The sequence below is a fragment of the Mesoplodon densirostris genome, chromosome 1 (assembly GCF_025265405.1).
Source record: "Mesoplodon densirostris isolate mMesDen1 chromosome 1, mMesDen1 primary haplotype, whole genome shotgun sequence".
NCBI classification, from domain to species: Eukaryota; Metazoa; Chordata; class Mammalia; order Artiodactyla; family Ziphiidae; genus Mesoplodon; species Mesoplodon densirostris.
The window spans coordinates 29,354,940-29,459,564 of NC_082661.1; the positions used below are offsets into that span (position 1 = coordinate 29,354,940).

At 45.3% G+C, this 104,625-nt stretch overlaps 3 protein-coding genes and 1 pseudogene across 3 annotated transcripts; 2 read left to right on the forward strand and 2 right to left on the reverse strand.

Moving 5' to 3' along the window:
• Window positions 1-10,931: 10,931 nt before the first annotated feature.
• SCD (stearoyl-CoA desaturase) lies at window positions 10,932-26,938 on the reverse strand. Its single transcript, XM_060100757.1, has 6 exons — window positions 25,966-26,938; window positions 25,156-25,438; window positions 21,177-21,307; window positions 19,991-20,196; window positions 18,287-18,519; window positions 10,932-14,911 (listed from the first exon to the last, which is right to left on the reverse strand). The coding sequence occupies exons 1-6, from the start codon at window positions 25,990-25,992 to the stop codon at window positions 14,712-14,714; spliced, it is 1,080 nt and encodes a 359-aa protein (XP_059956740.1). The 5' UTR covers window positions 25,993-26,938; the 3' UTR covers window positions 10,932-14,711.
• Window positions 26,939-50,807: 23,869 nt separating this feature from the next.
• PKD2L1 (polycystin 2 like 1, transient receptor potential cation channel) lies at window positions 50,808-92,713 on the forward strand. The gene is given in 16 exon segments (XM_060095713.1): window positions 50,808-50,955; window positions 50,958-51,041; window positions 51,454-51,567; window positions 84,009-84,136; window positions 84,634-84,887; window positions 85,857-86,078; window positions 86,247-86,469; window positions 87,148-87,315; window positions 87,498-87,679; window positions 87,976-88,087; window positions 88,916-89,041; window positions 89,248-89,369; window positions 90,514-90,640; window positions 91,414-91,532; window positions 91,775-91,898; window positions 92,540-92,713. Coding segments are annotated over 16 exon segments (2,427 nt in total).
• On the reverse strand, window positions 67,674-68,318 carry LOC132495989 (ras-related protein R-Ras2-like; annotated as a pseudogene).
• Window positions 92,714-95,598: 2,885 nt separating the features above from the next.
• On the forward strand, window positions 95,599-102,380 carry BLOC1S2 (biogenesis of lysosomal organelles complex 1 subunit 2). The gene is made up of 5 exons (XM_060100784.1): window positions 95,599-95,707; window positions 96,082-96,198; window positions 99,678-99,797; window positions 100,464-100,568; window positions 101,894-102,380. The coding sequence occupies exons 1-5, from the start codon at window positions 95,611-95,613 to the stop codon at window positions 101,923-101,925; spliced, it is 471 nt and encodes a 156-aa protein (XP_059956767.1). The 5' UTR covers window positions 95,599-95,610; the 3' UTR covers window positions 101,926-102,380.
• The last annotated feature ends 2,245 nt before the right edge of the window (window positions 102,381-104,625 follow it).

Sequence of the window (104,625 nt, forward strand, 5' to 3'; positions counted from 1 at the left end):
ACTGGTCAGAGGCTCTCTGCTGCTTCTCTGGTGGGTGGGTAGCCCCATTCCTGCTCTCTCGTTTCTCCTATCCACCTCAAACCTGTCTTCTCAGCTGCTGCTTCTCTTACTTCTTTCAGCCTCCTCCTCCACACTCACCAACTTTTCCACTGAAGAAACAGCCCAGGCAGGGCCGTACACGGGTGTCCTTGATCCTCCATGATGCCTCATGGCCCCAGCCCTGCGAGCATCCAGACTGCTGAGCAGACTGGTGGTGGCAGTCCTGGCCTATGGGCAGCCTCAGGGCAGGGGTGCAGGGAGGAAGTCCTGGCTCGGGTTGGGGGGCAGTCCTGTCTGAGGGCTTGGGAGCAGGGGGCTGCTGTGTTCTGGGCTGGAGTCTCCCAGCTACAGGGGGACATGGGAGGGCTTGGGACAGCATGGTCCTGGGTTATTCAGGGCCTGATGTGCCAGCTGTGGAGGCTCCGGGCAGGGGGCTTTTGGGATGCACTTTGCACTGGACCACCCCTGCACCCTCCCTCCAGCACTTTGGGGTCACTGGGATGGGACCAAGCCTTCAGCAGCCAATCAGCAGCTGCACTGGAGCCTGAGTGTGGAGCTATAAACCAGGTTGGGGTGGGTGGGGGTGGGGCGTGGAGGCAACTTGGTTGGTTGGTTGGTTTCCTCCTTACCCCAGCAGCCCCCACCCCTTGCCTGTGGTCCAGTTTCCTCTTTTATAGCTGTTAGCATTTGCCTTATGTATTGAGGTGCTCCTATGTTGGATGCATATATATTTATAATTGTTGTATCTTCTTGGATTGATCCCTTAATCATTATGTAGTGTCCTTCCTCGTCTCTTGAAACATTCTTTATTTTTAAAGTCTACTTTATCTGATATGAGTATTGCTACTCCAGCTTTCTTTTGATTTCCATTTGCATGGAATATCTTTTTCCATCCCCTCACTTTCAGTCTGTATGTGTCCTAGGTCTGAAGTGGGTCTCTTGTAGACAGCATGTACATGGGTCTTGTTTTTGTATCCATTCAGCAAGCCTGTGTCTTTTGGTTAGAGCACTTAATCCATTCACATTTAAGGTAATTATCGATATGTATGTTCCTATTACCATTATCTTAATTGTTATGGGTTTGTTTTTGTATGTCCTTTTCTTCTCTTGTGTTTCCCACTTAGAGAGTTCCTTTAGCATTTGATGTAGAGCTGGTTTGGTGGTGCTGAATTCTTTTAGCTTTTTTTTGTCTGTAAAGCTTTTGATTTCTCCTGTTGAATATGAATGAGATCCTTGCTGAGTAGAGTAATCTTGGTTGTAGGTTCTTCCCTTTCATCACTTTAAATATATCATGCCACTCCCTTCTGGGTTGTAGAGTTTCTGCTGAGAAATAAGCTGTTAACCTTATGGGAGTTCCCTTGTATGTTATTTGTCATTTTTGCCTTGCTGCTTTTAATAATTTTTCTTTGTCTTTAATTTTTGCAACTTGATTACTGTGTATTTTGGCCTGTTTTTCCTTGGGTTTATCCTGGCTGGGACTCTTTGTGCTTCCTGTACTTGGGTGACTATTTCCTTTCCCATGTTAGGGAAGTTTTCAACTATAATCTCTTCAAATATTTTCTCGGGTCCTTTCTCTCTCTCTTCTCCTTCTGGGACCCCTATAATACGAATGTTGTTGTGTTTAATGTTGTCCCCGAGGTCTCTTAGGCTATCTTCATTTCTTTTCATTCTTTTTTCTTTATTCTGTTCTGTGGCAGTGAGTTCCACCATTCTGTCTTCCAGGTCACTTATCCATTCTTCTGCCTCAGTTATTCTGCTATTGATACCTTCTAGTGTATTTTTCATTTCAGTTATTCTGTTGTTCATCTCTGTTTGTTTGTTCTTTAATTCTTCTAGGTGTTTGTTCTCTAATTCTTCTAGGTCTTTGTTAAACACTTCTTGCATCTTCTCAATCTTTGCCTCCATTCTTTTTCCAAGGTCCTGGATAATCTTCACTATCATTATTCTGAACTCTCTTTCTAGAAGGTTGCCTATCTCCACTTCATTTAGTTGTTTTTCTGGGGTTTTATCTTGTTCCTCTGTCTAGAACATGTTTCTCCGCCATCTCATTTTGTCTAACTTTCTGTTTTTAAGACTTTCATCATTTTGTGATATGCAACAGATGTGCTTTATGCATACTTCCTATTTTTGACACAGCATTTTTAAAAGATATGTTCTCAATGGTCAAGCTTTAATATAATTAATAATTTTTATTTCCTAATCAAGAACACTTTTAAGTGAAACTGAACTCCCTCCAAGTGTACCGCAGTGAGAAATACAAATACAGATGGCCACTAGTACAGTTTGGTACTACTGCTTTGTTTCCTGTCAAGGTGCAAAGAGTTTACCCACCATTACTTCAGTACAAATGTCAACATGATGGTGAAAAAAGGCAAACAAAGGCTTAATATTATTATGAAACTCATTTTGGTCTCTAAGTTACCTTGAAAGCTTGGGGGATCTTCAGGGGTTTATGGATCACATGTTGAAAACCTCTCATTTAATGCCTCTCCCAACGTCATGCATCTAGTAAAGAGTGGACCACTTCTTGAAACTAGGGCCTATTGACTCCCCATCTAATAGTTTCTCCATTATATCACAGAATGCCAAAACGAGTGATACTGATATGAAGTATAATGTGCACTCATATCAAAACCAAATAATTAAATACATGCACCGAATGTTTATAGCAGCACTATTTACAATAGCCAAGATATGGAAGCAATCAAAATGCCCATCAACAGATAATGGACAAAGAAGATATAGGACATATATACAAAGGAATATTACTCAGACATAAAAAAGAATGAAATTCTGTCATTTGCAGTAACATGGATGGACCTAGAGAATATTATGCTTAGTGAAATAAGTCAGACAGAGAAATACAGACACTGTATGATATCACTTATGTGTAATCTAAAAAATAATACTAATAAATTATTAGAAACAGACTCATAGGTATAGAAAACAAACTAGTGGTTAGCAAAGGGGAAAGGGAAGGGGAGAGGAAAATTAGGGGTATGAGGTTAAGAGACACCAACTACTATGTATAAAATAGATAAACAACAAGGATATATTGTGTAGCACACGGAATTACAGCCATTATCTTATAATAATTTTTTAAATAAATTGATTTATTTTATTTTTATTTATTTTTGGCTGCATTGGGACTTTGCTGCTCCACAAGGGCTTTTTCTAGTTGCTGCGAGCAGGGGCTACTCTTCATTGTGGTGCGCAAGCTTCTCATTGCGGTGTCTTCTTTTGTTGTGGAGCATGGGCTGTAGGCGCGCAGGCTTCAGTAGTTGGGGCACGTGAGCTTAGTTGCTCTGCGGCATGAGGGATCTTCCCAGACCAGGGCTTGAACCTGTGTCCCCTGCATTGGCAGGTGGACTCTCAACCACTGCGCCACCAGGAAGCCCTATAATAACTTTTAATGGAGTATAATCCGTAAAAATACTGAATCACTATGCTGTACCCCTGAAACTAATGTAATATTGTAAATCAACCATACTTCAATAAAACATCATCATCATCATCATAAATTTCTACCAGAGCCCTAGTTAGAAATGCAATTAGTGGTTAACAACCAGATATGATCATTTTAAGCTCATCTAGTCCAGGTCAGAAAAATAGCTTAAATAAATGTGCTTAAAACCGTGAAGAGAGGGCTTCCCTGGTGGCGCAGTGGTTGAGAGTCCGCCTGCTGATGCAGGGGACACGGGTTCGTGCCCCCATCCGGGAAGATCTCACATGCTGCGGAGCGGCTGGGCCCGTGAGCCATGGCCACTGAGCCTGCGCATCAGGAGCCTGTGCTCTGCAACGGGAGAGGCCACAACAGTGAGAGGCCTGCGTACCGCAAAAAACAAAACAAAACAAAACAAAAATAACCCATGAAGAGATGGGATATAGCTAGACAATCATCAAAGAGACAAGATGGACATCCATTCCACAGATTGAAAATTACAAAATTTAACCTCTGTCACCTTTGGAAAGGGCTTTCATGTACTGGAAATCGTAGTAGAGTCTTAAAACTAGGTGGAACCTAAGAGGTAATCTCATCCATTACCACGCCCCATACAGGACCCTCCTCATAGCATCTCCAGAGGTTGGACGAATCTGGTGAGGAGTGCCTTACCCCTCTCAAGACCTTGTAACAGCTGTCCTTGGGTCTCATTTTTCTTATGGGGTCCCCATACATATGCAATTAAACTTGATTTTCTCCTGTTAATCTGTCTCATGTCAATTTAATTCTTAGACAAACAGAAGAACCTAGAAAGGGAAGAGGAAAAAGTTTTTCCTTCCTCAGCATTATCCTTTCTTTCTCCACTGATGGAGCCCTTCTTGTGTCCCAGGCACTATGCCATTTAATTCCCAGAATAACCCTATGAAGTAGATACCATCAACAGCTACCCCTCCTTTTTAAAGGCATTATGGGTTGAGGATTTTTGGTAATCATATACAGCTGTGTAACTACCACCCCAATAGTGATATAGAACAGTTCCCTCACACTAAATTTTCCCTCGTGCCCTTTTGCAGTCACATATGTAATTTTAAAAAATAATTTTGTACATACTATTTTTTAATCTGAATGTTTCTCTTAACAAGATGTATTAAACATCTTTTGATGGTAATTAATATAGTTTTACAAGATAATCTTAATGTCTGCACAGCAGTCCATTAAATGAATGTTTCATAATTTATTTAACCAATGTCCTTTTTTCAGATATCTATTTTTTACAACATCCTGCTCCCTCTTCCTGGAAATAACTTGTTACTTGTCTTATATTAGTCTAGTTTGCTTGTTTTTTTCATATCTCATACTTAGTCTAGGTTTTGCTAGTTTTGCTAACTCTGTGTCCTCTTTAAGGAGGACACAGTTAAGTGTTGGTACGTCCGAAGATTCTGTTGCTGAATCTTCTTATTTGTAATCCTTTCCCAGGTGATCAATTTTCTCCCTAATTTTGAAACCGTGCACCTCATATTGGGACTTGAACCCATGTTCCGGGACTCAAACCCAGCCAAAATCCACAGTCTTCTGACTGAGATCACACACCTGGTTTCAGGACTTAAGGAAGCTCAGGTTCTTGATGTCTCATCACAGAAAGAATTCAGTGAGAGACAAAGTGATAGGTAAGAAGTGGATTTATTTAGAGAGAAACACACTCCACAGAGAGAGTGTGGGCCATCTCAAGGTGAGAAAGGCACCAGGGTACTGGGGTCGTCAGTTTTTATAAGGGTGGGTAATTTCATAGCCTAATGAGTGGGAGGAGTGTTCCAACTATTTGGGGGGGGAAGGGGCGGGGATTTCCAGAAATTGGGCCACCACCCACTTTTTGATCCTTATGGATCTTTGGAACTGTCAGGGCGCCTGTGGGTGTGTCATTTAGCTTGCTGATGTGTTACAGTGAGGGTATACTGAGGCTCAAGGTTTAGAGGAAGTCGACTTGTCCGCCATCTTGGACCCATTTGGTTTTAATCAGTTTATGTCACATCCTCGGGCTATGTTATTCTTTCAAAGGCTGTGCCCTGCCCCCTTCCCTCCTGTTTCAGTTTCACTATAAATCTTTTGGATCTCATCTTTATCTCTCTTCTAAACACCAAGATTCTTATTCCTTACCATCTTCTAGGTATTTTTTCCACATGGGTATTCTTGTAACTTAAACTCCACATGTTAAAAATTGAACTCCTATTCCTTTTCCAAAATCTGCTTCTCTCTCTTTTTTTTTTTTTTTTTTTTTTGCGGTACACGGGCCTCTCACTGTTGTGGCCTCTCCCGTTGCGGAGCACAGGCTCCGGACGCGCAGGCTCAGCGGCCATGGCTCATGGGCCCAGCCGCTTCACGGCATGTGGGCTCTTCCGAGACTGGGGCACGAACCCGTGTCCCTTGCATCGGTAGGTGGACTCTCAACCACTGCGCCACCAGGGAAGCCCTGCTTCTCTCTATTTTTAAAAAACTATTTCAGTTGGTGCAGGTGCTTCCCTTCTAGTCACACAGGAGCGAAACCTCAAAGTCATTTCTGACTCCTCTCCCTGTTCATCTCACATATCCAATCAATTAAGTGCTAGTGATTTGACTCCAAAATACCTCTCAACCTGTGCCCTTCCTTTCCATTTGACAGTTACTATCCTAGTTTTCTGGTCTCATGACCTCCTAACTGATCTTCCAGCCATAACCTCGTCCTTCTCTGATCTGCTCCTTATGTCAACTTTCTGAAACATCAGAGTTAACTTTCTGAAAGACGGAGATTATTTTCCTCTCCCGCTTCAAAATAACTGACGACTACCTAGCGCTCACAGAAGCAAGTCTGAACTCTCCAGGCAGGTTTTCAAGGCTTCCCTCCACGTAGCGATCCCACTCCCCCACTCCTCCTGCAGGCTCCTGTTACCTCAGCCCTGACCTCTCGGAACACATTCCTGTTTCTGCTCTACCCTGTGACTATCCAGTCTTTAGTCTGTTTTGCTGATTCTTTGCTCGCTGCCTCTTACATGACAGGTGTTTGGTCTATTGCAGATGAGAATAAAAATTAGCTCTGCCTACTGGCCTGTCGTGGTCAGCAAGGTCTCGCACTGCCTCAAAGTCAGTCATGGATTAAGAGCCCATATTGATAATCCTGAGTTAGGGAGGGGCTGGCAGTGAGGGAGGAGAAAGTCTCTCTACATTTGTTCGCAGCAGAGAAGCACTGGATTCTGCGTTGGGAAGGAAAACACAGTGTTCTCCATTCCTATGTAAAACTCTCCTAGAATTCTATAGTGCAGATGTCTTCCCAGGTGAATGGTATTTCAGTATTTTCCCCATTTCAGTGAATGGCAAACTGAGGTCTAGGAGAGGCTGAGCTCTGAGTCAGGCTCCCCTCCCCAAAAAGGGCGGCAGCCGTCCTGTGATTCAAAGAGAGAGAGGCTATAAGGATAGCACCTCCTGATTGGCGCAGACTGAGTCAGACAAGCTTGGGGGCTGCTGATTGGCTCCGGGTTGATCAGGCGCTGTTGGGCTGTTGTAAATGTAAATAGCTCTGTGACCGGCAGTAACCCCGATGAGAGCGGGTGGAGAGGGAGGCTCTTCCTCTCTATTCACGTCTGCGCCCTGACAGGCCCAAACAGGCAGGCCCTTTAGCAGGGGGCTGGGCAGGACAAGGCTAGGGCTTGTATCTTCGGAGATCTTAAGCTTGAGCTGAGAGTTAAAACACTCGCCTGCAAGTCTGAGACAGGGCTGGCAGCTTCCACACAGAGCTGCTTCCTTTCTGCTCTCAGCTTTGACTGTTTAAGACAGGTTAATGGAATTAACCTGTGTGGGGACGGAGGTGTTGGAGGGCGCTAGGAGGGTTGTTTTATGGGGTAACATAAATGGCTGTGGTGGTGTGCCACAGGGAGATGGAAGCCTGCCCTCCTCTGTTTCCTGGTCACAGAATCCTGTTTGTTGAAAAGGCAAGAGCAGAGGCAGAGCATAAGGCCAGAGGGGATACTGCTGCCCAGGTTTGTGCATTGATCGTCTTTCTACTAGAGGTGCAGCTTCTCCCACCCTCTACTCCGGGGGAAAGGGAAGTGTGTTGGGACTGGCTTTCTTGGAAGTAGGGAGCAGGAAAGGAACAAATGTGTACATGTTAAGAATAAAGGGTGAGGACTGCCCTGGTGGCGTCGTGGTTAAGAATCCGCCTGCCAATGCAGGGGACACGGGTTCGAGCCCTGGTCCGGGAAGATCCCACATGCTGCAGAGCAACTAAGCCCGTGCACCACAGCTACTGAGCCTGCGCTCTATAACCCACGAGCCACAACTACTGAGCCCGCGTGCCACAACTACTGAAGCCCGCACGCCTAGAGCCCATGCTCCGCAACAAGAGAAGCCACTGCAATGAGAAGCCCACGCACTGCAACGAAGAGTAGCCCCCACTCACCACAATTAGAGAAAGCCTGCGCGCAGCAACGAAGACCCAACGTGGGCAAAATAATATAATAAATAAATTTATTTAAAAAAATTTTTAGAAAAAGAATAAAGGGTGACCCTCACACATTGCTAGTGGGGAATGCTGCACCCACTGTGGAAAACAGTTTGGTGGTTCCACAAAGAGTTAAACGTGGAATTGCCGTATAACCTAGCAACTCCACTCTTAGGTATAAACCCAAATAAATTGAAAACAGGTACTCAATTACTTATACACAAGTGTTCATAGCAACACTATTTACAATAGTCAAAAGGTGGAAGCAACTCAAATATTCATCAACAATGAATAGAGAAACCAATTGTGATATATTTATGCAATGGTATATTATTTGGCAATAAAAAGAAATGAAGTAGTGATACATGCTACAGGGTGGATGACCCTCGAAAGCATTATGCTGAGAGGAGTAAGCCAGACACAGAAGGTCACGTATTGCAGGATTCCACTTATATGAAATATCCTGAATAGGTAGATCCATAGAGACAGAAAGCAGACTGGGGGTTGCCAGGGCCTGGCAGGAGCAGGGAGTTGGCGAGTGGCTGTGGAACAAGTACAAAGTCTTCTTTTGGGGTGATAGAAAGTTTTCGGAACTGGATAGAGGTGGCAATTGCACAACGTTGTAAATGGACTAAAATGTCACCGGATTGTTCACTTTAAAATGGCTAATTTTATGGTATGTGAATTTTACTTAAAACATATGTATATGAAACAAACAAATACAAAGACCGAAGGGTGAGTCCTTACTGCTGTTCAGAATTCTCTGAGGATCCGGACTGTGATGAGGAGCAATCTGCCCTTTCACTTTCCCTTTCCTCTGGTTGGTCACAAAGTTCTAAAGCCTGGCCTGACCCTGGCTGCTCCCTGCTCCTACAGTAGAGGGCCAACAGGAGAGGGCCCCTCGGGCCCCTCGAGACAATCCTAGCTTGGAAGCAGAAGCGCCGCGTGAGTCAGCACAGCAGACACTTGGGCTTTGTGAGCTCTCTGTGGCCTGGGTGCAGCAGGCAGGGCAGGCCCGGGCAGGGGAGGGGCAGGCCCGGGTCCCGAAAATGGGAAGGCTGTGCCTCTAGCAACCCCAGTATAGAATCTCAGCTGCTTGGAACCTGCAATTAAGGCCTGTGGCATTTGCCCCAGAGTCAGCATGCAAGAATCAGCACTGTGCCCACGGCTTAGTAAGTTACTATAGGTCACAGAATGCAACCCCACTCCCTGTGACACTTCACACAGTTTGTCGCAGGGACAGAACTCACAAGACATGAGATCTCTCAATAATTTTATCAAGCACTGATTGTTCAGGTGCAGGAGACATTTCTAAGAGAAGATGCCCTTAAGGATTTCAAAACGTGACAGCAGGGTGGAGTATGGTTTGCATAAGTATAGAGGAAATGTCAGCTATGCTTCTATGGTCTGAGAGCTTAAAACTCAGGGGTGGTTGAATGTTAAAACAGGTCATGAGGGGAGTGAGTGGGTTCTTCTGGACCAGAGGACGTGTCTGCAATTTGACTGAATAAATTAAGCTCCCTGCCATTGCAGCCAGGCTTTGCCTCTGAGTATAAGTGAATATCACTGGGCATCTGCTTGCATATCTGAGATTTATGCACTCTGGGTTTATCTAATTTGTCATCTACTTCACACCCATATGGAGAGCAGGTAATGAGCAAAGTTCTGGAGCTGGATCACAGCATCGTTGCTCACTCCCTCACAGTGTATTTTCTCTCCCAGTGAATTCAGTTCCCTCATCAGTAAAACTGGGGTAATAATAGCACCTGCTTTCCATACAGTGAGATAATGCACTGTGCAGCACTCACTACAGTGCCTGGCTATTGTGAATGTTATCACTGCGTCCACGGGTCTGGTGGACTCAGAAGTTGGATTTCCTGCATCAGAAGGTTGTGGGGATTCTGTTGATGCCTGGCCTCAATCCCTCTATCTAATGTAGAAAACGGTACATATATGGATTTTTCCAAGCAATCTGGTATTGCAAGTGTATCATCTAGACTTGCTATGGTTTACAGCAGCTGTCCTTTCTCATGTGGCTGGTGTCTTTGTATCCAAAGACAAAGGAGAGACTTGGAAGGAACAGTGCAATTATAGAACAACAGAAAAAATGGTCCAACCTGAACATTTTAAACAAAATAGAGGGAAAGGCCAGATATTAAGCAAGTGCCACCATCAACTTATTAAGGTCTGGCAAGGCCTCAATGAATATAGACTTGATGTTGGATGCTCAGAATCATTCTGAGAGAATCTTGCTTCTTGTCCAAGGTGAGGGTAACCTTACATTAGAAAGTGAGGGGCGCTGGTTCTGTGGAATGCTTAGAAGCCCAGGCATTGTCCAGGTGGCTTCTGTTGGAAAATGGAGCTTCTTCAAACTGTAAAAAGTCCTTCTGTTTTCCACATGAAGATTCTCAAATAAGGTGGTAAAAGCTAAAGCCTTTTCCACCTAATGATCATGAAGCCCTGTCTACCCCAAGAATTGACAAGCCTTCCCTGGGATTGTTTTTCCTGTCTTCCTGCTGTTGTTAATCAGCATTTTCAGGAAGCTACTCTGTTAGCGGGAGGGACTACATTTCAGAGGAATGACCTGGATGGCCCAGCCTGGGTTGCCAGGTACAGGACTGCTTTCCAGAGTGTCTCCTGCTGCTCCCTTCCTCTCTTAGTATCTCTGTTTTGGGTCCATGTGACCATGGGACACGCAGGAGTCCTGACATTTCCCCAGGCCCAAAGTGCCAGCTGGTGTTAATGTGTTTGATCTAATGGCAGCAGACTACTGGCTTCCTGTTGCCAAGGCTGAGTTTAACCTAAAGTTACCCCTAGGAAGGGCAGGAGAGCAGGGCAGGTTACTGGGGTATGAGTCAACCATTGTGGCTTCTTGTACTTCTTTTTTACTCTTAAAGATATAGGAACAGGACATAAATAAGGTGGTGAATAAGTCCCAAGAGACTGAATCACAGCCAAAAAAACCTCTCAAACACAGGGCAGTCAGATTCACTTCACTTTTATTAGGAACAAACACAATCTCAGATCAGTACAACTAGCTTCAGAGTTGATATTAATAGAAATTATTCCAAAATTATTCTTAGGTCACAAATAACTACTATCCCACATAAAAAGGGAAAAATCCCACCCAATCAAGGAAAAGGTATCCTGTGTATGTTTCCATGGCAATGTGTTTATGCATTCTCAGATTTTTGTCTGGCTAGTTATCCACCACTTATCTAATGGGTTTATTCAATCTCTCATAGAGAACCATATAGATCCATGATAGCATCCAGGACACGTGGTTCATGGTGGACACAGTTCACGGTGGATACTGCTACTATAAAAATACTCAGGACTTAAGAGAATTCCTCTGCTGAAGGATCCCAAAATGCTTTATAAAAAGCATTAGTCACGCCTCAAAACTGCCCTTTGAGGTAGGTCAGTATTATTATCTCATTTTAACAGAAGGAAAACCGAGGCACATTATAGTTAAATGACTTGCCCAGGGTCACACAGCAAGTCCGTGGCACAGTGGTAGGAGAGGCCCTGGCCTTAACCACCCGTGTAACCTTGACATCGTGCTTTCTTTAACTTTTCACGCTGACCCATTTGAGCTACACTTACAGAGAATACACTCAGGATACTAGCTAACTAGGAGAAAAAGTTTCCATTTTAAATGCTACAACCATCTTTTAATATTAAAAAAAAATTATAAGTCAAATACATTCAAATTCCTTCCACCCGCCATCATATGTGGGCAATTAATAAAAACAGCCCTAAGGAAAGTTTCCAAAACAAAGCCCAGAAGGGAATCCTGCAAACAGCTATACTGATAATTCTCCAGCCAGGCCCCCTTTTCTACTAGCCACTTCTGCAGGCTCTCAGGTGCAAAAGAACTCCACAGAGGGAGCAGGGAGGAAGCGGAGCAGGCTCAGATGCAACACTGATTAAAAAAGATGTAAGGCACCCAGATAAGTTGTCAGCACGCCCACAAAGCAAGGACTGTTAGAAACTGGACCCCATCCAGCCTTGTGTAGGGTCATGGTATAGATCAGATCCATCGAACACAATTAGAATAGAAAGATAAAAGTTGATTTTGATCATCAGGTGTAAAGCAGGCCTCTGATGACCTGTGGAATTAAAACTACCCCACAGGCATTTCCAAGGGGTAGGTACTTGGGTCAGTGGATCTAAACTACAGTGATCTTCCATTCGATTTTTTTCTACTGAGAGGAACAGCTCAAAAGACAAGGATGCCTTTAGTCCAGCCCAACCCCTGTGGCCTCCATCTATTCAATTAATACAGGAAGAAATGCTCTCCTCCCTTCCATCCTTGGGGCTCAACAGTGGACAGAGCATTTGGTACTGTACATTTCCAATCTTAATAGAGTAAAGCCAAGCTTCTGCATTGACGACTGAGGTTACAGGGACAGGAGTGGCCCAAGGTTCTCAGACACCAATGTTTCTTCAGAACTCCTCTATACTATTGTCTGCCCTAGGCTGTGTTGTGGGGAATGCTGGTTAGTTTGCTGAACAGAGACGCTGTTCAACAAAGTTCATGGCATCTCACATCCCAAGTCTCAGCCAAAGCTTTGCTGTATACCCTGGCTCCAGGGGCCGGGGCCTCCTTTGGAGTGAGGCACTTTGGAACTTGCCTTTGCTTCTTGTGCTTCCCAGTGAAGACTTGGCTCCTCCTACTTCTGCAAGCCTTGCACTGTCAGCTGGGAGCACTGACTCAGGCTGGGCAGGCTTACTGAGTAAGCAGGAGGCATCCAGCATCCTCTCTGGTTCTGACCAGACACTGGAGACTAAAAACAAACCCTCTTTTGCTCCATGGCTGGCTCACTGGCACAACATGAGCATTTGGCTGGGCTATGCCTCATGCGGGAGAATGCCTGTGCCCAGGATGTCTCCAGCAGGGTTTGCTAGCCTTGTCTTGAGTCATCAGTGTGGTGGGGAAGCACAAGGGTGTAGGTGGAGGCTCTGGAGGCCAAGTGAAAGTGGCAGCTCGCTCAACTTTATAAAGAGAAACAGAGGTTCAGCTACCCTGAGCATATACTGTCTGTAGGAGAGGGAGCTGCCTGGACCACAGTAGCCATCACTGGCTCTGAATACACACGAAGGAGGCTCGCCTATCCAGAGGAAGAAGAAAACACTGGGGAGGAGATAGAACTGGCAGGAGAAAATGGACAGACAGGGAGGAGCCAGGAATCCATAGTCAGGGTAGTTAAGAGATTCCTACCCCACCCCCCAGGCAGTCCTATACTTTAGGCTAGAAGTTAACAGAGAAGGAAGAGTGAAAGGGTTCAACACTGTGGGGAGAAGCCTTCTAGTTCTTTCTCAGTCCGAGGAGAAATCGAAATTAATGAAATGAACCCAATATCTAACTTGTTTGTATAACCAGCTTCCATATTAGGACACCCAATAACTTACTCAGTAACCTTCCAAATCCCCCAGCAGTGTGTTCTCAGAGCCCTTCTTTTGTAATGTTCCCTCTTAGGAACTGCCTACAGACCCTGCCCCTCAACCTCTCCATCTCCTGTCCAGCAGCGAGAGGAAAGGAGACAACCTGCCTAATTCTTCCTCTTCTTCAAGCCCCACTCTCCTTCAGAGGGAAATACTCTAAAAGGATTATTTTAATATTCCAAGCAAAGTACCCATGGACATATAGCTCTATGTTTGACCCAACTCCACCTCGGAAAATCCTTTCTTTTTTGGGAGGCAGCTATACTCACCACTGTACCACCAACACATCTTTTTTGGATGTCTCAAAATGCTGAAGCCACCTTATTTCTATGAGGGGAGCTGATCAATATACCAAAGATGGCAAAGCAGAAGGATGAAAGAATTTTGACAATTCCATGAGCTGCTGGAATCACCAATTCTGGAAACAACCAACCCTCAAGATTTCTTGTTATCTGGAATAAGAAATCTTCCTGTTATGAAAGAAAGAAAAAAAATCCTTCCCCAGCAGAGACCACTTTTACCATAAACTAAATGCTTCTTCTTTATCCTCAGCCTAAAGTATATTGGGACATTGAGATTTGCTTTTGAGTTCTAGCATTGCCAAGCTCCACGGCCATTCCCCAGTCAGAGTCAGGAGAGAAAGGAAGCATGCTGGGTGGTGGGCAGGCAGCTGGGTGTCCGATCACAGCAGGAGCTTCCTGCCTTGTTTCCCACTTCAACTCATCCTTATTTATCAATCATATCATGCATGCTAACTCTCTCCCCTGACAATTTACCTGCTTTCAAAGCTTTGTGCCAATAAAGTTATTTTTCCATTTCATATAGCAAATGCCTAAGCTGAAGCTAACTGGGGGCCTTCCCAGAAGATTTTGTCATATCTCTAGCTTGAGCCACCCACCTTAAAGCTCAGGACAGCTCAAGGAAAGGGTTATCTGGGGCAAAGACCACTAGTTTTGGACTCTAGAAAGGTTGTCTAGGCTTTGGAAGCTGGAAACCCACCAATGACTGACCAGCTGCTTGCCTGGGGGGCATTGAGGGGGAAGAGAAAGGAAGGTGATAGGAACAAAACAAAGGGGAGGATAATGGGACTAGAAGAGAAAGAAGAAAAGAAAAGAAATAAGAACGTGAGCTTAGCATCATAAAGGCAGAGTTGTTGGCTTTCAATTTTAAAAGAAAATTTAAAAGAATACTGTACTGGAGTGGGTTAACGTCATCATCTTTAGCATCCTGGTAGCATTATTCAGTAGTTAATAAACAGAACATTAAACCTCTGCCCAGCTGGCTTTTGGAAAAGGAAACCGAGGGACCCCAAATTCAGCCACTCTTGTAGCTTTCATCTCCAGTTCTTTTAATCCTGGCCAAGACGGCAGCCTTGGATACTTTCTTTCGGTCATAAGCCAGACCGATGGCAGCCATGCAATCGATGAAGAATGTGGTAAAGTTGATGTGCCAGCGGTATTCACTGGCAGAGTAGTCATAGGGAAAGGAGTGGTGGTAGTTGTGGAAGCCCTCACCTGGAACAAAGCAGAGAAAAGTTATGGAGCTACACTGGATTGCTGGCTTCTTGATCTTGGCACTCTGGTTACCTAGCGGAGTACCTCAAACATAGTAGAAACCTGCTGCTGTTGAATGAATGAATGGATGAATCCAGTCTTTTAAACTCTGAACCAAACAGATTCCCTCAGAGGCATCTTAAGAAATGACTGGGGAGACCCAGGTCACCATGGCTCTCTGGGAGCCTTTGTGGGAGGAGGACGGGAAGTTTCTGAGAGGATAAGATGATTTGAGAGAAACTTCTATCACTGGGAGTGGATTTTAGACTGGAAAATTCCAGAGCTTCACTAAATATTGGTATGAGACCCTAAAGGCTCTGTGTGTATGTGCATGTGTTAGGGTGGGGAGAGGAGAGAGTCCAGAATGAAGAACCTTTGCTGTGTTTCTTACAAAGGTGAGCAAAGGAGTACACCTTTCCCCACTGCATGGGTACTCTCTCCAAGGGTGGAAGGTACCAACAGAATTGGGCAGCAACAGTCAAGTCAGAAGAAAGAAGGCCCAGCCCATGGGCCCAAGTTCCTCAGCCTCCACTGGTTCAGAGTAGACTGCTCTGGCTTCTAATTCTTTGAGCTTTGACCCTGGTGTGGGGGGTGAAGCTGATAAAACAGAAGCTCTCTGAGGGAATAAGAATCAAAAGGCTTAGGTAGTCCCTCTAAGATTCTGAGATGAGCAGTTCACTTTGCTGGATAGAGGAAAATCAAAGAGATTCTGGATTCAGGATAATTTCTCTAATGCATCAAGCTGTGGAAACTCCACAGACAGAGAGTTCTCTAATCCGCGGCAGGATCTTCTTTCTGAGCCCCATTCAACAATAACAATACCGACCCTTATGAGGCTGGGGTAAAGCTAGGTAAAGAAGAGCTAATAGGGACTTCCCTGGTGGCGCAGTGGTTAAGAATCCGCCTGCCAATGCAGGGGACATGGGTTCGAGCCCTGGTCCGGGAAGATCCCACATGCCACGGAGCAACTAAGCCCGTGTGCCACAACTACTGAGCCTGCGCTCTAGAGCCCCTGAGCCACAACCACTGAAGCCCACGTGCCACAGCTACTGAAGCCCGTGTGCCGCAACTACTGAAGCCCGCGAGCCACAATTACTAAAGCCCAGGCGCCTAGAGCCCACGCTCCTCTGCAACAAGGGAAGCCACCATAATGAGAAGCCCGTGCACTGCAACGAAGTGTAGTCCCCGCTCACTGCAACTAGAGAAAGCCTGCGTGCAGCGACGAAGACCCAACACAGCCAAAAAAAAAAAAAAAAAAAAAAAAAAATTAGCTAGTAAAATAGTGTGCTGAGCCCTTTGAAGATGAAAGAGCCCCAGTAGAGTAAGAATGGCATTAGTAGCCAAAAAGGAAGGAAGTCCTGTGATGGGAAAGACACCATCCAGGGCATCATCTCAAGGTACATCCTTTCTCTGACTATCCACAGTGCGGATCATCAGTTTATCCAGTGTGAAGTGAGTAGGAGGGTAGGAAAGCCCCAAGGCTGAAGGTACTGATGGAGGATTACTAATTTCCCTAAGCGACTTTGCATCTAGGCTCTGTATAAGCACTAGCCAGGCCCACACTTATCAGATTTAAACTGAATCAGACACACGCACAGTTGCCAAGGGAGGAAAAAAGAGGAGAAAGGTCAGTGGGAGAAAGAAGGACGAGACTTTGCAACTGGGGCAGCAAGATACAGCCCAAGAGAGGCTCAAGGGGTGAGGCCAGCTTTAGCAGAGAGAAGATGAGCATGTGACTGCGGGGGAGGTAATTCAAGAAGAAAAAGGTTAGAACGGGAGGGCAGCAGGCTACTGGAGAACAAAGGGTGAGGTGATAAGCGGGGAGAGCAGGTATGGAGGAATGATAACAGAGACAAAGTAAGCTACTGGCAGCCACTTTGAATGGGTGGTCATAAAGAGGCCGGGGGTGGGGAAGACAGATCTGTTTGCAGGACAGGACCGATCTCATTCCAGAAACTTCCATAACGTTCATTAATTTTCTATGAAAATAGCCTGTATGATTGATTTCAAACATGGTTCAGAGTAAGAACATGGACAAGAGTACAAGGTGTCTGAAAGGAGGGGGAAGGTGCATGAAAGTTAAAAAGAGATGAAAAAATGTCTTTAGTGCAGATAGTAAAAAAAGATGGTCAGGGTTGAAAATATAAAGGAAGGTTTTAAAGAGAACAAAGCGAAGGCTAGGCTGTGGTGTAGGTAAATGTGTGGAGCAGGGAGGCTGCCTTGAGATGCTGAATGACCAACAGCACTGATGACCGGTGTGCAAGAGGCCATGGGGTCTGCTTAAGGAAATCTAATTCCAGGCCTTAGTCAAGGTCTATATTTAGTTGAAAAGAGTGATGGACAAAAAAAAAAAAAAAATGGAGACAGATTGTAGAACCCTGTTGTCTTAGACTCTGGCTATTGGAACTGGAATGGTATAAATAAATTCTTGAATAGTCAGCATTAGATCAGTGAGCAGGTACTTGTGATCAAACTAACTGCTTTACTGGGAGTTCCCTAAGCCACGTTGAGGGGAGGGAGTGCTCCCAGCGCAGAAGAGGAGCAGAAGAGAGAAAAATAAGGGACAAGAGATGAGAATGGTAGGTGGTGATAAACGGCCACCAACAGTTGCTTTGATGTCCTTCATACTGGCATCACCAAGCAATAAGGCATGAAATACACTTCAAGTATGGCCTCTCTGAAAATAGCAAGGTGACAAAAGAGAAGCTTATTGAATTCAATGACAACTATTTGTACTACATGTTGTATAGCACATCTAAATATAAAACACTAGGCTTACCAGCCACCCAGATCAGAGATGATCCCCAAAGGGGATCATCATACATAGCATTTGGGGATCGTGCTGGAACCTGGAATCAAAGGCATTGTTATTTTTCACCCTTTTCTCATTTATTTATTTAGTTTTGGCTGCATTGGGTCTTCGTTGCTGTGTGCAGGCTTTCTCTAGTTGCGGCGAGTGGGGGCTACTCTTTGTTGCAGTGCACAGGCTTCTCATTGCAGTGGCTTCTCTTGTTGCGGAGAACGGCCTCTAGGCGCGTGGGCTCAGTAGTTGTGGCGCACGGGCTTAGTTGCTCCGTGGCATGTGGGATCTTCCCAGACCAGGGCTCTAACCCGTGTCCTCTGCATTGGCAGGCAGGTTCTTAACCACCGCGCCACCAGGGAAGTCCCTCACCCTGTTCTCCTTACATAGGACTTGCTGCTTAATTCTCAAGGATTTTTAATATTGCCCCTTAGTTTTATAGTGTAAAGACAGAGAGGGGTCATAAAACAGGTGAATCTGGTTTTTCTGGCTCCTAGCCTAATACCCTAAGCTTCAGACCACTAGATGTGACTTACCTACAGCTCCCAGTGAAACCAGGAGATTCTCTCGGGGGTTAATGGTCTTGTCATAAGGGCGATATCCGTACAGGTGGGCAGCACTGTTCACCAGCCAGGTGGCATTGAGCACAACGGCATAACGCAGGAAGGTGGCGACTAACAGGCTGTGTGGAAAAGTTTCACCCCAGCAGTACCAGGGCACGAGTGTGGGCAGGATGAAGCACATCACCAGGACAGCGGGTTTGTAGTACCTACATTGAGAGATCACATGCCCGGTCAGTGGAGAGAGGACTCTGAGACCTACCTGATTTTCTGTTCTCACACGGTTGGGCTGTCTCTTTCTTTCTACATTGTGAGCACAGTGTGGCAGGAAACAGAGCAAGAGGGAGTGGGGTGGGAAATCTTCTGAGAATGTAGTGTTATTATCATACTTCTTAGATGAAGTAATGAGGGGTTAAATGACTTTTCTAGGGTCACACCACCAGGAACCAGGTGGAGCAAAGATTGGAATGCTTTGTCTCCTGACTCTAAATCCATTGCTCTCTTGCTACAGCATAATACCACTTTGGTAAAACAGGTGGGGTCCAAATTACAGACTGAGTTCTCCTTCCCGGGTTTTTCCATTCTGCCTTTGGGCTTCCTTTCTCTTTATCAGTGCTCTTGGCAGAATCTATGTTTAGTATCTTGCCTCCATCTCCTGCTAGCCAGGAATCCTTCTCATCCTTCCTCTTCTTTTCCCTCAGAGAGGCACTCCGAATGTCCTAGATGCCTGCAGGTCTGTCCCTCTGGAGGCCCTGTCCCATTCTTCATTCTCCCAAATGTACAGCAGGCCACTGACATCCCAAGGGAGCTGATTTCCTACACCCCTCCAGCAGTCAAGTCTGATCCTCTTGTATCATTAATAACCCCTGCTTCCAACTCCTCTCCACTCCTACCACCACTTCCCTGCACGGATCCCCACTACCTCCCCACCTGTGGCCCTGATTCCCACCTCTTTAGCTCAAGGCCTTCTTTCACCTATCCCCAGAGTGACCTTTCTAAAGCACACCTCCAACCATGCCACATTCCGGCTCAAAAGCCTTTTCATGGTTTCCTATTGCCTGGGTTAAAGTAAACCTCATCTGCTTTTAATGCTCCACAAGAATGGCATCGGTTTCCCTTTCTAGCCTTATTTCCTACCACACCCTGTACTTCAAAGGACTCTGTTGCTGGAACAAACTTCAGCTCATTCTTTCTGTTTGCACTGTCCCCCCCTCCCCACCTGTGAAAATCTCTATCCATCAGTGGATTCCAAAGCTACTTTCTTCATAAGCCCTTCCCTGATGTTCCCCACTCTGCAACCTCCCTCCCCTTTGTGCCTCTCCTGGGTATGGAAAATATTTTGCCACGTATCATAGGTATTTGGACACTTGGCTTATCCCTCCACTCCCCAAAAAGCTATGAACTCCTTGAAGGTAAGGACCATGACACATTCAGCTTTGTATCCATGACCATCCTAGGTCAACAAACATTTGTTGAATTTAATTGGTTTGGGTAGCTCAGAGAGAAAGAAACAACAACAGTCTATGGCTATGGGCCTGTGGGCTATTAAAAATTAGGGTTTTAAATTATAATTTGGGATATGGAAACCCAGTAAATTTCTCAGCTCATGTTGACAAGTCCTAGGAGAAAAAAGTGGGTCACCAAATGCCAGGTCCCCAGCTCCATCATCATGTCACTCACCTCCTCTGGTACACCAACAGCTTCTCAGCTTTTAAGTCAGATAAGTTTAGCAAACCACCCTTCTCTTTGACTTCTGGGTGTTTGCGCACAAGCAGCCAACCCACGTGAGAGAAGAAAAAGCCACGTCGGGAATTGTGGGGATCAGCATGTGTTTCCGAAAACTTGTGGTGGGCACGGTGATCTCGGGCCCATTCGTAAACGTCATTCTGGAGGAACAGAGAAGAGGAATGAAGGCCTGAGGAGAGACACCCTCTCAGGGGAGTTCCAATGGCTGGGGAGTCTGCACAATCTCTTCCTTCTCTTGCCCCACAGGGACAACGTGGGGAGCCTTCAAGGCAGTAAGTGCTATGGCAGAGATGATTATGTAACCGTGGGATATTGCCATGGAGAAGGGGATTAATTTGGTTTCCTTGTTTTTTCCTCTTACTCCAAGCTAAGCCTTGCACTACATGCTATCCTTTACCCACTGCTACTGCTTAATAGCTATGAGTTCCCGTTCTCCAGTTCCCTTCATTCTATCTCTGCTATAAACTTCCTGCTTCAACAAACCTCAACACTTGACTTAGGCAGCCTGGTAGCCCAACATAGGACCATAGCGTTGGTCTACCTAAACCCTCAGTGACACAATTTCCCCATCTGTGAAATGGGGATAACAATAGCAGCTACCTCCTAAGATCGTTGTGAGGGTTTAATGAGGTAATCTATGACAAGTGCTTAGAATAGTGCCAGGCATATCGTTAGCACTATAAAAGTGTATGATCTTCATACCTGAAAACAACAGAGTTCATGAATCTGTGAAACATTAACTTCAGCCCCATTGTGGTGGAATCCTAAGACATTAAAGTAGTGAATGTCTTGTTCAATGTCTGCCAGGGAAACCAGGGTCAGTTCCTGCCTTATGCACTGATGAAGGACCACAATGGCCAGACTTTGTGATAGCAGAGGATCAAAAATGACCCTATACACTGAGAATATTTCCTCTTTATCTCCTACTTCCCTTTTCCAGTCACTCAGGAGTAAACTTATGTTTTATGGACTTCAGGACTGAACTTGAACTTGACTATAAAGAGAAAGTGAAGTGGCTGTCCAGGTGCTGCTCCTCTCCAGGCACTGATCGCCTCCATTCTGCCCCCAGATCGTCAAGAAAGAGTGAGGAAAAAAGAGCTGAGCACAGTTGGCTTCTCACCTGGAATGCCATCGTGTTGGCAATGATCAGGAAGAGGCGTAGGGGCAGCCGAGCTTTGTAACTTCGGTGACTCCACAGGCGATGGGCTCCGGCTGTGACGCCCAGGGCACTAATCAGATAGTAGAAAAACGCTGCCAGGAGAAGACAGGGCAGGGAGTCATTAATCTGGGAAAGCATTCACATGATGTTCTCCTCAGGTCAGAGTCTGTGTGTTCTTTAGCCTCCCAGTGAGGTTCTGCTTTTTCCTGAACTCCAGGGATACCTTGATCTCTTAGGCTCCTTTGATTTTATCACTTGAAAAATACCATCACCTCTCATCCTCTCAACCTAGGAGCTGGAATAAGCTTAGGAGTCCCGGGAACTTCAGAAAGGCAGGACAGAGAAGAGGGCTCTCACCCCCCAGCCACTTGGCATTCTCATTCGTGAAGGACACTCTCCCAGATGGCATCTCCTCTGACCTTCTGCTAACCTTCTCCAAGGCTTGAAGGGCCGCAGACTACTCCTGCAGCGCTTAAGACACATAAGCAAGGATGGCATTAAAATATTTAACAGACAGTATGGTCTGGGCACTGACCAATTCAAGGGTCCCTGGGTTCTAGGGGACATTAAGGGGGCTCAGAACTAGGGCTATTTACCAGCTGGTACAAAAGCATTTCAATCTTTTTGCAGGTGGTGTGGCCATAGGAGGGGAAAATTCACCCTGCATGTAAGTCATAGCTGCACAGCGTCTTAAGCTTCGCCAAGGATTTTATATTCTCCGATTCACTGGATACCCTGAATGGGGTTTAATATCCTCACTTTGCAGTTGAAGAAATAGAAGCTCAGAGAAGTTAAGTGTTTATCTATCGTCACATGGCAAGTAAGAAATGGAGCCAAGATTTGAAACTAGATTTTCTGTCAATAAGCAGTTTATGTTCGGAAGTCTGGCACAAGGATGTGTACCATCCACCTCCCCAAGATAGGCACAAGGTTCCTGTGTCTCGCCTTTGCCATGTCCCTCTGCCAGCCCACACTCCCTCTGGCAAGGCTAATTCTAGATAATAGCGGCACGGACTCAAAGCTGTGGGTGGAGCACCCCAGTGCTGTCCTGCCTCACCTTCCTGGAGGCCTGCAGGCTCCGGGGGCGCCAGACAGAGTCTCTAACTGGGAGGCGGGTTGCTTGGCATACCTACCTTCCCCTGTTCAGTAACTCTAGGAGGCAGGGGCTGAGGCCTTGGTAGAGCAGTGGCTGTTGACAATGTTTCATTCCTAGGGAAGCAGCTAGAAACAATGGATCCTCAGTGGCCACTGAACTTAGTTGCAGTTGGAGACACCACACATTGTAACAAATTGTCCTGTGTTCTTCTTCAGCCATAGATACCAGTTTCCTAAACAAGCTCCTCTCACCCCACCCATCTTCCTCTACCCTATCCTATTCCTCCTACAGGACGGGGAGGAGAGCCATGGAGCTAGAGTCTGTCCCAGTGAGAGTTCTACCCACAGTCCCTCTGGGCTGAATTAAGGCCCCCTATGATTTGCTGGTCTCCGGCCACGTGGTAGTATCCTCCCAGATGCAGTATCTTGCCTGCACCTGCACCTGGATAAATGACAGTTGAGCCACAGCCCGCCAGTCACTAAGGGTGAAGAAGAATGTCTTTGGGCACAAAAGAAGCACTCAGCTCAGAAGCAAGGAAGTTACTGGGGTTGTTTCATGCCACCGAAGACCCTGGCAGGTTGACTCAGAAAGCACATAAGATCCTTGCATGAACAAAGGAATTGGGGAAAGCACCCAAGCCCTCTGGTGCCTTTTTCTCTAAGGCTTGTCTAATAGAAGGCCTTGCGTCAGTTGGAAATTCATTCTCTATTAAAGTCCAAATTGATGGTTAAGCAAAACCTCATAGCTTCAGTGCTAAGAAAGAGACTGGAGTAGTTTTGCCCCATGGCCCCTCAGTGTAGCCAGAGATATCTCTTCAGCCCTTCCCTCAGGGCTCTTCTGAGACACGCTCAAAAATGCTCAGTCATGAGAAATGCTGGAATCACAACCATCTGCTAATTTAACACTGTCCTTAGGGATAAAACAAGAAAAGGTGAAGCCAAGCTCCTGAACCCCGAAGGACCCTCTGACCCTCCCCCCAACCCCCTTTTGTTCCTTAGGAGTTCTGATATCCCCCTACCAAATCGGTCATTCCGTCAGCTAAGCCATCCACCACAGGGCCCAGGGACAGGAGTAAAAAAGTCACAACTTATCCAGTCTTCGTGTGACACATTTCTCTGTCCAGAGGCACAGCACACACCCATGGGCAGGGCACCAAAAAGGTAGCGGGCACAGCCCTGGTTTGGGGACAGCATTCTGCCCCCTGCACTAGCAACCGAGGAAGAGGAGTGAGCAGCAGCGGTCTGGCCAAACTCTGGACTTTACAAGAGGCTTACAGGGAGACCTGAGGCTGGAAGGGGCTTGCAGGTGACTAAACACCTGGTGAAGACTCCTCTACTGGGGAGAAGGGGTAGAAAGAGGGGTCCACAGTCCCCCTGGGGAATCCTTGTCCCTGCTCTTGATTCCTCACTCTGAACTAAAGTTCTGCTGGGTTCTCAGAAGGGCTAGAGAACAGATGTCCCCCTCCCCTCCCAAATATAAGAGCTCTTCCTGGTCTGCAGGTGAACAGATTTCATCTGCATGTCGCCGGCCCCAGCAATGACACACGTGTAACTTAAGGAGCACTACCTTTCTAATCTCAAAAAAAGTACTGTTGTCCCCAGTGTGTATCTGGAAAAATTGAGAGAGGGGATCTACCTAGCTGCATTTCTCTGTCTGTGGCACCAAGAGGATTCCCCAAGACAAAGCTCCGTGGACCTCGTTAGTCTAAAAGCACCTTTAGACTAAAGAGGTCCTGGAGGACTCGGCTGAGACCTGCCCACTGGCCCTACATAACTCCCCTCCAAGAGTGCAGCTGTCTGCAAGCGCCCCACACCCCGGACTGCTCTGGAAATCCTACAGTTGCTTCCTGGAGAGGGAGTTCTGGCCCACCCCCCGCAGAGAGTGGCGATGTGGGTCCCCTGGGTCTTTAGGCTTCCCTGCTCTCCCCTTCCGAAGTCAGACTTACTGTGGCAGAGGTGGAAATGCCCTCAGAGCGCATGTGTGTGTGCAGGGGGCAGGGCCCTGCTGTCCGCCCAAGCCCATGGATTCCTGAAAGAGCTGAGCTAAGGGCAGGGCAGGGATGCACTGGGGACTGTCTCCCTCACTGCAGCAGCCTGAAGGCCAGGGCTGCCCAGGCTCAGGGGGCTGGAGCAGGATGAGTGGGGAATGGGACATGAAACACTTCTTTAACCTTATCTCATTCTAAGAACATTTTGTTGGGTGGCATGTGCAGTCCCCTGGAGACCTAATGGAGTCACAGAGCAGCAAATCTGTGTAACTTGGGTTACGCAGGAGACTTCTTCACCTGTCCATGTGACTAAGGAGCCTGACAGGGCCAAGGGTCAGGGCAAAATAATTTTGTGGATGACCACCGCTCTGTTCCTCCCTCTTCTACTAACTCTTCCTGAGTAGCTTCTCTCGCTATCCCATGACTGTGCTCAGCATATACCCTCTAAAGCCACTCGTCTAGTCTCATGTCCCCATGCCTCCCAGGTAGGGACCTTGATTCTTTCGTGGCTGGCAGGGCTGGGACAAGCAGCCAAGCAAAAGACTTGAAGCAGGAAACCTCTTTCCGGGAAAGCTGACTCTCTGGCACAGTTCTGCTTACTTCAAAACCTGCGACCCATGGTCTCAGGGGTCCCTCCCCAACACCCAAATTAAAGGACCCCCAGAACTGACACTCCTGCATCCCAAACCCCCTAGGCTCTGTTCCCAGCCCACTCAGCCTCTCAGGACACCAAAGAGAAATGGCTGGGAAAACCTCGGCCTGGAAGGGCTGGTGTTTCTGCTCTATGTAAGATTCTACTTTATTAAGAGGGGAGAGAACCTGGGGTACTGGGTCAGGAGAACAGGGGGAACTCTTACCCCAGAGCAAGGTGTACATTTTGCAGGTGGGGATCCATGTGATCGCATACAGGGCTCCCAAGTGTAGCAGAGACATGAGGATGATGTTTCTCCAAACATACTCAAGCTTGGGATTTGGGCCCTCCTTATCCTGGTAGCTTGGGTCATAGATGTCATCTCTTATTTCAGGGCGGATGTCTTCTTCCAAGTATAGGGGAGTCTTCTCCAGCTTGCCCCCTCCATTCTGCAGGAGCCTGGAGGGAGGCGCTGTGATGGTGGTGGTGGTTGTGTAGGAGCTAGAGATCTGGAAGGGAGAGGAAGTGGGGGGTCAGGAGATAGGAGAGGACACGTGGACGTAGTAGGGGCCACTTCACTCGCTAATCAAGCTGGGAGAAGGGCGGGGTATAGGCACAGACCTGGCCCCAATACCCACGTTACCTGAGGGCAAGGTCTATCCCAGATGGAAGAGAGGGAAGTCCCTAGGAACGGTGCAGAGAGATTGGGGAGGGGGGGGGTGAAACCTCAAGGTGAAAGGGAAATAGGAAAGAGGAGTAAAACACTCGCACCCCAACGAACACACAAAGGCAAGCCCGCACGCCTACATACGTAAGAGTACCGGCACGACCGGATTTTTCTTTAAAGCTTAGGAAACAAAAGTTAGGGACCTAAGTTCCCAAATTACAATCCCCATTCCCAACAAACTGAAGGCAGTACAACTCGCAAAAGATGGCTGTGTGCAGAGATCTCAACTCTCTTCCCCCACCGAGTCACTTAGAAGCCCGACCAGCGCCGGCGAACCCGCGGTCTGGGGGCCATTACTTGGAAGCTCACCTCCTCCTGCAGCAAGTGGGCCGGCATCTGGGCTCTCGGACGCTGGGATCACTTTCCCAGGGCTGAGACTGCGGAGCGGAGTTCGGGGCAGCCCGAACGGAGGGTAGATTAGTTCCCGAGGCCGCTTTTGCGCGGCGATCCGCGGCGCTGCGCTCGGAACCCTTTGCTGCACTGTGCGCGCTGGATCGGTGTCCGGACCCGACCTGCTGTGCGTGGATCTCCCCAGGCTGGTGATTTAAAGGCTAAAGCTGGCAGTGGGTGACCGGGTCCCGTATTTCCTCAGACCCTTTTATTCGTTGCCAACAAGGGGCAAAGTAAGCAGAGTTGGCTCACCGTGGGAGATCCGCATGGGCGGGAGAGGGGAGGAGACGCAAAAATTGGATGCTGCAGACACACCGCGGCTTGGCCGCCGCAGCCCCTGCCTCTGGCCCTGCCCCTGGGGAAATTCTAATGGGCTTCTGTAGACTCTGGCGCGTCATTGGCCGAAGGGAATTTGGTGCCACCTCGTCCTGCCGTTGCCATTGGCTCGGCGCAATCTGCTGTTTCCTCTGCCGCGAGCTCCTCACTCCCCCTCCCCTCCCTTTCTCCTTCTAGGCTTCTCTTCCACCGGCCGCTGGGCCTCTGCCCGGCACCCCGCCGCCTAGGAGGCGCTCGGAAGGGTCCTCTCTGGAAGAGGGAGAGGACCCGATCGGGGAACTGGGGAACGGGGGGTGGGTGCCAGCCCAGGACTGGCCCCGGGCACTTCGCGAATGGATGGGCACTGGGGAAGTTTCCCGGGGAGGAGTGGGGAAGCCACACGGGTGACCACTACACACAACTGCACCCCGCCTTCCCGCTCACCGAGACGCGTAGGAGGGGAGACTTGCTTTCAAGCCCGGGGTCGCGGGCCGCGGGCCCAGCGACGCCCCGCCTCTCTCCGTGGCGAGCGCGCAGGGGGTGGGGGGCGGGGGGTCGGTCCGCGGCGGAACAATGGCTCTGCCCCTCCTACCAGCGGCGCGGCGCTAACCCCGGACTGCTGAACTCGCGGGTCTCCAGCCTCGCGCACGCATAGATGCACTGATGTGTAAACCTGCACGTGCGCACGATGTTCAGCCACTGGGCACGCCCAGCAGGGGACGTTCACCGCCAGGCACCAGTGAGCTGTCCCATCCCTGTGCCCACGCCTCCAGAACGTGTGCGGGATGTTTTGGAGATTCTTCAGATTGTCGGGTTGTAGTTTTGGAATTGCCTTCATGGGGAAAGGCAGGAAGCACGAGATATGTGCTTTCACTCAGAAGCAAGAGAAAGTACTTGTAAGTGGAACAAGAATACCTAACGTGTAGTGAATTATTACTGCAAGACAATCCACAAGAATCATTTCATTTAATCCTTACTTGTGACCCTGTGAGGTGGGTAGTCCTTTATTCCCTTTTAAAGATGAGAAAACTGAGCTATGGAGAGATTAAATAACTTTTCTATGGTCACAGCAGCCAGTAAGTGATGGAGCTAGGAGTTGAGCCCAGAAATGTAATGATGGAGCCCAAGGTCGTAATCCCTGCTTAGAATCCTTGGTCCCTGAGATGTTCTGACTTCATTTGTCCCTCATGGCCCTGTCTTTTCTGGGCCTGTGGGAGCCTTACCATGAGAGTAACTGGGAACCAGGCAGGCTGTGCATTCTCCCAGCCTCTGCCACACCCCTGCCTCCCCAAATACTAACCCAGGATCCTTCCTCTGGGAAGAGGAGAAAGTGAGGAGTTTTGTGCCAACCACTAGCTTCTCAGGAAGAGAGGCACCTGGGTGCCTGGGAGGAGGACTAAGGAGCTCCCTAGTGGGCCACTGGTCTTGGGGTCAGGCCAGCTCCCTGACCCATCACCATCCACCTCTATTCCAGTCCTGGCTCCCTGTCTAGTACAAAAGTTTTGAATGAGATTAGATGTCTTCAGGTATGGACAGCTATCTCATCACGGCTCAGAAAAGCCCTCAGCAGGTGTGTGGGAGAGAAGTCTATGCACATGCTGCTCCTCTCCAGGCTCTCCCTGCAATGTCTAGTTTGCTTAATTCCTCTGTCATCTACAGGGTTATTCTTCAAGGGAGAAGATTCAGGGTTTCTTTGGGGGTGTACCCTCGATTATGGCCAAAGGTGGCTCTACCATTGAGACCAGCTTTCTTTCTCTTTAACTGCCTGTTTCCTCCAGACCCTGGACTTCGGCAGAGAACAAGCTGAAAAATCAGAGTTCCCTGGAAACTGCCCTCCTCCTCACGTAGACTCAGGTAGGTATTACTGCTGTTATCACTTAATGCTGGCATGATTATGTAAGCCAGGTGGTAGGTCATTCATTTTCCTGCCAGAGAAAGGAAGGGGAGGGCTGCCAAGACAAAAATGGAGAACAGGAATATTTTATTCCTCTCTGAAGACAAGATGCTACCCTTGTCCCAAAGAGGGAACCTTTGGGAGTCTAGGGAAGGTCCGGATAAGGAGAGAGTTTGGGGGAGCCCATCTCACTGTTGATAACTATGATAGAAAGGTGAATGGTTCCCTAGCTTGGGCTTCCTCCCTGAAGTTCATCTGGGGCATATCACATGGCTACGAGTGTGTCACCCATTACTTTAAAACCCTCAGTAGCTTGCTGCAGCCCATGAAACATGGCTGTGTGGTAGGAGTAATATTATGGGGAAAGCATGAGGTTTAACTTTTTTTTTTTTCCATTTTTTGGCCGCGCCGCATGGCATGTGGGATCTTAGTTCCCTGACCAGGGATTTAACCTGCACCCCCTGCACTGGAAACTCAGAGTCTTAACCACTGGACCACCAGGGAAGTCCCAGCATGCACTTTGATATCAAGAAGTATTAGGTCAATGGCAAATTAGAAGTTATAAATAAGTATGTGATTAATATCTGTATCCAATTGCATTTATACATTGATTAAGATGATAGATATTTTAGCATATAATAGGAAAGTATAAAGTATGCTTGGGAGATGGAAACTGGACCTATAAATCTTGCTCTACGAAAAGGGGCACAGGGTACCATGGCAGTTTCTGAACTTTGTTTTGATTCTTCAACTCAAGAGATGAAGAAGAAACATACCCTGTTTAGCTCTCTTAGGTAAATAAGATGTCATTAGCAAGAAGTCACAGATAACAGTCTCTCTCTTCTTCAGCCCTTCTCAAGTGTTCCTGGATCTGGTCTTATAAGCCAAGAACATCTACAAAAAGGCTGCAGCTAATATTATACTTAATGGTGAAATATTTAAAAATTATTCCCGCAAAATAGGGGAACAGGCAAGCATATAATCTCTTACCACTTCTATTCAACATTGTACTAGAAGTCCTAGCTAGCATAATGGGCAAGAAAAAGAAATAAAAGGCATAAAGATAGGGGAAAAAAAAGTAAAACTGTTATTATTTGCAGAAGACATAAGTTGTGTATGAAAAATGTACAGAATACACACACACAAAAAGCCCAAATCGGTAAGTGACTTTAGAAAGGTCAAGGATAGAAAGTCAATATAAAAAATTATTCCATCCTATATACTATTTAAAAACAATTGGAGAATGAAAATTGAAATATACTGTTCACAATAGCATCAAAAATATCACATACAAAGGATAAATCTAACTGAATATTTGTGGGATAACTACACTGAAAATGACAAAACGTTGCTGAGAGAAACTTAAAAATTCTTAAAGAGGGCTTCCCTGGTGGCGCAGTGGTTGAGAGTCTGCCTGCTGATACAGGGGACACAGGTTCGTGCCCCGGTCCGGGAAGATCCTCCATGCCGCAGAGCGGCTAGGCCTGTGAGCCATGGCCACTGAGTCTGCGCGTCCGGAGCCCATGCTCCGCAACGGGAGAGGCCACAACAGTGAGAGGCCCGCGTACCGCAAAAAAAAAAAAAAAAAAAAAAAAAATTCTTAAAAAATGGAGACAAAATAGAAATTGAGACATACTGTGTTCATAGGTGGTTAGACTCAATGTTGATCTATAGATTAATTTAACCCCTATAAAAATCCAACAGATTTCTTTGAGGAAATAAACAAGCTGATTCTAAAATTTAAGTGGAAATGCAAAAAGGGTCTAGAGTAGCCAAAAACAATCTTGGGGGAATTAAGTTGGAAGAATTAAACTATTTTAATTAGGACTTACTATAAGGCTAGAGTATTCAAGGGAGTGTGGAGTTAGAAAAAGTAGAGACAAATAGATCAATGAAATAAATTAGAAATTTTGAAATCCACCAACACATATATGGTTAACTGACTTTTTTTTTTTTTTTTTTGCGGTATGCGGGCCTCTCACTGTTGTGGCCTCTCCCGTTGCGGAGCACAGGCTCCGGATGCGCAGGCCCAGCGGCCATGGCTCACGGGCCCAGCCGCTCCGCGGCATATGGGATCCTCCCAGACCGGGGCACGAACCCGTATCCCCTGCATCGGCAGGCGGACTCTTAACCACTGCGCCACCAGGGAGGCCCGGTTAACTGACTTTTTACAACGGTCCCAGGTCAATACAGTGTGGAGGGGAAAGTCTCTTTAACAAGTATTGCTGGGACAGCTGGATATCCATATAAAATAAACGAACCTCAACCTCTAGCTCACTTCACACACAAAAATTAATTTGAGAGGGGTCTTAGAGCTAAATGTAAAACCCACAACCATAAAGTTTCTATTGGGTTGGCCAGAGAGTTCCTGCGGCTTTTAAGTAAAACTAAAAGACACATTTTTCATTTTCACCAAGAACTTTATTGAACAACGTATTCACCGTTTTGTTCCCCTACCTTCTGCCATTTTCCAGGCAACTTCATAATTCCATCTTCCTAAAACTTTTTGTCTTTTTGAGCAAAGAACTGTTCCAGGTGCCTTTTACAGTTTTGAAGGGAAGTGAAATTTTTTCCATTAAGAGAATTTTGTAAAGACTGAAATAAATGGAAATCCAAAGGTGCAATGTCTGGTGAATACGGCAGATGAATCAGAACTTCCCAGCCAAGCTGTAACAGTTTTTGCCTGGTCATCAAAGAAACATGCGGTCTTGCATTACCCTGATGGAAGATTATATGTTTTCTCTTGACTAACTCTGGACGCTTTTCATCGAGGACCACTTTCAGTTGGTCTAATTGGGAGCAGTACTTGTTGGAATTAATCATTTGGTTTTCCGGAAGGAGCTCATAATAGAGGACTCCCTTCCAATCCTACCATATACACAACATCACCTTCTTTGGATGAAGACTGGCCTTTTGTGTGGTTGGTGGTGGTTCATTTCCCTTGCCCCATGATATCTTCCTTTCCACGTTATTGTACAGTATCCACTTTTCTTTGCCTGTCACAATTTGTTTTAAAAACGGAACATTTTCATTATGTCTCAGTAGAGAATCGCATGCAGAAATACGGTCAAGAAGGTTTTTTTTTTTTTCTGCGGTACGTGGGCCTCTCACTGCTGTGGCCTCTCCTGTTGCAGAGCATAGGCTCCGGATGCGCAGGCTCATTGGCCATGGCTCACGGGCCCAGCCACTCCGCGGCAAGTGGGATCCTCCCGGACCGGGGCATGAACCTGTGTCCCCTGCATCGGCAGGCGGACTCTCAACCACTGTGCCACCAGGGAAGCCCAAGAAGGTTTTTTTCTGCTTAACTTACGTGGAACCTAAACATCAAAGCTGTTAACATAACCAAGCTGGTGCAAATGATTTTCAACGCTTGATTTGGATATTTTGAGTTTGTCGGCTATCTCCTGCGTGGTATAACGTTGACTGTTCTCAATTAATGTCTCAATTTGATCTCTATCAACTGGTCTACCTGACCGTGGAGCATCGTCCAGAGAGAAATCTCCAGCACGAAACTTCACAAACCACTTTGACATGTTCAATCAGTCACAGCACCTTCTCCATACGCTGCACAAATCTTTTTTTGTGTGTTTCAGTGCGTTTTTACCTTTCTTGAAATAAGACAGCATAATATGCCAAAAATGTTGCTTTTTTCTTCCATCTTCGATATTGAAGTGACTACACAAAAATTCACCAATTTTGATAAGTTTTTTTTTAAATGCACGCTGATATGACAGCTGTCACAATACAATCTAACAAAATTGTTTCAAATGACGTTAAAGGCAACTAAGTGCTACTAGAGCCATCTTACAGAAAAAAAACAAACGAACTCTTTGGCCAACCCAATATATAAAACAGAGGAAAATATCTTTGTGACCTTGAGGTAGGCAGAGGTTGTTTGGACAGGACACAAAAAGCAGTAACCATAGAGGGGAAAATGGATAAATTAGACTCATGAAAATTAACATTTTCATGCAACTAAGGGTTCGCATGCCGCGACTAAGACCTGGCACAGCCTAAATAAATAAATAAATAAATAAATAATTTTTAAAAAGGAAAGTTAACATTATCTGATACCAAAAGGAACTATTAAGAAAACAAATAGAGGGCTCCCCTGGTGGTGCAATGGTTAACAATCCACGTGCCAATGCAGGGGACACGGGTTCGAGCCCTGGTCCGGGAAGATCCCACATGCTGCGGAGGAACTAAGCCCGTGCACCACAACTACTGAGCCTGTGCTCTACGGCCCGTGAGCCACAACTACTGAAGCCCGCGCGCCTAGAGCCCATGCTCCACAACAAGAGAAGCCGTCGCAATGAGAAGCCCCCGCAGCGCAACAAAGACCCAACGCAGCCAAAAATAAATAAATAAAATAAATTTATTTTTTTTTTAAAAAAGAAAGAAAACAAATAGGACAGGGAATGGGAACATATACTACAGTACATAAAAAGATAACTCAAAATGGCAAAAGGGGCTTCCCTGGTGGCGCAGTTGTTGAGAGTCCGCCTGCCGATGCAGGGGACACGGGTTCGTGCCCCGGTCTGGGAGGATCCCACATGCCACGGAGCGGCTGGGCCCGTGAGCCATGGCCGCTGAGCCTGCGTGTCTGGAGCCTGTGCTCCGCAACGGGGGAGGCCACAACAGTGAGAGGCCCGCGTACCACAAAAAAAAAAAAAAGAAAAAAAAATGGCAAAAGATTTAAGCATAACGTTTCACAAAAGAAGGCATAAAAATGGCCAATAAGCACATGAAAAATTACTGAAAAGCACTAGTCTTATATATGACACCCAAAGCATAGGCAACAAAGGAAAAAACAGATAAGTGGGACTTCATCAAAATTAAACCTTTTGTGCTTCAGAGGATATTGTCAAGAAAGTGAAAAGACAACTCACAGAATGGGAGAAAATGTTTGCATATCATATATTGGATAAGGAACTCCTATCTAGAAGATACAAATAACTCTTACAACTCGATAATAAAAAGACAACTAACCCAATTAAAAATTGAATAGATATTTCTTCAAAGAAGATTCACAAATGACCTATAAGCACATGAAAAGATGCTCAACATCGTTAGCCATCAGGGAAATGCAAGTCAAAACCAAAATGAGATACTTCATACCCATTAGGATGGCTATATTCAATACGACAAATAAAAAGTATTGGTGTGGATTTGGAGAAATTGAAATCCTGCTGCTGGGAATGGAAAATGGTGCAGCCTCTTTTGAAAACAGTTTGGCAGCTCCTCAGAAGGTTAAACATGAAGCTGCCATCTGATCCAGCAATTTCACTCCCAGGTATATCCCCAAGAGAAATGAAAACACGTGTCCGCACAAAAACTGGTACACAAATATTCATAGCAGCTTTATTCATCACAGCCCCAAAGTGGAAGCAACCTAAAATGTCCATGAACTGACTAATGGATAAATTAGACGTAGAATATTTTTACAGAGGAATGTTATTCAGCAGTAAAAAAGAATGCAGTACTGGTACATACCACGACATGAATGAACCTTGACAATATCATGCTAAGTGAAAGAAACCACTCAACAAAGAACCATATATGTATGACCCCACTTACATTAACTGTCCAGAATAGCAAAATCTATAGAAACAGAAAATAGGTTAATGGTTGCCTAAGGCTTGGAGGGGGCAATGGGGAGATTGTGTGTGTTGGGGTGGGGGTGATGGCTAAGGAGTGCAGGGTTTCTTTTCGGGGTAACAAACATGTTCTGAAATTGATTGTGGTATTGGACGTACAACTTTGTGAATATACTAAAAGCCACTGAGTTGTACAATTTAAATGGATAAATCGTATGGCATGTAAACTGTCTCTCAATAAAGCTATTTTTAAAAACTATAATGAGATACCACTAACACTAGAATGGCTAAGTGATAAGGACTGAGAACACTAAATGTTGGTGACCATTGGGAATCACTGAAACCCTCAAACATTGTTGGTGGAGGCATGAAACAGTACAACTACTTTGGAAACTGTTTGGCAGTTTCTGAAAATATTGAACATTCATCCATCCTAACATCCAGTAATTCCACTCCTAGGACTGTCCTCAAGTGAAATGAAAACATATGTCCACCAAAAGACTTGTACAAGGAAATTCATTATAGCTTCATTCATTATAGCCTCAAATGGGAAACAACCCCAAAGTTTGGCAAGAGGAGAATGGATAAACAATTTGTGGAGAGAATGAACTACAAACCCATGCAACCACGTGGATGATTCTAAAAAACATGCTAACCAAAAGCTAGACACCGAAAGTATATACTGACTGACTTCCTTTATATGAAATCTAGTAACAGGAAAAACTAATGTGTAGTATGAGAAGTTAGAGTGTGGTTGCCCAGGATAGGGAGATTTGACTTGGAAAGGGGCCTAAGGGAAGATTTTGGTGATTGAAATGTTCTATATCTTGTTTGCGGAGCTGGTTATATACATTCGTCAATATTCATCAAACAGAATACTTATGATCTGCATAGTTTATTATATGGTAACTTTATCTCAACTGAAGTAGGAAGGGTTGGGAACAAGCATAGAGCCCAGGAAAGGGAGTCCAAAAATTTGCTTCATTCATTCTTTTATTCATTCATTTAAAATGCAATAAATATTCATTGAGCCTCTACTCTAGAACAGGCACTGTTCTGGGAGATAGGGACACTGGTGAAAAAGCTCCATGTTCTTGTCTTCATGGAGTTTATATTCTGGTGGGAGAGATAATTAAAAAAATAAACAGATATATAACATTGAATGCAGGAAAAAATAAAGAATAAAGGTGTTTAGAGTAAATGGTTCTATGAAATGCAGGAACTTTGGAGATTCTGGGCATGGTCTGTGCTCAAGAGGAACCCAAAGCTCACATCATTTTTCTTTTTTTTTAAATTGCTGTCCGCTGGCCCTAATAGTCTCCTGGTTCAACATTTGTGCCTATTTCTGGGCTGAGTTCCCACTTAGCTATGACTTTTCTGGCTCCTCTTTGGGACACAAATATGTACTCAGACTTGCTGTCCTGGATGTTCCTGGGCTGGACCTAGAGCAGACAGAATCTCCATTGGTGAGGCTGATTTCTAGGCTGCAGGTCGTTGCAGGGAACAGCCTGCAGGCAGAGCTTGCCAGAGGGACTGAGTCTCTTCACCTGGCCTCTCATCCCTTCCTGACCTCTGCTAGGGGTGAGGAGGTTTCTGAGGATTTCTGTGCCCTAGCTCTTATTTCATATTGTTTCCCATCAGAATCCAGCAGCTGAAATATCCCCAGTACTTGTGCTGTTGCATATACCTGACCTCTGGCTCACAGGGACACCTGAGAAAAGGGAGGTCAATTCAGAGGACTTTTCTACCTCTTCCCACTGCTGGGAGGGCAAAGATGTTGATTGTCCTGTCAAAATTTCCTCCCACCCACAAAGAAAGGACATGACCCCAAGCAGGCAAGCAGGTCACTGTCAAGAGAAAGGAAAAAGAGAGAGAGAGCTGCCTCTGGGATATAGAGGCGCTTATCAACATGGCATCAGCCCCTCCCCTCGTGTGAAGGCCTCTCTTTAATGACCTTGCTGCTCCAAGCATGGCTTTGGGTGTCCCACTCTAAGCAGCCCAGAGAAAGTGTGGTAGGCTTCCCTGGGAAGCCATGATCTGCCTGGAAGAGGAGTCCTCCAGGTGTGTGGGTAGGGAGGGTGGCCCACTCCCGGAGCTTTCCCGGGCTTTCAGGAAGAAGCAGACTTGTGAGGCAAGGTTGCTTCTCCCTTTTTCACCTCCCGTGGTTGTTGGCTACAACATCAGCTGCCATGTCTGTCAAGACAGTCCCTCTGTTGACTCTGACATGGCCGGGGCAAGGGTTTTGAAATGTAGGGGCACACTCTGCATTGGTCATTCTGACAGTTTACTAGTGTCTGTCTGCTTCCTGGACTCAGGTTGAAGCCTCCAGAGTCCCTGTTCTGAAGACCCTGGCAGCCCAGGCACTATGATACTGGCTCCGCATTGCTTTGTGGCCAACCACATCATACCCTTGTAGGTTTCAGTTTCTTTCCCTGTGCGCGGTAGGCAAGGGGGTGACACAGTAGACGACTCTGCTGGGCAAATAAGCTGACACTTAGGAGTATGGAAAATAGCAAGATTCCAGAGCCTGTTCCTTTCTCTTCCAACTCTAGTCCCAGCTTCATCTCTGACTTGCTCTTTTAATGCTGTCCCTCAGTTTCTTGTCTGTGAAATGGGAACAAGCAGACTTAAATTATCATATACTTCCCTTGTAGGTGGGAGGTCAATAAATATCTAGCTCTGGTCTCCCAGGAGTTTGGGGAAAGGATAAGGGCCCCTGTGATAGGCTTTCTGCACATGTGTGACCTTTATCCCAAGAAATTTCGGGATTCTCATGAGTACCTGCTTATGACATGGATAGGCCCCAGCACTGGACACAGTTTGGGACTCCCTTTACCCTTTCCTTGTTTAGGGAGAGGGAACTTGGGGACACATGCCTGGGATCATGGCACATTAGGCTGCAGAAGGAAAGAGGAAGACGGCGTTGCAGCTTAGTGGTGGGGACTGGTGCTTGGGTAACACCTCCCTTGAGGATCTGTGACTGTCCCGAGTCAGATGTCAAACGGGGCTGGAGGAGGAGTATGTTCACAGATCTTCATGCAACCTGGACAGCCCACTTGACAGTCCCTTCCTTTTGCCCTCCGGGATCCCTGTAAGGAGAGGCCAGCAACATCAATAAGGTCTGAGCCTGGGGAGGTCAGGCTTATAGAAGGACCAGCTGTGAGCCTCATAGGTGCTCAGGGACATCAGGCCTGTCTCCTGCCCCAACTCCCCCCTGGTCTGTCCTTCCTTACCTCCTCCTTCCTCGCTCTTTTATGCAGATCTAAGCCAAATCTTGGATGTACATAAGTAAAGATAATACATTCCCTTCACCTAAGGTCCTACTCAGTGATGCCAGAAACTTGGCCCATCTCTTTCCCCATGACTACCGAGTACCCAAGCTTTCTCCCAGCCACTGTCGCTTCAGCCCCTCAGATCCTGAGGGGATCTCAGGACAAACAAGCACACTGAGACAGGGTATGACCCAACTAGCCCCACAATGCCATCCACACTGCCCATGGCATTGTGACATCAGGGTAAGAGGCCAGAGCTGTATAAACTGTCCTCACAATCGTGACCTCAGGCTTTCCCATGGGATCTGGCAATGTGGAGGAAGGATGGAAGCTAGTGCCCTCATGTGGCCCAGGGTTTGCCCCAACCTGTCCTCTGTGCAGAGAGAAGAGGCAGGAGCCTCCTGGGCTGTGGGCTCTTCCCTGTCTCGTGGTCCAAGCTGAGTCCCAGGCAGCAGACGGCCAGGAGAGCTAGCATCAGTGGACTCCCTCCCTCCTGCCCGGAGGAGTGGGGACCAGGCTGCTCTGCCGTCTGGGTGCCCACTGGCTTCTGGGGGAGATCAAGTGAAACAAGGGATGGGGCCCCCACACCCCCATAAATATATTGGTTCCCTCATTCAGTGAATGTGGAGCGCCACGTGGTCCCAGGCACAGTGGTAAGTGCTGAGGTCATAAGGAGGTCCTGCCCTTGGGCAGTTCACCATAGTGGAGGAGATCCTTGTAACTGGCTGATGGAGTTTAGCACAGGTTGCTATGAACTCCAGAGGAGAGGCACACGCCAGACCAGCATGGGAGAATCAGGGAAGACTTCCTAGAGGAGATGGCAGTGCTAAGCTTCAAGGGGCCACTGGGATGGATGATGTGGAGAAGGGCAGTTCTAGGACAAGTTTAGAGGCTCAGAAGAGGGAGAGAGACTCAAAACTGACACTCTGCTGACTAGGACCTGGAACATGCTCCTCCAGGGCCCCAGGCCAGAGAGATGATGCGAGGTCTTGTGCTGTGTGACCCTGGTTGTGGAAGGGCCAGTGCACTTGTCCAGCCAACTCCCTGTATGACCACACGTCTGTGTATCTATACCATCCCTGGAGCTGTGACCTACCTCTCTGCAGCCTTCTCCCCCAGATTCTGCCCGTCAGGCACAGAACAGCAGTGTGTGTGTGTGTGTGTGTGTGTGTGTGTGTGTGTGTGTGTGTACGCGCGCACGTGCACACGCACATGTGCGTGGGCACTCATGCCTGCGTGTATGCACATAGTTGCATGTGCAGCTATGAGTGCCGGTGGAGGGGCCTCTACCAAGTAATTACTACCTGTCTCTGGGAACTGGGGCTATGTCTGCAGATCAGAGTGAGTGCTACTGGGAACAGTTCATGTCTCTGGGCAGAGTGTGACCCAGGGACTGACAATCTGGGCAGGCGAGACCTGGGGACCAAGGTCTTAGGACCGGGGTCCAGGATCAGAGATTTCACTGACAACTCGGGTAAGTGAGGCCTGGGGACAGAGATCACGGGACCAGAGCCAGGCCTGACGATTTCTGTGGTGACCTGACCTTCTGCAGGGAATCTTCCCCCAGCCCGGGAAGGCATCCCACACCTGAGCATTTCATCTATGGTGGGCAGCAGAGAGGACAGGCACATACAGGCCCAGGGCCTCCAATAACAAACACGTGAGCTGAAAGGAAAGTCTTTCTTGCCCCGACTCTGTTCTGAGTTGAATGGGGAGGCTGGGTTTGCCCCAGCCTTGCTTTTGTGGTCAGAGAGAGATATACCCCCATTTGCTTCGTACAGTGGCTAAGTGCCCTAAAGGGAGTCTCACTGTCTTCCAGAATTCCGAACCAGTGTTCCCTCTCTCCTACAGGTGGCAGGTTTGGGGCCTTAGCCATTCCATGCCCTTCGCCCCCTCTTTGGCTTCTCCGCTCCCTCTCCCTCCCTCCTTGCTGCTCCCTGCAGGTCCCTGTCTGTACTCACCCCCCACAAGGCACCCTTTCCCCAGCTGATCCAGCCTGTAGCCTCATGCACCCAGGGAGCACAGACAGCCTGCTCTCCCCTGCCCTTCCCTTTGCCTGACAGTAACCTCTTCCACAGCTGATGTCACCCTGCTTTGCACTGACACAGCAGCTGAGCTGGGCACAGCAGGGCTGCAAGGTCCAGAGGGCAGCTGGCTGTATCCGGAGCCAAGCTTCCCTCTGTGCCCCCCTACCCCCAGCCTTTCCCAGCCAAGAGTCTGCTGCTCTCCCTCTGGGCCAATTCCATCCTCGGAGCCAGTGTATCCACCTGGGGATTGAGTGTTGACTGAGGCTTCGCAGTGCCCAGTGGAAGGTCAATTCTCTGTTCTGAAGGGGACAGGGGTGGAGAATGGAGCCAGAGTTCTGGTCCTGCCCCTGGGGAGCTCGCAGCTTTCCCAGAGAAACAGGACAAAGCACAAGAGCTAACCAGGCGGGATCATATCTGTTGATGGCAGAGTGAAAACATACCATACATATTAAGTGGGATATGGGTTCAGGAAAGGGAGAGGGGCCCTTCCTAACTGAAGTGCCCCTAGAATTGATTAGAAGAAGAGGATGGGCCTGAGACAAACACATTTAGCCTTTTTTTAAGTGTCCACTCCTGTGCACTGGGCTAGGTGCTCTGACAAACTACTAATATTTATTGACATATTTAACCTTCTTTTACAAGGCTCAGAAAAGCTGTGCCAGTCTGGGGCTATCGGGGTGGAGGATGATGCGGTGGGAAGGTATCACCTGCATCTGCTGGGTGTGTGGTAGATACTTCATAGATTTGTCTAGTAAGTAGTGCTTTGCCAAGCACAGAACAATCGTGCTAAGCAGAGAGTGGGAATGAGTTGTGCTGGTCCTGCTTCTCCCAACCCCTACCTGAAAAGGGAAAATCCCACGCTTGCCCCCAGCTTTGCCTTTGATGTCTAGGTGTAAATAATGTAATCAGGGTGGATTTCCAGGCTATTTCTCTGCTGCTCCCATGCCAGGGGTTGGCTGGATGCCCTTTTAAAGCCCAGAGTTATTTCCTTCTATTTCCCTAAGGGACTCTGGGTTTGCAATGTCATCTGGCCCAGACAGGCTGTTGCAGAATCCTTGGTTTCCCCATGTGCTCCTTTCAGGCAGCAGCCCAGAGAGCCAACTGTATTCATCCCATCCTTGCCAGGCCTGTCTTTCAGCTGAGAACCAGCCAGGGAGAGGGAGGCGCCAAACCCAGAGTTCCGTGCACAGCGGCCCCCTCAGCCCCAAGAGCACTCAGGGCACCCTCAGAGGCTATTGACTCAGTCAGTCTCTGTCATGCCAAGCACCCAGCAGTCTTCTTTCCTAACACCCTTCTTACCAAACTTCTGCTCTCCATGGGCAAATGCCAACTTCTTCTTCCTGACCCCCAAGAGCTACCTGGGCCTCTTGACCACGTGACAAAGCTATGGCTCCCCTGTTATATACTTGGCCTTGGCTGAGACCAGAACCATACTGCCAACTCTGGGGCCAGAGGAGGGTCACCCGAGACAGCAGGACCCCAGGAAAGGGATGAGGCCTGGTGCTGGCCAACTGCTTCCTGCCAGGGCAGGCTGGCACCTGGGCCTGTGAGTCAGGGCTGAAGCCAACACCCAGCTAATCCCATTACCTCCTTCACTTTTCAGGGCTTATAAGCAAGAAGGTGCCAAAGGCAGGGCCTGGAAAAAGTAGGTCTTTCTTGGGAGGGTGCAGGTGCCTGGATCCATCCAGGAGAGCAGAGTCAGATGCAGGGAATGGGAGGAGCCTGTTCTCGGGTCTCTGGGAGGTGGGGAATAAAGTCAGCACAGAGGTGTGAGGTGGGGATTGAATTGCCCCCCTCAGAGGTGGGGAACACAGGTGGCCCTTGGTGGAGACTCCTGAGGGCTGAGGCTACTCCTTCTCCAAAGGAAGGTGTGGAGGCCATGAGAACAGGGCTTACGGACCTCCACTACTGGTGGAGTAGTTGACCAAGAGCCTCCACCTGGGCCACTTCTAGGTGTGCAGCCTGGGAACTTCCAATTCCTAGGAGCAGCCCAGCCAATAATTGAGCTCAGCAGGGATTTTAAGGCAGCCCCTTTCCTGGGAGACACAGAATTCTCCTGGTGGTTTATTTTGGCTCCCTGAAGGTCCTGGCAAACCTTTCTTAGACTAACTATACTGCAGGAATCCACCCAACTTTCCTACCCTCTCTCCTTCATTCGGGGTCAGACTTACATTCTGGTCTGACAACTCTCCCAGCCTTCCTAGGCTCACTCCCTGTTTTCACTCACAGGTGTTTCCCCCACTAAAAACCTTTGCACCTTTATCCAGTCGTGGCTACTGCTTCTCAAAAGACCCAGATTAACTCAGAAAGCTACTGTGTCTCCAGAATGATAAATCCCTGTGGGTTAGGACCGGTTAGCAGGGCCAGAACCTTTAGAATTACCCAGAAGGAAAGAATAAGTAACAGGAAGGAGCAGGGGAGAGAAACAATCCCTAGGCTGGAGACCCTCTGAGCGCATAGCCTTCCAAACTGGTTTTGTCTGCACTTAAACTAACAGAGAGGGTGAGGGTGAGGGTCCTGCTGCCACCTGGTGGACATTTTAGGCAAAGCACCATTGCACCTTTCCACTCTCTTCTGTGATTCTGCTCAAGAGGGTGGGAGTGGAGAATTTATTCTGGGGTTTGGGGTCCTCTCTCCCTCATTAACAGCATAAATTAGAGGAACTGAATTCCAAACTTTACACTCAAACGTTTATCCTTTAAAATCAGCACCATAGTTGTACATGTCTGTGTAGATGCTAAAAATCATTGGCTGTACACTTTAAATGGGTGAACTGTGTGGTCTGTGAATTATATCTCAATAAAGCTGTTTTTAAAATTCAGCACCATAAGAGGAGTTGGAATGAACTGAAACTTTTATTTTTTTAATTTTATTTTATATTGGAGTGTAGTTGATCTACAATGTTGTATTAGTTGCAGGTGTATGAACTGAAGCTTTTTGAACATGAAGATGAGGATGGTGGGTTTTGGTTTCTTAGGACATCCCCAAACAGATATGCAAGAAGGTCACACAACAGGTACTCAGTAAATACTTAGTAAATTACGTGTGCGGTTAAATGGAGCCGCTTCCTTCATTGCCTCACCACCCACCCTTTAACCTCTACACCCCGACTCCTCCAAATCAGGCATCTCCAGCCTCCTCACTTTTCGAGGTCTCCTGAGAGATTCTAGTCTAAACATCCAAAAGCTTTTATCGGAACCCATGACCTTTTAGCACCATTTGATACTGTCCATCAGCACCCCCTTCTTAAAACACTCCTCCTCTGGCTTTTGTGTCTTGAAAATCCCTGTCCCTCCTCCTGTCTCTAATGACTCTCTCTCCCTTTTGGCCCCTCTTCCTTCCTCCAGCTTCTTAAGCCCTTTTCTCTCTTTGTTCAATCCAATCCTTTGGCAATCTTGACTGTTCCTGTGGGCCCAATAAACACTTTGAGCCACACGATTCCCACATCGCTCTCCCGTCTTTATTACCCTCTCAAACTCTAACCCAAATTGTTCAATGGCCTCTCAGATTTCATCATCTTAACACTTCAGACTCAAATATACCTAAAGGTGAATTCCTCACCTTCCTACTGAAACCCGCTCCTTTTGAACCTCCTCCTCAGCCCCCTTTTAATAGCATCACCACCCTTCCAGTTGTCCAGGTTGAGACCTTAGATGTACTTTTGATTTCTCTCCCTTGCACCCCACATCCAACCAGGTGCGTTATAATCCCAACAGGTTATGCCTATGAGATTTCTCATATACCTTTCCATTCCTTTCTATTCTTATTTCACCGAAGGAAATTCAGGCTTCCGTTATCTGTCCCTGAACTAGCACAGCAACCAAATCCAACTGATTTTCTTGCTTCCAATTTCTCCCCAAACCAAACCGTCCTGTTGTCACACTATTTTTCATAAAATATAGCTTTAATTTCATTACTTTGTTCAGGTGCTTCCTTTGTCTTTCTGTTGCCTAATGAGTTAAATGTCTGGTATCTGAGGCCTTCCATATTTGCTCCCAACTCTCTTTCCAGCCTTCCTATTCTCCAGCCAAAGTGGGATTGTTCTTCCAAAAGAGGCTTACTTCCAAGTTCCCACCTGCCTCCCTTTGTACACTCTGCTGCCCCTGCATCATGACACACAGGAAGTCATTATCACTGTAGTCAGACCCAATTCAGAAGCCTAATGCCACCGTAAGTTCTCTCTCTGATCCTCAATTTCTTCCACCCATAAAATGGAGATAATGAAAAGCTATCCCATAGGATTGTGTGAGAATTAACTGAGATAATACACAATAAAGTGTCTGGCATGTTAGTGGTTAATAAATGGTAACTATACTTTATTACTGTCTCTTAAAATATTATCCATCCTTCAAAATCCATCTCAGTGCCATTTCGTTCAAAATTCCTTTCTTGAGCTCCCCACTTCCAAACCCAATCTCCTCCCTTCCTCTGTTAGATGCTGGACTTCTCATTACATTACTTATCACTGTAGCTATTTTCATACCTGTCACATATTTCACTCATATTCTTCCCCAACTGTAATCTCCAAGGAAGTAGCAATTAGGCTTAGAGCAAGCAGGTGATAAGCAAATCTATTGCATGATGACTCCCATGTCAAGAAATGAACTGTACTGATATTTCGCTGACAGGGAGAGCTAGTGTGGTGAAGGCAACCAGCCAAGAGGTTCTCTGAGCCTCAGATGAAAATGAACCTCAGGTCTCTATGAACATAACTACTGGCTTTTTAAAAATTATTATTTTTTCCAAATATGAAAGTACTCATAATCATTGTAGAAAAAAATCAGCAAAATAAAAAGCATCTATAATCACACCATCCAGAGCTACTGCTACTAAAATTTTTATTCTTCAATATTACTCCTTTTTTTTCTGATGCATCTCTCTAAGTATATACACAGGAAATTTGGATTCTATAGATGTATATGCCAGAATTTTCATATAACATATATATTGAGCATTTTCTATGACATTAACTATTATTCAAAAATGTCATTAATTTCTGCACAAAAATCCATTATGTGAATGTGTCTTAATTTATTTAATCTTTTCTTTTTTTCTATTGTTGGATATTTGGGCTTCCTCTTTTTCCTCTTTTTCTTTTTTTTTTAAACTGTTATCAATCATGCTGATAGAAATACCAAGATAGAGTTCTAGATTTGGGATTACAGGGCCAGTGGAATAAAAGAAAAGAAAGCTCTTGGTTCTGAATTCCTGTTCAGGAAATTTTTAAAAAATTTTGAAATACAATTGACCTTTATTGAGTTATGATTGCCATACAAAAAGCTGTACTTATTTAATGTGTACAACTTGGTGAGTTTGGCGATAAGTATACACCTTCAAAACCATCACCTCAGGACATTTTTAATCAATTTGTAGTTTCACCAGCTACTCTAGCTCTTTTATTCATTTGTTTGTTTTTCAGAGTTTGAAGAGATAACCAATTTCAGGAGTGAAAAAGTGGTTGGATCTGTGTCTTTGGAAAGAACCTGAGGCTTGAGTAATTCAAGCTTAGCTCAACTCACATTCCAGTGACAATGCAGGGATAAAGATCACTGTACGTTTTAACATTTCTTGCAGTGTTGTAACTTTCTCCTTGTTTGGTCTTTTAACTCAGTCTGTTTCCTTGTGCATACTTTGCTGCAGGGACAAGAAGGGGGAAGAGAGATAGAAATCATCATTCTATTCCTCACTGGCCTCAGAAAGTTGGGTCTCCTGCCGTATAGCCACAGAGCACTTTTGCTTCTCCCTTGCAGCACTTTTTATGATTACAAATCATCAATTATTTGTGTATTTGTTTAATGTTTATCTTCTTCACCAGAATGTAAGTTTCATGAGACAGGGGCCCTGATGGTCTCATTTACTGCTTCATCCCCAAAGTGTAGCATAATCCCTACCTATATTCGGCACTCAGTAAACATCTACAGAATGAATTACCATTGGAATGAGGACTCAGGATGGAAGGATATGTATCTTCCGTAATGGGGCTCTCAGAGGTGGGGACAAGGAGGTGTCTTGGGTGCTTGCCCTGAAACCCTGAGGTGATGCTCGAAGAGTGAGCCCTGGGGAATCTGCCCTGGTGCTCCAGTCTCCCCTCCTCACAGGCTTGGGACTTTCAGTCAACAGTGCCTCATTGTGAAATTTGGTGAGTGGCTCCGAGGGGAAGAAGAATTGCGTTCTCTCATGTCCTCTTCCCTGGGCCTCTCTATCCTCCATCCCTTTTCCCTCTCATGCCTTTCTTTCTCCTGGTGTATCTCCTCGCCTTTCTTTCTAGGCTGGTATCTCCAACTCACATGGAGCTCTTTCCTTCCCCACTCCACTCTCTCCAGCAGGTGGCCTAACACACCACACCAGCTACAGAACCCTGCCTGCCACAGCGGGAGCTCTGCCTAGAAGGGATAATGCTGATGGATTATGTCAGGACACGTGAGCTCTCCGGATGACCGGACTACACTCAGCAAGAGGACATGATCATGGCCTCAGACCTATTTCCCAGGGCTTAGTCAACTGACAACTAACTTTCCTATTTTTGTTGATGATATCATCTGTCTCCTACCACCTGGGTTTGATTGCTTCCCTCCATCTGTCCAATCTTCTGTAGAAGGTATGGACAGATGGACATTGATGTCCAGGAGGGTCCTCTAGAAATGGGAGGAAAGGGCTTCCCTGGTGGCGCAGTGGTTGAGAGTCTGCCTGCCGATGCAGGGGACAGGGGTTCGTGCCCCAGTCTGGGAGGATCCCACATGCCGCGGAGCAGCTGGGCCTGTGAGCCATGGCCACTGAGCCAGCGCGTCTGGAGCCTGTGCTCCGCAGCGGGAGAGGCCACAACAGTGAGAGGCCCGCGTACCGCAAAAAAAAAAAAAAAAAAAAAAAAGAAATGGGAGGAAGGCTGAGGGTCTCATTCAAAAGGGTTCTTTTTGGAGAGATGGAAGATGCAAAATGTATTCCAGAAGGACTTTGAAATCAGGGAGGTGGAAGGAAGGGAGAAAAAGGTTAAAGTGGGTCCTTTTGATGAGGAGATGGCTCACCTCCAGCCTCTCTGTGAGGTCCCTGGTGAAATAGAACAAAGGCTATTTTCTTGCTGTCCTGGGCTGTGACAGCTGCAACAGGACTTCATATACCTGGACCTTCCAACAGATCTGGCTTGTTCATTCTGGTGTATGGAGAAGCTGGGACGTGTGGTGGCCCGTGGTGCGGTGCTGTGGTGTTTGTTACATGAAAACAGGCAGGGGAGGAGTCCCTTCTGCTTAGCCTACTCAGGTTGGTTTGCTTGGTCCACGATGTTTGTTGTTGAAGTCTTGTGCTACTCGAATTTCAGTATTTTTTTAAAAAATAAATTTATTTATTTATTTGTTTGTTTTCGGCTGTGTTGGATCTTTGGTGCTGCTTACGGGCTTTCTCTAGTTGCAGAGACCAGGGGCTACTCTTTGTTGTGGTGCGTGGGTTTCTCATTGCGGTGGTTTCTCTTGTTGCGGAGCATGGGCTCTAGGCACGCGGGCTTCAGTAGCTGTGGCTCGTGGGCTCTAGAGCGCAGGCTCAGTAGTTGTGGCACATGGGCCTAGTTGCTCCACGGCATGTGGGATCTTCCAGGGCCAGGGCTCAAACCCATGTCTCCTGCATTGGCAGGTGGATTCTTAACCACTGCGCCACCAGGGAAGCCCCGAATTTCGGTATTTTTACTATGCAATGACTCTGGTGGTGAAGGTTAAGCTCTTATACCCAGGGTTCTTTCTTATGGATAAGTGACTTCTAGTGTCTTCCACTGAGAATCATTGCCATAGTGAGCCATTGTTACTTATAAAGTATTTCCTACTGTTTATGTCTATTGGGGTGAAAAAGGTTGAGTCACCATGTAATACAGAAGGTGGTTTGCAGCTTGCTTCTCCCTGTAGAACCTGGACTGTGAATCTCCCCAGAGTCCCTTTCTCTAAAGTATGGAAAGTGTCTTATCCCAGAGGAAGTTCTATGGAAAACTTATAAGGAGATGGACCACACGTTTCCATCTTATAGACTTTGATGTCTCTGGACTCTTTGTCAAGGCCTAGCAGATCCAGGTAGCACTGGAGAAGCTGGCTGGGATGGGGATGTTGTGAAAAGGGAGTGCACTGGTGGTGGGAATAGGATAACTCTCTTCCTGATGTCTGCATGACGAGAGCATGTGACCAAAAAATTTATCCCACTGAAGCAATGGGACCAATTCACCAAGTGGTTAAGAGGCTTCATGACGAAGAGGTACTTTTGGTTTAGATGACTCACAAGGCTTGTCATGTGGTTATAAAACTCTTCTAAGTGGTGCTTTCATTCAAAGGCTACTTGTATAATACTCTCCACCTGAAATGCTACCATTCCATTCTGTTGGTGTCATCTGAAATGAAATGGGTGTAGGCACAGAGAGTTCTGGGACCCTTGTCCTTCAGGGGCAATGACAACAGAGTCCTGGATGAAGGTGTCTACCTTAACCATGAACTGCTGTGTGTGAGTGGGATGCACCAGGATGGATGCAATGGTATGATCATTAAATTTGTTGTGTGCTTTATAGTGTACAGAGTTTATAAAGACTTCTATATTCTATTTTAGTTTTAAAATAGTCCTTAAGGTCAACAGGGCTGGCCTTATTATCAACAATTTGCACATAGGTAAAGAAAGACTCAAAAGGGACTTGTCCAGAACCATCTGGTTAGTGTGTTGCTGAACAAAGAGTTAAACCCAGGAGTTCCGGTTTCAAGTTCAAGCCTCTTGAGTTTTGCTACAGGACTCCCCTGAAATGAGCTGCCCTTTTTAACAGAGTGAAGTCAAGTGCCAATAGAAGCTGGAGGGCATGGAGGACTGCTGGCCATTAAATCATTAGGAGATCCCACTTTATTACCACATTTACAACTTCTTGAGTAAGACTAAACCTCCTAGGAACACAGAACATCTTTTGAGAATATTTCCCAAGCTCTGTTGCATAACCTGTGCCCCCTGGGGGGCATTATAGGTTGATCCTTACTTGGCGAGTGCTCAAGACAGAGCAGGGTAGAGCAATGTTGGCCAGGTAGGTGATCGTGACAGGCCACACACTGCTGGCCTTAAGCTCCCAGTGATACCGAGCAGTGCCCTGTGGGGCTCCTGGGTACAAAGCCTTTCTGTGTCCCCCATTTCTTTGATTATAGGATATAGTCTTCATTCAGCCTCCTTGACCTTCCCCGAGTTCCAATGGGCAGATTCAAGCAGTTACTAATTAGGGAAGGGAGGGGATGAGAGACCAGGGAGAAACAAACAGTCAAGAGAAACAGTAGTGCAGCCTTGGGGCAAGGTCCTGGTTCCCCATCAAGGATACACACAACAAGATCTTTGAGCTGTTTTGCAGATACTGAAACCCCCTCCAGGTGGGAGAAGTTAATGATTAATGATGGTATGCTGCCCACCGGCAGGTAGACCCCAGACCAGCTGGAACCTGAAGGCTGATGATGCTGACTCCTACTTACCTCACCACCAACCCATCAGAAGAATGTCCACAAGCTGATCACGGCTTGAACCGTTACTGTAAAACTTCTCACTATCCTCTCCAAGAGGGACACATAGTTTTCAAGGGCAGGAGCACACTGTGTCCCCCTTTGCCTGGCAAAGCAATAAAGCTGTCCTTTTCTACTTCACCCAAAACTCTGTCTCTAGGATTTGATTTGGCACCAGTATACAGAGAAGCTGAGCTTTCAGCATCATCAGGGGTCAGGGACCTGTCACGTGATGAACCTCCTTGGGTCCATCCAAACCCCTGCTATTCACAAGCCTCCCTTAGGATGCAAAATTACCCCAAAGGAATCAGAAACCATCTCCAGTTCCTTCCCCCACTTCTCTGAACTCTACTGCTAGCTTCCTGTTCATCACCTCTGTCCCAGAGTTCAGTTTTGCAAGCCAGGGGTCCTTTTGCAATTGTTTGAAAAGCATGTGGGTGAGAGGTAGCAGCTCCCTTTCCTTCACTATCAGACGATTTCAGACAAAATGAGCAGTACAGGCCCAGTTCCTGATCCTTTGTCTTCCCAGAGAAAACAAACACCTTGGAATGTATGTCCCACTAACCAAAAAAAATGGAAAGATGGGAACTCCTCCATCTAGGAAGCTCACAGGGTGGCCTTAGCTCCAGCCCAGACAGAGAGTTAATTCCCTTCATAATATCTGGGCCTGGGGCAGGAGCTCCATGCAGCAGACCCAGGGGTAGGACAGGCGCTGTCTCAGATGCTGAGGTACGTTTATTTATCAAGGAGCTGAGCCCAGCCCTGGTTGTCTGGGATCAGGATCTCTTTATGGGGACACTGAAGACTGGTGACTTCCACCAGGCTGATGTTTTACTGAGCCCAAAGGTGGGCTTCAGGCCACCGCATCAGTAGAGTAGCCCAGATGGGGAGCCAGGAGCTGGAGAGAGGGCAGCCCCCATTCCAGCCATCAGGGAGGAGGTAACCACCTGCACTTGTGGGACCAGCCCCATACTGAGCCTGTAGACGAACGAGCCAGGGCATGTGATCAGAGGCTGGATCCGGGCACAGGCAAGGATGTGCTCAAGGGTCCTTGCCAGGGTTTTGATTCAGAAACCAAGACTGGATAAAAAGCAGATCAGCCTGGATACCTCTTCTATGAGCATTTTGTGCCCCTGCTTTCAGTTCTAGGTCCAGTACTAAGCAGAGCCACAAGATAAGATTGTCAGCTGAGCTGGGTCCAGATATACCTTCCCCTTAAGGAGTCTCAGGTCACACAGTCCTTGCCCTTTGCTCTCTGATCCATCTTCCCAGTCAGTGCTTAGCCTTTTCCCTAGGCTGAGCCCTACACCTTCAAAGAAGACCTTTCTAGCAGTATAGCTCACCCATAAGCTGCAAGAGGGCAGACCTCGGAAAAAAGGACACAGATAATCTGGAACTCTGCAGGCTTTTCCCCTCCCCATCAGTGGTCAGAAAGCCTGTCCCTTAAGTATCTGAACCAGGGGGTCCTCCTGCCACTATCCTTCTCCCCCAGCTGTGGGGGTGGAATGAGGTAGGAGAGGGGGCAGCTCCAGGTAAGACAGTAAAAGAGCCTCAGTCACCGTTGGCTGAGCCTGGGAGGGAGGCAACGCTTTTCAGTCTCCCGTGCCTGCCCTTGGTCCCCACCCTGACCCATGGCGGCCCTTCCAGGAGCTTTTAGTGGACATGAACTCAGACCTGCTGTGGAGTCGGCCAGCCTCCCTCTCCTCCCAGCCCCACCCATTGCTCTTTCATCACCTCTTTCGTCTGACTCAGGACCATCCCTCCCAGGCCCCATGTGCAAGCAGCCCTCTTCTCCCCACAGCATTCACCTCTCTCACCCCTCCTTCCTTCCAGCCCCAGTCTCCACACCCTCCTATTCCCCATCAAGCCCCTGGCTCCCAGTTCCCTCCCACTCCCTTTCCTCTTGTCCCCAGCACTTGCAGCAAGAGGGGAGGGGGAGCCCCTGATAGGATTGATGGTCATTCCCCACCCTTCTCCCCTGCTCCCTCCCCTGAACAGGCACCCGCTTTCCTCCTACAAAAGGCAGGAGACAGAGGCTGTGTGAGACCAGCTGCTCTCACACTCCCTTTCCTTTGCCCTCTGCCGGCTAGGCTGGGCTGTGTCTTTGTTCTCTCTTTCTCCAGGTGAGAGTGGGTACCTGAGGTGCCAGGTCTCCTGCCTCATTCCCCATGAATGCTGTGCAATGTCCCGAGGGGCAGGAGCTACAAAAGCTGGGGAGCGGAGCCTGGGACAACCCCGCCTACAGGGGCGCCCCCTCCCCGCGTGGGACACCGAGGATCTGTACCATCTCCAGTGCGGTGCCTCCTCCATCCCAACCAAGAAGCCTGAAGATGGACCCCAGGAGAAGGCACACAAGACCCTGGTGTCCGGTTGCTGCCTTCAGATCTGTTGTGGCATCAGAGGTACCTGGTTGGGGAGGGTTCTCATGAGATACTGGAGTCAGGAGAAGGGGTCCACAGAGGCTGTTAGAAGGGAATACAGTCTGAAGAAGAGGTGGAATCTCAGTGTGTCTTTGGGGTTTGTGAATGGTCTGCGTTAGAGCTGAATGCCCCAGAGTACAGAGGCTAGTTTAGTGGTCTCCCAGAGGGAGAGCCTGGCACAGTCATCTCTTGGGGACCCAGAAGGGTATGAGGGAGCTAGTTTGAGGGAAGACATGGATGTGATGATGTCTTAGACTGCCCCACCTGAGATAAGGTGACAGGTAAAATGGCTGGGGTGGAAATGAGAATAAAGTCCAGGGACTGATAGGTAGGGTAACTGGAAGGAACCCTGCTGTTGGGAATCCTGGGCATCTTTCCAATGTCCCTCCCTTAGGACTTTGGGGAACAACCTTGACTGAGAACACAGCTGAGAACCAGGAACTTTATGTCAACACCACCCTGCGGGAGCTTTTGGTGTACATCGTGTTCCTGGTGGACATTTGTTTCTGTGAATAACATCTGTCTCTGTGCACATCTGTGTGTGAGAACATCTATGTGTACAACAACTGGGCACACACCTCTGTGGGCAACCTCTGTGGGGACAGCCTCCATCTGTATGAGCAGACTGTGCCCTGGGATCTTTATATCAATAATAACAGTCTATTTTATACCTTTTCAGCTTAAGATTTTTTAATTAAAAAGAAGTTGTCACTGAGTTCAGGAGAAAAAGGCAGACTATTGGAAAGCTTTTAATACAGGTTACTTTGTCAAGTGTTATAAGGGGAATCCACTTTTTAAGTTCAAGTTCCTGATATCTACTTAACAGCCACTGTTTTCTATTAGCAGGTGGAAGTTTTTACCCTTCTGTAAAGAGTGGAAGACACGCCTTTCTTTTTATTTATTTATTTATTCATTTATTTGGTTGCACCAGGTTTTAGCTGTGGCAGGCAGGCTCCTTAGTTGCAGCTCCCGGGCTCCTCAGTTGTGGCATGTGAACTCTTAGCCATGGCACACGTGTGGGATCTAGTTCCCCGACCAGGGATTGAACCCAGACCCCCTGCATTGTGCGGACTCTTGTCCACTGTGCCACCAGGGAAGTCCCAAGACACTCTTTTCTGTTCAGAAAAAATAGTTTGGTGGGTTTCACAGAGTTATTATACTAGATCTGATCCACATTTCTTTGGAGGTAGGAGGAAAAAGATTCAGCAGGCCTTAGAGCTCAGATCCCTAATAAAAGGATTAAAGATGCAAATGGTGTGGTAGTCAGTACAGCTAAGGTTCTCCTATGTGAAAGAGCACCATGCCACAGGATTTGAGGGAAGCTTATCTGAAGATCTATCTATAGATATAAGCTGGGAAGGTTTGGTCTCTAAGTTGAGAGAAGCAAGTGAATAGATAGATCGGTGAACCTTGGAAGAGTAGAGTCAAAGAATTGGAGCTAATAATAAAGGTGGACCAAACAGATGCTATAAGGCCTACAGATAAACATGCTTTGCTTTTCTATTAATTGCTTCTTTAAATTTTTGCACAAGTGAATTTTGGCTAGTTTCATAGAGTTGTGTGTGTATGCGTGTGTTGACTGAAGCTGCAGCTTGGACCTTACAACTAAGGTGCCTCCATTGCTAGGTGGCTTTACACCCCACAGAAGCCTCTGTTCTTTTTAGGATGTATGAATCGTTTGCAAGTAGAATCTGAAGGTCTGATTATATAAGTTTTGGTTAAAAATTTCATCATCTTTGTGAGCTATCCACATGTGTATGAGCCCTCTAGGAAAGCTGAACACTTGTTTTGGTTGTACTCTGTTGGGACTCACTCTGTGGGGATAGACGGGACAGTTCTGCATGTTTACCACAGGCCATCAGCATGGAGTGAAAGGAGGCAGAGCATGTGGGGAACAACAGTCAACCCAGTGTACATTTTTGGGGCCCATTTGATTCCTTTCAGCAATGACTCTCAGAAATTCATTTGTTGACATATTGACTTTTTGTCTCAACCATCTGCTAGGAAGGAGTGTTTCTCTCCTTTTTCAGGTCCTGTGACAGCAGCTGTAACCTGCGGGCAGAGACTTTCTCTATAAATGACTCGAATATCTCCATTTCCAGGTTAGCCTCTGGAGCAAGATGGGGAGGTTTCTAGCTCCCCAGAGTTAGACTGAACCATCCTGGCTTCAGGGTGGGAAGCTTAAGTTCTGGGAGCCCAGAAGTCCTATCCACTTGTGTTCTCTACTTTTTGAGATCTCAATGCACTGACAAATACTACATGGTCTGTAACTTGCCAAAGTCTGAGTCGTGGACTCAGTCCAATAATTACAGAATCCTTAAGTGGCCAGGAGCTTTAGAGGTCATCTAGTTCAAGGACACAGAAATCCTTTCTCCAAAATCCCTCCTGTGGTTCTCTGTCAGGTGACCAAGCAGCCCCATCATGGGGAACATCCATGGGAGTTTCACTCTTTCATGGGGCAGCTCTTCTGCTGTTGGGAAGCCCTATCTCCTTTCATCCATGGAGCTCCCCTTTCTGTGCTAGACGTTGGACTGAGATACACAGAGGTGACAGATCCTTGAGCCTTTCAGGGGCTCATCTTCTCCTTTTGAGAACTTCCTTCTACTGAGCCATCTACTTCCCTGTTACTCTCCGAAGTGACAACCCTTCCACTGTGACTGAATATGGCTCTCATGTTTCTCCTTGGTAATATGTTCTCTGGATTAGTTACCTTCTAGTTTCTCACTAAACCAGTCATTATAATATGGTTTCCAGAAGTGATATTATGCAGAGATTGAAGGCATGGGCTCTGAATTTACACAGACTTGGGTTCAAACACCAGGTTCTACCATTTACCAGGTGAGGGACCTTGAGTAAGTTGCTTAACTTCTCTGAGTTTCAGTTTTCTCATCTGTACCTACACAATCCAATAAGATTATTACATAAGGTACATGAGGCAATATCCATGAAGTCATTACCTCAGTGCCTGGCATATAGTAAAAAATATTCCATAATGCTCACCATCCTGGTTGCCTCTCTCTAGGCCTGATCTATATGATGCCCAGTAATGGACAAAATACTCCATAGTCAGTCTGACCAGTTCAGAGTTCTGTGATGCTGTTACTTCAGTTGTATCCAGATTTGGGGAATATATGAGGACATGCAGAGGAAATAATTTCTAAGCTAAAATCTCAAAAATGAGGAGAATTTAGCTCCCTGAAAGAGAGGTAAAGACAAGGGAAGTTTCTGGGGAGAAAGAACAGCATGCGCCAAGCCCCAGAAGTGACAGAGGGCATGGTTTAGTGAGAGTGCGTCAGTGTGGCTGGAGCAGAGAGTTTGAAGAACAAAGTAGTAAAAGATGACAAGGCTGGCCATTTAAGTAGGGGCGGGTCATGAAGGGTCTTATAAGGTATGATATGGAATTGAGGTGCTATCCTGAGGACCCTGTGGGGAGCCATTGAAGAGTTATAAGCACAAACTGCCAGCCCCCTCAAGAACATTCTTATGAAAGAGAATTTGGAGGCCTTCACATTCTGATGGTTTCTACAACACATAATAAAATACTACTAAAACTAGTTTCCTAGGCCCCATGCTCGCCCAGCCCCTTCCTTCCTTCAGGCTAATCTTCAAGCAACATTGAGCCTTGGACATGGTTTCAGTAGGGCTTCTTTGGTGCTCTCCAGGGTCCTGACCTCACCTGTCTGGCATCTCAGCTTCCTCAGCCTCCCTGAGCTCTGGCCACCTGCAACTAGACTATATATTCTCAGTGGGGATAATATAGCCCCCAGTGGGGTGGAAGTAGTTTCTTTCAGGGCAAAAAAATCCTACTTAGATATTTCCATAGCTTTTTGGCTCTCCAAAGGGCTATAGTACATAAGCAAATGTAGAGAATATATGTGGTATTAAAATTTAATTAGGGGGCTTCCCTGGTGGCGCAGTGGTTGAGAGTCCGCCTGCCGATGTAGGGGACATGGGTTCGTGCCCCGGTCCAGGAAGATCCCACATGCCTCAGAGCGGCTAGGCCCGTGAGCCATGGCCGCTGAGCCTGTGCGTCTGGAGCCTGTGCTCCGCAACGGGAGAGGCCACAGCAGTGAGAGGCCCGCATACCGCAAAAAAAAAAAAAAAAAAAAAAAATTAATTAGGGTGGAGGGTGATTAGGAAAACAATGTCTAAAGAGGCTCCTGGGTTAGGGTACAATACAAAAATTGTTAAGAAACACTAAACTAGACCCACCTAATTTTGCTAGTCAGTGTGCTGACTAAGATGTCCTGCCTAAGGACAGGGATGCAAGTCCTGGACATAGAATCTGGTATAAAGCAGGGTGGCTGTTGTGTTGTTCTATCAGGAAGCTGTCTTCTAAGAGCTGCCATGACATGTGATATGCTGCCATGATATGGATATGCACTGTACCAGTTTGCTTTTCCCCGTCAGTTCCTGAAACTAGGTTCAGATGCTCCAGGACCCATATTGGCATTAAGATAAATACTATGGCATAATGGAAAAATAGAACACTGGAGTCAGACAAACTCGATTCAGATACCAGCTTTTCTGCTTATTGGTTTTGTGATGTTAGGCACTTCCTTGTTGGTAGAACAGGGATAATAATACTTATCTTATGGAGATAACGTATATAAAGAATCTAACACAATTACTGATAGTATTTATCTTTCTGTTATCTAGGGGAATTTCAAAATACTTAATCTTTTAGTCTGTTTGTAAAAAGTACCTTTCAAGAAAGAAGCAAATCTGAAAAGACTATATACTGTATGACTCTAACTACATGATATTCTGGAAAAGGCAAAACTATGGAGGTAGTGAAAGGACTGGTGGTTGCCGGGGTCTTGGGGGAAGCTGAAATGAGTAGGTAAAGCACAGAGGATTTGGGGGCAGTGGAACTACTCTGTGTGACATTATTATGGTAGATACATGTCATTATTATACATTTGTCTAAATGCAAGAATGTACAACACCAAGAGTGAACCCTAATGTAAAATATGGACTTTGGATCATGGTGATGTGTCAACATAGGTTCATCAGTTGTAACATGTACCACTCTGGCTGTGTGTATGTGGAGGTGAGGGGTGTATGGGAAATCTCTGCACCTTCCACTCAATTTTGCTTTGAACCTAAAACTGCTCTAAAAATTAAAGTCCTTTTTAAAAAGTCTATTTCTAAATATATTTATTTTTGGCTACGTTGGGTCTTAGTCGTGGCACACAGGCTGTCTAGTTGTGGTGCTCAGACTCAGTTGCCCCGCGGCGTGTAGGATCTTAGTTCCCGGACCAGGGATTGAACCCATGTCTCCTGCATTGGAAGGTGGATTTTTAACCACTGGACCACCAGGGGAGTCCCTAGAATGTCTATTTTTAAAATACATTTCAAATTTGTAGTTGGCTCCACATTTAGGGATAGTATCATTTGAGCAGCATCCACTTCTGACATTAAAACTTTAAGTTAAGGCATTTTCTCCAGAAGACCCCAGTTTATCACTACCACCACCACCACCACCATCATCGTCATTATCAACAGCACAAACAACAAAGCTTTATTGAATAATTTTTCGATGTGCCTGGCACAATGCCAGGTACATTATCTCATTGACTACTCCCAATAACTCTAAGAAATTGGTTCTGTTATCACTCCCATTTTACAAATCAGGAAAAGTTTAGATATGGCAAATAGCTTGCCCAAGGCCACACAGCAAATAAGTGGCAGAAGTAGGAATCCAACTAGCAGCCTGACTCACATTCTAAGCAGTCTCTTTGCATTCAAATTTGTTACACATTAATTAATTTATTTATTTTATTTATTTTTTTAAATTTTTTATTTTTTGCTTTATAACAAATTTAATCACTTATACATATACATATGCTCCCATATCCCCTCCCTTTTGCGTCTCCCTCCCACCCTCCCTATCCCACCCCTCCAGGCGGTCACAAAGCACCGAGCTGATCTCCCTGTGCTATGCGGCTGCTTCCCACTAGCTATCTACCTTACGTTTGGTAGTGTATATATGTCCATGCCGCTCTTTCACTTTGTCACAGCTTACACTTCCCCCTCCCCATACCCTCAAGTCCATTCTCTAGTAGGTCTCTGTCTTTATTCCTGTCTTACCTCTATGTTCTTCATGACATTTTATTTTTCTTAAATTCCGTATATATGTGTCAGCATACAGTATTTGTCTTTCTCTTTCTGACTTACTTCACTCTGTATGACAGACTCTAGGTCCATCCACCTCCTTACAAATAGCTCAATTTCATTTCTTTTTATGGCTGAGTAATATTCCATTGTATATATGTGCCACATCTTCTTTACCCATTCATCCGATGATGGACACTTAGGTTGTTTCCATCTCCGGGCTATTGTAAATAGGGCTGCTATGAACATTTTGGAACATGTCTCTTTTTGAATTATGGTTTTCTCAGGGTATATGCCCAGTAGTGGGATTGCTGGGTCATATGGTAGTTCTATTTGTAGTTTTTTAAGGAACCTCCATACCGTTCTCCATAGTGGCTGTACCAATTCACATTCCCACCAGCAGTGCAAGAGTGTTCCCTTTTTTCCACACCCTCTCCAGCATTTATTGTTTCTAGATTTCTTGATGATGGCCATTCTGACTGGTGTGAGATGATATCTCATTGTAGTTTTGACTTGCATTTCTCTAATGAGTAAAGATGTTGAGCATCCTTTCATGTGTTTGTTGGCAGTCTGTATATCTTCTGTGGAGAAATGTCTATTTAGGTCTTCTGCCCATTTTTGGATTGGGTTGTTTGTTTTTTTGTTATTGAGCTGCATGAGCTGCTTATAAATTTTGGAGATTAATCCTTTGTCAGTTGCTTCATTTGAAAATATTTTCTCCCATTCTGAGGGTTGTCTTTTGGTCTTGTTTATGGTTTCCTTTGCTGTGCAAAAGCTTTGAAGTTTCATTAGGTCCCATGTGTTTATTTTTGTCTTTATTTCCATTTCTCTAGGAGGTGGGTCAAAAAGGATCTTGCTGTGATTTATGTCATAGAGTGTTCTGCCTATGTTTCCCTCTAAGAGTTTGATAGTGTCTGGCCTTACATTTAGGTCTTTAATCCATTTTGAGCTTATTTTTGTGTATGGTGTTAGGGAGTGATCGAATCTCATACTTTTACATGTCCCTATCCAGTTCTCCCAGCACCACTTATTGAAGAGACTGTCCTTTCTCCACCGTACATTCCTGCCTCCTTTATCAAAGATAAGGTGACCATATGTCCGTGGGTTTATCTCTGGGCTTTCTATCCTGTTCCATTGATCTATCTTTCTGTTTTTGTGCCAGTACCATACTGTCTTGATTACTGTAGCTTTGTAGTATAGTCTGAAGTCAGGGAGCCTGATTCCTCCAGCTCCATTTTTCGTTCTCAAGATTGCTTTGGCTATTCAGGGTCTTTTGTGTTTCTGTACAAATTGTGAAATTTTTTGTTCTAGTTCTGTGAAAAATGCCAGTGGTAGTTTGATAGGGATTGCATTGAATCTGTAGATTGCTTTGGGTAGTAGAGTCATTTTCACAATGTTGATTCTTCCAATCCAAGAACATGGTACATCTCTCCATCTATTTGTATCATCTTTAATTTCTTTCATCAGTGTCTTATAATTTTCTGCATACAGGTCTTTTGTCTCCTTAGGTAGGTTTATTCCTAGATATTTTATTCTTTTTGTTGCAATGGTAAATGGGAGTGTTTCCTTGATTTCACTTTCAGATTTTTCATCATTAGTATATAGGAATGCCAGAGATTTCTGTGCATTAATTTTGTATCCTGCAACTTTACCAAATTCATTGATTAGCTCTAGTAGTTTTCTGGTAGCATCTTTAGGATTCTCTATGTATAGTATGATGTCATCTGCAGACAGTGACAGCTTTACTTCTTTTCCGATTTGGATTCCTTTTATTTCCTTTTCTTCTCTGATTGCTGTGGCTAAAACTTCCAAAACTATGTTGAATAAGAGTGGTGAGAGTGGGCAACCTTGTCTTGTTCCTGATCTTAGTGGAAATGGTTTCAGTTTTTCACCATTGAGGACGATGCTGGCTGTAGGTTTGTCATATATGGCCTTTATTATGTTGAGGAAAGTTCCCTCTATGCCTACTTTCTGCAGGGTTTTTATCATAAATGGGTGTTGAATTTTGTCGAAAGCTTTCTCTGCATCTATTGAGATGATCATATGGTTTTTCTCCTTCAATTTGTTAATATGGTGTATCACGTTGATTGATTGGCGTATATTGAAGAATCCTTGCATTCCTGGAATAAACCCCACTTGATCATGGTGTATGATCCTTTTAATGTGCTGTTGGATTCTGTTTGCTAGTATTTTGTTGAGCATTTTTGCATCTATGTTCATCAGTGATATTGGCCTGTTGTTTTCTTTCTTTGTGACATCCTTGTCTGGTTTTGGTATCAAGGTGATGGTGGCCTCGTAGAATGAGTTTGGGAGTGTTCCTCCCTCTGCTATATTTTGGAAGAGTTTCAGAAGGATAGGTGTTAGCTCTTCTCTAAATGCTTGATAGAATTCGCCTGTGAAGCCATCTGGCCCTGGGCTTTTGTTTGTTGGAAGATTTTTTATCACAGTTTCAATTTCAGTGCTTGTGATTGGTCTGTTCATATTTTCTATTTCTTCCTGATTCAGTCTTGGCAGGTTGTGCATTTCTAAGAATTTGTCCATTTTTTCCAGGTTGTCCATTTTATTGGCATAGAGTTGCTTATAGTAATCTCTCATGATCTTTTGTATTTCTGCAGTGTCAGTTGTTACTTCTCCTTTTTCATTTCTAATTCTATTGATTTGAGTCTTCTCCCTTTTTTTCTTGATGACTCTGGCTAATGGTTTATCAATTTTGTTTATCTTCTCAAAGAACCAGCTTTTAGTTTTATTGATCTTGGCTATCGTTTCCTTCATTTCTTTTTCATTTATTTCTGATCTGATTTTTATGATTTCTTTCCTTCTGCTAACTTTGGGATGTTTTTGTTCTTCTTTCTCTAATTGCTTTAGGTGCAAGGTTAGTTTGTTTATTCGAGATGTTTCCTGTTTCTTAAGGTGGGATTGTATTGCTATAAAGTTCCCTGTTAGAACTGCTTTTGCTGCATCCCATAGGTTTTGGGTCGTCGTGTATCCATTGTCATTTGTTTCTAGGTATTTTTTAATTTCCTCTTTGATTTCTTCAGTGATCACTTCGTTATTAAGTAGTGTATTGTTTAGCCTCCATGTGTTTGTATTTTTTACAGCTCTTTTCCTGTAATTGATATCTAGTCTCATAGCATTGTGGTCAGAAAAGATACTTGATACAATTTCAATTTTCTTAAATTGACCAAGGCTTGATTTGTGACCCAAGATATGATCTATCCTGGAGAATGTCCCATGAGCACTTGAGAAAAATGTGTATTCTGTTGTTTTTGGATGGAATGTCCTATAAATATCAATTAAGTCCATCTTGTTTAATGTATCATTTAAAGCTTGTGTTTCCTTACTTATTTTCATTTTGGATGATCTGTCCATTGGTGAAAGTGGGGTGTTAAAGTCCCCTACTATGATTGTGTTACTGTCGATTTCTCCTTTTATGGCTGTTAGTAGTTGCCTTATGTATTGAGGTGCTCCTATGTTGGGTGCATAAATATTTACAATTTTTATATCTTCTTCTTGGATCGATCCCTTGATCATTATGTAGTGTCCTTCTTTGTCTCTTCTAGTAGTCCTTATTTTAAAGTCTATTTTGTCTGATATGAGAATTGCTACTCCAGCTTTCTTTTGGTTTCCATTTGCATGGAATATCTTTTTCCATCCCCTTACTTTCAGTCTGTATGTGTCTCTAGGTCTGAAGTGGGTCTCTTGTAGGCAGCATATATATGGGTCTTGTTTTTGTATCCATTCAGCCAATCTGTATCTTTTGGTGGGAGCATTTAGTCCATTTACATTTAAGGTAATTATTGATATGTATGTTCCTATTCCCATTTTCTTAATTGTTTTGGGTTTGTTATTGTAGGTCTTTTCCTTCTGTTGTGTTTCTTGCCTAGAGAAGTTCCTTTAGCATTTGTTGTAAAGCTGGTTTGGTGGTGCTGAACTCTCTCAGCTTTTGCTTGTCTGTAAACGTTTTAATTTCTCCATCAAATCTGAATGAGATCCTTGCTGGGTAGAGTAATCTTGGTTGCAGGTTTTTCTCCTTCATCACTTTAATTATGTCCTGCCACTCCCTTCTGGCTTGTAGAGTTTCTGCTGAGAGATCAGCTGTTATCCTGATGGGGATTCCCTTGTGTGTTATTTGTTGTTTTTGCCTTGCTGCTTTTAATATGATTTCTTTGTGTTTAATTTTTGACAGTTTGATTAATATGTGTCTTGGCGTATTTCTCCTTGGATTTATTCTGTATGGGACTCTCTGTGCCTCCTGGACTTGATTAACTATTTCCTTTCCCGTATTAGGGAAGTTTTCAACTATAATCTCTTCAAATATTTTCTCAGTCCCTTTCTTTTTCTCTTCTTCTTCTGGAACCCCTATAATTCGAATGTTGTTGTGTTTAATGTTGTCCCAGAGGTCTCTGAGACTGTCCTCTGTTCTTTTCATTCCTTTTTCTTTATTTTGCTCTGCAGCAGTTATTTCCACTATTTTATCTTCCACCTCACTTATCCGTTCTTCTGCCTCAGTTATTCTGCTATTGATCCCATCTAGAGTATTTTTTATTTCATGTATTGTGTTTTTAATCGATGCTTGATTCATCTTTAGTTCTTCTAGGTCCTTGTTAACTGTTTCTTGCATTTTGTCTATTCTATTTCCAAGATTTTGGATCTTGGAAATAGAATCTTGGATCATCTTTACCATCATTATTCTGAATTCTTTTTCAGGTAGACTGCCTATTACCTCTTCATTTGTTAGGTCTGGTGGGTTTTTATCTTGCTCCTTCTCCTGCTGTGTGTTTTTCTGTCTTCTCATTTTGCTTATGTTACTGTGTTTGGGGTCTCCTTTTTGCAGGCTGCAGGTTCGTAGTTCCCGTTGTTTTTGGTGTCTGTCCCCAGTGGCTAAGGTTGGTTTAGTGGGTTGTGTAGGCTTCCTGGTGGAGGGGACTAGTGCCTGTGTTCTGGTGGATGAAGCTGGATCTTGTCTTTTTGGTGGGCAGGTCCACGTCTGGTGGTGTGTTTTGGGGTGTCTGCAGACTTTTTATGATTTTAGGCCACCTCTCTGCTAATGGGTGGCGTTGTGTTCCTGTCTTGCTAGTTGTTTGGCTTAGGGTGTCCAGCACTGTAGCTTGCTGGTCGTTGAGTGAAGCTGGGTGCTGGTGTTGAGATGGAGATCTCTGGAAGATTTTCGCCGTTTGATATTATGTGGAGCTGGGAGGTCTCTTGTGGACCAGTGTCCTGAAGTTGGCTCTCCCACCTCAGAGGCACAGCACTAACTCCTGGCTCCTCAATTTGGGATGATTTGTTGTCTATTCATGTATTCCACAGATGCAGGGTACATCAAGTTGATTGTGGAGCTTTAATCCGCTGCTTCTGAGGCTGCTGGGAGAGGTTTCCCTTTCTCTTCTTTGTTCTCACAGCTCCTGGGTCTCAGCTTTGGATTTGGCCCCGCCTCTGTGTGTAGGTCGCCGGAGGGCGTCTGTTCTTCGCTCAGACAGGACAGGGTTAAAGGAGCAGCCTCTTCGGGGACTCTGGCTCACTCAGGCCGGGCGGGAGGGAGGGGCACGGAGTGCGGGGCGAGCCTGCAGCGGCAGAGGTCGGCGTGATGTTGCACCAGCCCGAGGCGCGCCGTGCGTTCTCCCAGGGAAGCCGCCCCTGGATCCCGGGACCCCGGCAGTGGCGGGCTGCACAGGCTCCCGGAAGGGCGGTGTGGGAAGTGACCTGCGCTCGCACACAGGCTTCTTGGCGGCGGCAGCAGCACCCCCAGCGTCCCACGCCCGTCACTGGGCTCCGCGCTTTCAGTCGCGACTCACGCCCGTCTGTGGAGCCCCTTTAAGCAGCGCTCTTAATCCCCTCTCCTCGCGCACCAGGAAACCAAGAGGGAAGAAAAAGTCTCTTGCCTCTTCGGCAGCTCCAGAGTTTTCCCGGACTCCCTCCCGGCTAGCTGTGGCACATTAGCCCCCTTCAGGCTGAGTTCTCGCCGCCAGCCCCAGTCCTCTCCCTGCGCTCTGACCGAAGCCCGAGCCTCAGCTTCCAGCGCTGCGCGCCCCGGCGGGCGAGCAGACAGGCCTCTCGGGCTGGTGAGTGCCGCTCGGCACCGATCCTCTGTGTGGGGATCTCTCCGCTTTGCCCTACCCAGGTATGTGGGGAGTTTCTTGCCTTTTGGGAGGTCTGGGGTATTCTGCCAGCGTTCAGTAGGTGTTCTGTAGGAGTTGTTCCACGTGTAGCTGTATTTCTGGTGTATCCGTGGGGAGGAAGGTGATCGCCGCGTCTTACTCTTCCGCCATCTTACCCAGAAGTCTGACACATTAATTTATTAACACCCATCGACATCTTATCAAGGATAACTCCATGCCCTACCCTAAAAGAAGCAGACTCTTTTTTTAAAAAATATTTTTATTTATTTATTTATTTGGTTGCACCAGGTCTTAGTGGTGGCAGGCGGGCTCCTTAGTTGTGGCACGTTAACTCTTAGTTGTGGCATGCATGCGGGATCCAGTTCCCTGACCAGAGATCGAACCTGGGCCCCCTCCATTGGGAGCACAGAGTCTTATCCACTGCGCCACCAGAGAAGTCCCAGAAGCAGACTCTTGAGAGAATTCTACCAGCTGATTACTTTTCTTTCTTTTTATTTCCATATTTAAAAGGTGATATAAAGACTTAAGGAACATTTTGAAATACAATTCACCACCACAGTACCAAAGGTTATTTTCTAATTACCAAACTTTATCCATATAGTTATATATTTTGCCTAGTTGTATCATATTGTACACTTCCACTTACAATTATATCATAGTTCCTCATGTTTTTAAGTTGTTCTTATATTTTCATTTTAATGACTACAGTCACACCACAATTAACTAAAACATTTCTCTTGTTATTTCAATATTTGCCTAGAGTAGGTAAATATATATATGCTTGCTGCTTTTTTTCACCACTTTTGTTGAATTATCTCCTTGGAATTTCCAGGGAGAGAAAATTACTACAAAGACAGGAATGTATTCTTGGTACTTGCTATGTGTTGTCATTTTGCCTCTGTAAGCAATCATATAAATTTATTATGTTGCTAGCACTGTAAGATCACACCAATTTTTGTCACAACTTCATTAACATTGGATATTCTTATTTATATTTTTTATTACTGAATAGGCATAACGTAGTACAATTTACCTTAATTTATTGGTCTTTTGTTACTAGTGAGGATGGAAAATTTTCTCATGTTTTAATATACTATGTGTATTTACTTTTGGGTAAATTGCATAAGAAGTATATTTGAAGACAGGCAAAGAAGCAGATTGGGGGTGAAGTTTGGCACATTAGACCTTAGGTGAGGGACCAACCATCAAAGGGCTTATTTCCAGGATGTGAGTTCCTGGGGCTGGAAAGAACAGTCAACTAAGTCAGGCATCACCTGCACAGCAGTTTGGCCTGGGATGGACCCCAGTAAACTATAGTGGTCAGCCATACTGACCACATTTCTTCTCCCTTATGCTTTATTCTAGGAACTGGGTGGGTCTAGACACCAGGGCTATTTGGAGTCTCATCTGGCTAAAATAGATCTATCTTTTTTTTTTTTTTTTTTTTTTTTTTGCGGTATGCAGGCCTCTCACTGTTGTGGTCTCTCCCGTTGCAGAGCACAGGCTCCGGACACGCAGGCTCAGCGGCCATGGATCACAGGCCCAGCCGCTCAGCGGCATGTGGGATCTTCCTGGACTGGGGCACGAACCTGTGTTCCTTGCATCGGCAGGCGGACTCTCAACCACTGTGCCACCAGGGAAGCCCAGATCTATCTTTTTAATGCAGGTATTGTGGGTGAACCATCGATCTTTTCATAATAACCATATCAGTCATGCATCCCTTTAAACCTTACAAAGAGCTTTCATACCTATTATCTCATTTGATCCTGACAGCAATCCTGTAAAGGATAGATATTATTATTTCCATCTCACAGATTAGGAAGCTGATGTTATTGTCATTATGAATAGCCCAGGAGTGATCAGTAATTCAGAACGGTCCCTGATGGGTGGAGTCAGTCCTATTCCTGGGCAGAGCAAGTGCTGGAGAATGATCTTCCTGTCTCCACCCCTTCCCCCCCACTGTCATGCTGTTTCTGAAAGGGCTTCCAGCCTTTTGTCTTCTTGGCAGGATGGCTGTAGCCTTTTGTTGATGGAGGAAACATTGAAGGTCTTTGTGTGGAAACAATGGCTGTTTGTTTTAGGAGACAGTATTGTTATCTCAAAGGTGCACCTGGGACTGCCCCCACTTCCCCCCATAGGAGCAGCTCTGAGCCAAGACAAGGCTGGGTCTGGTCACCATGGAGCTGGGGAGGAGGGCAGATACCCTTGGCCTTTGGTGACTTGTATCTACACACCAACTAACGTCAATTGGATGTTCTTTATCCGCTACTGGTTGTAAGGAAATGCCTGCCTCTGTTCACTCTGCTTTCTTGTAGAGAATTTTAAGATTCTGTCCATAGATTGGTGGAATCTTGCATTAACAGGAGAGGCTGAAGTAAGCTTGGAGATCAGGAAGAATATGTCTTTTTTAAAATTGAGATACAATTGACATGTAACACTGTATTAGTTTTAGGTGTACAACATGATGATCTGATATATTTACCTATTGTGAAAGGATTACCACAATAAGTTTAGTTAACATTCATCACCACGCATAGTTACAGTTTTTTTTCTTGTAATGAGAACTTTTAAGGTCTACTCTCTTAGCAACTTTTCAAATATAGAATACAGTATTATTAACAATAGTTACCAGTCCTGTACCCCAGGATTTATTGATCTTATAACTGGAAATTTTTATGTTTTGACCACCTTCACCCATTTTGCCCATCTCCTGCATCTGGTAACCACCAATCTCTTCTCTGTATCTATGAGTTCAGGGTTTTTTTTTGTTTTTGTTTGGTTTTTGTTTTTGTTTTTGTTTTGTTTTGGTGTTTGTTTGGTTTTCTTTGTTTTTTAAGATTCCACAAATAAGTGAGATCATACAATATCTCTCTCTCTTTCTCCCCCCCCCCCCACACATCACCTTTTCCTTATCCACTCATCCATCAGTGGACACTCAGGTGGTTTCCATGTCTTGGCTATTGTAAATAATACTGCAATAAACTTAGGGGTGCAGATATCTTTTTGTGTGTGTGTGATAACAGATCAATTTTAATTCTAGCACCTGAAGCTATTCAAGGGTATGCTTTAAAAACTTCATGGAACTGTTGTACACATTCAATAAAGTGACAACTGTGCAATACCACTTAGTATCTCAAAATCAGGAACATACTTTTGAATTGTTTAAACACAATCCACAGAATTAAAAACAAAATCAGAAGTTATCCACAGTTATACTAATTGTCGATTAAAAGTTTTACCACTTACTATTTGATATAACAGTCAATATCTAGTAGGGGATATCGGAAGTGATTTCAGATTCTCATCCCATTGTACTCTATTGGGAAGATTTCTTGAGTAGCTATGTGACTGGCCAAAGGTGGGTACAGCCAGGACCAGAACAGCATGTAAGGCTCTACCACAGTTTCTGTAGTTTTGACTTTTTTTCCTTTGTCAGCTAAAAGTGCACGGTGAGAATTAAATACTTATTTTACATATACACAGGTATGCTGTGAAAGCATATTTGCTTACAAACATATAAAAATACTTGTTAACTGGTTTGATAAGAAAATAATGTATAAAAGTATATAGCCAAACATTAATCATCTCTGACCCTGGAAAGATCAATTCCATATTTTATATTAAAAACAAAAACAGTTTTAGTTTTTCTGAATCCCTTATCCAGAAATACTTGAAAAGGAAGACAGACAGGAATTATTTATTGTTACTCTCAACATGGCTGTGAAAAGGGTTAAATTAAAAAACCAAGAACACTAAAATGACTAAGTCCAGAATGAGTCCAAATATTTGGCCACATAGAATATTATCTTTAGGAATAATAGTAAAGGCTTTACACACAGTTTTTAACCTATAAATACAATAGACATTTCGGTGTTTTGGCCACTGGAAAACAAAGGCTATAGCATCGGTAAAGGTCTGAGATGTCTCACTTTTGTGGATTCAATTCAGTGTATTTAAGGTTAACTAAAGTTGACATCAAAATTTTTAGAGATAGGCAAAAATTCACATTTTAAAAAAACTCCCTATGTTTCTATTTAGAGTAACAGTAGGCAATATGATTCCAGAAGTTAAAAGTTATTTCACAACCTATGACTTCAGCTTGGCAAACAGCTTAGGTTCCAAAACTGATTCATCCCTATTAAAAGTAAGTCCTTAAAAAAAGGAATGTGTCTGTGTATATAGATATCCATTTTAAAGGAATCAGAAATCCTTGAAGCAGCCTTAGTGTTTCCTTTAAATCTGTCTTGAATGACCATTGGATTAGCTTCATGGAAAGGATTAGCCAGCTTCTTGGTCTAAGGCTACCACGGTGATCATTTATCTAAGGCTAGAAAGGTACCAGCGTGATGTAAACTGTAAGGAGAGAGGGAGAAGATGAGGGCTTTTCCTGGCAGTTTGTAGCTAAAATTCAAGGGATTCTTAGAAAATGACACAGTGGCAGCCTTTCTTGTCTTTTTCTTTCGTTGGTTCTGGTGAAGGAGGACATTCCTGCTATTGAAATTTCCTTATAAACCGGACAAGTTCATGGAAAGCTTGATCTATATTCATCCTAATCTTTGCTGACACCTCCATGTATGTTACCTTAAGCTACGGTGCTAACTGCTGTCCTTCTTCCTGCATTACCTGTCTCTGATGATCCAGATCTGCTTTATTACCAATTAAAATCATTGGAAACTCATCACGATCCTTTACTCTGAGAATCTGTCTTTGAAACTTATAGATTTCGTCAAAACTGCCTCTGTTACTGAAAAGACCAACAGGAAACCCTCGCCAGTTCTCAAGTACTGTTCTTCATAGCTCCAAATTCCTCTTGTTCCGCTGTATCCAGAATATCTAGCCGGGCTGCCCGGTCACCCATCCCACACTGCTTTGGGTAGGAATCCTCGACGGTTGGATCATAATCCATTACAAAATAGGACTGGATGAACTGGATGGTGAGCGCCGACTTGCCCCCGCCGCCCCCGCCGACCACCAGGAGCCGGTAGGTCTCTTGGCCGGAGCCGTCCCGCCAGCCGGCGGTGGCCATGGGGACGCCGCCCGCCCTCGGCCCGGCTCCGGGGGCCTGTGCGGCTGGCGGGCTGCGGGCGAGCGGCCGGGCGGGGGTCCGGGGGGCCGGGAGCTGCTGGAGGGCCGGTCCGGGCGGCAGCGCGGCGCCCGGGCTGACCGGGTCCCGACCGAGACGCGGAGAAGCGAGCTGACCGCGTCGGCGAAGGGGCTGCAGCGGCCGTGGGGCCTCACTCCTGCGCACGTCTTCGCAGTGCCTGCCAAACGCAGCCTCCAGCGCCGCTACAAATGGCCCTCTCAGCAGATATCTTTTTGAGATAGTGATTTCATTTCCTTTGAATAAATACCTAGGAGTAGAATTACTGGATCATATGGTAGTCCTATTTTTAATTTTTTGAGAAATAGAAGATGTCTTTCTTGACTGAGCATACCTAGAATTAACAAAGAAAGGAACAGAAAGATATTGGACGTTCAGGAAATGTCTGTGGGTGAGCCCCTAACCCCCATGTGGCTGTAATGATGGCAGAAGATAATTGGTCACATAGTATCATAACATTAGTGAAGGCACAGTGGTGATGGAGAGAGCATGGGACCTGGAATAAGATGACTTGCTTCAAATGATGGTACAACCAGTTACTAGACATGTGCCTTTGACAAGATGTAGGTCAAGATACTTAAATCTCTGGAGGCCTTGATTTCCTTGTATTTCTTTTCTTTTCTTTTTTTTTTTTTTTTTTGCGCGGCTTGTGGGATCTTAGTTCCCTGACCAGGGATCGAACCCGTGACCCCTGCAGTGGAAGCATGGAGTCTTAACCACTGGACCGCCAGGGAAGTCCCCCTTTTTAAAAAAAATTTTATTGGGGTATAGTTAATTTACAATGTTGTGTTATCCTTGTATTTCAAATGAGGATAATGTCTGCCTTTGTGAGACTGGTGGAAAACAAATAAGGTACTTAGTACAGTGCCTGGCATATAGTGGGCTTTCAATAAATATCAGTTGTCATTCCACATCATTTCCATAAACTTGGAAAATATTGAAATGTAAAGTTTAACCCACCGGAAGCCCAAGGTCTGTTTGAAAACACCAGGATAATGCTTAGCAAGGATCCGAAAGATTAGCCCTCTAGAAGGGGTTGCCAAGGATTAAGAATGGCCATGGGATGATGATTTCATGCCTCAGCACACTCAGTTACCCTTGGCCTATCCAGACCCAGAGAATTATGAAGTCCTTCTAGTACTAGGGTGAGGTGATCTGAGTCAGTTCAACTTAAATGATTGGGATTTAGGCCCTACCAGCAGGCTTTGACCTGTATTTGCTATAGCAGAATTCCCTGGTGTCCCAGAAGTTCCAGGGCATGGATCACTATTACAAGACCGGTGGGCCTGGACATATCCTGTTGTCCAATGCTGAGTGACAACTTGTCATTTAGTTTCCCCCATGTGGGACTGTCATTGGTCTCTAGAAGTACAGTAGTACATTTAAGTGCTAGATCTTAGGATCAGGGAAAGGATTTTTAAGAAGAACTATGCTTCAGTCAAGCACAGAAGTGCAGGCAGCACTAGCTGATGAAATCTGGGGCACCACCAGTGTAAGTGGCCTGAGAAAGGACACGTAGCACGTATTCATGAGGCACAAGTCTGAGTGCTGACTGCCTCTCGCCAGCTGAATGACCCTGAGCTAATCATATAAACTCTGAACTTCATGATTCATAGGAAACCGCTCATGGGTAAGGTGGAACAATCAGGCCATGGCTGACTGGCTATAGCAAGATATTGCATAGAAAAGCTCTTTGAAAACTATGCAATGTGGCACACAGGTAAGGGATTTTAATAATATTGATAATGATCTCTTTACACTATGGAGTGGTGGCAGCAGGAAGTCTAAGGTTTTAAGTTCAGGCAGATTCTCAGGTCTGGGTGGAGGTGCTAGTCACAGAAATGAGGCATAGGGCGGTGGTTCTCAAAGGTGAGCAGATTATTTCACAACATGAAGGAAAAGGACAGTTGAGACAATGAGAGCTTGGGTATTCAGACATTCATACGTTCAAACATTTATGAAGTCCTACTATGTGTCAGGCCCTAGGCCAACTGTTAAAGGGTTTGAAATAGAGAGACTCATCCTCTGCCTTCAAGGAGCAAAAGAGGTGGACATGTAAACCAACAGTGACATGTGGTGTAATGAATGTCATGGTGAAGGAGTGCTCTGGACCATGGCAAGATGTGAGGGGCAAAATGGTCAGAGAGACCTGGGAACTGTTGCAGGTCCCAGAGGCAGGCAACCATTCACATCCGAGGAGGCCCAGAGTCAATGCCAGGGAAGCCTAAAGTCATTGCCGTTTGCTTGCTTGTTTGTTTTAACATCTCTGGCTTTCAGCCTGGAGGAGGCAGGGGTTGAAGGAGGCAGCAAGAGCCAGCTAAGACCTCAGACTATGGAAAGGCAAGAGCTTTGCTGAGTCTGGAAGGGCAAGTCTGAGAGGAAAATGTAATTTTAACTAATGCATAGTCCTTGTTTTAAAATGTCCAATAGGGCCACTGTTATTAACCACTATTAGTAGTTCGGTGTATATAATTTCAGCCATTTTCTAGGCACATGTAGATATACATAAATTTTAGATAAGAGGCTTTGGTTGGTTTATACTAGAAGGCGGTCTGTGTAAACAGAGATGAAATGTCCACCGAAGGTGGGAGGTGTAGGAGGCTTTCCCAAGGTGTTGATGGCTGATGGCAAAAATCTCAGTATAGGAGGATCTCTTGATGTACTTTGTAGAAACTAACTCACACTTCAAAATATCTGCCAGGAACTGCCAGCTTGCAGTGAAGGCAGGAATCAGGGGCAGTGCTTCTTGCTGGGTTCTTCTGTATCCTGGCCTGACTCTCCCAGCATCTCCTTTCTTCTCTCTCGTCTCTTTCCCCAGCTCTGGTCCACTGTGCTTTCTTCTCACCTACCTCTGCCCACAGTATTTGACTCTTCTTTCCTTTCGACTTTTTTCTCTGGTCCACTGTCCATAGTCCTCCTGTCCCTGACACAGCTTCTTGAGATTTCTTTGAAAGGCTCTTTCTGATGGGAACTCCAGGGAAACATTGTTCACTTTTGGTTCTTGAGCCCCAGGGAAGGTGTGTTTTGTTTTGTTTTTTTAACTGAAGTTGATTTACAATGTTGTGTTAATTTCTGCTGTACAGCAAAGTATTTCAGTTATGCATATATATATATACGTATATAGTACATTCTTTTTTTTTTTTTTTTTTTTCTTTTTGCGGTATGCGGGCCTCTCACTGTTGTGGCCTCTCCCGTTGCAGAGCACAGGCTCCGGATGCGCAGGCCCAGCGGCCATGGCTCACGGGCCCAGCCGCTCCGCGGCATATGGGATCCTCCCAGACCGGGGCACGAACCCGTATCCCCTGCATCGGCAGGCGGACTCTCAACCACTGCGCCACCAGGGAGGCCCTATAGTACATTCTTTTTAAAAATTCTTTTTCATTATGGTTTATCATAGGATACTGAATATAGTTGTCTGTGCTATACAGTAGGACCTTGTTGTTTATCCATTCCATATATAACAGCTTACATCTGCTAACCCCAATCTCCCATTCCATCCTTACCAAACCCCCTCCCCCTTGGCAACCACCAATCTGTTCTCTATGTCTGTGAGTCTGTTTCTGTTTCCTAGATAGGTTCATTTGTGTCATATTTTAGATTCTACATATAAGTGATATAATATGGTATTTGTCTTTCTCTTTCTGACTTACTTCACTTAGCGATAATCTCTAGGTCCATCCATATTGCTGCAAATGGCATTATTTCATTCTTTTTTACGGCTGAGTAATATTCTATTGTATATGTATACCACATCTTCTTTATCCATTCATCTGTTGGTGAATGTTGAGGCTGCTTCCATGTCTTGGCTATTGTGAATAATGCTGCTGTGAACATAGGGGTACATGTATCTTTTTGGATTAGAGTTTTGTCTGGATATATGCCCAGGAGTGGGACTGTTGTATCATATGACAATTCTATTTTTAGTTTTTTGAGGAACCTCCATACTGTTTTCCGTAGTGGTTGTGATCTTGGCGAGGCAGCAATGAGTGGTGGTGTGAAGCAAGATCTTAATTCCCTGCCCAGGAATTGAACCTGGGTAGCCTGGATGAAAACTAGGAATCCTAGCCACCACACCCCCTGGCTCTTGCCCCCAGTGAAAAATGCATTTCTCACAGAGGCAAAACTGTAAAAACAGGTGCAAAGTTTATTATTAGAGACACAGCACAACAACAACTGGGAGAGCACACAGAGAAACAGTTTGTTTAGTTAAGATAGAAGCAAGGCAGAGATGCACACCTGGAGAGAAAGGGTGGGGCATCCTCCCTAATGAGGAGGAGTGCAGTAAAGAGGCGGTTAAGTCATTTATATAGGTCAGTTCTTCTGGGTCTTTGTTTACATTTGGCCAATTATCTGGTTGTTTTTTCCACACCTGACCTGCCTTAGGAGCCTCCCCAACATGCGTGCACAACTTTCTTCCAAGATGGATTACAGCCCAGAGGCCTATGGGATGGCCTTAGCATCACATATTACGGTGAGGTGCCCCGTCCTTTTTGACCCCCAAGGAGCCTTTCTGCGCATGTGCAATGTTTCCCTTGCCCCAAGGATGGGAAATATATGACCTCTTGATCTTTTAACAGGGTGTAGTCCCACTCTGTCCCTGCCATAAAAATGTCCAATGTCCGGTTATTTACCTTATTTCTGTTGCTGGTTTTTATGAGGTGCAGATCTCGAAATATAGACAGGAGACCAGTCATAAATATGTAGTCCTGGAGTCCATTTGTCTCTTGCTTTGGAAAATGTAAACAGGGAGCTAGTAATGAATGTCTGGCCTGGAGCCCATCTTCTTCTTACCCCAGGAAGTGTGAACAGGAGGCCAGTTGTAAATGTCTAGCCTGGAGCCCATCTATCTCCTGCCTCAGTTGTACCAACTTACAAAGGAAAAGTTTGATAATGTGTTTCAAGGAGTTCACGCCCTTCAAAGCGATAATAACATGGTCTCAATTTAAATGATTTAAAAATCAATCCATATATTAATTACTTAAATATGTCGTCCCTTTCTATAGAACAATTTGAGAGCCTCCTTTTGTGTACTGAGTGAGCATGCCCTGTAGTAAAGGAGATGATGCATTTATCTGCCGTGTCTGAAGCTGTCTTCATACATTTTTCCTGGACTGCTTTTTTTTTTTTTTTTTTTTTTGCGGTATGCAGGCCTCTCACTGTTGTGGCCTCTCCTGTTGCGGAGCACAGGCTCCGGACGCACAGGCTCAGTGGCCATGGCTCACGGGCCCAGCTGCTCCGCGGCATGTGGGATCTTCCCAGACCGGGACACGAACCCGTGTCCCCTGCATTGGCAGGTGGACTCTCAACCATTGCACCACCAGGGAAGCCCCTTGGACTGCTTTTATTTTGCAATATCACATGAGCCAATCAATGATGGGCTACCCTTAACAGACCCTGTAACTCCAGAGAGAACCAATTCTTGGCATTGGATGAACATATGGTTTGGTCATGGTATTGATTATCCTACAGTCTTCACGGAATCATTGATGCATGCAGCTTGGATTGCAAAATTACAGGTGAAGTCCATGGCTTCTCTGTAGCGAAATCACTCATTACCAATTCTACTACCTTAGTCATCTTTCTGTAATCTTTTATAAGGATAGTGCATGAAACGGTAGCATCATAATTGGGGTAACCCCTATATATGTGGTTTAGGTATGTCTTGCCTGGTTTCCCAGCTTTCCTGGGTCCACATTTTCAAGGACTCTAGCCATGGCACCCTTTAACATCAAGGGCTCTTCTCTTAATGCTTCCTCAGTTTTAGTATTAAATATCTCTTTGGTGTAGGTAGTTATAGGCAGCAAAGTCTTTTTTTAAAAATTTATTTAATTTATTTATTTTTGGCTGGGTGGGGTCTTCGTTTCTGCACATGGGCTTTCTCTAGTTGTGGCGAGCACAGGCTATTCTTTGTTGCAGTGCACATGCTCCTCATTGCAGTGGCTTCTCGTTGCAGGGCATGGGCTCTAGGCTTCAGTGGTTGTGGCACGTGGGATCAGTGGTTGTGGCACGTGGGATCCGTAGTTGTGGCCCACGGGCTCTAGAGCACAGGCTCAGTAGCTGTGGCGCACGGGCTTAGTTGCTCCGCGGCACATGGGATCTTCCCGGACCAGGGATCGAACCTGTGTCCCCTGCATTGGCAGGTGGATTCTTAACCACTGCGCCACCAGGGAAGTCCTAGGCAGCAGTCTTTAAACCTCAGGTCTATAGTACTCTCCATGGCCTTGGCTTTTTTCAAGATGATCAGTCTCTGGGAGATCTCAGGCAAAATCTTTCAAGGAAACACAGATAAGAGCAAGCACAGTCTTACTCTGTAACCTTCTAGGAGGATATGTGTAGAACCACTTCTGACTCATCAGCCAGTAAAAAAACCCATACTGAGGCAGGTCTCTTATGTTATACCCCAGTTGGCATCTCCTCTTGAAACAGTGTGCCCTTCTTATTAAAGACCAAGCTATATATGTCTTATATATCTCTCCCGATATTGCTGAAGTTCATTCTATGTCTTGAGGTTTTTGGACAAGAACTATGCTATTTGGGGGCCAGTATTTTTCTTTCCAGGATGGCCCTGAAGAAGACCATCCATCTTCCTCAGGGCCTTTGACCTCCTGGTTTAACTGCTGTCTTAATAAACTTTTCAAGTGGTTCTGAAACCATGTAACAGTTTACAATCCATCAGCTAAGGTTATATTAAATCTATAAGAATCAATTGCTTTTGCTTGCTTTTGCATCTGCTCTAAGAAATTGAACAGAACAGAGAAATTCCAGCAGCTAATCACAAGTGTATTCTTGTGGCCTGTTCCCTAGACCCATCTCCAATCGTGTAGGTATCTTATTTCAGTATTTCATCCCCTGAGATGATCTGTTACGAAATTGATTCAGCATGGACACATATTTATAGGTCTTTCTTACCCTGTCATAAGATCTCAGAGCTATCAGAAATTTTAGGGGGATCACTAGTCAGTTCTTGCATTCGTTTTCCACTTCTCAGAATGATCACCTTCAGCCTGATTGGATTCCTTCAAAAGCAACTCATAACCCTTTGGCCGTGAATCTGATTTCCTAAGAAGAAACGGGCCATGTGTAGTCATAGGTTCTCTAGAACTTTAATCCTCTCAACGTAAGTCCTAAAAGGCTTGATAATGCTTAGTTACCAAGGTAGCTGTGAGTGATACAGTTCTCTCAGCTGTATTCTCTTAGATACACTGATGTGAAATCCTTCAGTGAACGCTCTGAGGACTTAACCCTTCCCTCATTTCCAGGTCCCAACTTTCTTCTGCCTACTCTCCATCTTAAGAACCATAAGGTATTTGGAATCCAACTTTGGATGATCCAGTAGCATTAATCAGAATGTGTCGGTGGAATGGCAAGCAAAGAAGAGAGTGAAGGGAGAAATTGCCCAAGAAGAACAACAAAATAATTTCTTTTTTAAAAAAACGTTTTCATTTTGTATTTATTTATTTGTTTGTTTGTTTGTTTGTTTATTTTGGCTGCACTGGGTCTTAGTTGCGGGATCTTCGTTGCGGCATGCATGCGGGATCTAGTTCTCTGATCAGGGATCAAACCTGGCCCCCCTGCATCGGGAGCACAGAGTCTTACCCACTGGGCCACCAGGGAAGTCCTGACAACAAAAGAATTTCTTAATAGGGGACATCGTACTAAGAAAAGGAAAAATGTGCTATGTATCCAGTAAATGGTTTTAACCAAGAGGTCTGAGGTTAGACTTGGCTTTTCTTAGGATAGGAATTTTGTGCTAACAGCTTGTTGACTTCAACTCTTTTTCCCTCTATGCTTATCCTAATTTTCTTAGAAAAGTTCCTTTTGCAAAGTACCCTTCTGATATGGATGTATTCATATGATTTGCTTCAGTTGGGATGTTGGTTTAGCTGCAATAATAGTGGCTTAAATAAGATAGAAGCTTGTTTCTGTCATGTAACAATCTGAGGTATAAGAAGCCCTGGACTAATGTGGGACTCCACAATCATGTGGGGCCCAGGCTCATTCTACCTTATTGCTTTGCCATCCTCAACATATGGCATCTGTCTCATGTTCCAGCTCCTGCTCTTATGTCCATGCTCTAGCCAACAGGAAGTAGGAAAATAGAAAGGGAAAGCATTTTCCTTCCTTTTAAGGACATAAGTCAGAGATGTACATGGGAACATGTCACTCCACTTGCATTCCATTGGCCCAAATTTATTCAAATGGTCACTATACCTAGCTGCAAGGGAAGCTGGATAATGTGGCGTTTAGTTGGGCAGCCATGTGCCCCTAGATAAAATTATATTATTATGCAAGAAGAAGAGGAAAGCTATTGGGGAATAACTAGCAGTTTGTGCCAGGTAGGGGAAGAGTAAATCGTGCCCATAGTTTGGCATGGGAGCAGTAACAGCTCATGGAACCTGGAGAAATCAAGGAACTTATAACCTCCCTGACATAAATCATAATGGAAGCTGATGAGATATGGTTCTTTTCCATCAGGAGTGAGTATTAAAGTGTTTAGCTAAGCTATTGTGAAACTATCATCACAGGCTGTTGGGGAGGCATTAAGAAGGGTGAGTTTCAGGGTATTGTATTTTATTTCACAAGATAGTCGACTCACCCTGTAGGGATAATCATAGACCTTATTTCCCTCCAAATTATTTGCATGACCAAAGCCAAACGGGATCCAGTGTCCTAATAAATAGGTAAAAATATTTCAGAGAGCTTCTCAGCAAGCCAGGTGATGAGAGGCTCAGGAAAAGGCCATCAGAGGAGCTGTTGGTTAAATATATAGAATTGGTAAAGCCCAAGGAACTTCCAACTCTTCAACAATTGGAGGACTGTTATCACAGTGGAAGTTCTATCCACATAATGACTGCCAGGGCTGGGATTGGGGTGAAAGAGACCTCCGTTTTTCTAGAGAAGCATCCTCAATGCTTTTCCTCAGAGCTAGCCAGTTAGCAGTTGGCTTTTGCGTGTCAAACACTTGAAGGCACAGAGTTTCCAACAGAGGAGTAGTGTAGACACATAAAGGAATTATACACTTGCTGGCAGAAGCACCCAGCTCTTCAAGATTCTTTGTCAATTAGTTGAGAGAAGGGATCTCGTTCCTGCTCAAAAAGAGTGCTGTTAGAAAAGGATGGCTATGTTCCCTTAAATAGTAATTAGGGACAGGGAAGGAGCTCAGTAGCATGATGATAACCTGTATGGCAATCACCTGGGAAAGGAGAGGCACAAAACAACCACTGACTTCTTATTGCTCTGATCTGGGAAGGTCTTCCAGCACTTCAAAAAAGAGGACAAGAATATTTGGTCTCTACTATAAATATTGGAATGGATAAAATCAAATTATTATTCAAGCTCACGATGATGATGATTAATAATAATTATTACAGTCACACTTATTTAATTACAACATACTTATGCCCCACCTATGTCCAAAAGGAATCTGAGCCACTTACATTACAAAGCACAGATACAGGGGCCCAGTGGTTAAGACTCTGTGCTCCCAATGCAGGGCCTGGTCAGGGAACTAGATCCCTCATGCCATGACTGAAAAAAAAAAAAAAGATCCCGCATGCCGCAACTAAGACCCAGCGCAGCCAAATAAATAAATAAATATATGTTTTTAAAACACAGATACAATAAAATATAACCCTTTAGAATTGTAATAAAAAGACTTTGAAAAGATGTGGGAAGAGATAGGGGAGGAAGATAACTTAAGATAAACAAATGCACTGCAAGTGAGAACAAAGCCTGAGGTTCCTGGAAACCAAAGCAAAGAAGAAAACAAATAGATTGAGTAGTTCTCATTGTGAGTAAGAATGAGCACACCAGTTAATAAGAAGATGCTAACTCTGGGAAGAATTGGCTTTGTTGGATTTTATGTAAGAAACATGGAATATCATAATGGATAAAAGCAGTGTTAAAGATTGGAGCTACTTTTCTTTTGACTGTGTTTTATATCTGCCTCCCTTAAAATCTGTATAATATCCTTACTCTATAAAGGCAATTTTTAGGAGTAGGGATATATATTTACATATGTATATATATTTAGGTATCTCTATACATACATATATGTGTGCATATATGTACATTATAGATATTTATAAACACACATATATATGTTTTGTGTGTATAAATTTCATGATATTCTAGAAACCTGACTTTACCCAAAAATATAGTTCAGAAAGCTTTGAGAAATGAATGGTAGGCATGTTCCTAGAATATCATCATCAGTTGACCTAGTCAGCAAGCCCTCTTCAATATAGGGTAATAATGTATTTTAATTAATGTAGACTTTGTCACAGATATGCTAAAGTCATCCACAGCCCTCTAGAGACGTTCAGACAGTAGCAGAAGCTTTTCTAGCTCCATTTCCTCAGAAATAATGCAACCTTTTTGAAAATGTCATGGTTTTCCTATAAGTAAGGAATATGTCACAATAAAATACAATCCAGTGAAAACAGGCTTAAACCTGAATGGAATTTTTTGTCTAGGTAATGAAAGTCCAAAGGAGGACAGGGTTCAGGGCTGATCAATCCAGTGGCTTAAGGACATCATCAAAGACTCACCTGTTTCTGTTATTCAGTTCTGTCAGCTGCACAATCCGTTTCATGCTAAGTCTGGATCATCTGGGGCTTTCTTATTCATATCTAGTAAGAGACAGTAGGTCCCAAAATGTTCCAGAAATCTCTCTTCATGAGTCCTTGATCTCAAATGGATTACATGCCCATCCCTGAACTGACAATGGTATCAAGGGAGGGGTATTTGTGGATTAGCTTAGCCCTGAGCTCCCTGTCCAAGTCCTAGAGCCGGCTGTGGATTCAGCATCTGGCAACATATGTGAGATGATTAGTAGAGGTGTGATACCTCAAATAAAATCATGGTTTGAACCAAGAGAGGGTCTTAGGAAGTAGTCACAAAGCCCAATATAGCATCCAGCACCTGGAAATTTCATCCTGTGACTTGAAAACAAATAGGTGGAAAGATTTTAAAAATGATTTTATTATTTTTATGTTCTATTATTATAGCATTAATTGAACTCCATGGGAATGAAGAGAAATAAAATCTGCCTATTATACTGTTAACTAAGAAGTCCAATTTTCCTTTAAGGTTTTATATATTTAATATTTTAAAATATTTAAGTGTAATGATAGCAGCAAAACAATTTTGCATCCTGCTTTTATTACCATTTCAATGGTTGTATCATACTCCATTAAGTGGCTCAGTGATATGATTTATTTATAATTATTTATAATTTATTGCCTCTCTGTAGGACATTTAGGTTGCTTGTAATTTTTTGATGTTGTAAATAACCCAGGTAACATTTTTATGCCTGTGATTTTTTTCCTTCTTTGAGACTCATCTATGTCCGAGTATGATTCTTCATACAGATTTATATACATTTATTCATTTATACCAGAATGAAGAAATTTGAAGCTTCTTTTTTTTTTTAATTAATTTTTTTTTTTTTTTTGGCCGCCTTGGGTCTTCGTTGCTGTGCGCGGGCTTTCTCTAGTTGCGGCAAGCGGTGTGCGAGCTTCTCATTGCAGTGGCTTCTTTTGTTGCGGAGCATGGGCTCTAGGTGCACAGGCTTCAGTAGTTGTGGCATGCGGGCTCAGTAGTTGTGGCGCACGGGCTTAGTTGCTCCGTGGCATGTGTGATCTTTGCTCCGCAGCATGTGGGATCTTCCTGGACCAGGGATCGAACCCGTGTACCCTGCATTGGCAGACAGATTCTTAACCACGGAGCCACCAGGGAAGTCCCTGAAGCTTCTTTTAAGATGTTGATCTTTTGAGTTTACCAACTGCTTTCATAATTTGCCTCCTGACTCAGATATTGAGCTCTTCAAATAGTTTTCTTATAAGGACACCTTATAAACGTTCACAATCCTAACCATTTGGATTGACCTTTGGAAGGAGAGTCAGGTCCCTAATCAGAAGGATCTTGAGTAGTGGAGTGATATGTTAGTATAATGTAGAGCAGTGGCTAAATTCAGGGTCTTTGGAGAGAATCATACCTGAGTTTGAATTCAAGTCCACCTGCTTGCTATCTGATCTTTGGACAAATTATTTAATAACATTTTGGATTTCAGTTATCTGCATAAAATACAAATAGTTCCTACTTTATGAGGTTTTTTTTTCAGGATTATGGGAGACAATGTATTCAAAGCCTGATGAATAATAAATGTCAGTAGTGGTGATTATCGTTATTATTCAACAACTGTGAATTTGACCTGAAGCCAAGGGTAAAGGCATGATATAATGTATAGGAGAATTTAGTTTCTGTCCAAGAGAAAAAAAATCAGATTCTCTGTAGTGGATGGCCACCTGGTCTCTGAATCCCTTTCATAGCATTCTCATGCAGTCATTGTCCAGTGTCTGAAAATTTCCTGGAATGAGGCCCTCACTACACCCAAAAGATGTTAAAGTGCTGACATACTGACATTTGATATACTGACACAAATTTTGATTCCTCCCTGTTCCTTCCCTTTCTCTGACCTAGTGTTACCTTTTTTTTTTTTTTTTTTTTTTTTTTTTTTTGCTGTATGCGGGCCTCTCACTGCTGTGGCCTCTCCCGTTGCGGAGCACAGGCTCCGGACACACAGGCCCCGCGGCCATGGCTCGCGGGCCCAGCCGCTCCGCGGCATGTGGGATCCTCCGGGATCGGGGCACGAACCCGTGTCCCCTGCATCGGCAGGCGGACTCTCAACCACTGCGCCACCAGGGAGGCCCTAGTGTTACCTTTTGAAACACAGAGCAAGTCCACTCCTTCACTGGATCTTAAAGGAAGGATCCAGGAAGGCCAGCCACTGCCCATTGCCAGAAACCCTTTCACGTGATCCTCAGCAGATGGTCCTTTGCTGACACTTTTAGGGGCAAAATGGATGTTTGTGAAGTGTGGTCCTTTTCTTAATAAGAAGCACTAATGGTTGGGAATCTCTGCCTTTTATGAAACTTAAGTTTTCCCTCCTGTAACTTCTACCTTTTGGATAAAGTGCTGTCCTTAAAGCAGAACAGAATTAATTTACTATGGAGGCAAACAGATTTGCATTTGAATCCTTGCTCCCTTAGTTGTTTACCTTGGGAAAGTGACTTCAGCCCTCGGAGACTGGGAAATAACAGCACCTAATACATAGGGTTGTTGTAGGATTAAATGAAATAAGCACGTCAAACACTTAACATAGGGCATATATTAGGTGTTTTGAGTATCAGTGGGCATTTGACTAGGTGAAACCATTTTTGTCAGAATACATAGTCTTTACTGTCTTGAATAATAATCAGTGATGTTATGCCTCCGTAAAGTGTTGACAATCTGTTCAGAGCAATGCTGATTTTAAGTGGTAACTTTGGAGAATTGGAGAGGAGGAAAAGGTATAGCCGTGACTACCACCTAGTGGCCATCTAGAGGTATAACAATTTAATCAGCAATGTCTAGGAAAAGTTCAGCTCACTGACCACCAGTTCTAACTGCGGCGGACCCTCAGCAGACAGAAGTTTGATTTCCAACCCATTTTCCAGATCCAGAAGAGTTGAGTCTGAGTCCTACAGATACTAAGGATGGGAATCACAGATTTGATTTAGAGAGAAGTCAAGTCATTTCTTGGAATTAATAGAGTGGGATGCGGAAATGTGAAATAATAATGCTTTCTTTTTGCTGATTTCCTCCTGGAAACGTATGATGTTGCTTGTGCCTAATCTGGGACCACTCACCGGCCTCTGTTTCCCCCAAGACTGTGGATGAACTTCAGTCCACACCAAAGCATTCCCTTTCCAGAAAGGGAAAAAAATATTTTCCAAGATTTGAAAATAAAATTCTTAAAGGGAACTGCTCACAAGAGGCTGACAAATCCTACTTAAAATTTTTTATTTAATTTTTTGATTTAAAGTTTAATTAGTGAACTGAAAAGTTACAAGAGTAATACAAAGAGTTCTTACATATATTTCACCCAGATCTCCCAAATACGAATATTTTACCATGCTTGCTTTTCCTTTATCATGCTCTCTCTCTGCCCGCCTCTTTCTCTTCACACACACACACACACACACACAACCGTTTGAGGGTAAACTGCAGACATAATGTCCTGTTATTCCTAAATACTTTAATGTGTATTTTTTAAAAACAAGGAAATGATCAAAGTCAAGAAATTATTGATGATCTAGTACTATCATCTAATGAACAGACCTTATTATAGTTTCACCAATTATTCCACTAATAGCCTTTACAGCAAAAGAAAAAATTATGGTCCAGGATATAATCCTAACTAGATGCACATATTGCATGTAGTTGTCATGGTTCTTTAGTACTTTAGGACAATTTCTTTGTTTTTCATGACCTGGCTAAAAAACTGAGTAACAATTCAAAATATTGACAGATTATAAAAATTTTTATAGAATTATAGAAATTTTAAAGAAAAGACAAGAATCCATGAGTTCATACTGATACACATACATGAATAAATTAATGAGGAAGAAGCAAAAGCTCTTCCTGAAGAGAATGCCAACTAATAAATGCAGAAGGAATGATGGAATGAGAAAATCACAGCTTGACAACCTTAATAGTAATAATTAGGCAAAAGTTGTCAAAGGATGCTAAAACTAGTAAGTGAAAGATTGATGAATAACAGGATATTTGCATAGTTTCCAAGTATTTCCCCACAAAATATGTATTCATTACAAAGAGAAAAATAATAATTGTATATTGAAGGAAGCTGGATGATACCACCTTAACAAGGGATCAAAGTTAATATCACCAGTAATAATACAGTTAGACAATTTGTGCCTCCTGATATCATGCAATGAAAAGGGCACCGTCTACTTCTTTGATATTCCTTGCCCAAAATGTATAATCTGAATTTAAACACAAGGAACTATCAGACAAATCTAAATTGAGGGGCAATCTATGAAGTAAATGGCTTATACTCTTCAAATTGTGCCTTTTAACCAGAAAACTTATAGCGTCCCTTGACAGCCCTACTTCAGACTGGATGTGTGTATTAGGGTGGTCAAGGGAGATCTAGTTCTTCAGGGCAAAGGCTAGGTTTTATTTCGACCTGGGGATGCTCTGAGTCCCTCTCTCAGGAGACAACTGTGCCCATCAGGATGCACCAGGGCCAGAGGTGCCATGCCTACTTCCTACTCCCATGACTGCAGAGTCGCTGACTCCAAGGTCCAGGATACCACATCTCCATTGTACGATATTTGACCAGGGCCTTGGCATACTCTAGAATTCGGAGGCATTTTCCCAAGGGCATTAATAGAGGCCAAGTAAAAGGAAGCACTACCTGATGCAGAAGGTAGAAATTTCCTGGCTCTGGGGAGTAAGAACTAGGAGGTTAAGCTGGTTCAGGAAGAGAAAAGTGAACATTCAGAATGACAATGTCAAGAGATTATTACTGAGTGGAGTTCAGTCTTTCTGAGGTGAGTTGGGAAGAGAGAAAGAGAGCTTATAACCACAACTCTTCCCTAATGTATTCCCTGGTTTCCCCAATGCAACCGTCAGCCTCCTTAGCCAACTCTAGGAGATAGGTCCCATCCGGGTGGCATCTTTGGCCTCAGGGCAGAGGCTTTCCTGTCCCCTCTGGATAATGGAGAAGGGAACAGTGTTCAAGACACAGCCTCTTGGGTTGGTTTCTAGTGACCTATGGAATGACAAGTTCCAGCGCCTATTACTACACCAAAGTGATGTCTGAGCTCTTCTTACATACCCCATCAGACACTGGAGTCTCCTTCCAGGCCATCAGCAGCATGGCAGACTTCTGGGATGTGAGTATGAGATCTCCTCTATCCCTCCCCTCTTCTTCTCAATGGCCTAAAGCCTGAGGCCACAGGCCAGGGTTCAGGGATGTCAGACAGTGGATAAGGCCATATCCAGAGACCAGGTCATCCCAGAATCAGGCTGAGTCAAAGGATCGGGCATGAATTAAAGGATCAGACTAGACAGAGTTCAGGTAGTGATAGGTTGGAAATCAGGATGATAATCAGAGATTTAAGTCAGTACTTAATCTAGTATTGAGAATCAGAGGTAAGGCAGAATACCTTTTGAAGTATTTTAAATAAAGAATAAGGCCACATCAGGCTAAGATCTGGCCAAGGTTCATGGGTCAGCTGAAGAGTCCAACAGAAGCATACTGTTGGACTCTTACTGTCTCCAGCATACTGTTGGAGACAAGCTGGAGGGGTCAGGGAGTGTGGGAAAAGGTCATTCTAAGGGTAAGGGTCAGGATGAGGCTGGGTCAGGTTCAACCCAGTTCGTGGTCTAGTTTGCCCAGGGCCCACTACTGGACAGTTCGTATTGGACCAAATGGTACAACAACCAGAGCCTGGGCCGCGGCTCCCACTCCTTCATCTACTGTGAGAACCTGCTGCTGGGGGCTCTGAGGCTGCGGCAGCTGAGGGTCCGCAATGACTCCTGAGTGGTGCACGAGGACTTCCACGAGGACATTCTGAGCTGCTACGATGTCTACTCCCCAGACAAGGAAGAACAACTCCCCTTTGGGCTCCTCAATGGCATAGCGTGAGTGAGTCCCCCCACCAGTGTCGCAGGGCTTGCCCCTCTGAGCCTGACACCATCCCAGGTTTGGGAACCACTTCCATTGAGTCTTAAGGAGCCTTGGGGGTACTTGGGGGAGCTGGGGGGCATCTCCCTTAGACCCATCTGTGACTGTTTGGAGACCTTGGTCTGGGGTCACTGAGGAACAGAGAGGGTATGTTAGCAGACAGAGCCATAGCCTCTGGACTTGTTTACACACACAGGTCACAGTCACGGTTGCCCTACTCTGGAGGCAGTCCTGCCAGAGGAAGCATCCTTTCTTGCCAGAATCCCCTCAGGGGTAGGAGGATGGATGAAACATTGATGCTGCCCCACGAGTCGTGCTTGGAAGAGTCTGACCCTTGGAACTAATAGTGGAAGGCAGCAAGGGGCCAAGGATGGATGAGGAATTAAGGAAGAAAGGGGAGATGCGTGGATAGGACAGGAAAGAAGGGGAAGGAAAGAAGGGTCCAGGGAGGAACGTTTGTGGACAGAACAGAAAATCATAGGGTTCAGTAGACAGGTGCAAAACTACAAGAGCAGAAGGGGTCGTTTCTGGCTTATGTGGGCCGGGTGCTTCCCTTATGGGGACTACTCAGGCTGGAGTCAAACGTGGGCTTGGGTTTGTCATCCGTAGGCTTGGTGACAACATGAAAATCAGGAGATTTACGTTTGAGTTTCAGTTCTGCCACTAACTAGTTGGATTATCTCAGATATGTGAGTCTTAGTTTCCTCATTTGTAAAATGTAGATAATATTTACCCTCCCCTCCTCAAATAGTTATATTAAACAAGGTAATATATGTGAAATATATATTATATGTGATATATATATATATATATATATATATGAAACTGTAAAGCCAAGACAATTATAAAGTGTTGCCGTTGCCTTGGGAGATCAGCTTCTGGGGCTGGTTCAGACCTCTCTGCTCAGATGGCTTCTTCTGTGACAGATAGACCTACCACTCGCAGGATGAGCTGGGGGGCTCCTCTCACTGGGGCCAGCTCACAAGCTACAGCAGAGGTGGCTACCACCTGGACCTTCCAGGATCTCAACAGGCCAGTGCAGAGGCACTCAGGGACCTTCAGGAGGGCCTGTGGCTGGACAGGGACAGTCGGGTGGTCTTCACTGACTTCTCAGTCTACAATGCCAACATTAATCTTTTCTGTGTTCTGAGATGGGTCCCCTTTCCCTGCCTTCCCTCTATCCATGGCTCCTGATTCCCTTCTCCTCTGCTGGAGACTCTTCCCTAAACTTGCACCCTATGGTGGGGGTGGGGAGGGGAAGGGATGGGTAGAACTGTTTCAGCCCAGGCCCCACCAGACATCTCCCCCTCCTCCCACAGACTGGTGGTGGAGTTTCCACCTACAGGAGGTGCCATCCCATCCTGGCAAATCCGCACAGTTAAGCTGATCCACTATGTCAGCAACTGGGACTTCTTTGTCATTGGCTGTGAGATCATCTTCATCTTCTACTATGTAGTAGAGGAGATCCTGGAGCTCCACATCCACTGGCTTCGTTACCTCAGCAGCATCTGAAACATTCTGGACCTGGTGGTCATCTTGGTGAGGGACAGATATCTTAGACTTGGCACATATGGGGTGGTGGAAGGGATCTACCCTGATAGGGGCTCCAAGTTCTTCCTTTTGGAGTCCCAAGTCCTCCTTGTGACTTCTGGTCAAATCACTGAGTAACAGCTCCCTAAACCAAAGGCTGATGTTCCCCTGGCTCAGCCCTGGAAAAATCCTGTCTATATCCCCTCTCCCTCTGGCTTATGATCCAGGCCCTGCTCTTTTATTTTTGTACTTAATATTAAGTTCCTCTCTGTCTCTTGTCTTCATGACCTGTCCCCTTGACCCCCCCCCCAACCTTTTTTCTTCACTCCTATTAAAATTTTCTGCCTCTTCATCTTCGTCTCCTTCCTATTAACAGGACACATTAATTTCTGACCAAGGCTGGGAAGTGGTGGGGGAAATAAAATTGCTTGGCTCCATTTCTCCATGGTCCTTTACAACCTACATATTTACCACTGGCCCTAAAGCCTTCTCTTGAGCTTTCAGACATTCCCCAATCATCCTATCCAGTTCCATTTGAACCTGAGATAGTCAACAACTCAGCAGGGAAGGATGTGGTTTTTTTCCCCATCTGTCTTACGCACCACAGCTCTCCCCTGGAACCTCACTGTTGAACTTCCCTTGAGATCCTCTTGACTCTCTGACACCCCCTGGGCCCTGTTGTAACAGCTCTCCATCGTGGATGTGGGCTTCCACATATTCCGAACCCTTGAGGTGAATCGGCTAATGGGGAAGCTTCTGCAGCAGCCAAACACGTATGCTGACTTCGAGTTCCTCACCTTCTGTCAGACACAATACAACATGAACGCCGTCAACCTCTTCTTTGCCTGGGTCAAGGTACCCTGGGATTCCTCACCCCCAGCAACACCTCAGGGCACGCATTCTCCCTTCCTCAGGACTCGTCTCATTTTCCTTGTCTGGTGTGGCAACTCCTGTGGCCCCCTTAGGCCCCTGGGATGGACCGTTCCAGGCTTTTCTGTTTCCTTCCCTAATCGCTTGGTTCAACATGGCCCTTCCAGATATTCAAGTACATCAGCTTCAATAAGACCATGACCCAGCTCTCCTCCACACTGGCCCGCTGTGCCAAGGACATCCTGGGCTTCGCCGTCATGTTCTTCATAGTGTTTTTCTCCTACGCCCAGCTGGGCTACCTGCTTTTTGGGACCCGAGTGGAAAGCATCAACACTTTCATCAAGTGCATGTGTGCGTTCTGCCCCTTCACTCCTCCCTGGCCCCTCACCCTCCAGCTCTGTGGATGTGTGTATCCTTGGGGCAGCTGGGTATGTGGATGTGGGCGTGTCTGTGCTTAAGCATCTGTGTGAGTTCCTGGAAGCCCTGGTGTGTGTGCTCAGTGTCTCTGCATCCTGTTCTGTCTCCATCAGATTGGGCGGAGGTGCAGGGAGGGGTCTGAGTTCACTGAAGAGCAGTAGGGAGAAAATGGGATGGGGTCAGCGTTGTGGTCGGGCTCTGGGTGAATCCCAGACCCTGGTCTCTCAGTTTCACTCAGTTCCGGATCATCCTTGGGGATTTTGACTACAATGCTATCGACAATGCCAACCGCGTCCTGGGACCAGCCTACTTTGTCACCTATGTCTTCTTTGTGCTCCTCGTGAGGGTCCCTCTGAGGGGTAGGGATTTGGGAACCTGAGGGGTGGAGACGTGGATGGCCTGCAGGGTGGGGGTTTGACCCCCGTCCATGTTCTGCACTAATGATTATGATGGGTTTCTCAAATCAAGGGTGGAGAGGTGGGGGAGGGAAGAGCTTCCTGATCTGAGAGCTGCCTAATGTGTGGTCAGCACAGTTAGGCAGTTTTCAGAGTATAAGGAAATCTGCAGGCTCCCTCACTAAAATCAAACCCCTATCCTCCAAGGATGGAAAGAGAAGGAAAAGTGCCTCATGAGGAGAAGAGACTACCCCTAGAAGCTTCTCCGCCTATTCTCTAAGACTCCCCTTCCTCTGGGGATCTCCGGCTTTTTCTACTACCACTGCTTTGTATTTGCTCTCTCTCCCTGCCAACCATGAAAGATCTGGGTTTGAATTTTATCAGAAAAGCCAGTGTGTTTCTTTGTTTGATCAGTGGATGGGGATACAGACATGGATTGGGGATGGATGGTAAAGAGAGCACAACTTTACTCTCACCTTGGAAGGTTTCTGGCTTCAGTGACTGGTGGACTCTTACATGCAGGGGGTCTGTGGCATATGTTGGGGTATCTCTGTGGTCGTTACTGCAGCAGTTGAGTGAGAACACCCGGTTGATGAGGGAGCATGACCCATCTGTAACAGAATTGTGCTGAAAGGCTGCGCTCTGTGGACCCAGAGATGTGGGGATCAGTGGGCTGCAGAGCTGGGGCTGAAAGCACTGGCCCTTTTAGAACATGTGTCTGGGACATTAATAGGGTCAATGGGCTCGATGCTGTTAATGGGTCTGGGAGTGAGGACCCCAGTCCCTGTTTTATCCTCCAGAATATGTTTCTGGCTATCATCAATGACACATACTCAGAGGTCAAGGAGGAGTTGGCTGGACAGAAGGATGAGCTACAGCTTTCGGACCTCCTGAAACAGGTGACTACTTAGTCTCCTTGAGCCACACATGTGCATCAGGGCCCAGGTCCAAGGCTCTGTGTCCTGGTCTGTGCCTGACTGGTTAGGGGCCTGTGCCCTTGTGTGCCTTCAGCTTATCCCTGGGATCCTGTCACCCTGTGGGTGGGGGTGGGAGTAAGAGATGAAGAGGCTGTGGGAACTGGTGCCTGTTTCCTTTCCCCTTCCAGGGCTATAACAAGACCCTACTGAGGCTGCATCTGAGGAAAGAGCAGGTTTCAGAAGTGCAGAAGTTCCTGCAGGGTGCGGAGCAGGAGATCCAGTTTGAGGATTTCACCAACACCTTGAAGGAGTGAGCACCCGGAGATCCAACCTTCCCTGACATTGGTCTGTAAGTCCTTGACCCTCAAGCATACACCCTTTGCCTATAAGCCTCTGATCTTGGCCAGTGGGCCTTTGACCTTGGTTTACAGGCCTTTGACCTTGGTTTATAGGTCTCTGATCCTGACCTTCAGAACTGTGCCCTTGGTTTAAAGGACTCTGACAATGTTCTATGATATTCTGGACCTTGTTGAACAACTCTTAGGACTAGTGTAACAATAATAATACCCTAATCATCGTATACATCCCTCATTCCCACAAAACTCTTATCTTAGTTCTATGCTCCCCCACAAACACAGGTCTATTTCCTTAGCCATCCTCTCCCTGTTTCCCAGTTAAACATATTAACAAGCATTGAACAAATATATTGTGAGCATCAGCTGTGAGCCAGGCACACAGTTGAATGAGACAAAGTCTTTGTCCTCCAGGAGTTCATAGACATGTAAGCAAATAAACAGAATCACAGAACAAGTTCCACAGTAGAAGTAACTAGAAGAGAGGGAGCATGGGGTAATAAAAGCATATACAAAGGCAAAGAGGTATGAAATTGAGCAACATATACAGGAGTAATAAGTAGCTGAGCATTGTAAGGTATCAAATGAAAGGTCGGGCAGAGCAGGAGATGAGGCCAGAGAAATGGGCTAAGGTCACATTGGGAAAAGCCTTGAACAACACTACTCTATTCAAAGAATAGGGTGCCCAGGAGGGATTTTAAGCAGGGAAGGGGTATATTTAGTCTTGTACTTCAGAAAGGTTAATTACTCTAATTGCATTATGAAGGATGGATTTCAGGGGAAGGGAAGGCCATAGGGCAGGGGGGATGGGGGAGAGGGCAGGTTATCTGGAGACAAAGAGATTTTGCAATAATTCCTTTAGGAGATCATGAGGGCCTGAACCTAGTCAGCAGGAGTCAGGGAAGGAAGAAATAGATTCAAGTGATTTCTTCAGGGGTCAAATCGCTACATCTTGGATATCCTGGCTTTCTCTTGGGGCGCCCTTCTTCCCTAGAGAGCAAGACTCTTGCCAGAGTCTAGCAAAAAAGAGTGGGGAGTCCATAACGGAAAGCTCCCAGCCACGGCAGGTCAGAAGTCATTTCATCACCCTGCTCTCCTCAGGCTGGGGCACATAGAGCATGAAATCACTGAGCTCATGGCTGCCTTCACCAGGTTTGACCAAGATGAGAATCACATCCTGGATGAGAAAGAGCAGGAACAAATGCGGCACGACCTGGAGGAGGAAAGGGTGAGCCTGGCTGGTGGACAGGCTACAAGGAAACTGCTCACCCTCCCCTCCCTGCCAGCACACCTGGAACACAAGCCCAAACTGGAAATCCTCTGACAGATGGGCAGGAAAGAGCTCTCTAGAAGAGTGGTTCTCAAACTGCTGCATATTAGAACGCCCCGGAGAGCTTTAAAAAAATCCTCATGCTCAGGCCACACACCCTAGACCAGAAACTCTGGGGGAGTTGGGAGGCTCAGCCATCAGTCCTTTTTACAACCCCCCAGGTGACTGCAGTGCCTAGCCAAAGTTGATCACCATTGCTCTAAAACATCGTCTTAGGGAGAAAAGGACCAGTTGTCTGAGAATCCCTGACAATTCCTTCTGAGCAGCTGCCTTCTCCTTGGGGTTCTCCAACTCTGATCCTTAGCTGCCCCTGCTATGCCTGCTTCATCCCTATCCAGTATAGACCAAAAAGCCAAGGGTAAAAGGAACAGTGCCAGGACACTGTCCCTGCTCTCCCAAATGGAGTTGGCTTCTAGTGAGCACCTCATTCATCAATGCTTCAAGGAGCTTGTGTTTTGTTTCTTGTGGAGGTGATTCTCTCCCAGAGGTTAGGCCAGCTTTGTGTTCAGCACGACCATTCTGATTCTGTTGTCTCCAGAGTCTTAGAGGGAAGGGGAATAGCAAGCACTGGAGCCCAAGGCCTGGTCCCACAAGCCCGTTAGAGCAGGTGATGGAGCAGGACCTGATGGCTTCCCAGTTGTCTTCTCTCTGCTCTCTGACCTCCTGATCAGGTGGCCCTCACCGCTGAGACTGAGAACCTGCGCTGGTCCACTGTGAGTAGCCCAGCAGGCGAGTCGAGTCCAGAGGCTGCCAAAGCAGGTGGCTGGGTTTCAGGAGAAGAATTCTACATGTACGTGCAGCCCGGCGGCCCGGGACTGACTGTGTTTATGTCATCCTATCTTGAGCTTCTTTCCACAACCTTCCAATTCCCTGTACTACCCCAGGGAAAACCCCTCTCCCCCTTTAATTCTCCTGACAAGGCTGGGCTTTACCTTCCTTGCTCCCATCCAGACACATACTATTCTGTATGGAATCACCCAGCCCTCCACACACATATTTCTGCTCCCTTGGTCTCTCTCAAATCTTGCACAGGCTCAAAAGGAGAGTTTTGCAGCTGGAGACTGTCCTGGAAGGAGTCATGACCCAGGTTGATGCCATGGGCTCAAAGCCGACGATGCTGGAGAAGAAAGGGCAGCTGGCTCCCTCTCCAGGCATGGTGAGTGGTCTCTCACCTGGATCCTCTCGGCTCCCACAGCTGAACTCTACCATCTTTTCCACTCAGTGGGTAGAGCCAAAATATTTTTTTAAAAATAAATTTATTTATTTATTTATTTTTGGCTGCACTGGGTCTCCATTGCTGCGCACGGGCTTTCTCTAGTTGCGGCAAGCGGGGGCTACTCTTTGTTCCGGTGCGCGGGCTTTTCATTGCAGTGGCTTCTCTTGTTGCAGAGCACGGGCTCTAGGTGCGCGGGCTTCAGTAGTTGTGACACATGGGCTCAGTAGTTGTGGCTCACGGGCTTAGTTGCTCCGCGGCATGTGGGATCTTCCCGGACCAGGGCTCGAACCCATGTCCCCTGCATTGGCAGGCGTATTCTTAACCACTGCGTCACCAGGGAAGCCCGAGGCAAAACATTTTTGAAAGACGAGTGTTTCAGGCTCCTGGGGCAACATGTTCCCAGTAGTCAGTGAATCGTGGAGGTGGGGGTTGGAGGGAAGACCTGAAATTGGTTGCTCTGGCCTTGAGGGCAGCCTTAGCCCCTAGGAGAGGGTCTGGGGTTGGAGAAACAGATCCAGGTAAAAGGAAAAGTGGGACACAAACTCCTCCTCCAAATGACCTGTCCCTTTTTCTTCCAACAGGGGGAACAAGGCATTTGGGAGCACCTGCAGGCAGCCCCAGCTGTGACTCCAGCCCCCTGGGGACTCCAGGGCAGGCAGGAGAGTGGTGGGGGAGGGGTCCTAAAGCATCAGACAGCAGGCTCCTCTGTCACCACCTCCCCAGAAGCCCCCTCAGTACACACCCTCCACTTCTAGGGCAGCAGGTCCCACCACTGCTGCTGCTGAGTCCCGCCCTGTGCCCGGCCTTCTGAGCCAATGTTTCTGTGTATAACTCTGTGAAATATCTCCTGCTGGGTCTCTCACTCCCTGTGCTCTGAACTCTGCTGTGATGATTTTTTTAAAAGTCAGTAAAAAATAATAAAGGAGGGCTTCCCTGGTGGCGCAGTGGTTGAGAGTCCGCCTGCCAATGCAGGGGACGCGGGTTCGTGTCCCGGTCTGGGAAGATCCCACATGCCGCGGAGCGGCTGGGCCCGTGAGCCATGGTCGCTGAGCCTGCGCGTCCGGAGCCTGTGCTCCGCAACAGGAGAGGCCACAACAGTGAGAGGCCCACGTAACGCAAAAATAATAATAATAATAATAATAATAATAATAATAATAAAGGAAAGGAGGGTAATAACTTTCCTAATCATCTGGATAGCCATGATTTGTGAAAAAAGTAGAAGCTGAGAGAACAGCAATATCTAGATGTCTTCCTACTTGCCAGTGAACCTTTTCCTCTGTGCATCTAGAGATCCACTGCCAGTACCCATGGGGTTCATGTCTTCCCTATAGGGTTTCCCTGTGAAAGAGAAGGGGAAGCCAGAGAGGACACTTTCTCTCGTGGGGAGAGTACAATGTTGCAGAGGAGTTGGAGTGGTGACCTCCCCCAGCCTTCCCCAGCAAAGTCCAGGAAGACTCGGTGGAAAAACCTACCTCCAGACATGCCACTGAACACTGAGGGGGCTGAAAACCAGGACAGAGATGGGGCCTGAGGAGAAGCTGGCAAAGAAATGACCTCAGGATTCCGAGATATTTGGATAAAATGTGGGGGACTCTGACTCTGTCCTTCCATAGGACAATGTGGGTTTGCCTGGTGATTATCAATAAAAATCCTTAGGAAAACCAGGACTTTGCACTTGCTTCGGGGACTGCAGGGGAAAGAAGAGAGTCTGGAACTGTGAACCATCCTTGTACCTGGGCTGGAGAAAGCTCATCCCTGCTGGGAGGTGTAGAGTTGAGGCAGTGACAATGTGAAGAAGCTGGCTGCCCCAGGGGTTCTGAAAGAAAAACTTCTGACTCATAGGAATGGTTTGAAATAGCGGACACTACTATTGGAGGGAGTGGAGACAGTGACCTAGGGAGGCCTGGTCCTTAGAGTGAAGAGATTATGGTGTGTGTGTTTGTGTGTGCATGCATGCGTGCGTGCGTGCGCTGTTGGGTGTGGGCGGTGAGAGTGCAGATGGAGGATAAGCAGGGATAAGACAAAAAAACTCCTACACCGGGCCTCCCTGGTGGCGCAAGTGGTTGAGAGTCCGCCTGCCGATGCAGGGGATACGGGTTCGTGCCCCGGTCTGGGAAGATCCCATATGCCGCGGAGCGGCTGGGCCCGTGAGCCATGGCCGCTGAGCCTGCGCGTCCGGAGCCTGTGCTCCGCAACGGGGGAGGCCACAGCAGTGAGAGGCCCGCATACCGCAAAAAAAAAAAAAAAAAAAAAAAAAAAAAAAAAAAAAAACTCCTACACCAAGATTCTGGATGTATAGGCCTGCATCCTGAGACCTGATATTTATCCCCTCTCTCTGCCCCTGTGACTTTTATTCCTCCCTCATTCTGCACCTTCCATTGCTCCCAGTTTCTTTTTTCATCCATTCCCTTCACCCACCTGCATTCTCCCATCCCATCAAATACATTCTATACACCCAGAAGTCTTGTGAAACAGCTGAATGCAATTAAGATAACCAGAGTGTATCCTCAGTCCTAAACAATTATGATCTAAGCTTTCTTCAAGAAAGGCTGTTTCGGGGTTTCCCTGGTGGCGCAGTGGTTGAGAGTCCACCTGCCGATGCAGGGGACACAGGTTCGTGCCCCGGTCCGGGAGGATTCCACATGCCGTGGAGTGGCTGGGCCCGTGAGCCGTGGCCACTGAGCCTGCGCGTCCGGAGCCTGTGCTCCGCAACGGGAGAGGCCACAACAGTGAGAGGCCCGCGTACCGCAAAAACAACAACAACAACCAAAAAAAACCCAGAAAGGCTGTTTCGGGACTTCCCTGGTGGCGCAGTGGTTAAGAATCCACCTGCCAATGCAGGGGACACGGGTTCGAGCCCTGGTCTGGAAGATCCCACATGCTACGGAGTAACTAAGCCAGTGCGCCACACTACCGGGCCTGTGCTCTAGAGCCTGAGAGCCACAACTACTGAGCCCGCGTGCCACAACTACTGAAGCCCGCAAGCCTAGAGCTCATGCTCCGCAAGAAGAGAAGCCACAGCAATGAGAAGCCCATGCACCATAATGATGAGTAGCCCCTGCTCGCCGCAACTAGAGAAGGCCCATGCGCAGCAACAAGGACCCAACACAGCCAAAAATAAATAAACAAAGAAAAGCTGTATCAACCAAAGAGACGTAGGTGCCAGACTGAAGCTTGGGAAAAAAGGTCCAATGAGCTGATATTAGTCTAGGACACAGGAAGAGAGAGTTTTTCGGCTCAGGGATAATGCCCGAAGGTTTCCCAGAGCCTAGATGAGACTATCTTCAAAAGCAAGGATTCCTTGAGCAGTCTTTCAGTGACTAATAGCAGCCGGGGTGAGGATTCTCTGGGGAGGGGCTAACTTGTCTCAGGTCATTTTAGTCAGCAGGCCGCACTGGGCTCGACCCATCCCAGAGAGGTCTTACTAGGCTAGTGATCCCGCCAGGGAGTGGCCGCAGAATTGAGCGCATCCTTTGTTCCAGACGTCGGACTCATGGCAGCTGATCGACTCACGAAGCTTATTTTAGCTTCAAATTCGGCTTGGTGCCTATGCTTGGCTATCACTCTCTCCTTGCGGTATGGCTTAGCCCAGAAGCGCAGAATCGCAAGGCAATGAACCCAGGGCGGGGTAGGCGGGGCACGCCCGGCGCGCATGCGCAGGCATCCCAGAACCAGAAGCAGCGCGGGGCTGGGCATGGCGGCGGCGGCCGAGGGTGTCCCAGAGACTCACCGCGAGGAGCCCGTTCGGGGTATGCGGAGTGGATGGGGACGAAATGTCCAGTGAGAGGCCTGGGGCTCTGGGTTACGGGTCCGAGGTGCCAGGGCTCACCTGGCGGGAGCGGGCAGGTCGGAGGGGCGCGCCTGTGTGTACGCGTGTTTGTCCTGTCAGGGCGACTGAGAAGGTTTGGCCGCGGGGTCGAGTGTGAGCTGAGGCCGGTGCAAGGGAGCAGAGTTGGCGTGTCAGGTGGGGCAGGGACGAAGTGAGGGACTCGAAATTACGGCACATGGAGAATGGAGCCGATTTGATGCAATGAGGACCGCTGGAGGGATGTAGGGAGAGGCTTCTCTGGCTGGATTAGGACCAGGGCAGCCCGGGGCACTTACTCATTCTCCTTTGATCCAGATGATGCCGCCGTGGAGACCGCTGAGGAAGCAAAAGAGCCCGCTGAGGCTGACATCACTGAACTCTGCCGGGACATGTTCTCCAAGATGGCAACTTACCTGACTGGGGAACTGACGGGTGAGGCGGGGCCCGGGTTGATTCCGCTAGTTCTGGGCACCACTCGCTGGAGCTGGGCTTTGGCCCTGGTAGGCCTGTGAGGTGCTTTAGCAGATGCGGCTCCCTCCCTAACCCCACACACCTCGAAACATGCCTGGTGGAAGTTTGGGGAGGTCAAGAATGAGTAGGAAAGAAGTCCATCCGTTCCCTGGAGAAATTCACGAATTACTTTCAGCAACACAGGATAAACAACGAGGTCCTACTGCACAGCACAGAGAACTATATTCAATAGCCTATGATAAACCATAATGGAAAAGAATGTAAAGAAAAAAGAATGTATATATACGTATAGCTGAATCACTTTGCTGTACAGCAGTAATTAACACAACATTGTAAATCAACTGTACTTGAATAAAAAAAAATTCGGTACAGAAACACATAAGAATACTTAATACAGCCCTGCAGGCCTCCTTAGTGTAGACTGAGGCTGAGAAAACAAAAAAGAATTCATCAAGAAGTGCTTCTTTAGGGGAGGTGCATTTTGAACAGGGCTGTAAAGTGATTGATTGGCCAAAAAGTGGGAAATGACTGGTGAGTGAGGTGGTATAAGAAAGCAGTTTGTTGGCTAAGCAGGTGTATTTACGAGGTTAAAGGGAAATGGGGAGTGACCTGCAGATTTAGGGATCTATTAGGTTCGTCTCTCCCACCCTTTGGGACATGATTAATTTTTTGGTCCAGTGTGTATTTCCAGGTGAACACATGACCCATGTGTGGAGGAGGATCTAAAAAATGAAGTCTGGTCCAGTGTGGCTTTTCATAAAGGCTGTTATGTTGTTTCACTTCCCCAAGAAGTTGCTGTGAGCTAAATTTATGAACCAGAATGTATGGGAAAATGCTTGGTGCAGAATAGGAGGGGTTGTGAGTCTCCAACAGCCTATTTATTTATTTGTTTGTTTATTTCTGAGCAAAAGAAACCAAGCAACAAAATCTAGATTTTTTTTTTGGCTTTTCTTTAAAAATTCCAAAGATTTGGCAGTAGTAGTCCCCCATTCTTGCAAGGCTCTAATTGGCTAGAGTTGGGCATTGTCTCCTTTAAATGGACCAGCGCTGTGCAGTTTGTCCCCAACTACTCCCTGTTTTCTCCCTTTTACTGAGACCTGGTGTCAGTTGCCACTTATTACTGTTCTTATATTGTTGTTTTTTTAGTAGTGGTACAGAAATGGTTTTCTGTACCAACGTCTATCAAAATTGGTAAAGTAAATGACAGACTAAGACTAAGAGGACCATAGGTTCCAAGAAGTGGGAGAGTGTATTTCTTTGTAGAAGTGAGTAAGGTTCCAAGAAGTGGGAGAGTGTATTTCTTTGTAGAAGTGAGTAATCTTGCGTTTAAAATGCAAACACCTGGCTTGCTTCACTCATTTACATAATATTGTTGGCTCCTGGGTATTTGAGTGTGTGACCCTTGTTTGAGAGAGCATTTGATAGCAGTGAGAGTATGGATATGCAGGAGACACAGAAGAGCAATATTTCAGATGAAAAGTAACCGTCTGACAGAGTGATGGTAAAAGGAATGGGGAGGGGAGCATGGATGCAAGAACATTATAGAAGTGGAATTTATAGGACTTGCTGAAGTGGGTGTTAAGGGATGGGAGCAGCTTAAGATGTGTCTGCAGTTTTAAGCCTGGGTGGTGTCCTCAGCCAAAATAGGCAGGTTGGAAAGAGGAACCATGTTTAGTGTGAAAATAATATTTTCAGTTTTGACTTGGCTGATTTTAGTTATTACTGGGACACTCAGGTGACTGTTATCAAGACATCCAGGTGACTTCAACATGTGAGTCCAGAGCTCAGAGAGTGATCAGAGCAGGAGCATAGCAGAGTGAGTTGAGGCTGTGCAGGATGAGACTGCCAGGGAAGACCATAGAGGTAGATAAGAGGACCTGCACTGAAATCTCAGGGAATGCCTGTATTGGGCAATTAATTTGTTTTTATTAACAGTACTTAAAATACCTCGGTTTCCAAATGATTTATTACAAAATGAATTTTAAGTGGATTGTAATTTCCCTGTGATTGTCATTCTTACCTATACAGATACTTTTTTGAGTTTGAAGGGAAGCTAGCATAACCCTGGGAATGCCCATGGAAATGTGCCACCCATGTAAACATCAGCCATGTGTCACAGCTGAGGGAAAGTTGAGAACTGGTAGTTAAGGGGGTTAGATGAGAAGAGATCTGGTATAGAAACTCAAAAAGAGCAGCGAGAAAATGCTATAGCAGCCGAGGGAAATGAGTGTTTCATGAAGAGAGAGAGATCAGTAAGTAGTGTCAGATGTCATGGAGAGGCCCAGGAGGATAATAACTGAGAAAAGGCCATGGATTTGGTGGTTAGGAGAGCACTGATGACCTTGGAGCTTGTAACTGTTCTGGGTGGTGGGGACAGAGACCAGACTGGAAGGGTTTACACGAGTGAAGGGTGAGGAGGAGGAAGCAGTGAGTGTAAGCTACTCTTTCAGAAGGGTTAGCAGTGAAGCTCCTTTACTTTACTGAGCAAATGATGTAGGTGTACAGTAGAGGGAGTGCTTTTGGGCTGGAGGAAACCGGAATATATTTCTAGATAGAGAGGAAGGTGCCAGGATGGAGAGAGAGTTTGGAAGGGCAAGGGAAAGGGGATACTGAAGAGAGGCCCTGAAGAGGTGGAAGGGCTGGGATCGGCGCACGGGAGGAGGAGCTGTGGCGAGAACAGGAACGCTTCTGCCTCTCGAGAAGACACTGAGGTACAGAGAAGTTTGGAAGTGAGGCAGAAAGACTGAGGCAGTTTACGTAAGTGGGCTTGGCTTTTGGGAAAGTTGGAGTAAAGGCCATTTGCTTTGAGTAGGGATGGGGAAGGGAATTGAGGATGTGAGAAGGAGGCAGATGGTTTGGAAGTCAGTGGATAAAATGGAGTACAGATTCACAAGTAATAAATGAGTTACTATGAAGTGTTGAGGGGGCTTCCCTGGTGACGCAGTGGTTGAGAGTCCACCTGCCGATGCAGGGGACACGGGTTCGTGCCCCGGTCTGGGAAGATCCCACATGCTGCGGAGTGGCTGGCAAAAAAAAAAAAAAAAAAAAAAGAAGTGTTGAGGTCCTAGTTGACTTTATATATATATTGATATATATATGTATTTATGCTGCAGTCTGGCAAATTATATGTTTTCATGTTGTAGAGGTACCAAGACTGTTTCACCTCCCTTTTCTTGGTACATGAGTTTATCGTTTTCCTTTCTAACTAAGATCCTGAAGCTTCTGGATTTTATTTGGTTTCAAATAAAATCAGGCAACAGCCTGAATTTCTACTTAGACATTTAGAGTACCTAGGCTGAGTATAAATGTCACAGATCAAAAGTGGCCTGCTTCTTTGACAGTCCCTAGGTCCTGCCTTGAACTACCATTTGGTAGTTAACTCCGCATTCCAGTTATCTAAACAAATCTTAAAAGCATCACATCTTCTGTTTGTTTTAAAGCCACCAGTGAAGACTATAAGCTTCTGGAAAATATGAATAAACTAACCAGCCTGAAGTATCTTGAAATGAAAGATATTGCTATAAACATTAGTAGAAACTTAAAGGACTTAAACCAGAAGTGTAAGTAATAATTTTTTACAATTAAATGTGTTTGTATTTAATGTTCTTTTGTGCTTGGGGCAGTGGAGAACATGGCCCCTGTCCTCAAGGAGCTCATTTTCTAAAAGTGAATTAGAAAATTAAGGTGAATTTCTTCCATTGTGAGGATTAGCATGCTTTAGATGGTATGGTTACTTCTGCTTCTGAATCTTGATTTGATCTGTTTATTCCTGGAAAAACAGTGAATTAATTTAACAGTGAAACCTATAAAGGACTACTTTATAAACAGAAAACCAGAACATCTATAATTGGAAAATGCTACTTTAGACTGGTAGAATATATTTTCCCATTGACTTATCTTTGTGTTCCCTGTCTTTAGGGCTCTCCTTCTTGGTCTGGGAGTACCCAAGAAACCAAATCAGTAACGGAAAGATTGCTTGAGGAGCAAGGAATTTAAGAGAGGAAAACCAGTAGATGAGAGAGACTTAACTTTGTTTAGGTCACCGCCATACCTGATCAGCTAGCTACTGTCTTCTAAGGCATCTGCCTGCTAGTGATCAGAATCCTGTCACTCCACCCACTCTGTCTTAGGCGGAGCTGGAGAAACACTAGCATGCTTACTTTCCACTTTTCTCTGCACTCCTTGTTGCTGTTGTATAAACCTGTGGTCTGTCTTTGCTTTTAAAGATGCTGGACTGCAGCCTTATCTGGATCAGATCAATGTAATTGAGGAGCAGGTAGCAGCTCTTGAGCAGGCAGCCTACAAGCTGGATGCGTATTCAAAGAAACTGGGTAACCATTTTTATTTCTCTTTTGATTTGATGAGTACCCTCCTGCCAGTATGACCTTATATAATAAGATGGTTAACATTTATGGTGTGCCTACAGTGATCTATTTTAATCTTCACAAAACCTCTTGAAAGTAACTTTTTATTAGTGACAGTAATAAAATAACATTTCCTGAGTACTTAGTGATATATCAGGCACTGTTCTTAATATTTTACGTCTATTATGTTTTTTATCCTTCAGTCTCTGAGGTAAGTCATAATTTTTATCCCCATTCTATTGAAGAGGAAACTGTGGTTGAAGGGGTTATAACTTGCTTAAGGACACAAAGCTAGTATATAGAAGAGCTGTATTTCAAACTAGGTCTGATTGATTACAAAGCTCAAGCTCTTCATTGTGGTTCAGCAGGCTGAAGCATCTTTAATAATGTGGATACATGTCTTAGAAAACAGTAGTCAATCAAGCCTTTCTTGAAGGGTTACTTTTCCTTTAAGGAGGAAACTTGTACTAGTACTGATGCCTTGCTAATTGACTCTGGCTCTTATATCCATGATTAAAAATAATGCAGTTGTTTTTAGCCTAGATATAATTTACAGATTATTTTATTTTTATCATTGACAGTTGTTGACTACTTCAAAAGATTGGTTTGTAGCAGACTGAGACATGCGTGGTAGTTAGCAGTTTCATTGTCCACAATTAAATTTACTAAATGGTGACTGTGAACTTTAGAAGGCATTGTGCCAGATGCTTTCAAGGTTTTAAAGAAAAAGGGAATCCATACGTTGAGGTTTATTTGATGGTCTTTTAAATTTCTGTATCTTTCAAAATTGTTTTCCTAGAGTGAGGGGTAGGGATAAGAAAATAAAAGGTGAAACGTACTTCTTCAAAGTCCCAGTCTGGCTCTCAGAGGGTGCCTGGGACAGAGCCTGGAGAGGCAATTTCCTGTGCTTTGTAAGGCTCCTGGTGGCTCAAGTGCCAGTACGTCTGCTTAACCCTGGTGGAGCATCTGATCAGGTACTGTTGATAGGGTTAGAACTTAGAGAACTCATGTTAGGTTCTCAGTTCTGTATGTGTATATTTGACTCCTTAAGTTGTGCACATTGATTATATTTGGACAGATATCCAAATATCTGTCCTTAGCTAATATGATAGTTGCCATTTATGGTATGCCTATAATTTGGATACAGTTTGGACAGCTAAGAGGACTGAAGTTAATAGATATTTTTTAATGTAATAGACGTTTTTGAATTTACCTAGAAATGCTAACTGAAAAGTATCTTTGTAAGAGCCAATTTTAAAAGGTATAACTTCTTCTCCCTCTCCCCCCTGCAGAAGCCAAATACAAGAAGCTGGAGAAGCGATGAAAAACTTATTCCTGTGGGACAAAGTCTTTTTTAATGTGGGAAGAATGTTTATAAGACCTGAATCTTGAGGCTGATGAATTGTCAAAACTCCTCAAAAGGCAACTATGCTGGTCGTCCCAGAAACTTTGCAACATTGGAGTAAACTGAAGGACTGTGGCTACTCCTGGAATAACTTCTTCTGAGGCAGAATCCCTCAAAAACTCACCCTTATAACTCCTTACCTTTTACTTGAATGCTTCATCATCCATTCAGGACAGAGACTCTCTCAAATTTTGCATAAACCTGGACTTGCCAGTAGAATCAAATGAGTGGGCCTGTTTTCCCTGGTAGCAGTTGATTACTACATTATTTTCTTAAATGGCTGGTTTTTGAGTTACTGTGTAAATGGTTGTTTTTTTCTATTAAGGATGTAATGTATTGCTAACAAGATTCTAAATTAAAAAAGGAAAACAAAACAGTCTTCTTCTTGACAGTTTGTCACCTTGTGAATGTCAGTAATTTACTTTTCCATAACATTGCAAATAACAGAAAATCTTAAAACAATTTTAGGCCAAGTCTTCTAGACTGAACAGAAACAGTGAAAGGAGTGTTGTTGCGATAGTTTGGTGTATGTGATGGGCCCCTCCTGTCTGTTCTCTGTATGAGTCAGATGGCTGGGGATGGATATCATCTTGGCATGTGCTCCCTTGTGGAAATAGAAGGACAGGATGTGTACGTGTTTGTACGTGTTAGGTGGGGAGGTGGGGCTGAGACTCGGGCTGCTACTCATTAAATAAAGCATTTTTATGAAATATCTTCCTACTTGTGTCTGCAGGGTCAGGGGGGGCTCCCAGGGACCTGTTTTCCTTTCAGACTAAAGACATCAGTGGATGGAGGATAGTGACTGACCAGTCTAGTTTGGAAGACAGTCAACCATATCCAGAGTTGGGTGTTAGTGGTTAGGAAGGTGCCTGAGATCCCCAATTCCATCTCCAAAAGAGTTCTTAATTCTGTTTTTGTCATGTCCCACCATTTAAGTTCTCGTCCACCATCATTTATCCCCTTCTTCTCTAGACTATTGCTGTGGTCTTATCTTACATATCCCTCCAACCTGCAGTCCAGGCTGCTGGCAGACCAATCTTTCTAAAATGTAAACTGGCCACATTTCTCCTGCTTAGATTTCTTTCATGACTTCTCCTGGCCTCTTTGAAAAAGCCAGACTTTTTTAACTTAGAAACCAAACTTTTAATAAATATTTCATATTACTTTTGTGTTTCTGAGGGTGAACTAGTCTAATGTAATTCTCTTTGACTCTTTATTAAACTTTCTATAACTTTTTCATACAAGATTTGAAGCATTTAGCCAGATACACATCCTGACACAAACTAGCATTTTGAAATTGATATACATATATAGAGTGGACAACATCCCCAATTATATTTATGATATAGGGTTCTCCCAAGATAGAGCTGAAAATACCACAGTTTTAATCTTTCATTCTATTAATGAGTATATTACATTTATTGATTTGTGTGTGTTGAATCATCTTTGCATCCCAGGGATAAATCCCAATTGATCATGGCATATAAGTCTTTTAATGTGCTGTTGAATTTGGTTTGCTAGTATCTTGTTGAGAATTTTTACATCTATATTCATCAGGGATATTGGCCTGTAGTTTTCTTTTCATGTAGTATCCTTATCTGGCTTTGGTATCAGGGTAATGCTCACCTCATAAGATGAGTTTGGGAGTGTTCCCTCTTCAATTTTTTTGGAAGAGTTTGAGAAAGATCAGCATTAATTCTTTTTTTTTTTTTGGCATTAATTCTTTACGTGTTTGTTAGAATTCACCAGTGAAACCATTTGATCCTGGGCTTTTCTTTGTTGGGAGGTTTTGATTACTGATTCAAAATCGTTACATATTATTGACTTGTTCAGATTTTTTCTTCATGACTCAATCTTGGTAGGTTATATGTTTCTGGGAATGTATCCATTTCTTCTAGGTTGTCCAATTTGTTGGCAGATAATTGCTTACATAGTCTTTGTATTTCTGTAGTCTTCTCTTTCATTCATAACTTTATTTATTTGAGTCCTAATTTCTTTTTGTCTTGGTTAGTCCAGCTAGAGTTTTGTCAATTTTGTTTATCTTTTCCAAACCAACTCTTAGTTTCATTATTCTCCATTTCTCTATTGCATTTATTTCTGCTCTAATTTTCATTATTTCCTGCCTTCTGCTAACCTTGGGCTTAGTTTGTTCTTTTTCTAGTTCCTTGAGGTGTAATGTTAGTTCCCTGAGGTTTATTTGAGGTATTTTTTCTTGATATAGGCATTTACAGCTGTAAACTTCCCTCTTAGAACTGCTTTTGCTATATCCATAAGTTTTGGTATGTTGTGTTTCCATTTTCATTTGTTTCATTTGATTTTCCTTTTGATCTGTTTTTGTCCATTTGTTGTTCAAGAGTGTGTTATTTAATTTCTATGTTTTTGTGAATTTCCAGTTTTTCTCCTATTACTGGATTCTAGTTTCATGCCATTGTGCTTAGAAAAGATACTTGATATAATTTCTATCTTCTTGAATTTATTCAGACTTGTAGCCTAATACGTGATCTATCTTGGAGAATGTTCCATGTGCACTTGGGAAGAATGTGTTTTCTAAAGCCAGATTTCCTAGCGTGCATACAAGGCCCCTATTTTATTCCTTTTTTCAATTTCATTCCCTGTTAC

Coding starts and splice junctions, on each gene's coding strand:
- SCD (XM_060100757.1), bottom strand. CDS start 25,992: ATGCCGGCCCACTTGCTGCAGGAGGAG. Junction 25,439..25,965: donor CCCACTTGCTGCAGGAGGAG/GTGAGCTTCCAA, acceptor TCTCCCTTCCAG/ATCTCTAGCTCCTACACAAC. Junction 14,912..18,286: donor GGTTTCACTGGGAGCTGTAG/GTAAGTCACATC, acceptor GCTTTGTTCCAG/GTGAGGGCTTCCACAACTAC.
- BLOC1S2 (XM_060100784.1), top strand. CDS start 95,611: ATGCGCAGGCATCCCAGAACCAGAAGCAGCGCGGGGCTGGGCATGGCG. Junction 95,708..96,081: donor CCGCGAGGAGCCCGTTCGGG/GTATGCGGAGTG, acceptor CCTTTGATCCAG/ATGATGCCGCCGTGGAGACC. Junction 96,199..99,677: donor CCTGACTGGGGAACTGACGG/GTGAGGCGGGGC, acceptor TTTGTTTTAAAG/CCACCAGTGAAGACTATAAG.